Below are 142,570 nucleotides of genomic sequence, written 5' to 3'. Positions count from 1 at the left end.
AAACAAATTTACAGGAAAGTTTCCTGAAAACTTCGGTAACATGAAGAAGTTAGAATCTCTTGATTTGTCAAGAAACCAGATATCTGGTCAAATTCCTGCAAGTTTTGCGAGCTTAAATTTTCTTAGTGTCTTAGACTTATCACAACTTGTCAGGAAGAACTCCATTTGGCACTCAACTTCAAAGTTTTAATGCTTCTAAATATATGGGAAATCTTGGACTTTGTGGACCACCGCTGACACAAAGCTGTCCTGGAGATGGAACAGTTCAAGATGATGGAATTGCGAGAGGAACTGAAATTGATAACAAAGAATAGGCTAATGATGGTCTCATAAGCCTCGGATTCTTTATTAGTGCAGTGTTGGGATTCGTCTCTGGATTTTGGATGGTCTGCGGTAGTTTACTGCTTAAGACTTCTTGGAAATATGCTTATTTCAGATTCCTGGACAATGCAAAAGATTGGATTTATGTCAAAACTGCCGTGTACAAGGCAAAAGTGCGGAGGACACTTCAAAGATAAATGGTAAACTAAGCTGCATAATACTTATTTTTTCTAGTGTCTATGTTTTCTGGCTAGATATACTTATAGAAACTCTTTCTGTTGTAGTAAAATGGAATTGCAGGGAGAATTGATGTTTATTATTGATAATAGGAGCCCTTTATATAGGGAATTACAGCGTACATAAAAGGTAATAGAATCCGAACATAAGTAGGAAACCTAGAACCTTCTTCTATTACAACTCTAGGGCTAAACCGTAGTTTGAAGAGGCACACATGATGTCGACTTCCTTCAACACTCCCCCTTGTGTCGCTCAAACTTGGTGATGACGCTTTGATCGTTGCCTCACTAAAAACCTTGCCAGGTAACAAAAACCCTGTGGGACAAAAATAACCCTGGTCGAAGGACAAAAAAAGCACAACACATCCTTCACTCTTCGAGATCAAACATGTTGACATCATATATACCTCCCCCTGATGTCAATATCTCCCCCTGATTGCAAAAATCATGGAAGTTCGGATAACTTTCTCAATCCGATGCTCTTCACATGTTTCTCAAAGGTGGATTTGGGTAACGACTTAGTAAATAAGTCTGCTACATTATTCTCTGATCGGATTTGATTCACTTCAATATTTACAAGTGCTTGTTGTTGCTGATTGTAAAAGAACTTAGGCGATATATGCTTGGTGTTTTCGCCCTTGATGAAACCTAATTTCATTTGCTCAATACAAGCTGCATTATCTTTATAAATGCATGTAGGTTCATCTGTGGTAGACTTCAAACCACAAGTTCCTCAAATGTGTTTAACTACAGACCTTAGTCATATGCATTCTCGCACGGCTTCATGTAAAGCAATAATCTCTACATGATTTGAGGAAGTAGCAACAAAGGTCTGCTTTGTAGCCCTCCAAGATATCGCTGTGCTTCCCACTTCAAACCACAAGTTCCTCAAATGTGTTTAACTACAGACCTTAGTCATATGCATTCTCGCACGGCTTCATGTAAAGCAATAATCTCTACATGATTTGAGGAAGTAGCAACAAAGGTCTGCTTTGTAGCCCTCCAAGATATCGCTGTGCTTCCCATGGTAAAGACATAACCCGTTTGGGAGCGACCTTTGTGAGGGTCAGAGAGATACCCTGCATCAGCAAAACCCATCAAGACATCGTTGTCATTTTGATGGAGGGGAGGATGAGGATGTCGCTTATCTTCTCTTATTTATTTATTTCCGATATGATTTCCGGATTTATACTATTTATATTATACTTATATTCAGCGATTTGAGATTTCTATGAGATTCGATGAAGTTAATCTTTATACTTATTTATATCCTATTTATTTTGATGATGAGATTATCTTGGCGTGTGGGACACGTCGTTGGAAATTCATTTACGAGAATTGGGGAAGTTTTATGGATTTATACGGTTTTCAGATTTTCTTTTGCCATACTTTGGGTGACTTATCATTGCTAGCATTGATTTCCGCCTTTGTGGCGCGGTGATGGGATCACCGTAGCCCTTCCGCCTTTGTGGCGCAGGTTACTGTCTCTGTGACAGTAATTCTGTAGCCCGGTATCCTATCGCTACACTTAGTGGCGTAAGGGTATATTACGGGAGTTATGGGAGTATTTTAGCCTGGGAGGCTATCACCCGAGCCTGGGAGGCTCACTCGTATGGCTATCGCCTTCCCCTACTCACTTTACTACTTGAGCTAGCGGGGCTAGCTCGATTTTCGTTTAACCAGCGGGGCTGGTCTTATTTTCCTTGAGTATCAGAATTCCAGCCTTTTCTTTTAAATCATATGTGACTAGCGGGGCTAGTCGGTTTTTATGAGTGGAACTCCTCTTGTTTTATTTTTGTTAATCATTGCATGCATCGGGAATTTTAAAGAAATAAATGTGGGAAAGTATAAAATCCATTTGGTTTAAAATCGTTTATTTTTTTGTCCACTCACGCTAACGTTTTTTATGTACTTTCCCCTGGGCCCTTCGGTTTCAAATGCCCAGATTGCAGTATTGCTGCTCGGTGTAAGAGTGTGAGCCATAGTGACCGCACCTGCTTCCGCCATCACATTCTATAGGTTACCTGTTTAACCTACTGCACTCCTTGTCCATTTATATTCCTAGAATGCTCTGATTACTAAGGGATATGTGACCTAGACTTGTATGAATTATATTTGGGGTCTATGACCTAACTTTGGTGATTGTAGTAACTTATACCTTTTGGGAGATTATGTATGAGGTTATTAGCTTTGACATGGGATTGGTTGAATTTGGGAGCAGGGTGGCTCCAGGAGTTGTGGTTGGATTATTAGAAGTGAACTTTGGTTTTCCGCAGAATTTTAGGTTATCCATTTTTAAGGGAGGTTATGCCGAAATTTTTGGTAAATCTCCTTTAAAGGTGGGTCCCGCATGGCCACTTCGGATTCCAGGGTGGAATTCGGGGCGGGTCCTGTCATCACGAGTATGTTATCATGTTTCTCAACTACAGATATAACATTGATAAGCTGATGAAACCTCGTGATCCGTCCAGCATTGACCTTGGTACGATATTGCTTTGATACCACAATGGCTGAGACGGGGAAGGTGGAGAGAGTTTTCTCAATTAGCTCTTTGTTTGTGACAAGTTGCCCACAAAATCTCAACATGGATTGTAGGCGAAGAGCTTTTGAATTATATTCAGCAACAGACTTGAAGTCAGCGAAGCGCAGATTGTTTCATTGAACCTTCAAGTCAGGGAGGAGGGAATCTTGGACATTACCAAATCACTCTTCTAGCGCTACCCATAGCTCTCTTGCATCTTTGATCGACATGTACTCCAATCTGAGTGCTTTGTCCATATGGCGTCGCATCAATATGATTGCTTAAGCATGCTTTGTAGGTATTCGTGTGAACACGAGATCCGGGTTAGGTTCCTAGATTATGGGTAATATTCCCCTTGAAGTGAGGTGGTTCTCAACATCGGTTACCCAGCTATGGTAATCCAAGCCTGTTGAGTCAAGCATGGGAAAGTCGAGTCTAGGTTCATTTAACATCCTGAAAATAAGAAGAGAAGATATATTGATTAGTCTCGGAGCTAAACTTCCACGAAAACTAAAATAATAAGATTTCCGAGCTATGCTACCAAGAAATCAATTTGTAAGAATATTTGGATTAGACCAAACAATGATGTTTTAATATGGACACAATTTGATGCTTGCGGACGCTCTTAGTCCGAATATTATGAACACTCTTAGTTCATTGATTACGAACGCTCTTAGTTCGTTAATTATGAACACTCTTAGTTCATTGGTTACAAACGCTCTTAGTTCGTTAAGCGCGAATCCCCACAATTCCACTTATTAAATATTCGAAACCATGTTCATATATTTGAAAATTTTGCAGCAAATAAATGAATTTAAAGGACAAGAACAACAACTTTAATCACAAAAGCTTACTTGATAATTCGGGGCTTGAGAACACGCGCGTGTTGGAGCAGGCGTGTTAGGGCAGCAGAGCAGGGATTGGCAGCAGCAGCAGCAGGTATCGGGAGCAGCAAGGCAATCGGTGGCAGCAAGCAGTAGGGCAGCAACGTGTTTGATCCGCAGGGCAGCAGCAAGGCTTGCGGGGTATGCTGGGCAGGCAGCAGCGAAGTAGGCTGGCTGGCTGGTGCGTACAAGCTGCAGGCTGTAGGTCGCGGGAAGTGAAGCTGCAGCTCGAGAGCAAGCGCGCAGGAGGCTAGCATGGGCTAGGTGCTTGCGGTGGGCTGGCAGGGGCAACAAGGGCTGCGGGGCTTGCGGCAGTTTTCGGTGAGTAGGGTTTTTTTTCTTTTAGGCTAGGATTAAGGCTCGCGCTGATAACGTGTTGTAGTAAAATGGAATTGCATGGAGAATTGTGTGTTTATTATTGATAATAGGATCCCTTTATATAGGGAATTACAGAGTACATAAAAGGTTATAGAATCTGAACATAACTAGGAAACCTAAAACCTTCTCCTATTACAACTCTAGGGTAAACCCTAGTTTGAATAGGCACACATGATGTCGATTTCCTTCAACACTTTCAAATTTATAGTATAATAATAGTTTGGAAACACAAAATATTTGTTCAATCTTTTAGAAATATTGTTTTTTTACTGTCATTTGTTTTGACACGATGTTAGGAGATTCTGGCATTCGGGGAAATGAGCCTAATTATCCCGGAAGTGGAAAAATTCAAGGCTTAATGTTGAAGGTCTTCAGATGCTGTTGCTTTCTCTTTCAGCAAGAAATAAATATTATGCTTGAATCTCTTGAGATATGTGTTTGAATAATGGATTGTATGTAGTATGAGCTGGTATATATAACTTTTGATTCTATGCAACAAGACCTCTACTTAGCTTCCTAACCTAGCTTTCTCGATTGATTTCAAAGTAATTAGCTGCAATTATATACTGTTCCATTCCAGAAAATTTCAATTAATCTATTCCAATCTAACTTGATCATGTTCTCTCAAAAAGAAAAAAAAGAAAAAAAATAACTTGATCATGTTTGTGTTATTCAAGTTGTTTTCCAGAAGTTTCATTTATGTCAATCTAACTTGATCACTATAATAATCATCCATGTCTCTTAGTATTTCAACTTCAGTCCAGATGAGAATCCAACATTTCAATATTAGGCATGCCATTCTTTTTCTTCTTTTATTGGATTTAGAGCAGAGAGGGCATCGATCATTATCTTCATATCTGCAATTCTGGAATATCAGATTCAGTGCCTAAAACAAGTATTGGAAAGTTTATTCTAGCGCTCTACGAATCAAATCCCTAAGAAATTTCTGACCTATCATAAAAAAAGGCACCATGTTTAGAATTCAATTGAGACCTAACCACTTACTACAACCATTTCCTCCAAACATAAGGAATGTGCTTCTCCAGCCCTCTCGTAAATTACTTGACAGGCAAGGGTGCTAATAACTTTGGTCACTTGTAGATGATAGCGTTTCTTGATTCTTCAAAAAACAGCTATCCAGTCTTTTCGAGCTTGAAATTTCTTAGTGCCTTCGACTTACCATACAATAACTTGTCAGGAAGAATTCAAACTTCAGAAATTTTATTACTCTGCATCTATTGGGAATTTTGGACTTTGCAGGCCACTTAATTAAGTCCCACAAATATGGGACTACTCAAGATCCTGGTATCTCTAGTGGCAATGGAAATGAGAAAACTGATGGTATCAGAAACCAAGGATTTTATTAGGATAGTGCATTGCTTGGATTCTTCAGAGGTGTTTGGGAGTCTCTGACACTTTACTACTAAAGTCTTCATGAGATGCGCCAATTTCAAATTCATGTATGGTACAAAATATAGGATTTATCTAATAATACCAGCAGATCATCATTTATTGTTTTGTAGTTACATAAATGTTTGTACTTGTGGTCTTTTTTTTTTTTTATCAGATGATCTTCGAAGTTGCACCCTACTATTATGTGGAGGAAGGAATTAGTAGCGTACTCCAGAGTAACCAGGATATGAGAGGTTTTTCGATTTGAGATGTCTTTGCCTTCGCTTTCTTCAGTTTGTAGCTGCATTTCGCTCTTTCTTTCTTTTTCTTTTTACCCCTTGTTTCAGTTTAGAATGCATGACTTCTAATGTAAGATAACAATGGATATGTGAATGTGACAGAATATAGCAATTTTCTTTCTAAGACAAGCAACTAAAACCGGAAGTATATTGTACAGAAGTTTCTTGAAAGTTCCATACATCACTAATTAACTAGTAAACAAGAACGCTCACATTGTAGCTCCAAGAGATCATTTGACACTGAGGTGGTGAAATGATCGAGTCTTTTGTCATTCTTTTCACTCCCTCTTTTTCTGCATTCTTTGCTCTAACTTTCATAGCTTCAATCTCAGGAAAACAAATTATTTCCATCCAATTGTACTCGAACCCCCTCAAGTAGTACAAACACCCTCTCTGAGTAGTGATCAAACCACCCTCATGTTGGACCAAAACCCTGGGTTAATATGAAGGGTGTAAAAACAGAGGCGGCTAAAAATATTTGAAGTCTGCAAAATTGTAACTTTTACAAACTTCCCATTCCACTTATCCAACCATTTCAACCTGTTAAAAAATTTAAATAGAACATAGTCACAGCTGACACATAATGCTTTCGTTTGATCACGGGCTTCTCTCTTATATCACCTCAACTTGGGGTTCTTTTTACCCAATTTAGACCCAGATGCCCCAAACAAGTATTGGAAAGTTTCTTCTAGCTATCTCTGAACCAGATCGTCGGGAAAATAAAACTGCACCACGTTAACAATTCACTTGAGATATAACCACTTATTACATACAACCATTTCCTTCAAACATAAGGAATGTGCTTCTCTAAAGCTCTCACGTAAATTAATGATAGGCAAGGGTGCTAACACTTTGGTCACATGAAGATGATGGCTCTCTTGATTCTTCAAAAAACAGCTATCTGGTAATTACTACAAGCTTTTCGAGCTTGAAATTTCTAAAGTACCTTGGACTTACCATACAATAACTTGGAGGAATTCTCACTTCAGAGATTTTATTCCTCTGCATCTGTGGGGAATTTTGGAGTTTGCAGACCACATTTAACACTTAAGTCCCCCAAATATGGGACTACTCAAGATCCTGGTATCTCTAGTGGCAATGAAAGCTTTGGCCACAAGCATATCAGATTCCAGCAATGAGTTGAGTGCTTTCACATACCTAAGATTGAGTAAGAAATTGTTCAAACCGGACAACTGGCGGAACATGGTTGAATTTGTGGAAGGCATGGCTGAAGGTGGCCAGAATGAGAGACTGTCAGAGTGCGACTCCACTGGCACCGACCTTTTTGTCTGTTTTATCAAAGAGAAGAATGTCCAGGAAGAAAAGGAAACTGTTCTTGTGTAAAAAAAATTGTTTTAAGTGCATCTTTATGTACAAACTGAGTATCCGAGTATACAGTTAATTACTGTTATATAGTGAGAAAATAAGAAAAAGGGAGAGAGTGAGGGATAAAATGAGTAATTAATTATAAGCAAACCATACTTGGCATCAGATGCTGAGGCCTAAGATGGTTAAACAATTCCCTGTATATGTCTCCATTACTTGAATGGTCAGTTGATGTTCATTCAAACCAGGTTTTCATCTAGTTTAGGGGATGTTCAGATGAAACTTGAGAATAATTGTCAATCTATTCCAGTGTGTCAAGTAATATGCGTTCATGCTTCTTAGTGAAAGCATCTACAGCTTCCAATATATCAGCTCTAATTTCTATTTTCTTTGCTTATTGTTTCAATATAGCTACCCTGCTGGAAATGGAAGACTCATACTAAACCCTTTCTTTTTCTTTTTTGAATGGAAGGTAGGGGAAACAAACCCTTTCTGATATACTTAATGTTGGAAACAAACTAATATCATGTCTATATATGTAAAAAAAAAAAACAGAGGGTGCAGGCAGATGGAGTTTAGAGATGTATAAATATTTTGCAGCTCATAGAAACGCACAAAAACTCACTAGAGATCTATATCAAACTGGTTTCTTTAACTTCACTTATCTCTTTCTTGAATTGAGTTTTAACAGCCACCAGTTCATCCCAGTTAAGCTCAAACCTCCCTAATTTCAAGACTTTAGAATGCTTCTTGTTTTTGCTCATGAACAAGAAACGAGTTCTTGTAGGAAAGTTCAATGTCCCTTCAATATTACCATCTTTACAATGAAGAAGAAAAAGGGCTTAATGTAAATATTGACGTAGCTTAATTTAACTAACTAATACCGTTTTCAATGTTTTAGCAAATTAGTTGCCAACTGCTGATAAAACAACCAAAGTACATGCCAAAAGGCCATAGGATAGATACCAATCATCAACCACTTGGCCACTAGGTTTGCATATTTCTGTACAAGAGTATAGGTCAGAGCAGAAACATAACACTAGCCTTTCACAAAAATAAAGATAACTTTGCATGGAAAATCTGAGATAAAATAATTTTCAGGAAGAATTCTAACTTCATAGTTTAAATTCCTCTGCATAAATAGAAATTTGAACTTTGCGGACCACTGCTAACACTGAAATCCCCCAAACATGGGACTACTCAAGTCTCAAGATCCTGGTATCTCTCCTTTTCTCCAGGGACAAAGAAAGTGAGAAAGCTAACGGTATCAGAAACCTAGGATTTTATTATGTTAGTATGGCAACCTAAAATTATCGGATGGTAAAAAAGATAGAATTTATAGCACAAAATCAGTGTACATGGCAAAAGGAACAGATGATGGGTAAAGCTAATACTGTTCTAGTTCTTTTCTAATTCTGTTATGTTTATTCAACTATATTTTAGACTCTTTCAAGTTAATAATACTAGCAGAGTATCATTTATTGTTTTGGACTTTACCCGTGTGCAAAGTATCCCTTTACTGTTGTAAATGATAATGACTATTCATGCAATAGGTATTGCTTAATGTATGCAATTGACAGACTCGTAATGCATGCGATTAACAGACTCGTAATGTATGCGATTGACATACTTGTAATGTGCGATTGATTAGTACAGCTATTATGTATTGCCTTTTGTATACATGATGTAACCCTATATAAACCTCATAGTGAGATGAATACAATACAATTATCCAATTCTCTACAACACGTTATCAGCACGATACTCTAACCCAAGCCCTAACCAGAAAAAAAATACTAACACCCGAAATTTCTTTCACCAAAAACTGCCGCAAGCTCCCAGCCCTTGCTAGTCATACCGTGCGCTGCTCCTGCAGCCCTTGAGCACCCGTGTGCCTCCTACTGCCCCTGCAGCATCGTCGCACGCCTGCTGCCCATGCAGCACAGCAGCACGCTCTTTCCTGTGCAGATCAGCCTTTTTTCACGCCCAAAACGTCTTGATCGGGACCTCAGATCAAAATCCTTCCTTCATCAAAGTTGTTCGTCTCTGCCTTTTCTATCTGATCTCCAAATTTCATCCCTATTGGAGTCGTTTTGAGATCTGTACACCATTCGAAGTGGGAGCTGTTCAGAAGCGAATCTACTCCGAATTTCAACAATTAAGTTTTAAAGATTAAAATTCATGCTTTCTTGTCTTTTAAATTCCTTTATTTTCTACAGGATCGGATTTTTAATATACGAACATGGGTTCGATTATTTAATAAAGCGGAATTGTGGGGATTCACGCTTAACGAACTAAGAGTGTTCGTATGAACTAAGAGTGTTCATAATGCTCGGACTAAGAGCATCCGTAAGCATCAAATTGTGACCATATTAAAACATTATTGTTTGGTCTAATCCAAAAGAGATTTTTGGAAACTGTTTTCTTGGTAGCATAGCTCGGAAATCTTATTATTTTAGTTTTCGTGGAAGTTTAGCTCCGAAACTAATATATCTTCTCTTCTTATTTTCAGGATGTCTAATGAACCTAGACTCGACTTTCCTGTGCTTGACTCAACAGGCTCGGATTACCACAGTTGGGTAACCGATGTTGAGAACCACCTCACTTCAAAGGGAATATTACCCATAATCCAGGCACCTAACCCGGATTGTGTGTTCGTGCGAATACCTACAAAGCATGCTCAAGCAGTTATCTTGACGCAACGCCATATGGACAAGGCACTCAGTTTGGAGTATATGTCGATCAAGGATGCAAGAGAGCTATGGGTAGCGCTAGAAGAGCGCTTTGGCAATGTCCAAGATTCCCTCCTCCCTGACTTGAAGGTTCAATGGAACAATCTGTGCTTTTCTGATTTCAAGTCTGTTGCTGAATATAATTCAGAAGCTCTTCGCCTACAGTCCATGTTGAGGTTTTGTGGACAACCTGTCACAGAGCAAGAGCTAATTGAGAAAACTCTCTCCACCTTCCCCGTTTCAGCCATTGTAGTATCAAAGCAATACCGCACTGAAGTCAATGCTGGACGGATCACGAGGTTTCATCAGCTTATCAATCTCATATCTGTAGCTGAGAAACATGATAACATACTCGTGAGGAATTATAATTCAAGACCCATTGGAACTAAAAGCATTCATGAGGTGAATTATAATGCACCCAAAAGAGGGTGCAAGGAGCAGAACCCTAAGAATAAGGGATATGAGGGACGTATGGGTCCATATAATCACCCTAACAAGGAAGGAAACCGCATGTTTAGTGCGGATACACGTGGTGGCAATGCCACACGTGGGAGAGGTGGTCGTAGTATCCCTGGTTGTGGTAGTGGCACCATGGGTCGTGGTGGTGGCACCAACCCTCCTAGGGAACACCCACAACGTGCACCTCAGTTAAAGGGAGGCAACCACAATGACATGTGTCATCAATGTGGATCAAGTGAGCATTGGTTCAAGCAATGAAAGGCAAGCGAGCAACTAGCTTCAAGATACATGGCATACAGGGACCTGAGGGAGCAAGAAGTGTACCTTGCAAAAGAAGAAGAAAATGGTGGAGACATCCATCTCACCATAGAGGACTTCAAAGGTGACGATGAAGTGCACAAGGATGCCACAGACTTTGATTAGATTAGTCCATTTATTTTCCAAGAATTTTTGTAATGGCAATATGTCTTAGTCAATAAATGACAATTGTATTAAACTCTTTCTTATGTGGTGCACCCAATGAAATATGATGTCTAGGAAAGTCATTGAGATTAATGGTACTTAAGAGAGCCTCGCTCCACCAACATATCTCTCTACTTTCCTGGTCATATTTGATTGGAGTTACCCAATGAATAGAGTGACTACAATGTGTCTTAGTTTGATTTTATTTTGGATTAGACTTTTTGGGACCTTTGATGTAATCAATGTAATCATTGGCTATCTTTATTAATAAAGTATCGTATTGTTATTCGATGTCATGAACATGTTTTAAATCTGAACTTTATTATTTTTCAGTATGTTTCCTGGAGAGTTGGAATACCTTGTTGATAGTGGCACCACACATACTATATTGCGACATAGGCAACTATTTCTATGGATGACGCCTAGTCGATCTTCTGTGACTATGATGGCTGGACCATCATAATTGATTCATGGTCGAGGACCAGCTCAATTTATGTTACCAAATGGCACAAGTATTAATGTCCCCTAAACCCTATATGCTCCTAGGGCAGGAAGGACCCTATTGAGTTTTAAAGATATAAGAGCCAATGGTTTTCATGTGGAAACACATTGTGATAATGGACAAGAGTTCCTTTGCATCACCTCTAATGACTACGGACATAAACGAGTATTAGAGAAACTTATGTGTCAATCTAGTGGGTTGTATGCAACCACTATTCGAATTATTGAATCCAACCATGTCATGAGAGATGACTTATGGGATTCTGACACATATAGGATTTGGTATGACCGTTTGGGACACCCAGGTCGTGATATGATGATCCGTATATTAAAGACTTCACACGGACATCCATTTTTGAAAATGAAAAGAAGTCAGAACCAAAATTTGATCCAAGGTAGGGCTGGCGCTGCCTACCCCCTGCGGCTGAAAAGTGGTATTGACGCCACCAATACCTCCTTGGTTCCTTTTTCTACTTCTAAAGTCAATTGTGACTTCGTGGCTCAACCGGATACTTCCCTGGTTGCTTCTAAAGTCCATCCTTCATGGACCATTTAGATATTTTATGGTGTTGGTTGATGCATCGACACGATGGTCACATGTCATGCTATTATCCACTAGGAACGCTGCATTGGCTAAACTCCTAGCCCAGATCATTAAACTAAGGGCTCACCACCCCGATCATCCCATTAAGTCAATTCGTCTTGACAATGCTGGGGAGTTTAAATCAAAAACGTTTGATGACTATTGCATGTCCATTGAGATTGAGGTTGAATACCCTGTTCCTCATGTTCACACCCAAAATGGTCTCGCAGAAGCTGCCATTAAAAGACTTCAAATGGTCGCTAGATTATTGGTTATGCGCACCAATCTCCCTGTTTTTGCTTGGGGCTATGCAATATTGCATGCAGCTGTGCTCATTAGTCTGAGGCCTACTGCCACTCAACCCTTTTCTGCATCCCAGATGGTTACTGGATATGAGCCTGATTTCTCACACTTACGCATATTTGGGTGTACAGTTTATGTGCCAATTGCGCCGTCACAGCGCACCAAAATAGGTCTTCAAAGACGATTAGGCATTTATGTTGGATATGACTCTCCAACCATTATCCGTTACTTAGAACCCTTGACAGGCGATCTATTTACCGCTAGATTTGCGGATTGTCACTTTGATGAGACAGTATTCCCATCGTTAGGGGGAGATAGGAACAATAATGTTCAACAGGAACGACAGGAATTGTCGTGGTCTGTCCCCACTTTGTCTCATCTTAATCCCCGAACCGCACAGTCTGAAATTGAAGTGCGGAGAATTCTCGATCTTCAGAACATAGCAGACTCTATGCCTGATGCGTTTTTTGATATCACTAAAGTGACAAGATCACATATACCTGCTGCAAACGTGCCTGCAAGGATTGATGTCCCTAAAATCATGGACATGGTGTCACCCCTAGGGGTATTGGGCATGGCGCCTCCACCACTAATAGTGATGGCAATGATGCTCAGGCCGGGCTCCCAGCAAGGAAACGTGGGAGACCCAAAGGTTCGATGGATTCTCGCCCGAGAAAGAAAGCGAGTTTGGCACAGAAAGATCCATTAATCATCGACATAAATAACTTGTCTCATGAAGATATTCCGGATTATGGTTATATATGTCCAAGAGACATCATGGGGGGACGCTCCAATATAAGAACCAATTCCAGGGAATAGGGAGATCTCCATGAATTACACTAGTGTACATAAGACGTTGAATTGAGATTCTATTATCCTTGATGATGTGTTTGCATATTCTATTGCTCAACGAATTATAGAACACGATGATATCGAACCTCGCTCCATTGAGGAATGTCAACGAAGAGTATACTGGCCTAAATGAAAAGATGCGATCCAGGTTGAATTGGATTCACTAACAAAGAGATATGTATTTGGGCTTATAACGCTGACACCCCCAAGTATAAAGCCTGTTGGCCATAAATGGGTCTTTGTTAGAAAGCGTAATGAGAAAAATGAGGTTGTTAGATACAAAGACCGCCTTGTGGCACAAGGTTTCTCACAATGCCCTGGAATCGACTACGAGGAGACATATTCTCCAGTAATAAACGTTATAACGTTCCGCTACCTTGTAAGTTTGGTAGTTTCCCAAAAACTAGACATGCAGCTTATGGATGTGGTTACAGAATATCTCTATGGGGATCTAGATTCAGAGATATATATGAAGGTTCTAGATGGACTTCAATTACCCAAGTCAAGTGGCTCTAAACCACGGAGCACGTTTTCAATAAGATTGAGACGCTCACTATATGGATTGAAACAATTCGGACGGATGTGGTATAATCGTCTAAGTGACTACTTGATTGGGAAGGGATATGTCAACAATGAAATATGCCCATGCGTGTTTATAAAGAGGACAAGTTCCGGATTTGCAATTGTCGTAATTTATGTCAATGACATGAACCTAATTGGAACTCTAGATGAGTTAGTTAAAGGAAACTGCTAAGTACTTGAAATCCGAATTTGAGATGAAAGATCTTAGGAAAACACGGTTTTGCCTCGGACTATAACTCGAGCACCGTAGTGATGGGATTATGATCCATCAGTCAGTATATACTCAAAAATTATTAAGGCGTTTTAATGAAGATAATGCAAAGCCTGTGAGTACTCTCATGATCGGTCAGGCTTAAAAAAGATCAGTTTCGTCCAAGGGATGAGGACGAAGACTTATTAGAGGCTGAAGTGCCCTATCTAAGTGCAATAGGCTTATTATTGTACTTAGCTCAATGCACAAGACTGGACATCTCATTCGCGGTGAACTTGTTAGCTTAACACAGTTCTGCGCCAACACGCCGCCATTGGATTGGCATAAAGACAATCTTTCGATACTTGAGAGGTACGGTTGATATGGGCTTTTTTTATCCCTACAGAGAGAAAAGAAATAAAGGAAGTGTGGGATCGGACTCCACAAGAAAAAACGCCACCTTCCGTGCTCCTCCTCCCTTCCATCAAAATGACAACGATGTCTTGATGGGTTTTACTGATACAGGGTATCTCTCTGAACATCACAAAGGTCGCTCCCAAACGGATTATGTCTTTACCATGGGAAGCACTATGATATCTTGGAGGTCTACAAAACAGACCCTTGTTGCTACTTCCTCAAATCATGCAGAGATTATCGCTCTACATGAAGCCGTGCGAGAATGCATATGGCTAAGGTCTGTAGTTAGACACATTCGAGGAACTTGTGGTTTAAAGTCTACCACAGATGAACCTACATGCATTTATGAAGATAATGCAACTTGTATTGAGCAAATGAAGTTAGGTTTCATCAAGGGCGACAACACCAAGCATATATCGCCTAAGTTCTTTTACAATCAGCAACAACAAACACTTCTAAAATTGAAGTGAATCAAATCCGTTTAGAGGATAATGTAGCGGACTTGTTTACCAAGTCGTTACCTAAATCCACCTTCGAGAAACATATAAAGAGCATCGGATTAAGAAAGTTATCCGAACTCCCATAATTGTAGAAATCAGGGGGAGACCTTGACATCAGGGGGAGGTATGATGTCTACATGTTCGATCTCAAAAAGTGTAGGACGTGTTGTGCTCTTTTTGCCCTTCGACCAGGGTTATTTTTGTCCCACAGGGTTTTTTGTTACCTGACAAGGTTTTTAGTGAGGCAACGATCAAAACTTCATCACCGAGTTTGAGCGGCACAAGGGGGAGTGTGGAAGGATGTCGACTACTCCACATTCAAGCGCGTTGTGCTCTTTTTCTCCTTCTACTAAGGTTGTTTTTTTCCACAGGGTTTTTATTACTTGGCAAGGTTTTTGACAAGGCAACTTAGAAGCGCATAGCAGAGGCAACACTATTGACATGGAATATCCAAGGGAGAGTGTTGTAAATGATAATTCATGCAATAGGTATTGCTTAATGTATGCGATTGACAGATTCGTAATGTATGCGATTGACAGACTCGTAATGCATGCGATTGACATACTTGTAATGTGCGATTGATTAGTATAGCTATTATGTATTGCCTTTTATATACATGATGTAACCCTATATAAAGCTCATGGTGAGATGAATATAATACAATTATCCAATTCTCTACAACATTTACCAGACTTTTGTATATTAGCATCGCCATTATGGCCTCCACCAACAAATTTGACCAAATATTTGATTAAATAGCCTATCAACAACAGAAACTGGAAATAAAACAAGATTGAAAGGGACAGCGAAGCAAGTACCTCATCCACATCAATGACCATTTCAATGCTTTGACAATTACTTCCAACTTCAGCTGGTGAGCTTTGCTTGGGTCCTTCTGCTTTTGGATAATATAACTGCACAATGAAGATACCATCATCATGAATTGAATCTTCAAAGAAATTATACTGTCAGAGCAGATTTATAGTTGCTTGGGAACTTACATTTTTTTTTTTAACAATCTCTGATAGACCTGAAGTTCTAGCTTCTCTAGGACAAGATATACAGCAAACCTAAAGAACCTGATATATTTCAAACAAATTAGCATCTTATAGGAAATGCAGTACAATCTTTAGCTTTTCACAATGAAAGCAAATCATACCTGTCTTCATGCTCTAGAAAAGCATGTCGAAGAAGTCGGAGGTTCTTAGAGCTTGCACAACATTTCTATACTGCAAAAGCAAGGAAGTTCTCAACTAGAAGTCAAATGAATGAATGGAAACTATAGCATTACAAGTTTTGGGTCTTGAATCTGTTTACTTCGCATTCCACCCAGCTAGCAATGCCAGTATGAACATCATTCCAACAAAAACATTATTCAGGATGTAGAACGTACCAGCACAACAAAAGTAGTTATTTTCCTTCCCTCCCCTATAAATACACCCCTTAAAGTCTATAATGCCAATGTGCAGCAAGCGCGTGCATGTACACCAGATTATGGATACATTCAGTTCATTTGAAAGGAGTGTTATTAAACCCATGTACACTAGATTATATATAGACATACATACAGATTATTTTGTCCTTGTCAGTTTCACTTATGTACACCATGATGCAGGACAAGTAGCAAAAGAACTGTAAAACTAGGGTTTATTTGCAGCAGTCTCGATTGTTAGAAAGAAAAGGGATTTAGAATAAGAAACTTACGAAGAAAAGGGATAGAACTACTATCATCACACCAGTAGGGTTTCTAGGCATCACACCTAAGGTAAGGTTGCATCACACAAACCCGGAGAGAAGCAAAAGCTTTCAATTTTTTACTAACTCAAATCTGAAAATAAAAGACTATAAAGGCCTCTATATATATAGGGAGGCTAAGATAACTCTAGAATAACTAGGAATATCCTTGAAGAATCCTAAAGAAATAATCCTAATAATTATAAGAATCCTAATAATAAAAGCCTAGATTTATTTGAGCTACTTTCCAAATCCTGACTTAAAATATTCTGGTAATATTCTTCATCATTCTCCCCTTGTTGAAAGACTCGACTCCGGCGAGTTAAAGGTGTAGAATCCCCTTCCGAAACCACCAAGCTCTAGCTGAAACCATTTCGGCAAAAGAAGATGAAGAACTTTCCTCTTGGGTGCATCAGGTTTCCTGAGCGTCTTTCCCCTGTATTTCTCCATGTCAACTGTTCTCATAGGTTTCAAGACAATCTTTTTCTTGTGAAATAAAAAGACACAAGGCATTGATGTGTCACTGGAATTAGTGTGTTGTCAACCCAACCGACCTTGTATGGCTGCGGGTGTGGCTACACTTGAAGTTTGAGGCGCTCAACTGCCAAACTTGAGATAGCATTTACACAACTTCCACCATCAATTATCAGCTTTTGAGCTCTGTCCCCACAATGAACCAACATCTAGAAAATATATGTTCGTCGCCAATCCTCATCTTCAATTATAGGAGGTGCTATATTGCGTCTAACAACAGAACAGGCTGAAGTATCTAAGTCTTCGTCCAGATCAGATGGATCATAAATTCCGTAGTCGAAGGTACTGTCATCCCCAACTTCCCGTTGCTGTTCAGTCTCTTCTTCATGCTCTATTCTGATGTGCAGATTTTTCTTTTGACATTGAAAGCCCATATGACCTGGCTCCCCACACTTAAAACACTTCCTCGTCTCCGTCATCTTTGAAGAAGATGGTTTAGCGTCAGCTGCTCCTGTTCCCACCTTACCAACCATCTCATTATGCTTCTGTTGCGCTGTTCCACTACTTTGAAAACTAGATTTACTATTATGAGTGTCTTCCAGATATTCTTCCAAGTCTAGGGCAACTTGGAAAGTATGTTCTACGCTGTACACCGGTTGCCGTATCATCTCTCTCTTTATGTCAGGTCTCAAACCAGCTTTGAACCTTGCAAGAGTTTATCTAGGGTCTTCCACAATCTGACTCTTTATCTTTAACTCGTCAAACTTTTGCATATACTCAGATACTGACATGTTGCCTTGCTTGAGAGCAGTGAGCTTATCGCAAAGTTTGTCAAGATAATTAGCTGGCATGTATTTCTCTCGCAGCTTGGCCTTCATCTCTTGCCAAGAGCTGATTGGTGGCTGTCCCAATCTCATAATATCACCTTCAATACCAGCCCACCATACTTTTCCAAGAGCACAAGTTTCATCTTAGCAAACCTCACTCGGCGTTCATCATCCATGTCATACCAATCAAAGTACTCCTTGATTCTAGCAAGCCAATAGGAAAACACAGTAGGATCAGTTTTCCCCTTGAAATCAAGCACTTCGACCATAACTTTCTTGGTGATATCCCCAGCAGTATCCACTTTGTCAGGCTCTCTACTAGCTTCAAAGAATTCTTTGAGCCAATACCCAAAAGATTGCCTGTCCTGGGGCTGCTCTTCTTTGTCATCAGTGTTGGTTTCCTCAACTATAGTATCTTCTTCTTCCTCTGCCTTATCAGTTGCAGAAGCTTTCCCACTATCTTCTAACTTTCTGATCCGAGTTTCCATCGATTCAAGTTGCTCAACAATCTTTAGTAACAAACCATCTCGCTGGGTGTCAATCAGACGACCCCGACGACCTTTCCCTGATCGTGCAGCCATTGGATCAAACTGTTCCCACAGAGGGCGCCAAAATGGTATAGGACAAGTAGCAAAATAACTGTAAAACTAGGGTTTATTTGCAGCAGTCTTGATTGTTAGAAAGAAAAGGGATTGAACTACTAGCATCACACCAGTAGGGTTTCTAGGCATCACACCTAAGGTTAGGTTGCATCACACAAACCCGGAGAGAAGCAAAAGCTTTCAATTTTTATTAACTCAAATATGAAAATAAAAGACTACAAAGGCCTCTATCTATAGGGAGGCTAAGATAACTCTAGAATAACTAGGAATATCCTTGAAGAATCCTAAAGAAATAATCCTAATAATTATAAGAATCCTTATAATAAAAGCCTAGCTAGATTTATTTGAGCTACTTTCCAAATCCTGACTTAAAATATTCTGGTCATATTCTTTATCACACCAGCATGTACGCGTTTGAATATTTTGTAAATTTGAAAGAGTGTTAAACCTAGGGTTTGTCTAGGGTAGCTGTCGAAGCATGAGAAAATTATGAGAAAGGACTAAAACTTTGGGGTTAAAATTTTACTGAATATATTTAAGCAGGAAAAATATATGCAATAGTGCATGCAGAATAAGAAATACATCTTCCTCACCACCACACTGCTCCTCCAGTGCCCTCTCTATATCTACTTTGGTTACCCTCTCATCATCAAATTTGTTCATGAGAAACACAAATCTTAATGGCATGGTAACAGAATAATGCTCAGCGATGATTAGCAACCTAAGTTATCCACTTTGTGTCCTACATGCTTATGAAACTTTCTGAATGTAAAACCACAACTAGGATTGATGTAGTAAAATCATGACAATCAAATTTAAGCTGTCCACAAATGCAAAAATTGTCTGCACATACATTTCAGCAGATGCATGACAGAAAAATGAGAACCAGAAGCGTACCAATGATCGGAAAGCATTGGCCTGATAAAGGCTTAGTAATGTCCACCATGCACCCAGCCGCTGTGTACCAATACACTGCAAACAACCGCCAAATGGCCAAGTACAATCTGATCCTTTCTATTCCAGAATGGTACTAAGATTAAAGAATTACAAAGAAGCAATCTCAACAAGTTTGTGAATCAAATCAATTACAAAAATTTCTTCTCTAGCCTTTAGCTACTCATAGTTGTCATATCATCCTATCTATTTCATAATGGTAACAAGATCAGCACATATATCTATGTGAACATAAATTGACTTGATTGTTCCTTAACTACAAAATACTGCTTTTTTGAAGAAAGAAAAAGGTAGTGTATGCACTGCCACTTATTAACTGAAAATCAGCTAGTTTTCATTTTTGGGTGAACAATCAAGGAATTTCCAAACAACAAAATCCAGTCATTGTAATATAAGTCAAGATATTTATCCATCAATCATCTCAGATCAACTTTGACAAAAGAAGTAGAATAAGCATGAGATATTAGCCAAAAGAATTTCTTGCAGCAGTTATGCAAACAACTAATGTTTGATTCCTAAAAGATCCAGTGAATCAAGTTTTCCTACCAATAGCTTGTTCATAGTCCCACAAATCCAGTTAACGAGCACCTCTCTAATTGTGATTTTGTATAAAAAGAGGAAAGAAGCATACCTTTGATTTTGACTGCAGCTCGGAGCAAAACCCAAGAACTTGCCAATTGAGAGAATCTCTATGGGTCTGAGAATCTAAATTCAATTAAATCTTCTCAGACCCAAAATGAGTTTTACTCAACCTCACATTTTTGGGTCATTGTGAAGGTCCTCTTGGTCTTGTCGATTTAAGTCTTAGTGTTTCTAGTTGTACACCAATTAAGGTCTATAGACGACTAGATTCACTGGTTTCAGAGTTAGGTTGGGAGGGCTGGGTTCTTCTATTTTCTAGCGCCTCCGACGTAGTACCAAAGGAGGATCCCGCTATGTCTACGATGTATTCAATGTTAAATGAGTGACCTAATTCTATGTACCACTATGTGTACTAACGCATCTTCTTGTCTGTCTTATGACAGCGGATGGATATGTAAATGTCATTCTGGCTTTTGATCAATATATTGGCTTTTGCCTTCTTTCAAAAAACTATATTACATAGACTTTCTTAAAATGAGGGCTATCAATTAAATTATCTAACAGAGCTTGAGTTAATAGGATGGGGGCTGTGCCATAGAATGCACGCCCAGGTCACCATCCATGCAACACTTGGAATATCAGCAACATTATTCATTTCTCTGTAGACATAAACCAAACCATACTCCAGGAAAGAAGCTTGAAGGTGCAAACATGAGTTGATGATGGACTTCAAATGATGAAAATCATCTATATCCTGCTACATTAGATGAACAAGTATCTCAGAATCACACTCAATGGCCAATCTTTCAATTCCCAACGTCACAACCATTTTGAGACCAAGCAAAAGACCCCATGCTTTAGCTTCAATCACTTCCCTATTGCCAGTGAAAGCAGCAAAACTCACTCCACACACCAAAATAGTCTCCGATGACACCACCAGCTCCAATCTTCCCACTCTATAAGCTCTTTGCTCCACACACCATAAATACCTAAAATATTGTTCTTTTATAAAATGTAGACAAAAAATGAAACATAAATCTCAACAATTACATTATATAAAAGATACATACAAATATATGTAAATTGTAGGGTTATTATCACAAATGATACCTGAACTTATCTTCTATTTTATCGATGGTACCTGAACTTCAATTTTGATCACAACCAGTACCCGAACTTTTCAATTTCATTTTAAATGGTACCTAAGGCCACCTTCGGTCACTATTCAGGCCAAAAAGCCAAATCTAAAAAAAAAAAAAAAAAACAATTTCAAGGCATGTCTATTACCAAAAAATCATCACTATATATGATTGCAACCCTTGAAATCATCAAAAATCATCACTATGATTGCCTCCCATGCAGTTTTTAGTCGGAATAGTGACCGGAGGTGGCTCTAGGTACCATTTAAAATGAAATCGAAAAGTTCGGGTATTGGTTGTGATCAAAATTGAAGTTCAGGTACCATCGATAAGATTGAGGTATAGTTAATGTACCATTTGTGATAATAACCCTAAATTGTATGATCGCATAAAAAAAATTTGATGTTCATATATAATAGGAACAGAGATGATAAATATGAAACACATATATCTGTTATGTGTTGATATAAAATATCTATGTTATAATGAAGCAATTTGTTGAGAATGAGAGAAAAACTCATAGATCATTAATTTTGGTCATAGCAACTATGTTGCACCATAGGCTTGCAGATCATCATGGAATTGAAGGAGAAGAAGAAATAAGAGCAAAATGATAACGTGTTATAAACTAAAAAAATAAGAGAGATATATAATAGAAAAAGAGAATATATGAAGAGGTAAAAGTGTGTATTATTCATTCTCATAGGCCCCTTTATATAGAACTTAAATTTACATCTTAAAGATATAAAAGATAAAAATTTACACAGACAGCCACATATTTATAATATTCATTTGCTAAATTCAGTTTTTTGCAAACAACGACCTACTAAACGCGTTCTGCATCCATCTCATTACTTCTCCATCTAAAAAAAAAACAAAAAACAATTTCGCAAATCAAGAGCCGATCAGCCGAAACCCTTGACCCGATAGAATCTGGGCTATGGGCCGACCCGGCCCGACCCTTTTCGGAAGACTCGACAACAAACCAAAACTCTCACGGTCTCCATCTCTAAAACCCCAAAAAAATCCTCACCGCCACCACTTCAGTACCAACCACGCCGGCGACGACGCCCTTCAAAAACCGATCGCCGCTCCTCTAGCTCACAAATGAACCCAACTCATCCTTCACTCAACCTCTGATTCTTCTCCCCCACATCCTCTCTTTATCATTTGTAAGTCTCAAAATCTTCCCCTCATTTATTTTCCCGATTACTTCTTATTCTTCTTGCTTCATTTGGTTTATCTATTTAAGCACAAATTTTGTTTCTTTCTCTTGGTTTTTGGTTTCAGTCTCGTAATCTTAGAGACCAAAATGAGTTTGAGGTACTTAGTTTCCAGGCAATCAGTGTCAAAAATCACTGCTAGGCTTAGGTCTCAGTATGCCGCTGCGTATGGTTTCGCAACCATTGCAGACCCAATACCCAGTTCATTTCGTTCTGCAACTCATCATGGTGCGTCTAAACCTCTCAAAAACCCTAGGTACCCAATACCCATGAGGTCGTTTAGTAGAGGTATTCACTCTGCTCAAGTGGTTGATTCGGTGGATTCGGAGGAGGAGGAGGAAGAAGATGGAGGCATTAATGATTTCTTGTCCCGATTCGTGTGGATTATACGGCAGAAGCTCAATGTGGCTTACCCGGGTTGCGACAAGGAAACTGTTGATGGGATGCTGATGGTTATTGTGCAGAGGGTTGTGGAGGAGATGGAGCAGGGCGGGTTTGAGCAGATGCTTGGCGAAAGGCAGGGTGCTGCTCCGTCGCAGGATTTTAGTGAGGATTTGTGGAGAACAGTGTGGGAGGTGAGCAATATGGTTTTGGATGACATGAGGAAGGAAGCGAGGAAGGAGAAAATGAAGGGGTTTCTGCATGCTGAGGAAGTCAAGGAGATGTGTAGGTTTGCTGGTGAAGTTGGTATCCGAGGGGATATGCTTAGGGAGCTCAGGTTCAAGTGGGCTCGCGAGAAGATGGAGGAGACTGAGTTTTATGAGAGCTTGGAGCTTCTTAGAGAACAAGAGAAAGCCCAAGAGAAAGGGGAGGAGGAAGGAGAGGTTGTGCAAGCTGAGGAGGATGGTGTAACTGAGGTGAATCCTAAGGATGGTTCTCTTCCCAAGAGGCGAGGGAAGATAAGGTACAAAATTTATGGTCTTGATCTCTCTGATCCGAAGTGGGTTGAAGTTGTTGATAGAATCCATGAGGCAGGGGAGGTCATTTGTCCCCAGGAACCGAAACCAATATCTGGGAAATGCAAGTTGGTTACTGAGAGAATTCTTCAATCAAATGAGGCAGATGACATGTCTCCACTTTTGGCTGAATGGGTAGAGTTGCTCCAACCTAGTAGGATTGATTGGGACAATTTGCTTGATCAATTGAAAGAGCAGAACACCAGGTTATACTTTAAGGTACACTACACTGTCTTTCCTCCATTCGATACTATTTTCACCGTTATTCAGATATGTTTTAAAGATACAGGCTTTTATTATCTACTGCTAATTTATGAATTCTGTATAAAGTTCATAGGACTTCAATTATACTCAGATAAAAATCATGTGTGTGTAGCGGTTGAAAGGTTTCATGCATACCTGTGGCATAAAATGAGTCCTGTAGATTTGGATTTTACTTTTTAGATTTGATTTCTAGTTCTAATCTTTAGCTGATGAGTCTATATATTATTTTACATTGGATATCTAGATGTAGTGGATGCTTGCTGATAATTTTGTTCTTAGGTGGCAGAACTTGTATTGGATGAGAAATCTTTGCAGACGAATATCCGTGACTACTCCATGCTTATCGATGCTTATGCCAAGGAAAATAACCTAGAAGATGCTGAGAGAATTTTAAAGAAGATGAATGAAAATGGGTTTGAACCTGATATCTTCACAACCACTATTTTGGTTCACATGTACAGCAAGGCAGGCAATCTTGAAGGTGCCGACCAAGCATTTAAGACATTGAAGAGCCAGGGCTTCCGACCAGATATGAAGGTCTACAATTCCATGATCAAGGCATATGTAAATGCTAACCAACCAAAATTGGGGGAGTCATTGATGAGAGAGATGGAATCAAGAGACATCAAACCCTCAAAACAAATTTACATGGCATTGCTTCAATCATTTGCCCAACTTGGTGATGTGAAGGGAGCAGAACGAATTGTCAACACTATGATTATGGCAGGTTTTCAGCCAACTTTAGAATCTTGTTCAGTGCTTGTTGAGGCATATGGAAAAGCTGGTGACCCTGATCAGGCAAGGCACAACTTTGATTACATAATAAAAGTTGGGCACAAACCCGACGACAAGTGCACTGCGAGCATGATTGCAGCTTATGAAAAGAAGAATTTACTCGATAAGGCACTGGATTTGTTGTTGCAGCTTGAAAAGGATGGCTTTGAGCCGGGAGTTGCTACTTACACAGTTCTTGTAGATTGGCTGGGAAAACTGGAGCTAGTTAGTGAGGCTGAACAGCTATTGGACAAAATTGCTGAGCTGGGTGAGGCTCCTCCATTGCAACTTCATGTAAGCATTTGCGATATGTATGCTAGGGCTCGATTTGAGAAAAAGGCACTACAAGCTTTGGGAGTTTTGGAGGCCAAGAAGGAGCAACTGAGTTTAGATGACTTTGAGACAATTATCAAGGGGCTTATGGCTGGTGGATTTTTTCAGGATGCTCAGAGGATACGGGGAGTGATGGAGGCTCAGGGTTTTGTTGCGTCACAGCAACTTCAGTTGCACCTAGTGGCTAAAAGTTTAACCTCAAGAGGCCATCAATGAGATAATTAGATTGCCATCTACCAGTGCTTGCCAATCTATTGGCTGTGAGACCAACGTATGCTTTTGTAGTTTCAGGGATGCTTAGTGTACTGTGTTGGTGACATGTAATCGATAAATGGAGTTAGTGTAGCTCTCATCACATAAACATCCTAAGTTGACCGAGTTTATGGTATTTACCTTGTTTTCCTTGCCCGTATAAACGGATTGCAAGTCTGATTTTTGACCTGAAATGGATAATAAATTGTTTGAAGGTGTTAAATGTGGTAGTCTCATAGTCTCATACCCTCATCCATTCAAAACTGTAGAATTGTGGATTGGTCTAGTGGCTTTCTCCCATTGCTATAAGCCTATAAATCCTAAGCATACATTGAAGCTTGGGTTCAGTTACCTTGATCAAATGTCTCCTCCCTGTGACTTTGTCAAAGACAATATTAATGGGTCTGGATTTCAGTGGTAACCGGCTTTATGGTTTACATCAAATCTTGGTGGTGATGAGATTTTAAGGTGCAGTCGTCAAGGAAAAAAAAAATTGGTGAGGCTGCTCGGGATTTGATTTCAATGTACTTTGCCAAATTTTCACGAAGGGCAAATTATCTGGAAACATATCTGCGATGTTTAATCCCAAAGTTATTCATATCGCAGTTGAAACCTACGAAGATTCCATATGTTGCTCCTAGGTGATGAAACCTGATAATATAAACCTGAATCCATCATTAAATTATTACTAAACAAGAGTGAACTCATTCATTAAAAAAAAAAAAAAGGTTGGAAGTTTCTCTCTCTGCTTCTTGGCTTTGACGAAGAAGCGAAGTCTCTTCTCTATCGTCGATGTGAGAGAGGAGGAGGGGGTACCTGCAAAAGACCCTCCGATGCCTAAGTCAGTATTTATCCAATTGAGATCTCCACTAGAGTTCGATGCCATACCTGGAGGTTATGCTTTCCTTTTATAGGCGGCTTACAACTTGGGCTGCAAGTAAACTTGCATGGCAAGATCCCGACAACTTGGAGAGCAAGCCACCATTAAGGCCGCACTTACTCCTATAATAACCGTCATTTATTGGTGGCCATGATTGCCACACTAAATGCATTAACCGTCGCATTTATGGCTATATTAACTATCGCATTTACTGCTGCCATTACCTTTCTTTAATTGCCTCGATTGCATTGTCAGATTTGTTGACTACCCCCACAATGCCCCCAAAATTTTCTCTTTGGGAATCTATCCCAAGAGAAAATTTTCGGAGTTCTAATTCATGGCTTTTTGGCGAATTCTCCCCATGGACACCCCAGATTCTCCTCTGGTCACCCACATTTTGGGGAAGCTTTAAGAAAATGTTCTCAAAGCTCAATTACAACCCAAACCACTAAGGCCCATCTCAAATCCGGACCAATCCTGTCCTCGGCCCAGGATCGATTTTTTTTTTTTTTGGACTACACGGGTCGGATTCGACCTAGATTCGCCTCAGTCCTGCCCGGACCTCGGCTCGCCTAGATCCGAAAGCGGGTCTGACCCGGTTGCACGCCCAGCTCCTTCGCCATCCCTCTCCGGCCTATTCCGGAGCTTTTTCTGCCCGATTTCGGCAGGATTTTTCGGGATTTGCCTATTGGAGAGATTTTCTACGTGGCCCCTTGATTATTTTGTGATTCTTCGGTGCATCTTCCCTATAAAGAGGGCCTCGGCCTGAGCTGGTTTCGCACCACCATCACTTCGACCTTGCCGGTCACTGTACGACTCCGATCCGGCCACCTGCACCCCAACGACCTGCTCTGGCTTCCCCGCGTCTGACCCACGGTCTCCACCTGGCTGCTACTCCCAACCGGACGGCGTCGCGCCCAGTCCGTGTTCTTCTGCTCGCCGCCAGCTCATCGACTCGCCTTGGCGGCGTTCGCTAGCCGCTTGAGCCTTGGCCAGCCTTCCCTCTTCTTCTGCCGTAAAACCCGCTGCTCCGACCTTGTGTGCAGGCCTCACCTGCGTGTGGCGCAACTCCTCCAACCGTGGTACAACTCTTTTCCTCCTTCTCTTCTATTTTATTCATTTGTTCATTTGTTTTTCTTTTCGTTGTTTTTGGGGTGATCTTCTAATAGTATAATTTCAATCTCTGCTTTTTAGGTCGACGCGTTGAGCTTCGATTAACCCAAACTCCAAGGCTGCCAGATCGTACGTTTTTGTTCTCTCTCTCTCTCTCTCTCTCTCTCTCTCTCTCTCTCTCTCTCTCTCTCTCTCTCTCTCTCTCTCTCTCTCTCTCTCTCTCTCTCTCTCTCTCTTTATGTTTTTCACCGTTATTTCCAATATCTCTTTGCCGCACGCGAGTTTTTGCCTTTTATTTCTATTGCGATGTCAGTTTTCTCCGTAGTCGCTATTGCGTCCTCTTGACCATTGGATTTGTACTTCCCGCAGCTTGCTTTTTATTCCCATGACGCGCATCAAATGTACTGATTCGAGCTTACCTCATAAAGGGAGCTCGGAATCAAGTGGTGAACCCACGCCTTGGCAACCGACGCATTCGATTCTGGAGAAATGCGCTGAAGCATATTCTATCCCGAAATCGGTCAAACTTTCAGCCGTTCCTGCGGACGCGGATATCTACACGGGTAGGAATATTCCCGACGATACCTTGATCTTGTCTCCTGAGCACTTGCGCTATGTCAGGTTCCCTATTCACCCTGTTTTTCAGCTTATGTGGGCCGTGCTTGGTCTGCATCCATTTCAACTTAATCCGAACTCCTACCTCATATTATCTGCCTTTTTGATCATGGGTTTGAAGTGGGAAGTTTCCCTGGGATTGTCTGATTTCCTCTACCTCTACAATTGCCCCAAGCTAAGCAAATATTTTCGGTATTTCAATTTCACACCTTTTCCGAAGATGAAAGTATTCGCAGGGTTTTCCACTCGTGATAGTGATTGGAAATCTAGGGCTTTGATGATCTCTGGCGACTGGCGATCTCCTGAGCTGGACTTGCTACCTCCGAGGGCCTTCGCGGATGACCTTGGTACGTATCATGTATCTTGATTACACTGTATTACGATCGAATCTTCCTTCCAATTGTTTGTCAAATATTGACTTGTCATCTTGCAGCTTATAAGATTTCTCAAGCGAAGTTCAACCTTCCCCCTAATCGCGTGCATTGGCTAGAGACTCATCTTGTCGGGCAGGGATGGTATCCCTCTCAGTTCGCAACCCTCGAGAATTGTCTTGACATGGCGTCCAATCGTCCTTCTGCTTTGTTTGATCGCTACCGGACGCATGTAAATTGGTTTCTTTTAGGAAAAATGTTATCGCTCCAGGTTGCACGCATGGAGAGCCATTTCTATATATCGGAGCGTTGCGAATCTCTGTTCTCAGAATATCTTGCTATTAAAGACACATTCAAAATGGTCACCCCTGGTTCGGGGTTTGTGGTAGCTGGGGAGGACAACGTGGACGAAGGGTCAGAGGAGAGGGACGATGGGTTCAATGGCAACGAGGCAGAGGAGAGAGTGCCTTCCCACGCCGTGAGGGAGTTACCTCAAATAATCCCCCCTCCTCGGAAATTGAGGAAGCGGAAAGCTGAAAATGCTCCTGACAGCGAGGGCCCTTCACATTCCTCTCATACTCCCTCTATCGACTCATCTCGTGGTGCCTTGCCGCTTTCTCCTTCACGACTGTGCCTGCTTCCCTCAAAGCTTGACCTGAGTGAGACCGCTGATCCTACCTCTCAGAGAGCCATTTCGTCTCAAGAGGATTTACCCGTTTTCATGCCGCCGCCGCCGCCACCCAAAGCTCTGGAGCTTAAATTCAAGAAACGAGACGGAACCTATATTTTGGCTGGGGAGTCCCTTTCTTCCAATGGCTTGGCGGCTTCGGCGGTGGCCGGCGCCTTTGTCTCATCACATCCTAAATTAGGGGGTCCTCCTAAGAGCCCTATGGCGTTGTACGATGACGTTTGTGCCTCTCAGCTCGACGTGAGTACCTTTACCTTTCCTTTCTTTACAAGATCTCTGCTTCCTTTAACCAATTTTCGTTTTTCTTCCTGCGTAGGCTCTCCTGGCATCTCATCGTCTCTTGTGCGGCATTGACACTTTGCATACCAAACAACAACAGAAACTTGACGAGGCAAATCGTAATCTCGAGTTTAAAGAGAGAGAGCTTGATGATCAGATGAGGACAATGGTGGAATTGACCTCCGTTCTTGAGGACAAGAACCGCGAGATAATGAAGTTGAAGAATGATTTGACCTTAGTAACTCGAAGCAAAAATGAGGAGTTCCAAAAAGGTGCTGCTCAGATGAAGCTTGTGTCAGCCAAATATTTCCGACTCGGGTGGAACCAAGCCTTGACTGAAGAAGGCAAAAGGCGCTACGTAGGCCCTGATGAGTTCGACCGTTTTTATGGGTTTGATCCTATGGGTTATTCTCCCATTCGTGGCATGCAACCAGGAGATGTCCCATCGCCGGCCTCGAGTGCGTCTGTCGAGGAGGAAGAGGAGGTGTTGTCCGCCACTTGAGTTAGATCAATCTCTCCTACCATAACATGTGGTCTCGACGGTGCTCCTTAGTTTTGAAGCTTTCAAGGCTTTCCATGTTTTACCTTGTTTTTTATATTTCATGCTCATGTAATAAAAGTCGTACAAGAGGCGACGACTATATCCTTTTCATAAATCGTGGTTCTAGTTGTGCTTTCTTGATATTCCAATAATATATGCAAGTGAATTTTAAATATCGCTTTTGAGATGCCTCACGTACCTTTGAAAAGACAAGCTAACCTTTCCAAACCTGCTTCTTTGACCATGATCACCACCTTCAACGACTTCGGCGGTGGTCAAGTCACCACGACCGCACCAGCCGAGCTCTAAACCCACGACTTTGGTCTCTCCCGTATTGACGGCGGGCTTCGAGCCTCCTCCCTCGCTGTTGGCGCCAACCTCGAAGTGGGTGTTGATGTCACCGCCACCGGTGTTTCCCTGACTGAGATGCGTACTTCATTCCCTAGTTGCCCCCTTGTTTGCCCAATCTGTGCGTGCAAACGCGCAGAAAGGAAAACAGCACAAAGGGAGAATAGACGAGGCGTGGAGCCTTCCACAAAGGGAGAATAGACGAGGCGTGGAGCCTTCCAAAAATCCAAAAAGTGGTAAAGTGAAGGATATGAGACCACGTTTGAACTAGAGGATCCGCCCAACCCGGTCAGTGCTTATGTACGTTCTCCGGGGGTGAAATTGCCCCCATTTCCTGTGCACAACCGCCACATCCTGCAAAAGTCTTTCTCGCCATCCCACCCCCGCCTGCAGCGAGGGTGTGGTCCATCATCCCACCCCCGCCTACGGCGGGAGGCGAGGCACGCCATCCCACCCCCCTGCAGCGAGAGTGTGGTCCATCATCCCTCCCCCGCCCACGGCAGGGGCGAGGCACGCCATCCCACCCCCGCCTGCAGCGAGGGTGTGGTCCATCATCCCACTCCCGCCCACGGCGAGATGGGAGGCACGCCATCCCACCCCCGCCTACAGCGAGGGTGTGGTCCATCATCCCACCCCCGCCTGCAGCGAGGGTGAGGCACGCCATCCCACCCCCGCCTGCAGCGAGGGTGTGGTCCATCATCCCACCCCCGCCTACAGAGAGGGTGAGGCACGCCATCCCACCCCCGCCTGCAGCGAGGGTGTGGTCCACATCTCACCCCCGCCCTCGGCGAGGGGTGAGGCACGCCATCCCACCCCCTCCTGCAGCGAGGGTGTGGTCCAGGAGTTCTTACAAGTTAAGCGAACAATACTTTGGTCGTTCACGCCACTGGCTTCCATTGCATTTCAAGATCAATTGTAAACTAAAATCATAGGAGTAACTGCTAAATGCTGATCGGTGTTACCTGAGTTGGTGCCCATTTCTTATTTTGAATGGAGACTTACCGGCGTGCCCCTCGATTTCAGTTACGAGCCCCAGAGGACTGGCTCGGTTACGTTCATTGATCACTTTCCTCAGCACATGCTTCCTTAGAGCCCCCGAGGATTAGCATGTACTAGTTCTTCCAGTTCTTTCTCTAATCAGTGTGTCGCTTGCCTCCTCGGCGTGAGGTCTGTTTAAGCCTTTGTTAGTGGCACCGCCCGCTCTCGCGTTTGCTATTCCATTGGTTTAGCAAGCATCGTCCATGGCCTTACCGCTGCCTCAGCCTTTGCATCTCATCATTAAGAGGCAAGTTCAGAACTTACAGTAGTTTCGAGGCAAGTCTGTTTGGGGATTGGATTTTGTCACCACCAGTCCTCGGTGACAGAAATGAGATGTCTTGAGGTGCAGCTCCCGCCATCACTTTTTAGGGAAAAGTGTTTCCCACAGACGGCGCCACTTGTTGGAGATGAAAAATTCCGTAGAGGAGTTTGACCCAACAATTAATGCGGACTGGAGCGGAAGCTGAACCGGGGACAATTAAGAGGTTTCAATTTGTCGTTGACTTGATGTTGACGAAGCGCAGACTCCTTTTTAGTTCCCTCCTTGACCTCCCTATGCGAGCTCCCTCTGTAACCTCCCTATGCGAGCTCCCTCCGTAACCTCCCTATGCGATCTCCCTCCGTAACCTCCCTATGCGATCTCCCTCCGTCACCTCCCTATGCGAGCTCCCTACGTAACCTCCCTATGCGAGCTCCCTCCGTAACCTCCCTATGTGGGCTCCCTCCGTAATCTCCCTATGCGAGCTCCCTACGTAACCTCCCTATGCGAGCTCCCTCCCTCCGTAATCTCCCTATGCGAGCTCCCTACGTAACCTCCCTATGCGAGCTCCCTCCGTAACCTCCCTATGCGAGCTCCCTACGTAACCTCCCTATGCGAGCTCCCTCCGTAACCTCCCTATGCGAGCTCCCCCCGTAATCTCCCTATGCGAGCTCCCTACGTAACCTCCCTATGCGAGCTCCCTACGTAACGTCCCTATGTAACCTCTCTCCGTAGCTCCTCTTCGTAGTCTCTCTCTGCTTCTTGGCTTTGACGAAGAAGCGAAGTCTCTTCTCTATCGTCGATGTGAGAGAGGAGGAGGGGGTACCTGCAAAAGGCCCTCCGATGCCTAAGTCAGTATTTATCCAATTGAGGTCTCCACTAGAGTTCGATGCCATACCTGGAGGTTATGCTTTCCTTTTATAGGCGGCTTACAACTTGGGCTGCAAGTAAACTTGCATGGCAAGATCCCGACAACTTGGAGAGCAAGCCACCATTAAGGCCGCACTTACTCCTATAATAACCGTCATTTATTGGTGGCCATGATTGCCACACTAAATGCATTAACCGTCGCATTTATGGCTATATTAACTGTCGCATTTACTGCTGCCATTACCTTTCTTTAATTGCCTCGATTGCATTGTCAGATTTGTTGACTACCCCCACAGTCGCGGAACCAGGATCCGAGACTTGTCTAGGCTAATTAGAAGTACACTAATTTTTTTCTTCAGGTGGAAGCATGTTTGATTGTTGGGTCCAAATTGAGAATCTTTCAATAGGTTTTTACCCCCGATTGTTCTATTCTTGCTTCACTTGCAAACAATCAGTAAATAATTGTATTGGCCTTCAAAATCTGGGAAAATTTATGTTTCCCCTCCTAATTCATCTTGATTCTAGTTCCTACTTACCAATTCCAAAGATTGTACATATATACTCCTTTCAAGAAAAGTCACTAACCTTGCTATGAGCTTTAAACCAGGACTCTCGGTCGACTTGAGGATTATCAAGATACAGTGCATTACTGAACTCAAAGTTGTATGGTAAACTTGGAATAAGACCCCAACTGACTGTCTTGATACCAAATTTCTCAAAATGAACATGCTTGCATCATTCAAACATTTACCTTATTCTCAGATTTCCAGAGAAAAGATTGACCATTTTATTGATTATTAGAGTAGAGAAAAGAACGCATGCCATTGAATAAGAAAAAGGACGGACGAATCACAATGTAGAATTGAAGAAAACATAACCGTGCCTTAAACCAAAGAAAAGAAATCAACAACAAACCTATTTAACCCATTAAACCAATCAAGAGAGAATTGATCAGAAACATTATTTCAATCAACAAACCCATTAAACCAATCAAGAGAGAATTGATTAGGAACACTAATTCCATCAACAAACCCATTAAACCAATCAAGAGACTTAGCTAAAAAGAAGAGAAAGACCTTCCGTTTTGAGCAACTCAGAAAACAAAGCAAGCTTGGATGGGGAAAGCCGGAGAAGATGACTGCAAGTCTGCATTGAAAATCAGTATAGGAAGAAGAACTCGACTCAATATCCCGAAGAGAAGAATTGGCTGCATCTCATCGACCTGCTGGCTGCTACGCCGCTGTGCATCTAAGAGGCGACTAGGCGAGGCCGAGAGTTTGAGGAGGTGACGAAGGTTGCAGATAAATTGTTTTTTTTTCTTTGGGCTATATATATATATATATATATATATATATATATATACTTAGGGGTTTTTAGCCCAAAATATTGTCTAGGCTTGAGTCCATATAGCCTCCTACTTGGTTCCGCCGCTGTTTAAATGGTGCTTTGAGCGTGCACTCTGTGGCACAAACCCACTGGTTATATTATTCGAGCTCTTACTCTATTAGATGACTTGAGTGAAAGTTCTAGATTTAGAAATGTCTTTCTAATGTAATTGCTTATTTTGTTTGGTGGGATTTTATCTCTCGTCTAATCACCAAAATTTTAAAAAAATAAAAATAAAAATAATAATAATAAAATTCTATTAAGATATATGCATAATCTTATCAATTTATAAATATTATAATTCAGCGTCACGTTTTACTTTGAAAGTAATTCTATAATTTAAAAAAAAAAAAATTATTATTAGATTTGTCCCCACAAAATTCCATCAACTTTTCAGATAATACTTATATTTTTGAGTGCCACAACTTTATGACATAAAGTTTTATGTCGGCATAGTACCCTTTTTCTTTCAGTTTTGAATCCGCAAGTCATGGAGGATAGAGGAATTTAAGTATCCTATCTGAAGTCAACGAGTGTTGATGGCCTCGCAGCCACCCAAGTGTCAGTACTTGTTTGGTTGGATTCTGTCGGCAAAGATTAATAAAAGGTTCAAAAGGGGAGTGACTCAATATATATACTCATTGCAGATTATATCTTTTTTTGACCGATCGGGCCTCATCCGGAATGTTGATAGTGATAGAAAATTAGAAATCAAGATGATAGATGGCATTGGTGCAGTGTGTCATAAGGGGACTGAAAGGATAATTGGATTAATGTAGGAAATGGTTTTGTTTTGGAGGCTGAACTCTGAAGTGGCCTCTTATTACAAATGAAGCTTGCTAAATGACTTTGAGAATATAGGAATTGTTTTTAGGAGAGTAAGAAACGACGTTTGATTTAATAGAGAAAACTTTTTTTTTTCTTGACCGGATAAAGAAAACTATTTATAAATATGTAAAAAATTATACAAAATTATATTGAAATGTGTCATCTCGAATGTTTTATAAGCAGTTGAAAGTGGTTTTGATAAGCATTTGACAACTGTTTCTCATTTAAAAGTATTTCTACCAAATTTGAAAAATGCTTTCAAAAGTAATCCCAAAAGGCACCTAAATTTAGCTTTAAAGTCTCTGGAGGGGTGGCATCCATTTAATAAGATCCATACTTTTGATTCTTTTAGAGTATCTCCAACAGTATGAATTATTTTGTAGTTAAATATAGCTAAAATTGTGAAATATAACTATTGATTTAACAATGTTGCTCCAATCAGTAGTAGTTATTTATAAATAATATATTATATTTTATCCAATCATAAACTGACATGTGGACAAAAGAGGAGAGAGGAATATAACTTTTGCTTTAGCTATGCATGATTCTCTAGCTAAATATAGCTAGCCAATTTAGCTAAAGCTATATTTAACTTAGCAATAGCTATATTTGGATTCGCATCTGGGATCCATGAGACTTTTCATGGACTCCTTCTTCAACTACATTTTGGATTTGGATTATCTGCTACTTAGGTAGAAGATTGCTCTCTATTCGACGTATTCTTTTACGTGGAGTAGGCAAGGTCGGTCACACTATTGCCAGTTACCTTGATAGAAGGTTACCCTCTGTTCAACGTATTTCTTTACGTGGAAGTATGGTTGACCATACTATTGGTACTGTTTTACAGAGCCCGGGGTCTTCCCGGTGCTTCATCAAATGCTTCATTGCATCCCTTAATATCGTTGTTAGGTTTTATTTCCGATGCCTTGTGGCATCTGGTATTGCTTTTGTTATCCTTTATTTTGATGTAGTTTCTACATCTATAAGTTGTAATGTTCTTATTTTTATTAATAAAATGGCTGACTATTTCTCTCAAAAAAAAAAAAAATTATGGAAATAGGTTAGCCTTTTCATTAAAATTCAGCAAGCAGTACAAAAACGAAACACCCCTATGGGGTCAACAGAAAGAATTGTTCCATAGAACCTCAATCATGAAACCCTATTCTAGAAGAATAACATCCAAAAAAATACCGAGTACACCCACCTTTTAGGAAATTCACGCATCATTATTCTAACAAAAACCTAGAAACCTCGAAGCTTACATTAAAAGAGTTCCAACTAAGGCTCTGGTTTTTGCGACCCAAACAGAAATTAAACAATACTATGGGCCATAGCGACCCAATTCATAGGTGGAGCGGAAAGGAAACAATTGCCCTCAACCCCTATTCTAAAGGCAAACCATGTCCTAAAAAGTCGTAGGACCAATCCATCCACCTCCAGTCATGTGTCAGGCCCTCTAGCCCATTCCAGACCCAGCTGGCCCAATAGGGCAAAATAGATAAGGCCACCCTACATATTCCTCCATAGCCCAGCAAGCCACCGCCACCATCACTGTGAGACGCAGCCGACGAGACTACACCATCTCGAGGGTCGAAAATAACCCAAGTCAGTGCCAAATCTTGATCACCTAGAATCAATTTCAGATCAATTTCGGTACCTTCGCAAGCAATGAAAAAACCAGTTCCTAAAACGGGACGAAGCCGATCAGAGACGCCGAGCACGACTTGAAAATCACCCAAGCTTTGATCGGACCCCTGATCTGGTCGGATCAACCCAACTCCGGCGACACTTCAATGCTGCAGCGAGCCACCAGTGCCGACGTTGCAATCTCTGAGAAACCAACCATCGCTGATACACCCAGCCATCTCTGAGAAACCAACCGGACAACTCCGATCCTTGACCTAGTCGTTTCGATCCGATAAAGACCAATTCAGAACCACACTGTCAGAGCACGGTCCCATAGATACCACCAGAACGGCAGTCTTACCACCCCAGACAACCACCAGGAACCAACTCCAAGGCGGCGCTCCCAACAACCAGACGAACACAATAAGAAGAAAGAAACAATTAGCCACAAGGCTAGCAGTGGCCATGGCCATCAAAGTTTGAAAATTTTGTCGAAGGTGAGAGGCTGACGATAACCCTAGCAGAGCGCTAGGTCACAGAGAGCAAAAATTGATAAGCAGTTCTAAAAAAAAAAACTTAGCAATAGCTAGTTTGTTGGAGTTGAATTTTGGTTTAAAAATATTTATATATAGCTAAAATTTGAATTTAACTAGTTTGTTGGAGATAATGAAAACCCTTGAGAGCGAAAGCTCTCGCTGCTCTAGCGTCGCCAAAGGCAATCGGCATCTATGGGAGTCTCCCTACTAGCGGTCGCACCAGCGGCTAAGCACAGTGGCGACTTTTGCCACCGCGCCTACTGCTTTCAAGTCGAGTTTCCTCCGATTCGAGGTTTGTTTTTGGCTATGGTTGATGGTCACAATTAGGCTAGGTGGCTTCTGGCCAAGGCCTAGACGTGGCCATCTCCGACATCGATCTCTTGGCGGCAATTGGCTCATGCTTTGGTGGCTGTATTGGGTTGCGACGATACCAAATTCGCTGCTTACGGTGGCAACAAATAGGGAGATCAGTGGTTATGGCTGGGTGTTCAGATCCATTTGGGCATGCATGGCTGGTACCGCTGGGACTGATAGAGGCTTTCCAAGGAGGCAGCGGTTTCTGATTTGGTGGCTGGGATGGAGGCAGACGATGTCTGATAATGGAGGGCGGCTGAGTTTAGGTGCCCTACTGTGGGTGTCCAAATCAATCTGGGTTTCTCAGATTTTGGGCTGCTATCAGGCCTATGTCACTCTTTTGGCCCATTTTCACCATTTCGTGGGTCAGACCTCTCCATGGGTCTGGATTTAGGACCTAGGAGACCTTCTCCAGGGTTTTTTGCTCAATTGTGTTATTTTTGTTCCTGTGGGTGTGCTGCTTTTACTTTCAGGTGGAATGCTCATTTCTAAATTCTACAAGGAGTTTCAATATAATCACATTGTGAGTACCACAATTGAGTGCTGTGAAGTCTTGAACTCTATTTAAGTTAAAACTTCTAAACTATTTATAGCTATATACTTATTTGTTTTAGTAAAAGAAGGGCCAAATATAGAGGTCTAGCTTTGTGTATGGGGTCATGAATAATGAATTGCTTGATCCCTGCTGATTTTGTTTTTACAACTCAAAAACCAACTAGCTTTTGTTGACAAAATACTTGAGTAGAACACAAGTGTTTCTTACAAAGAAAAGCAAACATTAACCTATTTACATTCATTGTCAAAGAAGGAAAAAAAAGAAAGAAAAAAAAGAGATAGCACAGATTGTGCTCGGTTTCAATAAGCAGGTTACATAGATAGCTACAAGTACTATATTTATATTAATATATGTTTCCAAATGTCACAATACATCAATTTCTTATTTATGTTTTGTACTTATAGCTTCCTTGACTTGCTACCATTACATTTTGCAAAAGTACAAAAATTCCAGCAACTGTCTTTAGCTCGTTGTGTTCCCTCTTCTTGAGTTTCTTTGGTTGGAAGTCTTGTTAAAAACCTTCAACACATGCATAAAAACACATTAGAAGAAGAAAAGAAAATCTGGAATGTTATTTTATTTTATTTAACTGCTGTGTCACCTAGTAGCTTGTTGAAAACACATGTTTACACACTTCTAACCACAATTTAGAGTCTACAGACATAAAGTTAATTGTGTGCAGCAAGTGGCTGCTCTTAGAGCAGCTTAAAACTTGGGCAGCAAGCTCAAAGTAGGAGCTGGCAGTTTGGGATAATCTTCAGGTGATTTTTTTCTAGCAGGAGTTGGCACTAAGTTAAGCTCAGGTGTTTATCTAGCTGACTAAGGTGTTTATCTAGCTGACTAAGCTAGGCTAGAGCAAATAGGAGGTGGCTAGACTATCTATAGGTCCTAATGATTACATCTTCTAGTATAAAAGAGGTTCTTACCTGCAGTAAGAAAACACAAGTTAGAAAACATAGCAGAAAATAATTTAGAGACTCTGGAATCAGCAAAGTCCAGAAAACAAGCTTTGGGAGGTCTGGAAACAAAGCCTCAGCTTTACTAAACCAGGTTAAAGGTAGGGGAAGTTTTGGGGAACCTCATGTTTGATTATATAAGTCTATTGATATGATTTTGAGGATATTTGCTGCTGATCAGAATGTTTATACTATGTAAATCATATATATATGCTTAATTCATCATCCTGTTGTTTTATCTGATCCTAGCTTGAAGAAAGAGTGAAAATGGTTTTGTAGTGGAGTCTAATACTCGTAAGGGACCAGCAATGTCAGCCAATGATATATACACTTGGGGAGAGAAGCCCCTTCAATTATTATTGATAAAACGATCTATTGTTTGGCAAGAAGACACTGGTGATCGAGATTAGTACAAGATTACTAACAACTGGAGTATAAGGAGTTATTTTCTGTCTTGCACCATCAGTAATTATATGTATGAGGTTTGCTCTACTGAGCTTTAAGCTCACCCCTTTTATGATATTGTGCAGATCATGCTCTTGAGGGTTAGAGTTTAATTTCTGGAAATCTGGATGTAGGAGAATGAGAAATAAATTTTTAGTTTGCTGTTTTGGTTTATCTTTGTACAATAAAGCTTAGTTTCTAAGCTTGCTTTTGTTTTTCTTGTAAGAACTTACTTTTGTAATAAAGAGTTCAACATCCAAGTCACCTCTGATTCTTATTTTTTTTCCAATATAGTTTTTATTTGCCAAAGTGTTTCTTAGCTTTGACAATTAAAAGCTATTCACATCCTTACTCGGAATTTTTTTTTTAGCAGATTTCCGGGTTAGGGTGTGACAAGTGCCTTGGCGAGCAGTGTTCTTTATACTGGGACGAGTTTAGTTTTGATTGGTCTATCGATTCTTTGCATGCCTGGATTGCAGATTCTGATGCTTGGGTCTACAAATCTCAAGGTCGAGACAATAGTTCTATTGTTGGGTAATTATCTTGAGGAGGCTGACGATTTACCTTTAGTTTTTGCTAGTTTCTTTAGAAACGTTTTAGAGCATTGTTATAATGTATAAGGACAATTGGTTGGTGTAGTACACCTTCTAGTTTGTTCTACCTTAGCTCTAGGGCCAAGTTATTTTTGGTCTTTGTATGCTTCCCATTGGGATGCCTTCAATGAACTTTTCATTCTTCAAAAAAAAAAAAAAAACTAGTCTGTTGGAGATGCCCTTAGTATAAGTTTCATTATACTTTCTGTAATTGAGAAAAATATTAGAAGCCTAGTACATTATCTAAATGGGTTCTTTTTGAAGACGTCTGAAGATAATATTGTTTTTATTGTTCCAAATAAAACAACAAAGTACAAAGAGCTCAAAGATATCCTTAAACGAAGGATCATGATCATTAGCCAAAAATTCCAGCTTAGAAAAAAAAAAAAGGTCAATAGATTCAGAATCATTAGGACAAACATGACAAGATCTATCAATATCCAGGTTTGTATGAATATTGTCTTTGGAGTTTGGTATTGAGTCTTTTCCTTATCAGCTGCCAACTGAAAATCTTAATTTTAGGAGGTAACTGACGTTTCCACATTTTAGAAAGGAGCTTTGAGCCTTTGATATAGAATGAGCAATATTATGTTGAGTAATAATAGAGAACTTACCATTCCCGGAGGGTCCCAAAACAAACTCATTGGAACATTAGTATAAGGAATTGGAAGCTATAATTTTCTTAACTACTTCAGAAGGAAGAACGTATAGAATTTTTTGTTTTTTTGATGTTTGAAAAACAAACAAGAACTAGAAAACAAAACCTCGAGCCACACCCCCTCCCAGCTGATATAAGTGGAACACTGGGGACACAGAAAGAGACAAACAGAAAAACCAGACAGAAGGATTATGAGAAGTATGCGCTGCCGATGCTAAACGGTCCGCAACAAAATTAGCCTAATGATAGACATGTCTGAAGATTACTGATTGGAACTGTAGAGTAAGCGCCTTAATGTCCTGTAATAATGTTTTAATTCGGCAAGGAGTCTGACAGCGGCCTTGAACACAGTCCATTAATAACTTGGAGTCCCCTTCCAGAATAATATGAGGATGATGTTGAAGCAGGGCAGTATAGAGACCATCTCTAAGAGTTGTGGCTTCCGCTACAAGCACTGACGCATTTCCAATCTTTCTATTGGCTGCAAAAAGCGGGTAACCATTCTCATTATGAATAACAAAACCAATGGTAGCCAAACCATTCTTAACAGAACCGTCAAAATTCTGCTTTACTTGATATGTGTTAGGGTGTTGCCACTTAATATGAAAGTATTTTGAAATCTTTGGGTGAGAGAACCTGGGATTGGCCTTCAAATAACTGGAGCTCAAAGCATAAGCCTGAAACACACACGAAGCAATTTATTTATGCTAACGTATAGAAAGTTTATCTTTATTCCAAGCACCATTTGAAATATAATCTGAAACCATGTCATTATTATTTATATTTATATTGGCATGACTATTAGTATCATAAATGGAGACCTGCCGTAAATTGGAAAATAGTAAAATACAGCGAGGTTGACTAAATAAGTGGACAAAATTGATTGGCTAAGAGTCACACAACGGTATGTATTTACAAAGTTGCCATTACCCGCCACTCCCTCGCTTTAACTGCACCCACCTTCTTCTTCTTCTTCAATCACTCATTCAAGATTGAAACTTTACCTTAAAAGCTTGAAACTTTATCTCTCTAGAATTCGATTTCGATGGAGGGTCTGATCAAGGGTCTGATCGACGTGGCACTCGGACACGGCGATAACAAGGAGGAAGACTCCGCTGCCGGCGACCGCGATCAGCGCTCCAGATCCACTTGGTCGGAGGTCAGCATCACTCTATAAAGCTTAATTGGAATTCTTTAGATCTTCAAAGGACTTTGCTTTTCTGATAAAAGTTGCTAAAATGCGCAGGTGGTGGTGTCTGGGGAGCAGGATAACGACAGTGATCGCCCTCATGGGTACAACCAGAGCCACTGGAATAATAGACAGGTTTGGATAATTTGATTCAATTGGGTCTTTTTTCTTTTTCTTTTTGGTTTTGTTTAGTATGACAGTGGTGCTTTGTGAATTTGCAGGAAGAGAGTAACTTGGGGCGTCAAGAGTGGGGCAATGTGAGTTCGGAACCTCCAAGGCGACCCCAGACGGTACAATTTCTATGTGTATTTTAGTTATTACTACTTCTTTGTGTGGAATTTTAAGTTTGCTGTGTTGTTTTTATGGTGGATTGGTTGATTTGAGGACCATTGTTGAATCTGAAACCCCCATCTTCTACAAAGTGGTTTAGAGTGAAAGTATGTGAATTTGGAAGTTGATAAGAGTGTGATAATGTACAATATTGGCCATACCAATAATTGATTCTAAGATCTTTTAGTTTCTTTAACGATAATTTTTGTTAACTGCATTGTTTGACTATAAATTCTCTCTGAGTATTCCATTTTCTGATCCAAGTGTATCACTTGGTCATTGATGGAACAGCTAGCTACAGAACTTTCCCACACTATTGTGTTGTCCATAACTGAGGCGTAAGGAAAAATAAACTTGTTGGTAACTGTAATGTAAAGCAGTCTTTGTGGTGGAAGCACTATTAGTTCGTTTATGCGTTTAATGCTGCACTGCATTGCACAGTCACAGTCGCCATCAATGTTAATCCATAACTTCCTACAAATTTAATGATTTGGATTATCCTACTTGAGCAGTATTTGTTATGTTATGTTTTTTTTTTTTATTGTCATTTTTAGCTCTTAATAAGTTGATACCACATGTTCTCACCGGGATCAATGATACAGAGTACGCATGAGAGATATGAGAACAATGAAGATGGTGGGCCAATTGGTTATAAACAAAACTACTCCAGCAGAAAGGTTTGTCTTGTTTGATCATCTGATTAGTTATAATTTGGTGGAATCCATTTCAAACTGTTTCTGTTTCTGTATATATTGAAGGAGGAAGGCAAAGAAGGAAATAATGATGGTTGGGAGACTGTCGGAAAGAAGCCTCCAAGGCAATCACACAAGGTTATTTACCTTCCGTTTATCTAGCATAAGAAAAGGCACCTAAAGATTTGAGTTCCGTTTATGTTATTGCTGCACAGCGTCAATTGTAAACTGTCAAAGAGCTGGTCTTACTGTACGAGAGTTTCTTTAGTCAGTAGATTTTCTTCTTTACAAAAATTAGACTTGCAGCATTGAAAACTCTTTTTCTAGTATCTTTTCATTCTGCAAAACAATACTTAAAAAAAAAAAAACAAAAACAAAAACAAAAAACAACTTTAACTTATGAACTTGGGTCTGGAAAGGGCTTTGAACTACTAACTTCAGTAACTTGCACTTTTATTCAGTTGTACTTGTTACTAGAATATAAACTTGAATTAATGAATTATATAGTAATGATATAAATTTTAATTGCTTTCACAGTATTTGCTTGTTACCTTTTAAGTGTGCTATATCATACAACTCTGTTCTTTTTCCTACAGGTCTTGCTTTATTAGTTTTAAGTAAGAAGAAATAATTTTCTATTCTCACTTTGTAATGCTGTAATGCAATGCATACAAAATGACAAATCCACACAGGTTCAGAAGGACCGGTGGCAGGGATATAAACAGCCTGCCAGTGAGCAACAATACTCTGATGAGGTTGAAGGAGGTGCTAGCATAGAACCTTCAGAAGACGAGCTTGCTGATCTGTCACAAGCTTGCAATAGATTCTGGGAACTTGATTCAAACCATTTAGTGCCTGGAAAGGACTATGAAATTGACTGTGGTGAAGGGAAGAAGGTTTACCATAAGGGAGATTTAGCAGAAGGAAACTTATTTACCTGGCTGAGTGAAGATGTGTTCAGAAGGCCTACTTTTTCTCGTTTCTGTTCTCTTTTAGATAACTACAACCCAAATGAAGGCAGCAGAGAAGTCATCACATCTGAGGAGAAACAGGAGCAAGCTGCATTCATAGAAGAAATCAGCAGAACTGCTCCCATTAAATATCTGCACAGATATCTCTCACGCAAGGGCATGGTATCTGAGAACTATCAAGAGTTTAAAAGAACATTGACTGCTCTTTGGTTTGATCTTTATGGACGTGGTGGCACTTCTGGTTGTTCCTCTGCTTTTGAACATGTTTTTGTGGGAGAAATTAAGCAGCGTGGTGAAGAAGAGGTTTCTGGCTTCCACAATTGGATTCAGGTTGTGCTATAAAACTGATTCTTTGCTTATGGTACTTGTGTCTATGTATCTTATTATGTCAAGGTAACTTATTGATGACTTGTGCATCTGGTGTCGTTAGTTGATTTCTTTTATTTGCTCCCTTCTTTTATGGTTTAGTTGAGTTGAATTGGAAGTAAGCTAGGACAATGTATTAGCATATTCAGTGGATTTCCACGTGGAATTTTATAGGATTCAATAATTTTAGACTGGTAGATTTTCATCCCAAGAAGACTTAACAAAAATGAAAAGGAGTATCCATCTAGTAATAATTTTGAAGTCAGAACTGGTTGCAATTTCACCATAGGTAGTTAGTGATTTTCTGTTTATGGTATTTCTTTTCTGACTTTTTCTTTGATAGCTATGCAAACAAAATGATGCCATCATTATGGGTTTTCCCTTCATCTATTTTGTTCATGTGTAATAATTATTTTCTTCATTCTGATCTTCCGAAGTTCTTTGATGTGAATGCTTAGCATCTTTATGATTTGCTTTGCAGTTCTACCTTGAAGAAGCAAAAGGAACGGTTAACTATCAAGGTTATATATTCCCTCGTCGACGTGGGGAAATTGTAAGTTATTCTATCCTAGCTTCTGTCACTGTGATTGCCTGCAACATAGTAGAAACTTGAAACAAGATGTATTCCTATCACACTCTTTCTGTTCATATATGGGGCATCCGAATGTGTATTGATAGCCTGCACTAGTCATTTGGTTGTTCTAAAGAGAGTAGAAAGATAGTAAAATATGGATTTGGAGTCGGTGACTGTGTCTATTGTTAATAATAACACTCTAGATTTAATCTATTTTATTGATGGAGACTTTTAGCATATATTGACTACTCTGAAAGAAAATTGAAGCCTAGCTACAACACTAACTTCAGTTTCTGTTCAGTTTATGGTACCATTTTATTTGAAATAATGATGAACAATGCACCCTTCTTTTTAAGTACTCCGTAGTCTCATTGTGGGAATGATCACCAAGTATCATGTAATGGTATTATATATTTTTTCTCAACAGTCTGCATAATACTTGAATATGAGTCTTCCTTCTCTAACTTCGGCAACCTTTATCTGTACTAAATTGCAGCCAGACTCTGAAACCCAGTTGCTTACAATCCAGTTCGAATGGAATGGTGTCCTGAAAGCCGTATCAAGCACTTTAGTTGGGGTGAGCCCAGAATTTGAAGTTGCATTGTATACCTTGTGTTTCTACATGGGTGGAGAGGACAACCACATTCAGCTGGGTCCATACCCAGTTAACATCAAGTGCTATCGCTTTGGAGATAGAATTGGATCTGTGTTTCCAATGGGAGAGTGATGAGTTCAGATTTTAGCGCTAAACAACTAATCTTGTTATAAGAGTTCATTATGAGTGTGTGAGATTATACTGTAACTCTGAATATACTGAAGGGCTGGACAGTCGAAATAACGAGTTCTGGAGTGGGTCACCATTAAGAATTTTATTATATCTGTTGAAATCTGCTGAATTTCATGTCTGTCTTCATATAATTTACCATGATTCATTTGTGGATACACAGTATACAGCCTGATATGGATGCTGCATAGTTATCTTTCATATATACACCAAATAATTATTGATTTTTATTGTTTCCCCTTCCAGTTGTTTCACATTCCTACACAACAGATGTATAGCTCCATTTCTGTTGGGGCATCAAAAATATAGTGGTTTCTTATGCGGCGAAGATCTAGGCTTTTTGCTGCCCCTCTCATCCTATCTAGGCTACAAAGTTTCTGTCATGAAATTGGTGATTACCATTTCATTACTGTTACTACTTTTGCCGCAAGAAACTATCCATGTCAAGCTTAATATTTACCGTTTCATTACTGTTACTTTTCCCATAGTTTCTATCTAGTTACTGTTACAGACTCGATGTGCAGTCCAAAAGATCACACCAAATAATTTTTTTTTTTATTGAGTTTATATATAAGAACTAGTCTATTGTGAGTCGAACTTACGACTTCTCACTCACAAAAAGAAGACTTAAACCACTAAACTAAATGGTCTTGGGCCACACCAATATTTAGTCAGCAAAGCTCTCAAATATAAAATAAATTTTGTGTCGATGAAATATTGTCGGAAATAATTTTGGCCAACGAAATTCTTTTTTTTTTGAGTTGAAGGAGGTCAGACATTTTTATTCAATATGGAAGAAGCAATATTACACAGTGACCCGCCCCTGTGGGGCCGTCAGAAAGAGACACCGCTAAACGCAATATCACACAACCTATTGAGTGAAGCTCAGGGGTGAGTAAACTAATAAGAAACTGATAATAAAATTTTTCTACAGAATCCATCAGTAGACTCGCTGACAACCTCAAACCAATAATCCCGTCAGTTCCTCGCGGGTACTGATCCCAAAAAAAAATTAGGTATCTAGACAAAAACCGTCCTGGATCCCAAATTTTTATAAAAAAGCCACCGGGATCCCAAATCCAGATCCAAAATTGAAGATGCCCACATGAACCACATGCTGCAGCCCTAGGCATTCCATTAAGTCCCAAGCCCAAATCAGAAAACCAAAGCAAGGCCCAACAACACTTAGGGTTAGCCCTGGCAACCAAGACAACAGAACCGTTGACTTTGCCGCCCCTGACACCTGCACCCAAGCTGCGCCAACGTCGGAAACTGCCAAAATCCCGAAAGAAGACAAAGTGCCGCCCCACCGTGCCTCCATCCAACCGATGACGAGGGACCAAAAGATTGAGCCCAACGTCGTCAACCTGGAAAACAGACGAGCAAAACGGAATTGGAATCACAAGTTGACTTTGCTCCCATACCAGTAGACGCCGGTCAGCCGGAAAACAGCCATGAAGGGACTTGAACAAAATCTGACCTGACCCGGGCAAAACCCAACCCGTCAAACGCAGCTGCCATGCTTGAACCAGATCTGCCTGCATCTCAAATCCTTTGAGCCGCGCACGCCGTGGCCTAGACGAGCCACCAAAACTTGATGGCACCCCTGAGATTGCACAGTCCTGCACCGCACAAGGCAATCGCTCCAGAAAAGACCAGGTCCCCAGTCCTATGAGCCACGATGGCGCAGGAGAATCCTGCGAAAGAGAAGACACGGCAAAACCCTGCCTTGATTTGGGCGATCCCAAAAGGGACGTCGTAGTTGTACTCCATACATGACGGAGAGAGGTACAGAGAGGCCAAACCCGAAGGCGGCGCTCTCCCAACCCTAGCAGAGCTCTGCTAGGTCGAGACATTTTTTTTATGTCCTAAAAAAAGCCAACGAAATTCTTAGGCAAAGGTCTCAATGGTAAAAAGGTTTGCAACTTATTTGACGGTAAAGTTCTCCAAAACAATTTTGAAAGGAACTTTAACGGCGATGTATTTGTCAGCAAAGTCCTCCCACAAAAATTAATTAAGAAGAGACACGTCTTTTTTGACAAATTATTTGTTAGCAAAAACGTCTTAAACAATGGGGAATTAAGATGATTGGCGGATGAATGAATCTTTGGTCAATGGAGTGTGATTGTCTCAGTTTGTTCACTACGGTGATGTCGCATTAAGCACGCCCCTGAATCCCCCCCCCCCCCCAAAAAAAAAAAAAAAAAAAAACAAAAACATGATAGCGGTGGATAGTGAACCACAAACCTCCCAAAAAGCAATAATTAAAAGACGAACACACCTTTTGTTGATTACATCTCCACTAGAAAAATTCTACCATAAACAAAATATATATATATATATATATATAATAAAATAAAAGGGATGCCCCCCTACCTTAGAACACTTCGGCGGCAAAAGATTACAGTAAAACAATAAAATATAGATACAGTTTTGCTGATAGAACAATCATCAGTAAAAGTTCTGTGGTTAGAGCATCCACTACCTATGATTTAGGTCATGGGTTTGAGTCACATGGGGTATAAGTGAAATCATTTGATCATCTTTTTAAAATAGAAGAAAAAAATCGTCAATAAAAGCTTACCGTAAAAAATAAAATAAAAATATATGCATTTTCACCAACAAATAATCGTCATTCAAAGCATCCCAGAAAAAAAAAATGATATAGACAATAGGGTGCATCACTCCATCACTTTGCTTAATAGCACCAACCTTGTTTGTTCTCCCATAATCCGATTTTAACGATTTAGCAGCTCCAATTTGCTAGTGTTTAGTAAATGGACAGAAGGTTTAGAAATTAGAAGGCCTAGGTGCTCTATTGATTTTTTTTTTTTTTCATTTTTGTATCGAGCTCACGGCAAGACCCTAAAGCCTCGTCCACTGCCCAAAACACGTCCAAGTGCTTAACCTCATCACAGCATAGTCTTTATTGATATTTAAGTTTGAAGTTTCTTTACAGGTAATTCTATTATTATATGTATCTATGAATTTAATTTTTTATTACTGAAAATTTTTCATAATCCATATTGGTGCTCTTTTTTTTTTTTCTTAAGGGAATCTTGGTCCTTAGTTGCAAAAAGTTTCTTTGATTGGAATACATTCATCGATCTACTATGCTATTTAATTTTCATTTAATTTTTCATTTAATTTTTTTTTATATCTACTAGCTAAAAACAAATCCTATTTACTAAAAGATTTGAAGGCTGGGACTGAAGCAATTTGCATGCGGGGATGCTAGTCGCTATACATCAACAATGGAGCGAAGTGGAGTTTGAAAGTGATTGTATGCTATGGTGTTAAATGCCCTTACCAGAGAAGATGAAGACTTGTTTGAGATTGGTGTTAATAATTTTGAATGATTGTAAACATTATATGCATGCTTTCAATTTTATTATTCTTAGACATGTCTTCTGGGAAGCGAATGGTGTCACTTATAGGCTTGCAGACCTTGCTAGTACATTCATTTTGGATGAGTTTTTGGGGGAGGATTCTCCTGGTTCATAACTTATAATACAGTCAGTAATTTGGAAATGTAACAGAGACATGTGAAAGGGATAGCTAGGTACAGAAGATTGTGTAAATGTTCCCCTCCATTGCTAGGTCTCTCTATCAATAAAATAGCAGTACCTTAAAAACAGATCCTCAATTCCAAATTTCCATGAAGAAATATCTTATTCTAGAAGATATTTTCAAAAAAAAATCTGGTACTAAGTTTTTTTTGTTGAAGGATGTTGACATAATGTGTGCCTCTACAAACTAGGGTTTAGAGTTGTAATAGGAAAGTGTTTTAGGTATTCAATTGTATTCGGATTTTATTACCTATTGTGTACCTTGTAACTCCCTATATAAAGGGCTCCTATTATCAATAATAAACACAATTACAATTCTCCTACAACATGTTATCAGCACAAGTTCTAACCCTAGCAAAAAAAAAAAAAAACCCCCAAAAACCCGAAACACCAAAATCTGCCGCAGCCCTCCTTACCTGAAAACCCTAGCCTCCTGTTGCCCTTGCCGCGCACCAGCCCACAGGCCTCCCTACAGCTGCACTGCCCAGCTCACCTGCTGCCGCAAGCCCAGCAGCCCGCGGTCTGCCTGCGTCCTTGCACACCTGCTGCCGCGCCCTGCCGAAGTTGCACACCTTCTGCCAGCGAAGAAAAAAACCAAAAAACAGAAGAAGGCGCATAGAAGAAGAAGGGGAAAGAGTGGGCCCGGAAAGAAAAAAAGAAGAAAAAGGAAAGGGGGGGGGGGGGGGGGGAAAGCAGGCTTGGGCCTGAAAAAAAAAAAAAAAAAAAAAGAAGAAAAAAAAGGAAAGAAAGAAGGGAGAATGGCAGCCCACCAACTGCCAATTTCCGACCAGATTCCGGCAATCCTAATTTAGCTACACGCCTGCATCAACATGCGCGTGTCTTCAAACCAAGAACAATCACGTAAGTTTTTATAATTAAGGTTGCTGCTTTCTTGTATTTAAATTCCTTTTATTTTCTGCAAATTTTGGAATATATGAATATATGAACATGTGTAGTTTTTAGTATTTAACAAAGCGGAATTGTGGGGATTCACGCTTAACGAACTAAGAGTGTTCGTAATTAAACGAACTAAGAGCGTTCGTATGAACTAAGAGTGTTTATAATGCTTGGACTAAGAGCGTCCACAAGCATCAAATTGTGACCATATTAAAACATCATTGTTTGGTCTAATCCAAAAGAGATTCTTGGAAATTGATTTCTTGGTAGCATAGCTCGGAAATCTTATTGTTTTAGTTTTCGTGGAAGTTTAACTCCGAAACTAATATATTTTCTCTTCCTATATTCAGGATGTCGAATGAACCTAGACTCGACTTTCCCATGCTTGACTCAACAGGCTTGGATTACCACAGTTGGGTAACCGATGTTGGGAACCATTTCACTTCAAAGGGAATATTACCCATAATCCAGGCACCTAACCCGGATCTTGTGTTCGTGCGAACACCTACAAAGCATGCTCAAGCAATTATCTTGATGCGACGACATATGGACAAGGCACTCAGATTAGAGTATATGTCGATCAAGGATGCAAGAGAGCTATGGGTAGCGCTAGAAGAGCGTTTTGGCAATGTCCAAGATTCCCTCCTCCCTGACTTGAAGGTTCAATGGAACAATCTGCGCTTTGCTGATTTCAAGTCTGTAGCTGAATATAATTCAGAAGCTCTTCGCATACAGTCCATGTTGAGGTTTTGTGGACAACCTGTCACAGAGCAAGAGCAAATTGAGAAAACTCTCTCCACCTTCCTTGTTTCAGCCATTGTGGTATCAAAGCAATACCGTACAAAAGTCAATGTTGGACGAATCACGAGGTTTCATAAGCTTATCTATGTTATATCTGTAGCTGAGAAACATGACAACATGCTTGTGACGAATTATAATTCAAGGCCCATTGGAACTAAGAGCATTCATGAGGCGAATTATAATGCACCCAAATGAGGGCGCAAGGAGCGGTACCCTAAGAAAGGGGGACATGAGGGACGTATGGGCCCATATAACCGCCCTAACCAGGAAGGAAACAGCAAGTTTGGTGTGGATACAAGTGGTGGTAACCCCACACGTGGGAGAGTGGGTCGTGGTATCCCTAGCCGTAATGGTGGCGCCATGGGTCGTGGTGGTGGCACCAACCCTCCTAGAGAACGCCCGCAACATGCACCTCAATTAAGGGGAGGCAACCACAATGATGAGTGTCATCGATATGGATCAATTGAGCATTGGTTCAAGCAATGCAAGGCAAGCGAGCAACTAGCTGCAAGATACAAGGCATACAGGGACTTGAGAGAGCAAGAAGTGTACCTTGCAGAAGAAGAAGAAGATAGTGAAGATGTCAATCTCACCATAGAGGACTTCAAAGCTGAAGATGAAGTGCACAAGGATGCAGCAGACTTTGATTAGATTAGTCCTTTTATTTTTCCAAGAACTTTTGTAATGGCAATATGCATTTGTTAATAAATGACAATTGTATTAACTCTTTCTTATGTGGTGGACCCAATAAAATGTGATGTCTAGGAAAGTCATTGAGATTATTGGTACTTAAGAGAGCCTCGCTCCACCAACATCTCTCTACTTTCCTGGTCATATTTGATTGGAGTTACCAAACGGATAGAGTGACTACAATGTGTCTTAGTTTGATTTTATTTTGGATTAGATTTTGGAAACTTTGATGTAATCATTGGCTATTAATAACGTGTCAATTCTTTTACTTAATGTCTTGGACATACCTTAATTCAGACTTTATTATATAAGAGCCAATGGTTTTCATGTGGAAACACATTATGAGAATGGACAGAGTTCATTTGCATCACTTCTAATGACTATGAACATAAACGAGTATTAGAGAAACTTATGTGTCGCTCTAGTGGGTTGTATGCAATCACTATTTGAGTTATTGAATCCAACCATGTCATGAGAGATGACTTATGGGATTTTGACACATATAGACTTTGGCATAATGATCCGTGTATTAAAGATTTTACAAGGACATCCATTTTCAGAGCGAAGAAAAGTAAGAACCAAGAATTGGTTCTAGGAGCTGCACATGCGCCTCATGGCGCCATGATTGTGCATAGACTGGCCACACATGGCCGGCGCCGCCTACCCCCTAGGGCAAATATATGGCATTGACGCCATAAACCCTTATTCAACTCCTCTCCCTACTTCTCAAGTCCATTGTGACATTGTGGCTTAACCAAAACCTTCATTGGTTGATTATAAGGCCCATGTTTCGTTCTGTAAAGCTTGTTATTTAGGATTGAGACCATCCTATGCAAAGGAGATTGAGGAAATAATTCCATTCTTACAAAGAATCTAAGGGAATTCTGTGGATTTGATCAACCAACTTGCAGACCGTATAGATGTTTTATGGTGTTGGTCGATACGCAAACACCTGGTCACTTGTTGTGCCATTATCCACTCGTAATGCTGCTTATACTACACTCCTAGCACATATCATATGGCTACGGGCTCACTACCCGGATCATCCCGTTCAGTCAATTCCACTTGACAATGCTAGATAGTTTACATCGAAAATTTTCAATGACTATTGCATATCATTGGGTATTGATATCAAGTATCATATTTCCATGTACACACCCAATTGGTCTCACAGAAAAGGCACCGTTAAATGACTACGATGGTAGCCCAGACATTGGTAATGCGCACAAATATTTCGGGGTTATGCAATATCGCATGCAGCTATGCTAATTCGTCTACGACTCATAGCAGCCACTCCACTTTTATTTGCGTTACAGCTAGTGACTGAGTTCGAGTCTAATATCTCGTACTTATGCATATTTGAGTGTGCGGTTCATGTGCCAATTGTGCTGCCACAGCGCATCAACACGAGTCATTGCAACGAATACATATATATATATATTTATATATATATATTTATATATATATATATATATTTGTTGGACATGAGTCTCCAACTATAAGTCCGCTATGTAGAACCCTTGACATGCAATCTCTATTTCGTTGGATTTGCGAATTGTCACTTTGATGAGACAGTCTTCTAGTCGTTAGGGGGAGATTAGAACGTCAATGTTCAATAGGAACGACATGAATTGTCGTGGTCTGTCCCCACTATGTCTCATCTTGATCCCCTAAAAGTGACGAGATCACATATACCTGCTGTAAACATGTCTGCAAGCGTTGATGTCCTCACAAGAGGACATGGTGCCATCCAGAGAAGATGGGTACTGCGCCACTACCATGGATGGTGGAATGGTGACGCCACAAAGGTGGCATAATGGTGTCATAGGCCATGGGTTCCGCTAGAGAGAGTAGGAGACCCATAGGTTAGATGGATTCTCGCCCTAAGAAGAGAGCGAGTTTGGCACAACTTGATCCATTGATCATTGATACTCAAAATCCGTCTCATGAGATTATTTTGGATTGTGGTTATGTCCAAGAGACATCGTTGGGGGATGCCTCAATGTTAGAACCAATTCCTGAGAATATAGAGATCTCTACGAACTACACTAGTGTACATGAGGACGTGGAATTGTTGAGACCAATGACATCGAACCTTACTCCGTTGAAGAATGCCAACATAGAGAAAATTTTCCTAAATGGAAAGATGCGATCCAGGTTGAATTGGATTCACTAACGAATAGGAAGGATTTCGGGCCTGAGATGCCAACACCTCCTAACATAAAACCTATTGACATTAATAGGTCTTCGTTAGATAGCGTGATGAGAAAAAAAGATGGTAATCTCGCCTTATGGCGCAAGGTTTCTCACAACACCCTGGAATCGACTACGAGAAGACATATTCTCCCGTAATGGATGTCATTGCACTCCACTACCTTATCAGTTTGGTTGTTTCCAAATAACTGAACATATGCAGCTTACGAATGTGGTCACTACGTATCTCTATGGGGATCTAGATACGGAATATAATGAAGGTTCTTGTGGACTTCATTTACCCAAGTCAAGTGGCTCTAGACCACGGAGCGTATTTGCAATGAGGTTGAAATGCTCACTAAAATGACTACTTGATTGGGAAGGGATATGATGAACTATGCCCACGCGTTTCCATGACAAGTTTCGGATTTGCAATTGTCGCGGTTTATGTTGATAAACATAATTGAAACCTTTGAGAGTTAAGGGAAACTGCTGAACACCTGAAATCTGAGTTTGAGAGGAAGGACCTTGGGAGAACACGGTTTTGTCTAGATTCAGAACTTGTATACTGTGTCAATAGATGCTTAGGCATTTTGATAAAGTCAAAAATGCACTCCCATGGTCGTCTGTAAATGATGGAAGTATGGGATCGGACCCCACAAGGCAAAATGCCACCTTCCGTGCTCCTCCTCCCCTCCATCAAAATGACAACAAGCACTTCTAAATATTGAAGTGAACCAAATCCGATAAGAGGATAATGTAGCGGACTTATTTACTAAGTCGTTACCAAAATCCACCTTCGAGAAACATGTGAAGAGCATCAGATTGAGAAAGTTGTCCGAACTCCCATGATTGTAGCAATCAGGGGGAGGCATGATGTCTACATGTTCGATCTCGAAGAGTGAAGGACTTGTTGTGCTCTTTTTGTCCTTCGACCAGGGTTATTTTTGTCCCACAGGGTTTTTGTTATCTGGCAAGGTTTTTAACGAGATAACAATCAAAGCGTCATCACCAAGTTTGAGCGGCACAAGGGGGAGTGTTGAAAGTTGTCGACATAATGTGTGCTTCTATAAACTAGGGTTTAGAGTTGTAATAGGAAAGTGTTCTAGGTATTCAATTGTATTCGGATTCTATTACCTATTGTGTACCTTGTAACTCCCTATATAAAGGGCTACTATTATCAATAATAAACACAATTACAATTCTCCTACAACATTTTTTTTTCTAGTACTAAGATCTTTGTATAATAGAGTTATAGCTGTACTTGATATTTTCAAGTTTTAGATCTTTGTATCTTCTAAACTCAAAAAAGCGCTTATTTGTCCTCCACGTACTATTTGTGACTATGTTCTATGGTTGCTGATGCATAATAACTATAAGATTTAAATCCTGCTTGATATGTGGATGCCATCCCTCTAGGATTTAGGGACTCATGCTGCTTCATATCTAAAAGGATTAATAGAATAATTAATGCAAAGCACTACTAAGATTATAGGTTTTCCAACTAGCATTCTTACGGTTGCTAAGAGAGCCTAATTATGGGAGAACATTGAGTAGTAATTCAAAATTTAAATATCACGAGAAAGAAACAGAAGCTAAGGAACTAAGGAATTAATATGTTATTGAATTCTCTGCTTGGATTTTGTCTACATAGTAAGATTTGTTTTGAATTTGATCTTAGCAGGTGTGTTGTATATTATACAATGAACTTTAAAACTTAATTTATAGAGTAATATGGTCACATACAAATCACAATCCTGAATTCATAACCTTTGGATTTGTAATACACGACAATAAGTATTTGAAAAAAAAAAACCCTAACAAACAATAATTAAGTAAAAACTAGTCCAAGCAACAATTGGTTGCGAGGTTAATAACTTTTTTAATGAAACCTTCTTTCGTACTCATTTACATGATTAGCACACAACTACTTGAGTTACTGTAAGATCACGGTGTACAACAGTGATGTCTAAGATTTTCTCCTTCGTAATCAAGACTTTGGTCCGTTTAGTTTGTAGAATGATTTTTTTTGGGAATGCAATTCCTATATTCCTTCTAGTAGATGGAAATGAAGGATTCTCATTAACGTTTGGGGATTTGCGGGGAATGGAAGTTAGAAAAGATTGTTACTCGATCTTGCTCCAATGTTGGTCTCTCTTAGAAGCATCAACAAGTCCTACTTGAGCATCAAAGACCCTCGAATCCTTGGCATCTCAATTATCTGTTTTTCTTTTGTTGGTTAATGAGTAAAGGAAAGCTAACAATTGGTTTGCCACATCTGTTACACGTCAACAATATGCAATTGATAATGAGAAATTGGTTTGGTGCCACACAAATTAAGCAAAGCAAAGAGCCAGGTTGTGAGGGAAATGTAAACATCAGAAATGGAGAACCACAAGCTTCAAGCTTTGCAATATTATGAAGCATCAAACTCAGGAGGGGGGGGGGGGGGGGGGGGGGGGGGGGCAGTACACATTTGCACTACTAGCCACCATCGATGAAGACAATCATAGCTCCATTGTGTAGTACCAAGTGTGAAACACACCAAGCCAATGGGGTCCTTAATATTCCATCTACTTGTTTTGTCATAGTTACCTACACGACCTAATTTCATTGCATTGGGAGGATATATATGTTACGTTTGTCAATGAAATTAGGTAGTCTTGCAGATGTTTTATTTCTGTACAACACAATGTATTCAAATGCTAGAGTTTGAATCTCTTTTCCCTTTGCTTTAGTTTCGTTTGTACAAGGAAACCAAAAAAAAAAATGATCCCAGTATCCCATTATGTCTTCTAAATTGGAGGAGCATTTTTTTGGGCATGAATGTGAAGAAACTTTGGCTGACAAGCAAGAAATGAAATGATAAAAAGGTGAACCCACTTGTTAATTACCATCTGATCTCCCTGTCTTACAATTCAAATTCAAAATGTTTTAACAATTCTTACATTTGGTTTTGAATTCAATTTCTCAATCAGTTCTCTCTCAAACATAGTTGTTAACAAGTCCCTTTTCCCTTTCTTTTTGGCTTCTTTTGCCTTGTAATTTCTCTAGGGTTTCTTCTTAGTCTCGTTATGAATTGAGAGAAAGGAGGAGAGAGTGAAAACGTTGAAGGGGGTAAGGTTTCATAACCTCCACAAAAGTAGTAATGGTAGACCTAACGAGTACACGGCCCTCAAGGAAAGTATCAACATCAAGATCCCGGGAGATATTCGAATTAATCTCTTTTTTCTTAGCTAGCAAGAATCGACCAAACTTAGACGAACGGACCAACTTCAAAAACTCATGCATACTTAAACTGTCCTTAGCAATGCATTTCACTGTCCTTGTCAGCAGTACATAGTTACTACTGATTCAGTTCCAAGAGTAACAATGACACTCACTTCTAATATATAGAATGGTAAATATGCATCAAATTTAGGTTGATAAGTTGATACAGTAAATCAACAGTTTACACTTGATTCCAAAGTTCTCATCATTAGCTTGGTTTCAGAACTGTAGTGGGAATAAGGAAAGTATAGCGAGACATACATATTCAGCTTTTGATCCTATACAATACAAAACTGGTCCAATATACCAAAAATTCTTGGAGATGAAACAGTCATACGCACATAGCTCATTTTCATATCTAGTCATCACGCGGTTGCTAACTTGCTGACAATGTGATTGAGATGGGGTAGTCGTATATGCCTCCCTCGCTCACAATTACACATCACCTGCTCGCTGGTGGTCCGATTGCGAGAGGGAGGCGTGGGCAACTAAAGCTTTTCCGAAAGAATGCAATCTGGAGGGAATCAGTCAATTAGAGAAATATGCAACAAAAATATTGAAAAATGAAAGAAATGCCAAATGACCGAAGAGGGTTGAGTTTGAATGGGGAATAAGAGAGAGAGACTCCAAGAGAATGAAAAACGAAAGCAGGACTTTGTTACAACCACATGCTATTCCGCCCAAAGGAGCAGAACTTCTTATCCTAAACCAACTCAACCCAAGAAAATTTCCAAGTCTGAGATATTTTGTGATCCACAAAAATATTTGCAGTGTGTAGGAGAGAACTTATACCAAAGAGACCCTAGCTAATTTGTGGGGTTTGCTACACTGTGACAAACAAAACCACCCAATACTTATCACAAGTTCACAACAAGTGATATGTAGTATATTTTCTTGGTCTTTGTTTTAACTTCACCTAACAAAAATGCTGATTTCAGGGATAGAATTGTTATGGCTCAGTAACTTTCTCTTGTTTTCCAGCTAATAAATAAACATTTCACAAAGAAGAACCTCATTCTGCAAAGCAAGATAAACCTAGCTAGAATGCATTATACCATGCATATCTTTTGCAAAATTCTGAGAACAAAGGTTGAAGATAATTTGGCTAGCTAGAGCATGAAAACCCAGATTTTGTTCAAAATATATTTCTGGATAAAATCAATATAAGCAGGAGTTGGTTAATGACTGTATCCATCCAAACAATAACTTCCATTCAATTGCTCGACACGGTTTTACGGACGAGTGACTAGGCTTAAAAAAAAAAAAAAAAACTTAGAATATGACAGATGCAAATAACAGGTGTATTGTTGAAAATATCAGAAAGAGTATATATGATTCATCAGCTCAAGATATTTCATCAAGCATCTGAATATCCGGCTTAAGATGCATGCCTGTCTGTTACAGCTTCAACCGTTGAGCTTTCTAAAATATCTAAGTTCTCTATTCAATTCAAAAATAGGTTAAGCGATTAATATATGACTAAATTTTCTACTTAGTAACGTTATAGTTTTCTCAGAGGTCACCTGTATGTCCCTTAAAAATTTGAAATTTTTTTCCGCTAAGATTCAAATGTTATGCTGATGCAGAATATTGATAGGAATGGAAGAGGTGTAGCCACGTATGGAGTGAACATGACTTAGAAAAGTGAGGCTGACTAATTTTGATCTTTTGCACTTTTTCACTTTTAAACAAGAGCCCACCAACATTGTCTCCTTCAAACACTGCTTAAACAGGGAATCTATTTTTATAAATAGGCACACAACCCTTCACCATTCTCATCACATTTTCTCTCTCCTCTTCCAAACTCACAGAAAATTAAATGACGTTAACGCTTCGTTCTTCAACGTCTTTCATTAATCTTAAAGAGTACTCCAAAAGCCTGAAGAGCTCCGATGAGTCCTCCGGTGTAGTTTGTTTTGCGCAAATCAAGCCATCATGCCGCATCCGGGCAAAGAGTTCCCTGCAAGAAGCACAGCTCTTCCAGGAAAGAATCAGGGTGAGCACCACCACTGATGATCTCCCGAGGGAGTTGCTTCATGCACTCCCAAATATAGCTCATAGCAGCAATAACAACGACTCCAAGAAGGTGCCTGTGTATGTGATGCTTCCACTAGACACAGTGACGCATGGAGGGCATTTGAACAAGCCAAGAGCAATGAATGTGAGTTTGATGGCTTTGAAGAATGCAGGAGTAGAAGGAGTTATGGTGGATGCTTGGTGGGGATTGGTCGAGAAAGACGGACCTTCCAAGTACAACTGGGAAGGGTATGCTGAGCTTGTGAACTTGGTCCAAAAGCATGGCTTGAAGATTCAAGTTGTCATGTCTTTCCATCAGTGTGGAGGAAATGTTGGAGACTCATGCAGGTATGACATGTTTAAACTTAATCTCTATAGTGGTTCGGGATATAGATCAAGAAATAATTAGGAGTAGAAAGAAATTATGTGTAGTTTTATGAGCTGATTTACTTGCTAAACAATCATTTTTTTGAATTTTCAGTATTCCACTGCCTCCATGGGTGCTTGAAGAGATAAGCAAGAACCCTGACCTTGTGTACACAGACAAATCTGGCAGAAGGAATCCTGAGTACATATCCTTGGGCTGTGATTCATTGCCTGTTCTCAGAGGAAGAACGCCCATCCAGGTTTACACCGACTACATGAAGAGCTTCCATGACAGATTCAGAGATTACTTGGGAGACGTTATTGTGGTAAGATACTTGCAACAAACATGTTAACTCCAATTGATGTGCTAAACAATTAAACACAGATATATTTGCAAGTGTTCCAAGAAAGAAACTATTAAACAGAGCAAATTAATTAAGACAACTTGGTAGTAAATCAATCAATATTAATTTTTTACTCTTAATATAAAGTTGAGTTTATAAGGAAGGTTAGACTCAATTTCAACTATTTCTGCAGGAAATTCAAGTCGGTATGGGTCCTTGTGGTGAACTCAGATATCCTGCTTATCCAGAGAGCAATGGAACATGGAAGTTTCCCGGAATTGGAGAATTTCAATGCTATGACAAGGTAACCATTGTAAATAAAAGGAGTTTTATTTTAACTTTATATTATGCTACCAACAAAATGGCCCTAAATTGGATCATATCAAAATCGATCATAAAGGCACCTAAAAGATTGTAGAGAATATTGGTATATATGTTATTTCTAAATAAAAAAATTGGTATATATGTTATTTCTAAACAAGGTTTTTTGTCACAGTACATGAAAGCTTCCCTGGAAGCATCAGCAGAGGCACAAGGAAAGAGAGATTGGGGAAGGACTGGACCCCATGATTCCGGCCAGTACAATCAGTTCCCTGAAGACACCGGATTTTTCAAAAGAGATGGAACCTGGAATACCGAGTATGGACAGTTCTTCCTCGAATGGTACTCAGAGAAGCTATTAAGGCACGGAGATAGACTCCTGGCAGCTGCAAAAGGAGTGTTCCAAGGAACTGGAGCTAAACTATCTGGAAAGGTAGCTGGGATTCATTGGCACTACAGAACAAGATCCCATGCTGCTGAATTAACTGCTGGCTACTATAATACTAGACTTAGAGATGGTTACATACCAACAGCAAAAATGTTCAGCAAACATGGGGTTGTATTAAACTTCACCTGCATGGAAATGAAAGATGGAGAACAGCCTGACAATGCAAATTGCTCTCCTGAGGGGTTAGTCCGGCAAGTAAAGATGGCAACCAAGAGTGCTGGAATAGAACTTGCAGGAGAGAATGCACTGGAGAGGTATGATTCTGGTGCATATGGACAAGTTTTGGCCACAAGCAGATCAGATTCCGGCAATGCGTTGAGTGCTTTCACATACCTAAGATTGAATAAGAGATTGTTCGAAGGGGACAACTGGCGGAACATGGTTGAATTTGTGAAAGGCATGGCTGAAGGTGGCCGGAATGAAAGGCTGTCAGAGTGCGACTCCACTGGCACCGACCTTTTTGTCCGTTTTATCAAAGAAAAGAATGTGCAGGAAGAAAAGGAAACTGTTCTTGTGTAGAAAATTTGCTTAAGTGCATCTTTATGTACAAACAGAGTATCTGAGTAGAAAGTTAATTACTGTAATATAGCGAGAAAAAAAAAATCGCTAGGGAGAGAGTGAGGGATTAAAGGAGTACTTAATTATAAGCAAACCATACTTGGCATCAGATGCAAAGGCCTATGATGGTTAAACAATTCCCTGTATATGTCTCCATTACCTGAATGGTCAATTGATGTTCATTCAAACCAGGTTTTCATCTAGCTTAGGGGATGTTCAAATGACTCTTGAGAATAGTTGTCAATCTAGTCCCATGTGTCGAGTAATATGCATTCATGTTTCTTAGTGAAGCATCTACAACTTCCAATATATAATCACTAATCTCTATTTTCTTTGCTTATTGTTTCAATATAGGTATAGTACTGGAAATGGAAGACTCATATTAAATCTTACAGCATTGGGATTTTACTCAAGTCTTGTAATTCTACCCCAAGTCCTCTGCTTTTGGCATTAACAGTGAACGAAACCCTTTTAGTTTTGAATCAATTTTACATTCAGTTGCAACAAGAGCACACATTAAACCCAACCAAGCACACCCAATTAAAATTCTTTAGTAAAGAAATAACTATGTGAGTGAGTGAGAGAATGGAAGTACCCAATGAAGTCAGGAATGAGGTGGATCGGAATTGGGATTCTGGCGGCGAAGGTCTTCGATTAAGCTTCCAAGCTCTTTGCGAGCAGATTCTCTTCCAAACATGAAGCCGTACCTGATTCACAAAATTATTTGTTAAAATTTGAAAAGAATGGAATTCCGGGAAGTGAGAGAAAACCAGCCGGAAACGGCAGAGAAGACTGTTGCCACTACAACTGTCTGAACCAGACTGTTGCCTCTACAAAACAAAATAACAAATACGGTAAGCGAGTTTTCTCAATTTTAGAAGAGAACTTAAGGGCTTTGGGCTCCAGTTTTTTTTTTTTTTTTTTTTTTTTTTTTTTTTTTTTTTAATATCACAAAAACTAGTATTCATTCAAAACGGAGAGAAACAAAGAATGATGGTACAAAACTGAGACTAGTCATATACGCATCCCCACATGATAAGCATCCCCAGCAATAGTCATATAAGTTGTGCTGGGTCATCTTCTATCATAATGTAAGACAGAGACTAGTAACCAATGAAGAAAGAACCATTTTCCAAATTTTGTCAATAAAGTCAACCAATTTCCAGAGACTTGCTTTGGAATGGACTGAAGCAACTCCATTGCTGTTTCCATGATTATACATGTGTAGTTTCCAAAATCCTTTTGCTTCAACTATATATATTTCACTTTGCAGGTTGCATATCATCTTCATAATCATGTTTTTCACCATAATCAGGTCTAAGCATTATGTTTTGGTTGGGCTTGTGTGCCTGGCCATTGCCTCTGCTATTTGTTGTTCAAGTGTTGGAAGCTCCAACAACATTATGTGCTTGAAGAGTGAAAGGCATGCTCTTCTCCAGTTCAAACAAGGCCTTGTGGATGAGTCCAATGCTCTTGCCTCCTGGGAAAACAAGAAAGATTGCTGCAAGTGGAGAGGAATAGCGTGTAACAACCAAACAGGTCATGTCACCAGACTTGATTTCTCCTTTAGATATTTCAATTATACAGAAGTTCCTTTAAGAGGTGAAATTAGTCTTTCACTACTTGAATTGCGATATCTAAATTACTTGGACCTCAGTTATAATGATTTTGGAGGAATGATCATTCCTAAGTTCATTGGCTCTTTGAGTCAATTGAAAGAACTCAAACTTGCAGGTGCTAATTTCAGTGGACCTGTTCCTCCCCAACTTGGAAACCTCTCTAATTTGCACACTCTTGATCTGTACGGTAACGAAGTTGTTAGTTCTGAAAATCTTGAGTGGTTATCTCATCTTTCTTCCTTGAGATACCTGAACATGTCATATCTAGATTTGTCAAAGGTTGTGAATTGGCCACTATCTTTAAGCAAGCTCACTTTACTGACAGAGCTTCAGTTATCCCAGTGTAACCTTCATGATGTCAATCTAAGATCACTTTCCTTTATTAATTCTTCCACCTCTCTTCAACTGCTTGACCTCTCTCACAATCATCTTAATTCTTCAATATTTTATTGGATAGCCAATGTCAGCAGCAACTTTGTCCATATTGATCTCTTTTCCAATCAACTTGAAGGTGGGATACCAAAAGGCTTTCAAAACTTATGCAGCTTAGAGTCGTTGATCTTATATCACAACCAATTATCTGAAAACATTGAGCACTCTGTTAAAACCTTGTCTTGTGCTGAGAACACACTTGAGACCTTGGACTTGGGTTTTAACCAATTTTGGGGGTCCTGGCCAGATTTGAAACGTTTTTCAAAGTTAAGAGTGTTATATCTTGACAGCAATCAAGTAAATGGGTCTTTACCCGAGAGTGTCGGGCAACTCTCTAGCCTTGAAACATTATTTCTCTCCGGAAATTCTTTGAGTGGTGTCATAACAGAAGCCCACTTTTTGAACCTCTCTCGTTTACAGTCTCTAGCCATTTCTAATAACCATTTCTCTATCAACCTGAGCTCTGATTGGAATCCACCATTTCAACTTACTACGTTAGATATGTCCTCTTGCAAGGTGGGCCCAACTTTTCTCAAGTGGATTCTAACGCAGACAAATCTTACCGCTCTTTATCTCTCTAATGCTGGACTATCAGGATCATTGCCTATCCAGGTTTGGGATCTATTTTCTGGCTTGGATTACTTAGATCTCTCTATGAACCAAATCCATGGGAAACTACCGAATCTGTCATCGACAAGCTTGCTTTCTCTCAACTTGTCTTCTAATCTATTTTCTGGCGCATTGCCATCATTTTCTCCTATGCTACAAAGCCTATATCTCTCGAATAATAGGTTTTCAGGACCTTTGTCTTCCTTATGTGCAACGCAGGCTCCAGAGTTATGGTATCTTGACATTTCTAAGAACCTATTGTCTGGGGAGCTTCCTAATTGTTGGATGCAATTTCAAGAATTGCAAGTGTTGAATTTGGGAAAGAATAAATTATCTGGAAAAATACCAAGCTCGTTAGGCAATCTACAGGGAATTGGGGTATTGCGTTTACATGATAACAACTTTTCAGGAGAATTTCCTTCGTTAGAGAACTGTACCGGATTATTTATGGTTGACCTTGGCAACAATAACTTGTCGGGAAAGATACCAACATGGATTGGCCAAAGCCTTACATACTTGGTGATTCTACGCTTACGGTCAAATGAGTTTAATGGAATCATACCCTTCTCCCTGTGCAGTCTAGCTGCCATTCATGTTTTGGACCTCTCTCATAACAATATTACAGGAGGCTTGCCACATTGCTTCAATAACATAACCTCTTTGGCTGATGATATTGGAACTGATGATTTTATTGTGGAACTTGTGTGGAAGGGAATAGAAATTGAGTTTAGGGAAAATCTTCACCGTTTGAGAAGCATTGACATTTCAAGCAACTATTTGATTGGGGAAATTCCACCAAGTGTAGCAAGTATGACAGAGTTGATTTCTCTGAACCTGTCTAGAAACAAATTGACGGGAAAGCTTCCTGAAGACTTTGGTAACATGAAGATGTTGGAATCTCTTGATTTGTCAAGAAACCGGATATCTGGTAAAATTCCTACAAGTTTTGCGAGCTTAAACTTTCTTAGTGTCTTGGACTTATCACACAACAACTTGTCAGGAAGAATTCCATTAGGCACCCAACTTCAGGGTTTTAATGCTTCTCAATATATGGGAAATCTTGGACTTTGTGGACCACCGCTGACACAAAGTTGTCCAGGAGAAGGAACAGTTCAAGATGATGGAATCGCGAGAGGAACTGAAATTGATAACAAAGAACAGGTTAGTGATGGTCTCAACCTTGGAATCTTTATTAGTGCAGTGCTGGGATTTGTCACTGGATTTTGGATGGTCTGCGGCAGTTTACTGCTTAAGACTTCTCGAAGATATGCTTATTTCATATTCTTGGACAATGCAAAAGATTGGATTTATGTCAAAACCAAGGCAAAAGTGCGGAGGACTTGTCAAAGTTTCTAAGCTACATAATACTTATTTTTTCTAGTGTTTATATTTCTGGCTAGATATACTTAAACTCTTCAAATTTATAGTATAACAATCATTTGGAAACACAAAATATTTATGTTTAAGGATATCTCTATTTGTGTTTAATCCAAACTCTAGGTTACTTGACCTAGTAGTAATAAGGTTTAATTAGAAGAATCTAGAGATTCTCTTTCCTTGTATAATTATATCTCTATGCATTGTAATCCTCTATATAAAGAGGCCCCTATTATCAATGAGAATACACAGCGATTATCTCTCAATTTCTGATTCCCTAAAACACGTTATCAGCACGAGCCCTAACCCTGAAACCCTAAATTCGTAACCTTCGAATATCAGAAACCACCGCCACCTACCTTGAAGCTCTCAATCCTAGGAACCCAGAACCGGCAGCACCACCCCCAAAACCGGCCGGAATCAACCTGAACCGGGCACCGGAAGTGTTCAAACAGGCCTCCCAAGAAAAATCCAACTATCTCCTGTGCGGTTCGCCATCTTCCCGTCCACCCTTCACGGCCACCTTTTGTTAGTAGCTGCACCTCGTCCCCAGAATCCGGAATCTGAAAAATCACCACCGGAACCGGCCAAAATTCAACCGAACCAGCCACCGGAGTCCACTTGCAGCAGAACCGGCAGAAAGAAACAAAAAAAAAAAGGAAACCTGTGCAGCCCAAGCCCAACTGCTGCAGCCCACAGTCAAGCCCAACTGCTGAAGCCCACAGTCGAGCCCACTTGCAGCAGGCCCCAACGGAGCCCACGTGAATCAGCCGAGCCGCCGAGCCTCAGAACGTCCCTACCACGTCAGCATACACGCAGGCGTCCAGTCAGCTGCCACGTCATCATCCAGACTGCCACGTCAGCACCCCCGGTCAACGGTCAGTCAACGCCGGTCAACACTTTTCCGGCCACTTTTCCGTCCATTTTCCGGGCACTTTTTCTGGCCATTTTTCCTGCGACTTTTTCAGGCCAAATTTTCCGGCGACCTATTTCAAGGTATTTTTTATTAAACGTTCCCGTTTTTAGAGTTTTTAAATTCAATTTCTCTTCTTTTTCGGGGACTTGCAACCTCCCTTCTTCTACCCCCCTTTCTTTATCATAGGGGAGACCAAATTAAGCCTAACTGTGGGGGTTCGTGCTCACTCCAAGCTTAGAGCTTGTTGAGATCTCCAAACTTAGAGTTTGTAGAGAATTTATGATCGACCACTTACATCATTGTTTCGATCTAATCCAATATCTCTTGGAATCGAATTTCTTGGAAGCGACTACACTCGGAAATTCCTAATTTCTTGGAAGCGATTACGCTCAGAAATTTCATATGTTTTCGTGATAGCCTATTTCGCTCCGAAACTAACCCTAATTTCTTGTTCTCTTTCAAGATGAGTAACCTGAACAAATTGGACTTTGCTCCATTGGGAACAACTGGCTCTGGATATCACAGGTGGGTTCGTGATATCCGCCAGCATCTCAAGGCTGATGGAATCCTGGATATGATTCTCGAGCCTAGCCAGGACGTGCTAACTGTTGAGCAAGCTCAAGCTTTGGAAGCAAATAGAGCAGCCTTAGAGGCAAATAAGGCAAAAGCCATTATCCTAATGACTCGTCATATGGATGATTCGTTCCAGTACGAGTATATGAGGCTGTGGGTCTCACTCGAAGAAAGATTTGGCAACGTCCGTGACTCCTTGCTTCCTGACCTAGAAGTGAGATGGCATAGCCTCCGCTTCTGTGATTTCAAGTCAGTTCTTGACTATAACTCGGAAGCACTTCGCATCAAATCCTTAATGGAATTCTGTACTAAAGAGATCACAGATGCGATGTTGATTGAGAAGACTCTCTCTACCTTCCCCGTCTCTGCATTGATGGTTGCTAAGAACTATCGAATCGATGTTAATGCAAGACGGATCACAAGGTTTCATGAGCTCATTGGAGCTATGAATGTCGCTGAAAAGCATGACAATATCCTTGTGAAGAACTATAATTCGAGATCCGTAGAAACAGAGCATATTCCGGAATCCAATTATAGTCGCACCTCTAAGAGAGGGCGCCAAGAGCGAAACCCTAATCTTAGGGATACTTCTAGACATTCTGGTCCATATAATTGCTCTACTTGGGAAGGTAACATCCAAAATAGGCGAACACGGAACCGAAGAGGTAAACGTGGAAAGAGAGAGGGAGGCAACGCCTCTGGCCATGTTGGTGGTGCCACCAACACTAAGAGCCATCTAAATGACGCTTTCAAAGCGCCTCAATCAATGGAGTTCGAGCAAAGAGATGTATGTTCTCGATGTGGAGTGTCTGATCATTGGGCACACATTTGTAGAGCTCGTGAAGAACTTGTCACCGCCTACAAAGCATATTGTGAAGCAAGAGAAGCTCACTATGTGGAACAAGAAGATCAAGAAGATGATCTAGAGTGAAGGGTTGAAGACTACAAATCTGGCTGGGATCAATAGATCGCCCATTCTGTTTAAGTCTTTATTTTTCCAAGAGATATAATAGGCAATTGCCATATACTTTGTAGTAAATGGCAATGGTTTAGTCTTTCTTCAAAGTAGGCTCACCCAAAGTAAGTGTGATGTCTAGGAAGGTTCTGAGATTAGTGGTACTTAAGCGAGCCTTGCTCCACCGACATCTCACTACTCACCTGGTCACATTTATTTTGGAATTACAGAAAGAAGTTAGACGACTACCATTGTTTTGCATTAGCTAGCATTTGGATTAGATTCTCCTAATGGTTAAGAGACAATGATGTACTCTGTTGGCTTATGAATAAAATTTCAAGTTCTTTTCATTATGACTCCATTTTGATTCTGAGCATATGACTTTGTGACTACGATGGCTGGGCCATCAGTATCAATTCAAGGACATGGAATAGCCCAAGTTCCACTTGCCAAATGGCACCTTGATTACAGCTGTCACAGAAACTCTCTACGCTCTTAGGGCAAATCGTACCCTATGAATAGCCAACGAATTCCATGCGAAAATACATGTAGAGAACGGAAATGAGTTCCTTTGCATTACCTCTAATGATTGCGAACAAAGACTCATCTTAGAGTAGTTTATGTGTCTCTCTAGTGGACTCTATGTCACTATTCGAGTTATTAATCCAATAAAAGTTATGAGAAAATATCTCTTGAATTTAGACATGTATTGGCTTTGTCACGACAGGATAGATCATCCTAGTCATGATATGATGATCTGTCTACAATGACTTCACACGGACATCTTTTCTCTCGAGCGAAATGAAGCATGAATCAAAAGTTGATTCCTAGACTAAGTGTGACCGACGCTATTGCCTAGGGCACCGCCTCCGTCCACCATCAGACTAGGGCTGGCGTAGTTCCTATCCATGACGCCATGGATGGCGTCCATCATGGTGATGGCGCCCCAGGTGATGCTGCAATCACCAACTTGCTTCAAATAGCGTTTTAGACGCTCAGGCCCTACCAAAATCCTCATTGGTTGCTTCTAAAGCCTCTCGCTCGTTTTTACAAAGCCCGTTCCTTAGGGAACTGACTTGATACACATTTACGCAAGCGTACGTATCATTGTCAAGATAGGGAAGTATAATGCCCAAATTTATCGTACCACGGGGATTAGTGGCTAACCCACAATCCTTGGGTGGTCGGAACTAAAGTCACTAAGCAAACAAAAGGAAAAGGAAAAGAAAAAGAAAATAAATAAAAATGCTAATCTAAGGCACCAAGCCCTAGCAATGCTCGGCTTTGGTTTGCACCTAAAGCCTAATCAAAACTAAGAGCCTAGTGATGACTATTTACAATGAAGTAGAAATTGTCATTCGAAATTGTGATTTTAATTTTCTAAAAGACTAAGCCAAAAACTAAATTAACAACAACAATTAAAAATGAAGAAAGAACTAAAAGAGAGATAGAATTGGGTACTAGGGATCACTCTCTAGCAATTTCAATGCAACGAACACATTTCAAGCAAACAAACATATTTTCATGAGAACCAAATCCCGTACTTAATGCCGGTCAAGGCCACTAAGCCGAATTTCCTTAAGGGTATTCACATTTTCGGTTAGGACAAATATGAACTCTCTAATTCATGAGTTAGTACCTTACTAGGGCTACCAAAACATGAACTAAAGGCGTAGAGTTCTAGAAATTAGGAATTTAAGCATGCAATAGTTACAACCTAAAATGTAACGATTACTTAGTTCTCTACCTAATGCCGGTTAAGGCCACTAAGTCAATTTCTCTAATTTGGTATTCATTCTTCCGACTAAGGCAAGAATGAACTCTCTAACCCTAATCATTATGCCTTGTTAGGGCCACAATGTGTAGGATTAAAGGCGAAGGGCACAAGAAAATAGAAACTTAGGCAATCATTCATTCTCGATTAAGCAACTACTTGACACACTACACTAATTACATGAAGCTAGTGAACAAAAGAACCACCAATTGTATCACACAACACAAATCTCAAAACATAACAAAGAGAGTGGTCAATTCCCTAAAATTTATGCATCAAGAATCAATTAACATAGTAATTAGAGTGCACCCATATGAAAATACATTATTTATCACTTGAAAATATGTCCATTACATCAAAATTGAGCTAGAGTTAGAAACCCTAGCTCCCAAAAGTAACTACTCACAACCCATATTTATGAACATCAAAATTACAAAATTCAAATAGCAAAGAGTAGAGAAGTGCAGGAGAAAACAAGAATAGTCACAAATAGCTATGAAGCTAGCATGACTAGCCTTGAATTACAACCCCACAAAATACCCAAATCTTGAATCTTGTAGAGATTGAGTCATTTGATAGATCCTTGAAGCTTTGTGTGAGAAATTCTATGAATACTCAAAAGAAAACTAAAACTATTATGAAAAATGGAGAAGGAGAATGGGAAAGAGAGCAGCCCAAAGGGGCTGCCTCTGTTTTAGGTGTGCTGCGGCTACTGTTCGTGCTGATGTCTCGGGTCGAGAGGATGAGCTTCATTATATATACTCAGTCATCTGTGATCAATTGCAGGAGCAGGTTAAAAGTTCATGGGCCTGGGCCCGAATGGTGACAAAATGTATCGGTGGCTGATGGGTCGAGAGGAAAAGGAAGGAATGGATAATGTAGCACACTGGCACGTGGTCAGCTGGAAATGTAGGAAAATTGGTTTGAGTGCGTGGTGAGAGGATCAAACGTCAAACCATGGTTTAATCAAACCAAGTGGTTTAATTAATACATTTGCTTCACGTGCAGTGGCTTCCATCACTTTAATTAACCAAAGGTTGGTTAAATGCGAACTCATCATGTAGACATATATATATATATATATATATATATATATATATACAGGCCCGGACTTGAGATTTTGAGGCTTGAGGCGAAAAATAGAAATGGGCCTACATTTTTATAAAAAAGAAAAAAAATATTATAAAAAAGATTGAAAAGAAAAAAAAAATTGAAAAGACAAATAAATACATAACTGAAAGGGAATTAGAACCTATGCTAGGGGTAACATAAAAGAAATGAATGCAACTTGCCAACTAAACTAATCTTAAAAAACATACATTTTATTTACTTTAAAAAAAATTAGGCCCGACGACACACTGGGCCTGAGACGACCGACTCACGAGCCTCATGTCAGGTCCGGCTCTGAATATATATATATATATATATATATATATATTTATTCTTTCTTCTTCTTTTCTTCCACTTCCTCAAAGTGCTTTCGTAAACGTTCTCATTCCTAATCGGGTTCCATTCTCTTGCTGACATTGACCATGTTTGACCGCCGATTATTCTGTCTTTTTGTCGGAAATCTCAATTTGTTCCAATTTTGTACAATTTTCTCTCGTTTCCGCAATTCCGCTTATTTTCTACACAGTAAATAAAAATGGATTAATTACATATTAATTGACATGAGGATTTGCTTATTTATAGTGTTTTAGATATAATTACATGCATATAAATGCGTATAATCAGGAACTTAGGACTGAGACCGTCCTGTGCAAAGGTTATGAAAATACTCATTATGTTCTTACATAGAATCCTTAGGGATTCTGTGGACTAGTTCAACCAACTTGCGGACATTTAAATATCTCATGATGTTGGTTGACACGCAAACACGCTGGTCACGTGTTGTGTCATTGTCCACTTGCAATGCTGCTTATGCTACACTCCTAGCACATATCATATGACAACGGGCTCACTCCCCAGATCATCCTATTCAGTTAATTGGATTTGAGTATGCTAGAGAGTTTACATCGAAAGATTTTCGATGGATATTGCAATGGGCTTGATGTTGAACATCACATTCCCATGTACACACCAAATTGATCTCGCGGAAACGACTACGATGGTAGTCTGAACATTGGTAATGCTCACCAATCTTCTTACATCTGCTTGGGATGATGCAATATCGCATGCAGCTATGCTAATTCGTCTACGACCTACCGCCACTCAATGTACCTCTGCGTTACAGCTAGTGACTGGGTACACGTATTTTGTACTTACGCACATTTGAGTGAGCCATTTATGTGCCCATTGCGCCGCCACAGCGCACTATGATATGTCCTTACAGACGAATGGGCCACTCAGTTGGATTTGAGACTCCAACAATCGTCCGCCACTTAATGCCCTTACAAGGCGATCTCATTACCGTTAGATTTGCGGGTTGTCACTTTGATAAGACAGTCTTCCCGTCGTTATGGGGAGATAAAAACACAGATGTTCAACAGGAACGACAGGATTTGTCGTGGTCTGTCCCCACTATGTCTCATCTTGATCCCTATTAAAGTGACGAGATCACACAAATATGCTGCAAACAAACCTGCAAGGAATGACGTCCCTACGAGAGGACGTAGCGCCACCCTACATGGAGGTAGGCATGGCGCCAACGCCAAAGAGAGTGGCACTCTGGCGTTACAGGCCATGGCTCCAGCTAGGATGCGTGGGGGGCCCGTGGGTTTGAAGGATACCTTGGCACAAACCAATCCTTGGATCATCGACACTCAAAATCCGTCTCATGAGTATCTTCCGGGTTATGGTTATCGTTGGGGGACGCCTCAACGTCAGAACATATTCCTGAGAATATAGAGCTCTATGAAACTTACACTAGTGTACATGAGACGTGGGATAGAAACTCCATCATAATTGATGATGTAGTTGCGTATTTCATTGCGCATGAGTTTGTTGAGTCAGATGATATCGAACCACGCTCCGTTGATGAATGAATACCAACGTAGAGAGATTTGGCCTAAATGGAAAGATGCGATCCAGGTTAAGATGGATTCTCTAACGAAGAGGAAGGTTTTCAAGCTAGTGATGCCAACACCTCCTAACATAAAACCTATTGAATAATGGGTCTTTGTTAGAAAGCGTGATGAGAAAAAGAGATGGCAATCTCGCCTTATGGGGCAAGGCTTCTCACAAAACGCCCTGGAATCGACTACGATGAGACATATTCTCTCGTAATGGATGTCATTGCACTCCACTACCTTGTCAGTTTGGTAGTTTCCGAATAACTGAACATGCAGCTTACAAATGTGGTCACTACGTATCTCTATAGGGATCTAGATACGGAATATACATAAAGGTTCATGGTGAACTTCATTTACCAAAGTCAAGTAGCTCTAGACCACGGAGCTCGTTTACAAAGAGGTTGAAACGCTCACTAAAGTGACTACTTGATTGGGAAGGGATATGCCCACGCGTTTCCATAACAAGTTTGTAATTCTATCGCGGTTCATGTTGGACATGATTTTCATTAGAAGCCCTTAAAGAGTTAAGGGAAATCGCAGAACACTTGAAATCCGTAGTGTGAGATGAAGGATTTTGGGAGAACACGATTATATCTCGGTTTAGAACTTGAGCATCGTGTCGATAGATGCTTAGGCATTTTGACAAGGTCAAGCCTTCAAGCACCACCATGATCGTCTATAGTCTTGATCCTGAAAATGATCCTCTTCGTCGAAAGGATGATGACGAAGATGTGCTAGAGGCAGAAGTGCCTTACTTAGTACAATAGGCGCATTATTGTACTTATCCCAATGCACAAGACCGGACATCTCATATGTTGTGAACTTGTTAGCTAGATATAGCTCTGCACCAACGCGACGCCATTGGATTGGTGTAAAAGATATCTTTCGATATTTGAGATGTACGATTGATATGGGCTTGTTTTATCCCTACAAAGAGATGATGGATTCGGACCCATCACACACCAGGTACGCCTCCAACACTGGCCTGCGTCCACTATCCCCATCCCAAAACAACATGTGTTTTGGAAGGTTTTGCTGATGTTGGGTAACTCTCTAACCCACACAAAGGTCATTCCCAATCCGGTCAAGTGTTCACCATGGGAAAAGACCGTGACATCTTGGAGGTCTACAGAATAGACCCTATATAGTCGCTATATCTTCGAACAATGCAGATATCATTGCTCTTCACGAAGTGGTTCGTGAATGTATATGGATTGGATCCATAATTACGCATGTTCGAACAATTGTGGTTTGAAGTCTACCGCAGATGAGCCTACGAGCATTTAGGATAATGCTGCTTGTTTTGAACAAATGAGGCAAGGCTACATCAAAAGCGATAACACCAAGCATAATCAGCAACGACAGACTCTCCTAGAGATCAAAGTGAACTAGGTTCAATCTGAGGACAGTGAGGCAGACTTGTTTACTAAGTCATTGCCCAAATCCACGATCGAGAAACATGTGGCAAGAATTGGCTTGTGGAAATTATCTGAACTCCCATGGTCGTAGTCATCAGGGGGAGGCGCAGACATTAGGGGGAGATGTCTACATGTTCGTCTCGAATCGTGAAGGGTGTGTTGTGCTCTTTTTCCCCTTCGACCGAGGTTATTTTTGTCCCACTGGGTTTTTGTTACTTGGCAAGATTTTTAACAAGGCAACGAGAGAAGCACCGCGTTTGGACAACACAAGGGGGAGTGTTTAAGGATATCTCTATTTGTGTTTAATCCAAACTCTAGGTTACTTGACTTAGTGGTAATAGGGTTTAATTAGAAGAATCTAGAGATTCTCTTTCGTTGTATAATTATATCTCTATGCATTGTAATCCTCTATATAAAGAGGCCCCTATTATCAATGAGAATACACAGTGATTATCTCTCAATTTCTGATTCCCTAAAACAGTTCAACCTTTTAGAAATATTGTTTTTTGACTGTCAATTGTTTTGACATGATGTTAGGAGATTCGGGCATTCAGGGAAATGATGAGCCTAATTTCCCAGAAGTGGAAAAATTCAAGGCTTAATGTACGTCGAAGGTTTTCAGATGTCGTTGCTTTCTCTTTCAGCAAGAAATAAATATTATGCTTGTTTCTCTTGAGATATGTGTATGAATAATGGATTGTATGTAGTATGAGTTGGCATAACTTTTGATTCCATGCAACAAGACCTCTATTTAGCTTCCTAATCTTTCTGGCTGTAATTTAAACCTAGCTTTCTCGATTGATTTGAAAGTTATTAGCTGCAGTTATATAATGTCCCATTCCAGAGCATTTCAATGTATCTATTCCAATCTAACTTGATCATGTTTGTGTTATTCAACTTGTTTTCCAGAAGTTTCATTTATGTCAATCTAACTTGATCACTATATAATAGTAATCCATGTCTCTTAGTATTTCAACTTGAGTCCAGATGAGAATCCAACATTTCAATATTAAGCATACCATTCTCATTTCAATATTAAGCATACCATTCTTTATATATATATATATATATATATATATATATATATATATATATATATACAGATCCTATCCAGAGCGAGGTTAGGGTTTAGGGTCACTTTTCGGTCGCATATCCACATCTCGACCGTTCAGTTTCTAGGTACCAATGTATAGATCATCTCTGCAAAATTTCAGCCAAATTGATGGTCGTTAAGGCATTGATAACTGCCTTAAAGCTAGTACGGTTCAGGTTGGACAGATTCAGTTCGTCCATTTGTTTAAGCGAGTTAGATACCTTAAACACCATCAATTTCGTTGAAATTTTGCAGAGATGATCTATACATTAGTACCTAGAAACTGAACGGTCGAGATGTGGATATGCGACCGAAAAGTGACCCCAAACCCTAACCTCGCTCTGAAATTTCAAAGCGATGCCTCGCTCTGGATAGGATCTATATATATATATATATATATATATATATATATATATATATATATATTGGTTGGATTTAGAGCAGAGAGAGCATCATTATCTTCATTTCTGCAATTTCTAGAATATCCCATTCAGTGCCTAACAAGTATTGGAAAGTTTATTCTAGCACTCTACGAATCAAATCCCCGAGAAGTTTCCAATGTATCATAAAAAAAAAAAAAAAACTACACCCTATTTAATTGAGATCTAACCACTTACTACAACCATTTCCTCCAAACATAAGGAATGTGCTTCTCCAGCTCTCAAGTAAATTACTTGACAAGCAAGGGTGCTAACAACTTTGGTCACTTGAAGATGATAGCGTTTCTTGATTCTTCAGAAAACAGCTATCCGGTAGAATCCTACAAGCTTTTCGAGCTTGAAATTTCTTAGTGCCTTGGACTTACCGTACTACAACTTGTCAGGAAGAACTCAAACTTCAGAGATTTTATTACTCTGCATCTATGGGGAATTTTGGACTTTGCAGACCACAGCTAACACTTAAGTCCCCGAAATATGTGACTGCTCAAGATCCTGGTATCTCTAGTGGCAATGGAAGTGAGAAAACTGATGGTATCAGAAACCTAGGATTTTAAAACGATAGTGCATTGCTTGGATTCTTCAGAGGATTTTGGGAGTCTGTGACACTTCACTACTAAAGTCTTCATGGGATGCGCCTATTTCAAATTCATGTATGGTACAAAAGATAGGATTTATCTAATAATACCAGCTGATCATCATTTATTGTTTCGTACTTACATAAATATTTATAGTGTGGTCTTTTTTTCTTCATAAGATGATCTTAGAAGTTGCAGCCTACCGTGGAGGAAGGAATTAGTAGCCTACTCTAGAGTAACCAGGATATGGGAGGTTTTTCTGATTTGAGATGTCTTTGCCTTCTCCTTCTTCAATTTGTAGCTGCATTTCGCTCTTTCTTTCTTTTTCTTTTTTACCTTGTTTCAGTTTAGAATGCATACTTCTAATGTAAGATAACAACGGATATGTGAATGTGACAGAATATACCAATTTTGCTTTCTAAGACAAGCAACCAAAAACAGATGTATATTGTACAGTAGTTTCTTCAAGGTTTCATACATCACTAACCAGCAAACAAGAAAGCGCACATTGTAGCTCCAAGAGATCATTTGACACTGAGGTGGTGAAATCATCAAAGCCTTATAAAATCAACTACCCTTTTCTAATGAGTGATCGAGTCTTTTGTAATTCTTTTCACTCCCTCTTTTTCTGCATTCTTTGCTCAAACTTTCATAGCTTCAATCTCAGGAAAACAAAACGTAGAAATAATAATTAACCTTCCAATTGTACTTGAACCCCCTCAAGTAGTACACACCCTCTCTGAGTAGTGATCAAACCATCCTATGTTGGACCAGAGACTTCGGTTAATATGAAGGGTGTAAAAATAGAGGAGGTTAAAAATATTTGAAGTCTGCAAAATTGGAACTTTTACAAACCATTTCCACATATCCAATCATTTCAACCTGTTAAAAAATTTAAATAGAACATAGTCACAGCAGACACTATTACTAATGCTTTCGTTTGATTTGATCACAGGCTTCTCTCTTATATCACCTCAAATTGTTATTTACAGAGTTGGTACCTGAATCTTGTATATCTTGCTTCAAGATCTCTACTACCTGATTCATTGTTGGCCGGTCTTTTGCATTCTTGTTCAGGCAGCTATCTGCCAACTAGGCAATTTTCCGAGCTGCATTAAAAGAATACTAGTCTCTCAGAAGCGGATCTATTATCATGCTGAATTTTTTACTGTCTGCAGGGTACTATCTAACCCAATAAAGAAGATTCTGCTCCGCTGTTGGCCGGTGTCTTTCTAAGACACGCCTCTCAGTGAGGATCTAATACAGCACCACACCAAAACTCCGTAAGTCACTATGGATGGAAAGATGGCCTGTTTCAACATACTCTGGGGCAGCATATCCATAAGTCCCTACCACCTGATAACAAAAGCAAATACAATATGAACCAGGGAAATGTTAAATAGAAGCAAAGAACCAGAAAGGCGAATAATAACTAATACCAATTGTCCTCTCAAGATTGCAATGCAAACAAGATTCCGCCAACCTCCAAATGAAGTTGACATCGAGTTCTAAAAGAACTTGGGCTAGTAGTAAAATAAGTCATCTATTATCTACTTACTGCTGTCGATACATGAGTACGGTCACCCTTTGGCCCTTCTCTAGCAAGCCCGAAGTCTGAGAGCTTCGGCTTAAAGTCCTCATCCAAGAGCACGTTGGAGGATTTGAAATCTCGATATATCACCTATTGAAACAATGCAACAAAAAAGGTTCAACAAAGTATATAAAAATTCTTGTCTTCAAACAAATAAAGAGTTACCATGCGAGGTAAGCCATTATCTACCATCCTTAAATACACTCTTTAGCATTTGGATATTGATGGCCAGAAGCAAAAATAGAAGATGACTTTTGTTTCAACCTCACAAGCAGAGCTTAACCAAATCTATGTAGCTATGTAGTATCATAACATTAAAATTAAAGCAAAGAAAGCATTTTTAAGTAGCGAGAACTTAAATTTTACCCTTAATTGACTTTCAGCTTCAGCAATGGAAGAACAAGATCAGTGGACTAGTGTGCTGAAGTAAACAGGGGGTACCTATTAATGCGCAGAAATTACAATATGATTACACAATGATAACTTAGTTCATGCTTCTTTTATATTACTTCGAAGTTTTATGTCCAAATTCAATTAGTACTAGACAGCAAAAAAGAGTGCAATGTCATTCAAAGGTTTTGAACACAAGAACTCTTTTACCATGTGACACAACCACAGGGTCCCAACAGCTAAAGCTTTTAGAGAACAGAATACATCAAGATAATGGATAGTTACTGAAGTGACAGTGTCCACCAACGTATGTAACTGAAGGCAATTATATTGGTAGCGGATACAATTTAAGTTCCGAAACGAGAGATGCCACAATAAATGCAGCAAACAAGTAAAAGATGTATAACGTAATAAGTAGTTGCCACATTCCAATCATTAGTTATGGTTCTAATACTACACTATCTTAAGCAGGTCACACTGATTTGGTGTTCCATTGGTCAAAATAACATATATGAGTCACATGTTCACATGATATGGTAGTTCTACATTCCAAACAAACTGAAAGGAAATACATGGTCAAACATAGGTCAAAGAAATGAAAACTATATTCACCTGGACTTCCAGTCCCTCGTGTAGATAAGCCAATCCTTGAGCAGCACCAAGCATTATTTGTAACCTTGTGATCCAAGGAAGAGGGTTCAGAGCCCTGTTGAAAAGATGATCTTCTAAGCTCCTATTAGGCATATATTCATATACTATTAGGCATATATTCATATACCAATAGCCGTTGGATCCCTCTTTCTCCATCTATAGAGCAATATCCTAGAAGCTTTACCAGATTTGGGTGATTTACCACACCAAGAAATTGAACCTCTGCTAGCCACTCTTTATGACCATATGAAAACAGCAAAGAACCATAAGCTTGACAACTAAATAGATAAAAATAATATAGAGGCACACAATGTCTACAAAATGGGTGTTTAGGAAAGGATAACTTTGAACTCAGAGTTTAGTTGAATGTGCGGATCTCTCTCAACTCTTTAAAAGAGTAATGAGATGTATCTTTTACACAGGCCAATATCATCTCAAGGGCTTAATCATTACTTTTATCCATTCTCAAATATAAAGTACTATTTCCACAAAATTTGACAATCTGTTCCAATTCAAGTTCTTGAGAGCAAAAATCTCTTTCTTTAGTAACTGGTAAGAGCATTGTCAGACAAAGAACGCTGCATAATATGTTTTCCAGCTGAGAAAAACAAAACTATTTACCATTCACTTTAGGAATGGTTTTCAAACACTGCATGAAATCCATTTGCCTTGTATTAGTATTCACTTTCCTTCTGGTTCTTGCTAACACTACAAATGATGATATAATCTCCACATTCCTAGAGTTCCAGCACCAGATGGATTCCAAGGTCCACAATTGTCATATTCCACCGAACTACATGTAGGGTCGTTAACTAATGTATACCACAGAACTTCAGTGACTTGATCAATAGAAGACATTCAGATTTCTTTCAACCTCGATAGAAAATCATTATGTCGCATTTAGTCTTTTTCATGCCCTACTCACTTTACCACATTCTCTATTGATTATTAACTTCCATTACATTCCCACTCCGATTGGCCAAGAATTAGGAATGACAGATTGGTTGGTAAACCCATGCCCTTTTTTCCACCCCACTTTACTATGCCAAGTGCCTAGTGCCTACCATGTATTTTGGGATTCTATTGAAGCAGTATACAGGAGTTATAAATCCAATGAAAATCTAAGTTCAACTGACAAGCTATATTAACATGTATATAAAATCACAGACACCCAACAAATCTACTAAACAAACCACATGTACTAATCAATTAAAAACCATGTGTTTATTAACAAATGCAGAACAGGGCCACTACTAGAAGTATAGTCAAAACATGGAGATATATATAACTATTCTTTAGGAGTAATTCAACCCCAAAAACAAACTAATATAATTCACTATCCAATATAACAACACTTTCAGATCAGATTATAATACCATTCAATGCTATCATCACAATCATTCAACATCCAAGACTAAGAAAACCAACCAACCAAGTGGAAGAAAAACAGACAGAAAAAATTGAAAAATTAAGCAAACAGTTAAAGTTCCTTAATGAAGATAAGAATTGGAACCTGTAAGCTATGTGGATTCAACTTCTTTATGGCAACAAAAATTGGACTACCCTTGCCATTTTTGGGCTTGATTATTCCTTTATACACACTCCCAAAGCCTCCTTCACCAAGCTTTTGCGACCTGCTGAAGCCATTGGTTGAATCCCTGAGCTCTTGGAATGGCACCTAAAAGATTTTTCATGCTACCAAAAATCGATCAGAAAGGCACCTAAAAGATTGTAGAGAATATTGGTATATTGCTATTTCTAAACAAGGTTTCTTGTCACAGTACATGAAGGCTTCCCTGGAAGCATCAGCAGAGGCACAAGGAAAGAGAGATTGGGGAGGACTGAACCCATGATTCCGGCCAGTACAATCAGTTTCCTGAAGACACCGGATTTTTCAAAAGAGATGGAACCTGGAATACCGAGTATGGACAGTTCTTCCTCGAATGGTACTCAGAGAAGCTATTAAGGCACGGAGATAGACTCCTGGCAGCTGCAAAAGGAGTGTTCCAAGGAACTGGAGCTAAACTATCTGGAAAGGTAGCTGGGATTCATTGGCACTACAGAACAAGATCCCATGCTGCTGAATTAACTGCTGGCTACTATAATACTTGACTTAGAGATGGTTACATACCAACAGAAAAAATGTTCAGCAAACATGGGGTTGTATTAAACTTCACCTGCATGGAAATGAAAGATGGAGAACAGCCTGACAATGCAAATTGCTCGCCTGAGGGGTTAGTCCGGCAAGTAAAGATGGCAACCAAGAGTGTTGGAATTGAACTTGCAGGAGAGAATGCTCTGGAGAGGTATGATTCTGGTGCATATGGACAAGTTTTGGCCACAAGCAGATCAGATTTCGGCAATCCGTTGAGTGCTTTCACATACCTAAGATTGAATAAGAGATTGTTCGAAGGGGACAACTGGCGGAACATGGTTGAATTTGTGAAAGGCATGGCTGAAGGTGGCCGGAATGAAAGACTGTCAGAGTGTGACTCCACTGGAACCAACCTTTTTGTCCGCCTTATCAAGGAGAAGAATGTCCAGGAAGAAAAGGAAACTGTTCTTGTGTAGAAAAATTGTATAAGTGCATCTTTATGTACAAACAGAGTGTCCGAGTATATAGTTAATTTCTGTAATATAGTGAGAGAAAAAAATAGGGAGGGAGTGAGGGATAAAAGGAGTAATTAATTATAAGCAAACCATACTTGGCATCAGATGCTGAGGCCTAAAATGGTTAAAAAATTCCCTGTATATGTCTCCATTACCTGAATGGTCAGTTGATGTTCATTCAAACCAGGTTTTCATCTAGTTTAGAGGATGATGTTCAGATGACTCATGAGAATAGTTGTCAATCTAGTCCAGTGTGTCGAGTAATTTGCATTCATGCTTTTTAGTGAAGTATCTACAACTTCCAATATATCATCACTAATTTCTATTTTCTTTGCTTATTGTTTAAAATAGCTACAGTGCTGGAAATGGAAGACTCATACTAAACCTTTTCTGATATACTTAATGTTGGAAACAAAGGAATATCATTTCTATATATGTAAAAAATGGGTGCAGGCAGATAATATCTTGTAGCTCATAGGAGAGGAAGCTGCTCCAAGAACGGGAGGGGCTCCTTAACACAAAAACTCACTAAAAATCTATATCAAACTGGTTTCTTTGACTTCACTTATCTCTTTCTTGAATTGAGTTTTAACAGCCACCAGCTCATCCCTGTTGAGCTCAAACCTCCCTAATTCCAAGACTTTAGAATGCTTCTTGTTTTTGCTGATGAACAAGAAACTAGTTCTTGTAGGAAAGTTCAATGCCCCTTCAATATTACCATCTGTACCATGAAGAAAAAGGGCTTCATGCAAATAGTGATGAGCTTAATTTAACTATCCAATACCGTTTTCAGTGTTTTAGCAAATTAGTTGACAACTACTGATAAAACAACCAAAGTACATGCCAAAAGGCCATAGACAGATACAAATCATCAACCACTTCGCCACTAGGTTTGCATATTTTGGTACAAGAGAGTGGGTCAGAGCAGAAACATAATGTTAGCCTTTCAGAAAAATAAAGAGAACATTGCATGGAAAGTCTGAGATACATTAATTATTTCATCATCATGACAGGCAGGGCAAAGCCTCTATGATCCACAACAAGTAATATTGACACATTGATTCACAGAATGCTTTTCATTAATTTGAAACACCAAAGAGTATGATCAACACCAACTACATTATCTAATTCATTCATCTTGAATAACAACTATGTCACAGCATAAAGCTGTAATCTTCAATGCAAGTCAGCATACAAAGGTTTTAAAGTTAATATCTAAACTCCTCAGGAATGCACATTCTGCTGTCAAGGATAGGTAAGATGACCTGAAAATAGCCGAAGGTGGCCGAAGGAGTTTTCCAGTAAGGCCTTAAGACAATGTTTTCTCAAGCTTTAACAAATGAAGGGACTTCCACACTGCCCACCTGATGCCGTGAACCTGCACCCGAACACCTGAATAAGTCACAATCTAAACAGAGATCCCTACTTGATACATGAATCAAAATTCAAACTTAAACAAGAATTCACATTGTGAATGATATTTCATGCAGCTATTTCAATTCACATTTAATTTCAAGTACGCGGAGAAGAGTACCAATTATATAAAAGCAGTAAAAGACTAATTAACATGCACCCAAAGAGAGGAATACAAGAGCATCTACTGTCTAGGTTCAAACACCACGTCATTCCACCTAAGAAGGAAATTTAAAATATAAAATAAATAAGTTCACACAATATCTTTATCAGCTGTAAGAATACTATGATTCCAATTTCATGTTGAGCCTGTAATGACATGAAAACTTAAACAATGAGGGAAAAAGAAGAAGCATGTCCTAAGGTTGGCTTGATGAGTAAACTGAATTATATCCTAGAGTTACAGCATTGGGTTTTTACTAAAGTCTTGTAATTTTGACCCAAGTCCTCTGCTTTTGGCATTAACAGTGGAACCCTTTTAGTTTTAATCCATTTTAGTTGCAACAAGAGCACACGTTGAGCCCAACCAAGCACACCCAATTAGAATTATTTAGTAAACAAATAACTATGTGGGTAGTGAGTGAATGAGTGAGAGAATGGAAGTACACAAATGAAGTCAGGAATGAGGTGGATCGGAATTGGGATTCTGGCGGCGAAGGTCTTCGATTAAGCTTCCGAGCTCTTTGCGAGCAGATTCTCTTCCAAAATTATTTGTTAAAATTTGAAAAGAATGGAATTCCGGGAAGTGAGAAAAGTAAGTACCAGCCGGAAACGGCAGAGAAGACAGTTGCCACTGCAACTGTCTGAACCAGACTGAAAGCTTTCTCCATTTTCATGAATAAATAGAGGAAGAGGTTTTACAAATATCTCAATTTTTTAAGGGCTTAAGGGCTTTGGGCTCCAGTTGAGGGCCCAGGCCCAAGTACTACATCTTGAATTTTTTTATTTTTTTATATATCAGAGAAGTTGATGAATATTCATTCAAAAAAGTGAGAATCTATGATAGTACAAAACATTGTAAATTTGTAACCTATTCAAACCAACTTAGATGAAGTTTTAATATCTGATTGCTTTGTTGAATTTTGACAAAAGTAAGCAAAAAAAGAATGACGCGTTATTTGATCCACTTTTAGGAGTATTAGCAGTATATAGTAGTCTTATAACTTGCATCTTCTTCGCTCTGCAATCTGTACATCATCTTCATAATCATGTTTTTCAGTATAATGAGTGGTGGGTCTATGCATTCTGTTTTGGTTGGGCTTGTGTGCCTGGCCATTGCCTCTGCTATTTCTTGTTCTAGTGTTGGAAGCTCCAACAACATCATGTGCTTGGAGAGTGAAAGGCATGCTCTTCTCCAGTTCAAGCAAGGCCTTGTGGATAAGTCCAACGCTCTTGCCTCTTGGAAAAGTGAGAAAGATTGCTGCAAGTGGAGAGGAATAGCCTGCAACAACCAAACAGGTCATGTCACCAGTCTTGATTTCTCCTTTAGTTATGATCCATATCTCAATTCTATTGAAGTTCCTTTTAGAGGTGAAATTAGTCATTCACTACTTGAATTGCCATATCTAAATTACTTGGATCTCAGTTATAATGATTTTGAAGGAACTATGATTCCCAAGTTCATTGGCTCTTTGAGTCAATTGAAAGAACTCAAACTTGCAGGTGCTAATTTCAGGGGACCTGTTCCTCCCCAACTTGGAAACCTCTCTAATTTGCACACTCTTGATCTTTACGGTAACCAAGTTGTTAGTTCTGAAAATCTTGAGTGGTTATCTCATCTTTCTTCCTTGAGATACCTGAACATGTCACAGCTGAATTTGTCTGAGGCTGTGAATTGGCCAGAATCTTTGAGCAAGCTCACTTTACTGACAGAGCTCGAGTTATTCATGTGTGACCTTCCTGATGTCAATCTAAGATCACTTTCCTTTATTAATTCTTCCACCTCTCTTCAACTCCTTGACCTCTGTTATAACTCTCTTAATTCTTCAATATTTTATTGGATAGCCAATGTCAGCAGCAAATTTATCCATATTGGATTGCAAGGAGATCAGTTACAAGGTCCCATCCCAGATGTCTTCAAAAGCATGCTTTCTCTAGCATCACTAGATCTCTCTTTCAATCAACTTGAAGGTGGGATACCAAAAAGCTTTCAAAACTTATGCAGCTTAGAGTCGTTGACCTTACGGTCAAACCAATTGTCTGAAAACATTGAGGACTCTATTAAAAACTTGTCTTGTGCTAAGAACACACTTGAGACATTGGACTTGATAGGGAACCTGTTTTGGGGGTCGTTGCCAGATTTGGCACGTTTTTCAATGTTAAGAGAGTTAAATCTTGCCGCCAATCAACTAAATGGGTCTCTACCCGAGAGTGTTGGGCAACTTTCTAGCCTTGAAGTTTTATCTCTCGTCCAGAATTCTCTGAGTGGTGTCATAACAGAAGCCCACTTTTTGAAGCTCTCTCGTTTACAGTCTCTAGCCATTTCTAATAACCATTTCTCTATCAATTAACCTGAGCTCAGATTGGAATCCACCATTTCAACTTTATTGGTTAGACATGTCCTCTTGCAAGGTGGGTGGGCCCAGCTTTTCCCAAATGGATTCTAACGCAGACAAATCTTGCTTTTCTTTATCTGTCTAATGCTGGAATATTTGGACCATTACCTGATAAGTGTTGGGATCTATTTTCTGGCATATCTGAATTAGATCTCTCTATGAACCAAATACATGGGAAACTGCCGAATCTGTCAACAAGAAGCTTGGTTGTTGTCAACTTGTCTTCTAATCTACTTTCTGGCACATTGCCATCATTTTCTCCGAGGCTCAACGGGTTGTACCTCTCGAATAACATGATTTCAGGACCACTGTCTTCCTTATGTGCAACGCAGATTCCACATTTGGAGTATGTTGACATTTCTGAGAACCTACTGTCAGGAGAGCTTCCTAACTGTTGGATGCAATTTAAATTATTAAGAGTATTGAATTTGGGCAGGAATAAATTGACTGGAAAAATACCAAGCATGTTGGGAAATTTAAAGGTAATTAGGATATTAAATTTACATGGTAACAAGTTTTCAGGAGAATTGCCTTCTTTTGAAAATTGTACGGAATTAGCAGTTGTTGACCTTGGGGACAATAACTTTTCCGGCAAGATACCAACATGGATAGGCCCAAGCCTAATAAACTTGGTGATTCTACGCTTACGTGCCAATGAGTTCAATGGAATCATACCCTTAACTCTGTGCAGACTAGCCATCATTCATTTTTTGGACCTCTCTCACAACAATATTTCAGGAGGCTTGCCACATTGCTTGAATAATATATCAGTTTTGGCTGATGATTCTGTCGGAGTTAATGGTTTATCTGTGGAACTTGTGTGGAAAGGAATAGAAATTGAGTTCGGGGAAAATCTTGTGGGTATGAGAGGCATTGACATTTCAAGCAATTATTTGGTTGGAGAAATTCCGGAAAGTATAACGCGTCTGACAAACTTGATTTCTTTGAACCTGTCAAGAAACAATTTGACCGGAAAGCTTCCTGAAAACTTTGGTAACATGCAGAAGTTAGAATCTCTTGATTTGTCAAGAAACCAGATATCTGGTCATATTCCTACCAGTTTTTCGAGTTTGCATTTTCTTGGAGTCTTGGACTTATCAAACAACCAGTTGTCCGGAAGAATTCCACTAAGCACCCAACTTCAGACTTTCAATGCTTCTAAATATATGGGAAATCCTGGACTCTGCGGACCACCACTCTCACCAAATTGCCCTGGAGATGAAGCAACTGAAGATGATCATGACAAGGAACACGATAATGATGGTCTCATAAGCTTGAAGTTCTTCATCAGTACAGTGTTGGGATTCATCACTGGGTTTTGGATAGTCTGCGGCAGTTTATTGCTTAAGAGTTCTTGGAGATATGCTTTTTTGAAATTCCTGGACAATGCAAAAGATTGGATTTATGTCAGAGCTGTTGTCTACAAAGCAAAACTGCAGAGGAGGCTTCAAAGATAAATGATAAATTAAGCTATATCATACTTATTTGTTTCTTTTACTTACGTCGTCCGACTAAATTACATCTGGAAACTCTTTCAATTTATAGGGTGAGCAGATCCCTTATCATGTCACAATTATCTGGAAACTTGCAATAGTTGTTCATCCTTTGAAAAATACTCTGTTTTGACTATAATTTGTTATCGTAGGGGCTGCTGGCGCGCATTCTGGGGAATGAGCTTAATTACCCCAGAGCTGGAATTTCAAGGCTTAATGTGGAAGGTTTTTAGATGTCTTTGCTTTCTCTTTCAGCAAGAAATAAATATTATGCTTGTTTCTCTTGAGAAATGTAAATATTATGCTTTTTTTATATATAAGCCCTGCATGATGTTATGCTTTTCTTTTTCTTCATTGAGACATTTGTATAATTGAGGGATGATAGCTAATTTGAATAGCTGCAATTTGAAAAAACAAAAACTTGATGTCATTATTGAGCAGGTCATTATAATTAATCATTCATTCCTTTAGTTAGTTTCACCTTGGGTAGAATTTGCAGTGTCAATACAGGTAATTTTAAATTTTAAATCTTGGATTTTAGTTTAGAGGAGGTTCTTCTCCTTCTATACAACACGACATTTGTCCAAACGGAGTCAGTGTGTGGCAGTTTACCATTTATCTTTGAGACTAGCTTTTTGTCAAAACGATGGCTTTCGGTTATCACTTCACCATTTATCTTTGAAGTCTCCTCTGTAATATCTCCTTGCCATATACATGATATAGTATATCACAAAAGTTCGGAAAAAGGAGAATGATTGTTCATCCTCTGAAGATATTGCGTTTTGACCATTGTGAACTGTGAATTATGCCCACAATGTGTTTGATGAAATGCAAAACAAAGAAGATAAGTTCATAAACTGGTTCCATATAGGGTCAAGTGCAATTGGCTCTAGCTGGCAGTATATTTCACTTTGATAAGTACTGTACTGCTACATTCTACAATATCGTGATCGTATATGTTTAAAGGCTATGAAACCTTCAAAGTCTGTGATAGCACCTGCCAGATTCTCGACTCTTTTATGAGTGAGTCATATATGGACTTCTATATGATATGCTTCTATACTTGCTTGTTTAATTAAATATGTTTGAAGATTTAGGGTTTAGGTTTGAAGATTTAATCGTTTCCAATTATTGGTTGAATACGTACTGTATATGGAAGATTTTAAGTAGAAGACACTAAGATGGGACAAATTTGGTCGAAGATGTATATCCTTTCGGGTTTCTTAAACAATCCCAAAGCTTGATTAGGGAAACGCAGTAAAAACGCACAAATTGTTTCATTCAAAAGTATCTGTTTGAGTTTTGTGTTCATTTTCTGTGGCAGAACTTTTATTCTAATGGCAAAGACAGATTTGAAGTTCAATAGTAAAAATGCACACCAACTGTTTGAGGTTTTGCTTGTGCAAGAGAAGCCTCGTTTAGTATCTGCTGAGTTCTCTACAGTTACTCGTCCGAGCTTGCAGGGTCAATGATGAATCTATTTTATTGATTTCGTATATTTGCTTTAGTATTTGTAACTTTTCAGTATTCAAGTCCACAAAGCAGACAATGTAGCTATTTATAGCCAGATTATAGAGATCTTTCTTTCGCTTTATTCATTACTAAATGCACAGACTATATTTACATTATGAGTAGTAAGTGTTGGTTGGGCTTCTATGCTTGCTCGTTACCTCTGCAATTGGTTGTTCAAGAGTTGGGAGCTCCAGCATACGATCGGATTCATATCAAAACGGCCGAGTACAAGGCAAGAGCACTATAGGGGAGACGTCAGAGATAAATGGCAAAGTACAATCTTGTTCACCTACTCAGTTATTTTTATGATCAGTTGTATTCAACTACCGTTAGATCTAAATCCAACGGTGGAGGATACTGAAGGGAAGTAAATAAATTTCAATCACCTTATTGTTATCCAGTGCAGTGATTTAGATGTTTTTTTTTTCCCCTACTAGTCCCATTTTGCAATATCGAGACATGTTTTCTTTTGATTTGCACACACTTCCAAACAACCGTCCAACTTATTTTGGTTAGAGTCAAGGTCAAACAAGTGGAATTGGTCCACATCAAAGTCTTGATCAAACTTTCGTGTTATTTTCATTCAGCTTTGAGGTCCATTGAAAAACTGAATCCATCTAATTAGAAAATAAAAATAAAAATAAAAATAAAAACATTAGAAACACTAAGAATACTCAATCAAAAGTGGTCTCATTACCATATGTATAAGGGTATAATCCGAGAGAGATGATACTCCTAATGAAAGAAAAAGAATACCACACACTCTTAAAAACACAAAAAAGTGAAAAACAATTACAATATACTGCACTGCAAATTAATTATTCCAATAATACAGTCCATATGTATACAAGTCCATTTGGAATTTTGGGTCATCTCGTAACTTATATATAGGTTTGATTGTGACACCACTATCTTTGTCTATGAAGAATTTGCGAATATGGACAAGATCAGCCATAACTACTTGCATATCCATAACTACTTGCATATCTCAGTCAAGTCGAACAATTTCCGAAGACTTTCACAAAAGCAAGTCAATTGCAAATTTAACACACACGTTTAGTCTCCAAAATCTGGTGTCACAAAACGAGCTGAATCAATTTTCTTGCAATAGTTTAACACCTATTTTGGATTGAATTTTTATGTCCATATTATTTTGGGTGGCCAGAAAAATAGAAGGACCCATTATTTGATTAAGTTGTTCTATGGAATAAAACATTTATTTTATCAAGGTAAATTTCATTTCAATAAAACTGTAATTACATACTGACCGCAATCATAACATGTAACCACCATGACAAACATTAAAACACAAATTGAAGGGGGAAAAACAACAACGTATCATTACTTTGTATAAATATTTGAGGCAACATAGTGTGAAAGCTGTGCAATTGGTAATTACGCTACTTTATAATTGAGTTACATATCGAGTTATCTTTCCGTTATGTCACCGCTATGTTAAAGCAAATGGAGTAGGCAGTAGAACACTCTTTGCTAGTTAGTGCTTGTTAGAATACATGTACTTTGTAGAGATTCCTAATATCATTTCGGGATTTCCTCTAGATGTTTATTGTAATCAGAGGTTTAGGCTTCATGTCCTCAAAACATGAAGATATATATATATATATATATATATATATATATATATAACTATTCTTTAGGAATAATTCAACCCCAAAAACAAGCTAATATAATTCACTATCTAATATAACAACTCTTTCAGATCAGATTATAATACCATTCAATGCTACCATCACAATCATTCAACATCCAAGACTAAGAAAACCAATCAGCCAAGCAGTAATGGAGAAAAACCAAGTGGAATAAAACAGACAGAAAAAACGGAAAAATTAACCAAACAGTTAAAGTTCCTCAATGGAATGAAACTATGAAAGAGTGTCAGAGTGCGACTCCACTGGCACCGGCCTTTTTGTCCGTTTTATCAAAGAGAAGAATGTCCAGGAAGCAAAGGAAACTGTTCTTGTATAGAAAATTTGTTTTAAGTGCATCTTTTTGTACAAACCGAGTATCCGAGTATATAGTTAATTACTATTATATAGTGGGAAAAAAAGCAAAGGGAGAGAGTGAAGGATAAAAGGAGTAATTAATTATAAGCAAGCCATACTTGGCATCAGATGCTGAGGCTTAAGATGGTTAAACTATTCCCTGTATATTTCTTCATTACCTGAATGGTCGGTTGATGTTCATTCAAACCAAGTTGTCATCTAGTTTAGGGGATATTCAGATGACTCTGAGAATAGTTGTCAATCTAGTCCAGTGTGTCAAGTAATATGCGTTCATGCTTCTTAGTGAAAGCATCCACAACTTCCAATATATCATATATCAGCTCTAATTTCTATTTTCTTTGCTTATTGTTTCAAAATAGCTACCCTGCTGGAAATGGAAGACTCATACTAAACCCTTTCTGATATACTTAATGTTGGAAACAAACTATATCATGTCTACATATGTTAAAAAAAAAGAGAGGGTGCAGGCTGGTGGAGTTTAGAGATGTATAAATATTTTGCAGCTCATAGAAACGCACAAAAACTAAAGATCTATATCAAACTGGTTTCTTTGACTTCACTTATCTCTTTCTTGAATTGAGTTTTAACAGCCACCAGTTCATCCCTGTTGAGCTCAAACCTCCCTAATTTTAAGACTTTAGAATGCTTCTTGTTTTTGCTGATGAACAGGAAACTAGTTCCTGTAGGAAAGTTCAATGTTCCTTCAAAATTACCATCTTTACCATGAAGAAGAAAAAGGTGTTCATGCAAATATTGACGTAGCTTAATTTAACTAACCAACACCGTTTTGAGTGTTTTAGCAAATTAGTTGACAACTACTGATAAAGCAACCGAAGTAGATGTCAAAAGGCCAAATCATCAACCACTTATTAGCCACTAGGTTTGCATATTTCTGTACAATATGATCCTTTCTATTCCAGAATGGTAATAAGATTACAGAATTACAAAGAAACAATCGCAACAAGTTTGTGAATCAAATCAATTACAGAAATTTCTTCCCCAGCCTTTATTTATCAGTAAAACTCATAGTTGTCATATCATCCTATCTATTTCAGAATGGTAAGAAGTTCAGCACATATATCTATGTGAACATAAATTGACTTGATTGTTCCTTAACTACAAAATACTGCTCTTTTTTAAGAAAGAAAAGGGTAATGTATGCACTGGCACTTACTAACTGAAAATCAGCTAGTTTTCAATTTGGGTGAACAACCAAGGGAATGTGCAGGCAGATGGAGTTTAGAGATGTATAAATACCTTGCAGCTCATAGAAACGCACAAAAACTCACTAAAGATCTATATCAAACTAGTGTCTTTAACTTCACTTATCTCTTTCTTGAATTGAGCTTTAAGTTTTAACAGCCACCAGTTCATCCCTGTGCCCAAACCTCCCTAATTTGGAGACTTTAGAATGCTTCTTGTTTTTGCTGATGAACAAGAAACTAGTTCTTGAAGGAAAGTTCAATCTCCCTTCAAATTTACCATCTTTACCATGAAGAAGAAAAAGGGCTCCATGCAAATATTGAAGTAGCTTAATTTAACTAACTAATACAGTTTTCAGTGTTTTAGCAAATTAGTTGACAACTACTGATAAAACAACCAAAGTACATGCCAAAAGGCCATAGGATAGATACAAATCATCAACCACTTGGCCACTAGGTTTGCATATTTGTGTACAATAGAGTAGGTCAGAGCAGAAACATAACACTAGCCTTTCAGAAAAATAAAGATAATATTGCATGGAAAATGTGAGATAAATTTATTATTTCATCATCAAGACAAGCAGAAGCGTTGGACTTATCATAAAATAATTGTCAGGAAGAATTCTAACTTCATAGTTTTAATTCCTCTGCATAAATAGAAATTTGAACTTTGCGGACCACTGCTAACACTGAAATCCCCCAAAGATGGGACTACTCAAGTCTCAAGATCCTGGTATCTCCGATTCTCCAGTGACAAAGAAAGTGAGAAAACTAATGGTATCAGAAACCTAGGATTTTATTACGTTAGTATGGCAACCTAAATTATCGGATGGTACCAAAGATAGAATTTATATCACAATGACGGTGTACATGGCAAAAAGGAACAGCAAACACCATGGATGATTGGTAAAGCTAATACTGTTCTAGTTCTTTTCTAATTCTGTTATGTTTATTCAACTATATTTTACACACTTTCAAGTTAATAATACTAGCAGAGTATCATTTATTGTTTTGGACTTGCATAAGAGTTGGTAAGAAGATCAGCACATATATCTATGTGAACATAAATTGACTTGATTGTTCCTTAACTACAAAATACTGCTCTTTTTGAAGAAAGAAAAGGGTAATGTATGCACTGGCACTTACTAACTGAAAATCAGCTAGTTTTCATTTTGGGGTGAACAACCAAGGAATTTCCAAACAGCAAAATCCAGTCATTGTAATATAAGTCGATATTTATCCATCAATCATCTCAGATCAACTTTGACACTCAAAAACAGATTAAGCATGCAACTACATTATCTAATTCATTCACAGCAACTATGAATAACAACTATGTCACAGCAGAAAGCTGTATCTTCAATGCAAGTCAGCATATTACAAAGGTTTTAAAATTAATATCTGAACTCCTCAGGAATGCACATTCTGCAGTCAAGGATAAGTAAGAAGACCTGAAAACAGCCAAATATGGCCGAAGGAGTTTTCCAGTAATGCCTTAAGACAATGTTTTCTCTAGCTTTAACAAATGAAGGGATTTCCACACTGCCCACCTGATGCCATCAACCTGCACCCAAAACCTGAATAAGTCACAATCTAAACAGAGATCCCTACTTGATACATGAAACAAAATTCAAACTTAAACAAGAATTCACATTGTGAATGACATTTCACGCAGCTATTTCAATTCACATTTAATTTCAAGAGTGCCAAATATATAAAAGCAGTAAAAGAGTAATTAACATGTGCACCCAAATGGAGGGAGTAGAGCATCTACTGTCCAGGTTCAAACACCACATCATTCCCCTAAAAAACTGATTCAAACTAATCTGTCAGCTATAAGAATACTATAATTCCAATTAATGTTAAGCCTATAATTGCAACAATTAGAATTAAACCGAACCAAGCACACCCAATTAGAATTCCTTAGTAAACAAATAACTATGTGGGAGAGAGAATAGAAGTACCCAACGAAGTCAGGAATTGGGATTCTGGCGGCGAAGGTCTTCCCAGCTCTTTGCGAGCAGATTCTCTTCCAAACATGAAGCCATACCTGATTCACAAAATTGAATCCAATTATGTTGAAATTTGAAAAGATCGGAATTGAGAGAAAGTAAGCCGGAAACGGCAGAGAAGACTGAATTTAATCCTTGTACAAATTAAACGAGAGAAGAGAGTTTTGGGGTTTAAGGGCTTTGGGCTCCAGTTGAGGGCCCAGCCCAAGTACAAAACCACGTGATAATCAAAAACGGAGAGAAGCATAGAATGAATGTACAAAACTACAACATATTCGGACCACATGATATGAGTGGTGCTGGGTCATCCTCAGTCATATTCTGAGACTGAGACTAAAGAAAATCAATGAAGAAAAAACCAATTTCCAAATTATGCCGATCAAGTCAGTCAATGAAGCAACTCCCTTGGGGTCTTTGGACCTGTTCCTCCCCAACTTGGAAACCTCTCTAATTTGCACACTCTTGATCTTTACCAGAACTATGGTGTTAGTTATGAAAATCTTGAGTGGTTATCTCATCTTTCTTCCTTGAGACACCTGAACATGTCAAATGTAGATTTGTCTAAGGTTGTGAATTGGCCACAATCTTTAAGCAAGCTCACTTTACTGACAGAGCTTAAGTTATCCGAGTGTAACCTTCCTGATGTCAATCTAAGATCACTTTCCTTTATTAATTCTTCCACCTCTCTTCAACTCCTTGACCTCTCTGTTAATCATCTTAATTCTTCAATATTTTATTGGATAGCCAATGTCAGCAGCAACTTTGTCCATATTCATCTCTCTTACAACAATCTTAAAGGTCCTATCCCAGATGTCTTCACAAGCATGCTTTCTCTAGTAACACTGTATCTCTCTTCCAATCAACTTGAAGGTGGGATACCAAAAGGCTTTCAAAATTTATGCAGCTTAGAGTTGTTGACCTTATATCGCAACCAATTGTCTGAAAACATTGAGGACTCTGTTAAAACCTTGTCTTGTGCTGAGAACACACTTGAGACCTTGGACTGGGGTTTTAACCAATTTTGGGGATCGTTGCCAGATTTCACACGTTTCTCAAAGTTAAGCGTGTTATATCTTGACAGCAATCAAGTAAATGGGTCTGTACCCGAGAATGTCGGGCAACTCTCTAGCCTTGAAACATTATTTCTCTCCGAGAATTCTTTGAGTGGTGTCATAACAGAAGCCCACTTTTTGAACCTATCTCGTTTACAGTATTTGAGTCTTTCTGGTAATCGTTTCTCTATCAACCTGAGCTCTGATTGGAAACCACCGTTTCAACTTACTGATGGGTTAGATATGTCCTCTCTCAAGGTGGGCCCAGCTTTTCCCAAGTGGATTCTAAGGCAAACGAATCTTACCCATCTTTCTCTCTCTAATGCTGGTCTATCAGGAAAACTGCCGAATCTGTCATCGACAAGCTTGAGTTATGTTAACTTGTCTTCTAATCTATTTTCTGGCGCATTGCCATCATTTTCTCCTATGCTCACGGACTTGTATCTCTCGAATAACATGTTTTCTGAGCCTTGTCTTCCTTCTGTGCAACGCAGTCTCCATATTTAAGGTCTGTTGACATTTCTAAGAACCTGTTGTCTGGGGAGCTTCCTAATTGTTGGATGCAATTTCAAGAATTGCGAGAGTTGAATTTGGGAAAGAATAAATTATCTGGAAAAATACCAAGCTCTTTAGGCAATCTACAGGGAATTCAAGTATTGCGTTTACATGATAACAACTTTTCAGGAGAATTGCCTTCTTTAGAGAACCGTACCAGTTTATTGATGGTTGACCTTGGCAACAATAACCTGTCGGGAAAGATACCAACATGGATTTGCCAAACCCTACCAAACTTGGCGATTCTACGCTTACGGTCCAATGAGTTCAATGGAATCATACCCTTCTCCTTGTGCACTCTAGCTGCCATTCTTGTATTGGACCTCTCTCACAACAATATTTCCGGAGGCTTGCCTCATTACTTTAGTAACATAACCGCTTTGGCTGATGATTTTGGATATGATGATGTTATTGTGGAACTTGTGTGGAAAGGAATAGAAATTGAGTTTGGGGAAAATCTTGCTGGTATGAGAAGCATTGACATATCAAGCAACTATTTGATTGGGGAAATTCCACCAAGTATAGCCAGTATGACAGAGTTGATTTCTCTGAACTTGTCTAGAAACAAATTGACGGGAAAGCTTCCTGAAGACTTTGGTAACATGAAGATGTTAGAATCTCTTGATTTGTCAAGAAACCGGATATCTGGTAAAATTCCTACAAGTTTTGCGAGCTTAAACTTTCTTAGTGTCTTGGACTTATCACACAACAACTTGTCAGGAAGAATTCCATCAGGCACCCAACTTCAGGGTTTTAATGCTTCTCAATATATGGGAAATCTTGGACTTTGTGGACCACCGCTGACACAAAGTTGTCCAGGAGAAGGAACAGTTCAAGATGATGGAATTGCGAGAGGAACTAAAATTGATAACAAAGAACAGGTTAGTGATGGTCTCATAAACCTTGGATTCTTTATTAGTGCAGTGCTGGGATTTGTCACAGGATTTTGGATGGTCTGCGGCTGTTTACTGCTTAAGACTTCTTGGAGATACGCTTATTTCAGATTCCTGGACAATGCAAAAGATTGGATTTATGTCAAAACCAAGGCAAAAGTGCGGAGGACACTTCAAAGATAAATGGTAAACTAAGCTACATAATATTTATTTTTTCTAGTGTTTATGTTTCTGGCTAGATATACTTAAACTCTTCAAAATTTATAGTATAACAATCGTTTGAAAATACAAAATATTTGTTCAATCTTTTAGAAATATTGTTTTTTGACTGTCATTTGTTTTGACATGATGTTAGGAGATTCTGGCATTCGGGGAAATGAGCCTAATTATCCCAGAAGTGGAAAGATTCAAGGCTTAATGTTGAAGGTTTTCAGATGTAGTTGCTTTCTCTTTCAGCAAGAAATAAATATTATGCTTGTTTCTCTTGAGAAATGTGTGTGAATAACGGATTGTATGTAGTATGAGCTGGTATAACTTTTTATTCCATGCAACAAGACCTCTATTTAGCTTCCTAATCTTTCTGGCTGTAATTTAAACCTAGCTTTCTCGATTGATTTCAAAGTAATTAGTTGCAATTATATACTATTCCATTCCAGAGCATTTCAATTAATCTATCCCAATATAACTTGATCATGTTCTCTCAAAAAAATAAGAAAAAAAAATAACTTGATCATGTTTGTGTTATTCAACTTGTTTTCCAAAAGTTTCATTTATGTCAATCTAACTTGATCACTATAATAATCATCCATGTCTCTTAGTATTTCAACTTCAGTCCAGATGAGAATCCAACATTTCAATATTAGGCACGCCATTCTCTTTCTTCTTTTATTGGATTTAGAGCAGACAGAGCATCGATCATTATCATCATATCTGCAATTCTGCAATATCAGATTCAGTGCCTAACAAGTATTGGAAAGTTTATTCTAGCTTGAATCCCTGAGAAATTTCTAACCTTTCATAAAAAATGCACCATGTTTAGAATTCAATTGAGATATAACCACTTACTACAACCATTTCCTCCAAACACAAGGAATGTGCTTCTCCAGCCCTCTCGTAAATTACTTGACAGGCAAGGGCGCTAATAACTTTGGTCACTTGTAGATGATAGCGTTTCTTGATTCTTCAAAAAACAGCTATCCAGTCTTTTCGAGCTTGAAATTTCTTAGTGCCTTGGACTTACCATACAATAACTTGTCAGGAAGAATTCAAACTTCAGAAATTTTATTACTCTGCATCTATCGGGAATTTCGGACTTTGCAGACCACTTAAAGTCCCCCAAATATGAGACTACTCAAGATCCTGGTATATCTAGTGGCAACGGAAATGAGAAAACTGATGGTATCAGAAACCTAGGATTTTATTACGGTAGTGCGTTGCTTGGATTCTTCAGAGGAGTTTGGGAGTCTCTGACACTTTACTACTACAGTCTTCATAAGGTGCGCCATTTCAAATTCATGTATGGCACAAAAGATAGGTTTTATCTAATAATACCAGCAGATTATCATTATTGTTTTGTACTTACATAAATGTTTGTAGTGTGGTCTTCTTCTTTTTTTTATTCTATCAGATGATCTTCAAAGTTGCAGCCTACTGTTATGTGGAAGAAGGAATTAGTAGCGTACTCCAGAGTAACCAGGATATGAGAGGTTTTTTCGATTTGAGATGTCTTTGCCTTCGCTTTCTTCAGTTTGCAGCTGCATTTCGCTCTTTCTTTCTTTCTTTCTTTCTTTTTCTTTCTACCTTGTTTCAGTTTAGAATGCACGATTCTAATGTAAGATAACCATGGATATGTGAATGTGACAGAATATAGCAATTTTGCTTTCTAAGACAAGCAACTAAAAACGGATGTATATTGTACAGTAGTTTCTTCAAGGCTTCATACATCACTAACCAGTAAACAAGAACGCTCACATACAAAGAGATCATTTGACACTGAGGTGGTGAAATGATCGAGTCTTTTTGTCATTCTTTTCACTCCCTCTTTTTCTGCATTCTTTGCTCTAACTTTCATAGCTTAAATCTCAGGAAAACAAAAAGTAGAAATAACAACCATCCAATTGTACTCGAGCCCCCTCAAGCAGTACAAACACCCTCCCTGAGTAGTGATCAAACACCCCCCCCCCCCCCCCCCCCCCCCATGTTGGACCAAAACCCTTGGTTAATATGAAGGGTGTAAAAACAGAGGAGGCTAAAAATATTTGAAGTCTGCAAAATTGTAACTTTTACAAACTTCCCATTTCCACTTATCCAACCATTTCAACCTGTTAAAAAATTTAAATAGAGCATAGTCACAGCAGACACTATTAATAATGCTTTCATTTGATGACGGGCTTCTCTCTTACCCAATTTAGAACCAGATGCCCCAAAATTGTTATTTACAGACTTGGTACCCTTTTGTGAATCTTGTATAGCTTGCTTCCAGATCTCTACTAAGTTGTCCACAAATGCAAAAGTTGTTGGCACATTTCAGCGGATGCATGACAGAAAATGAGAACCAGATGCGTACTAATGATCGGAAAACATCGGCCTGATAAAGGCCTAGTAATGTCCACCATGCACCCCGCCGCTGTGTACCAATACACTGCAAACAACCACCAAATGCCCAAGTACAATATGATCCCTTCTATTCCAGAATGGTAATAAGATTACAGAATTACAAAGAAGCAATCTCAACATGTTTGTGAATCAAATCAAATCAAGTTTGTAAAACTCATAGTTGTCATATCATCTTATCTATTTCAGAATGGTAATAAGATTACAGAATTACAAAGAAGCAATCTCAACATGTTTGTGAATCAAATCAAATCAAGTTTGTAAAACTCATAGTTGTCATATCATCTTATCTATTTCAGAATGGTAAGAAGAAGCACATATATCTATGTGAACATAAATTGACTTGATTGTTCCTTAACTACAAAATACTGCTCTTTTTGAAGAAAGAAAAGGGTAATGTATGCACTGGCACTTAATAACTACAAATCAGCTAGTTTTCATTCTTGGGTGAACAACCAAGAATTTCCAAACAGCAAAATCCAGTCATTGTAATATAAGTCAAGATATTTATCCATCAATCATCTCAGATCAACTTTTGACACTCAAAAACAGATTAAGCATGCAAATAAAGCTCCATCTATTCAAAGAAGTAGAATGCATGAGACATTGGCCAAAAGAATTTCTTGGAGCATTTTATGCAAATAGCTAATGTTTGGTTCCTAAAAGATCCAATGAATAGCTTGTTCATAGTCCCACAAATCCAGTAATCGAGCACCTCTCTGACTGTGATTTTGTATAAAAAGAGGAAAGAAGCATACCTTTGATCTTGATTGCAGCTCGGAGCAAAACCCAAGAACTTGCCAATTGAGAGAATCTCAAACCCTTATTTGGGTCTGAGAATCTAAATTCAATTAAATCTTCTCAGACCCAAAATGAGTTTTACTCAACCTCACTTTTTGGGGTCATTGTGAAGGACGCCCACAAGGCGTTTGATGAAATGCCGAAGAGAGTTTTTGGTGTCATGCTTTTAGGGCTGGGCAAATAGACCGGAAAACCGAAACCCGACCCGGAAAGGTTCGGGCTTTTTAAAAAAAATTTTGAAAGTTATTGAAAGCCCGGCCTGATTCCATTATTAAACGGTCCGGGCCCGAGCCTGAGAATGTGAGGAAAAAAAAAAACCCTAAGGCCTGATATCATTGGTACTTCGACATATGTCCGCATATTACTCGTCCAAAATCAAGCTTACCATAGAGTTGCAGTAGGGGATTATGAAGCCAAGTTTAGGCTAAACGCACTGTCTATCCCAATTCGATATCTCGATCAAACCCTAGCCTGTCTCACAACTCAGTCACAGCCTCTCTCTCTCTCTCTCACTCCCCAGTCCCGATCTGATCAAACCCAAGTAAAAAGATTCCCGATTCCAGAAATGCTATGAACAACTCTCTCATCGCAGCATCTCAATCCCTCATTCTTTCTAAATCTCATCGCAGCCTCGTTTTCACTTTTCAGTTCTCAACCTCCTTTTCTTCTTCTTCTTCTTCTCACTTAGAGGGTCTGTACTCTGTAGCTTCAATCAATCTCATCTTTATTTGGTTATTTTTGCTTTCATTTATAGAAGAAAGATTCTCACCTTGTTTGCTTACTTGCAGAAGAAACGGTTTCATGATCAAATCCGTTCAGTCCTCTTTAGAGATCTACAGATCTACTTCTACAAAAGCTGAAGAGCATAACCAGAATTCCATAAATCACTTACAGTTCAAGCTATTCTAAAGGGCATCAAACAGGTATTCCATATTGCATGCTTCTTGTACTGCTGCTTCTTGTTCTCTGATAGATTTGAAGCTTCCGTTTGGAGTTTTCACCGAAATATCAAGCTTTTGTTTGTGGTTTATATGCATATTGCTAGTGTTAATCCAAATTGTGATTATTAACTACCGATTTCTCCAAATCTCTATCAGCAGCTGACTATGGCCACTAATGATTTGAGGTTGGGGAAAGAAATTGTGCCAACATCTGAAGAGAAACAAGAACAGCAGCCTCTAACCGAAGTGAACAAGAGAAAGAGGGCAGAGAAGAAAGTCAAGAAGCCAGTGCAGCCATTGAAACCAACCTCAGGAGTTGGGTCTGGAAGCACTTCGAGAAGTATGAGAAGCCCCTGTACGAGAAAGTAGATGGAAAGCAGAAGCAGGTTGGCCATGAATTACGAGCTAAGTGTAATTATTGCTTGAGTGATTTTGCTGTTGATTCTAGTTTTAATGGCACTAGTACACTTAGTAGGCACATTGAGAAAGTATGTAAAAAGTATCCTTGTAGGTTAGACTTAGAACAAACTGTTTTAGGTAGTGATCAAACAAAAGATGCATCTTTAGCTATGAGGAAATGGTCCCCTGATGCTTGTGACACTGCTTGTTGTAAGATGATTATCATGGATGAGCTTCCGTTTTCTCATGTCGAGAAAGATGGATTTAAAAACTTCTGTGAAGTGGCTGTGCCTATGTGGAAGGTTCCTTCTAGGCGGGTAATTGTTAAGAGGTTTTTTGCATTGTATGATAAAAAAAAAGAGAAACTAAGGTTAGAATTAGCCAAGCACAGAGTCTCACTCACAATCGATACATGGACATCGGTTCAAAATGTAAATTATATGGTTTTGACGACACACTTTATTGATCATGGCTGGAGAATGCACAAAAGAATCCTAAACTTTTGTGTCATTCCCAACCACCAAGGCACAAGCATAGGAAAACTTTTAGAGTCATGTTTGGTTCAGTGGAAGATTGATAAGGTTTTAACAGTGAGTGTAGACAATGCATTGGCTAATAAGGTAGCGATAGATTACTTGAGGAGGAAGATGGGCGGTTGGGCTATTCCCCCTGTTTTGGGAGGCAGTCATTTGCATGTTAGGTGCCTTGCTCATGTTCTAAACTTGATTGTGAGATCAGGTTTGACCATTTTAGATAGGTCAGTGGCTGCAATAAGAAATGTTGTGAAGTATGTGAGGAGTTCTCCGGCGAGGTTGGATGCTTTTAGGGTATGTGTAGAAAACGAAAAGCTTGAAAGCAATAAAATATATGTGCTTGATGTTCCAACCAGATGGAACAACACGTATTTGATGTTAAATACAGCCCTGGCATTAAGAAGGGCTTTTGAGAGGATGGCAGAAGAAGAGGAGCAAAAGTTCAGTAGTTATTTCGATGAGGATGATGAGTTTGATGAGGACAATGAATTAGTACAAGGTGAGGTAAAGAGCAAGAAGCGTAGGAAGAGGATTGGGCCACCTGATGGAAGTGATTGGGAGAGGGCAGTAGTCTTTGTGCAATTTCTGAGGGTATTCTATTATGTAACCCTCAGAATTAGTGCACCGACAAAGCCAACTGCCCATAGGGCATTTCATGACATCGTGGCTATAGAGGGAGAGATAGATGCTCTATTTGTGAACCCTGACACGGCCGAGGGCAACGAGGCAGAGAAGATTTTGGTTAGTATGGCTGTGAAAATGAAATCCAAGTTCAAGAAGTACTTCGGTGCCATTGAAGATCTAAATCAGCTCCTTCTAGTGGCATTAGTTCTGGATCCCCGGTACAAGCTTAGAAACTTTGAGTATACGTTGGTGAAGCAGCTGAATTTTGATGTGAGTGTTATGAAGGAGAAGAGCAGGCATCTCAAAGAGCTTTTGATAAGCTTGACGGATTTGTATGTAGCCTCATCTACTGCTTTCCAAAAAAAAAACAACAAAGAAGCTGCTCCAAGTGATTGCTGCAGCTCCTCGGCATCGAAATCAGTGAGTGGAAAGATGGCTGAAATGCTTGCGGATTGGGAGAGGGAGCTCCAAGATAGTTGTGAAGTGGTTGTCGAGAGTGAGGTGGATAGGTACCTGTCAGATCCTATTGAGATGCCTCCAAAGAATGCTGAGTTCAATATCTTGGTGTGGTGGAAGCTCAATGGTGCCAAATATCCAAACCTTCAAGCTGTTGCAAGGGATGTTCTTGCCATTCAAGTATCTACAGTGGCATCAGAAAGCTGTTTTAGCACGGGGAAGAGGGTTATTGATCCCTATCGGAGTTCCTTGACTCCAAAATCTGTTGAAGCATTGATATGCTTGCAGAATTGGATCAAATTAGAAGATGCCTCTTCCACTTAATACTATCCGACAATAGAAGAGATGGAATTCTATGAGTCAGCTGTAGGTACTATCATTTCAAGTTTGCGTCTTTTTTTCTTTTGTTTAAGCTGCTGTGTAAATTGTAATGTCATTTAAATATGCATGTATTAACTGTTTTGCCATTATCCACAGAATATGCAAAGGAAAAAAATGCAGCGAAGCCCCCAAAGGGTACCAAAAAACAGAAGAAAGCTGCTGTTTCAGAGCAAGGTTGATCTGTCTATCTTTTATATTCTATTGGTTATCATATTTGAAAGTTGAGTTGTTGAATGTTGCTGAATGTTGATGTTTGGTATTGAATTTTTTTTCTATCAGGGAAGCAGCCCATCAAAGCTAATTGAAGGTAGCTGTCTAGGCGTCTAGCTGATATCTGGAATTCGTGGCTATCAAGTTGCAGCTTCAGTGCTTCTTGAAGTGAGAACTCAGAAGCTTGGATAATTTGGAAGTTTGGAACATTGATGTTTATGTTAACTTGGTTAAATTCTGTCATTCTGTGTTTGAACTTTGAACTGTGAAGTTGTGAACTGCTTTGTTATAATTTGGGACCTGGAACTTATTCATTGTTGATTGTTGAATGTTGAATATGATACAAGTTTTCTGCATGCATAGAATGATAGAATAAGATTTGGATATGGAAGAATTGAAGAAGTTTAAAATTTTTCCCAGAAAGAATGAAAGAAAGGCACTAGCAGGTTTCTCATGCTGTCTTTCGGGCCTGAAAAAAAACCGAGGGACCGGCCCGTTTTAATTCGGTCTGGGCCCAACTCGGTCCTAAAGTTTGTTACATGCCTTTTTGGGCCCAACCCGATTACTTCGGGTCTAGGTTGGTTTTTGCAAATTTTTTTTGGGCCCGGCCCGTGCCCAGCACTACATGCTTTTGTTTAGAACCCTTTCTGTTGGCTATAGAATATAGCTGAAAATAGTCAGTAAATTCAAGTTGGTTCTTCTACAAATGGGATGCCGATGCACTTTTCTTCATATCCCAATTCAACGGTATGATTGTTCAAATGGGAAGTCGATCAAGATAAAAACATATTTAGCTCTTAAATACATGCCTTGCTCTTTACTCAAAAGCAAATCATCATGTCTAATATCATAAATGGAATGTCCATGCATTCTGTCAAGGTTGAAATAACTTTTTTAAGTACATACCAAACAGGTCGTATCATCATGGTGTGACCGGCCCTTGACTACTTGAATTGCAACATCTACATTATTTGAGAATTAAAATATTTTGATGGATTGAATCCCCAGTTCACCGGTTCTTAATTTGAGTCGATTGAATACGCAAATTTTAGTGGACTAAAATCTTTCTAATTAATACTCGATCTTGATCTTGAAGGCATCTATGTTCCTTTCTACAAGTTTGGCTTTGCAATATCTCTATATGTTTGACTTGTACAAAATTTCCACACGAACGTCCAACTCATTTTGGTTATAGTCAAGGTCAACCAAGTGGAATTGATGTGCGTCAAGGCCTTCATCAAAGTTTTGGTGTATTTTCTTTCAGCTTTGACGTCCATGGAAAAGAGTGAACTCTTCCCTTGATCCTGAAGGCATGTATGTTCCTTTCTACAAGTTTGGCTTTGCAATATCTAGATATGTTTGCTTTAAACACACGAACGTCCAACTCATTTTGGTTATAGTCAAGGTCAACCAAGTGGAATTGATGTGCATCAAAGTCATCATCAAACTTTCGGTGTATTTTCTTTCAGATTTGACGTCCATGGAAAAGACTGAATTCATCTAATTAGTTAGAACCAAATTAAAATCATTGGAAAACAATAAGCCTTTTGTGGATTTGGCTTCTTTTTGGCGTTCTTTGAACTTGGTTCTAATCTGTACAAATGGCAGAGGGGTGTCTAGGCCTAATCTTTGGTCTTTGTAAGCCATCTCTCAATCCTTCCACTCAAATTCTTTCAATCAAATTCTTCAATCACAGATCAACTGGTTTCATTTCAAATTGTTTTCGATTCAATTAGTAGTGTTGTTACTGCTGTTTATGCCAAGTCTACGATGGTGGAGCAACGTAGATTGGTAGGTGGACATAATAGTTTTAACTATTTGTTCATAAAATAGGAGAAACATACAAGAGTCAGAGTGGCCTTACTAAAACTGTATAGGGGTAAAACTCAAAGCGAGGCAAAACACCGAACGAAAGAAAAATGAGAGTGAAATCTACACTCCCTATTTTATAATCGATACTCCATGTTTTCTTTTTTTGTAACTTAAATTTTGTCTTTTTATGAGAATTCAGAATTCTGACCAAAGAAGGAAAAATAGAGTGAATAACAAATTAGGGAGTGTGGATTTCACCCCTCAAGAAAAAGTATCACACTGTCAAAAAACGTACAAAACATTAGCAACCTATCAAACTACTTGATAAGTATCCCAACAATATAGCCCACAAATCCATTCGGGTCATCTTGTAACACTGACTACCTTCATCATTAGATATCCGGACGAGATCAGCCATAACTACCTTTACAAAATCAGTCAAGTCGGCCAATTTCTAAAGACGACTTGACTTGGAACTGAAACCAAGTCAATTGTGATTTTCACATTTATACATCTAGTCTCCAAAATCCTTTTGCTTCAACTATATGGTGTGGATTACCTTCAAAAACTATTTATTTGTGGCAGAAAACGAGCTAAAATAACTTCTTCAAATAATTAACGTACACCCATTTTGGACAGAATACTGGTCTCTCAGGAATCCTGGTCTCAAGTACTGTCTAACCCAATAAAGAAGCTTCTGCTCCACAGTTGGTCAGTGTCTTTCTATGACACGTCTTCCAGTGAGGATCTCATAAGTCACTATGGATCAAAAGATGGTGTGTTTCAACATACTTGGGGAAGCATATCCATGAGTCCCTAGTCCCTACCACCTGATAACAAAAGCAAATACAATATGAACCATTATTCCAGGGAATTTGTGAAATAGAAGGAAAGAACGAGAAAGGCTAATAAATAACTAATCCAATTTGTCCGCTCAATATTACAATTCAAACAACATTATGCCAACCTCCAAATGAAGATGACTTTTGTTTCAAGCTCACAAGCATATCATTGACTATGAAAATGGGTGCAGGCAGATGGACTTTGGAGATGTATAAATATCTTGCAGCTCATAGAAACACACAAAAACTCACTAAAGATCTATATCAAACTGGTTTCTTTGACTTCACTCATCTCTTTCTTGAATTGAGTTTTAACAGCCACCAGTTCATCCCGTTCTTTACGCTGAGCTCAAACCTCCCTAATTTCTAGACATTAGTGGCACGTTTACTAACTTGGAATGGAAAACAATCATGAATCGGAGACAAATGGAATGGGAGAAGAAAGGAATCGGTATTGATTCCGGAGGATTGATTCCTAAACTCATCTCCCCCATTCGTAATCAAATTCCTGAATATTCAGGAATCGATTCCTGATAAATAGGTGGGACCTACACCAATTCCGATTCCTTCATGTGTTAGTAATCACATGAATTCTTTTTCCTGGAATCATTCCGATTCCTTTATGTGTTAGTAAACACAGGAGTGTTTTTACTCCGTAATCATTCTATTACATTCCATTCCATTCCAAGTAAGTAAACGTGCCCTAGAATACTTCTTGTTTTTGCTGATGAACAACAAACTAACTTGTAGTAATGTTCAATATACCTCCATTATTACTATTTTTACCCTAAAGAAAAAGGGCTTCATGCATATACAGATGTAGCTTAATTAAACTAAATTATACCTTTCTCAGTGTTTTAGCATATTAGTTCCTGACTACTGATAAAACAACCAAAGTAAATGACAACCGGCCATAGGCAGATACAAATCATCATGCACTTAGCCACTAGGTTTACATATTTCTGTACAAGAGAGTTGGTTAGAGGCCAGAGCATAAACATAACACTAGCCTTTCAGAAAAATAAAGAGAACATTGCATGGAAAATCCGAGATATACTTTTTATTTCATCATCATGACTGGCAGGGCAAAGCCTCTATGATCCACAACAAGTAATATTGACACATTAATTCACAAAATGCTCTCCACTAATTTGAAACACCAAAGAGTATAATCAACACCAAATACAGTATCTAATTCATTCATCTTGAATAACAACTACGTCACAACAGAAAGCTGTATCTTCAATGCAAGTCAGCATATAAAGGTTTTTAAGTTAATATCTAAACTCCTAAGGAACACACATTCTGCTGTCAAGGATAGGTAAGATGACCTGAAAACAGCCGAAGATGGCCGAAGGAGTTTTCCAGGAAGGCCTTAAGACAATGTTTTCTCAAGCTTTAACAAATGAAGGGACTTCCACACTGCCCACCTGATGCCATGAACCTGCACCCAAACACCTGAATAAGTCACAATCTAGAAAGGGAACCCTACTTAATACATGAATCAAAATTCAAACTTGAACAAGAATTCACATTCTGAATTGACATTTCATGCAGCTGTTTCAATTCACATTTAATTTCAAGTACGTGGAGAAGAGTGCCAAATACATAAAAGCTGTAAAAGACTAATTAACATGCCCCCAAATGGAGGGATAGTAGAGCATCTACTGTCCAAGTTCAAACACCACATCATTCCACCGAAGACTGATTCAGAGAATAAAAGTTAAAATAAAAAATAATTAAAAAAAAGAGTTAAAACTAATCTTTATCAACTGTAAGAATACTATGATTCCAATTTCTTGTTGAGCCTGTAATGTGAGCTCAAAACTTCAATAATGAGGGAAAAGGAAGAAGCATGTCCTTAGGTTTACAGCAGAACACCATCTTGATGAGTAAAATTCAACTGAATTAGAATTACATCTTAGAGTTACAGCATTGGGATTTTACTCAAGTCTTGTAATTTCACCCAAGTCCTCAGCTTTTGGCATTAACAGTGAAACCATGTTAGTTTTGGATCAATTTTACATTCACCCGTAACAATACTAAACCCAACCGACCAAACCCAATTAGAATTCTTTAGAAAACAAATAACTATGTGGGTAGCGAGTGAGTGAGAGAGAGAATGGAAGTACCCAATGAAGTCAGGAATGAGGATCGGAATTGGGATTCTGGCGGCAAAGGTCTTCGATTAAGCTTTCGAGCTCTTTGAAGCCGTACCTGATTCACAAAAACTAGTATTCATTCAGAAAGGAGAGAAGCATAGAATGATTGTACAAAACTACAACATATTCGAACCACATGATATGAGTGGTGCTGGGTCATCCTCAATCATATTGTGAGACTGAGACTAAAGAAAATCAATGAAGAAAAAACCAATTTCCAAATTATGCCGATCAAGTTAGTCAATGAAGCAACTCCATTGCTGTTTCCACGATTATACATATGTAGTTTCCAAAATCCTTTTGCTTCAACTATATATACTTCACTTTGCAGGTGGCATATCATCTTCATAATCATGTTTTTCAGTATAATGAGTGGTGGGTCTATGCATTCTTGTTTGGTTGGGCTTGTGTGCCTGGCCATTGCCTCTGCTATTTGTTGTTCAACTGTTGGAAGCTCAAACAACATCATGTGCTTGGAGAGTGAAAGGCATGCTCTTCTCCACTTCAAACAAGGCCTGGTGGATAAGTCCAATGCTCTTGCCTCTTGGAAAAGTGAGAAAGATTGCTGCAAGTGGAGAGGAATAGCATGCAACAACCAAACAGGTCATGTTACCAGCCTTGATTTCTCCTTTAATTATGATCCATATCTCTATTCTGCTGAAGTTCCTTTAAGTGGTGAAATTAGTCCTTCACTACTTGAATTGCGATATCTAAATTACTTGGACCTCAGTTATTTTGATTTTGGAGAAAATATGATTCCCAAGTTCATTGGCTCTTTGAGTCAATTGAAAGAACTCAAACTTGCAGATGCTAATTTCAGCGGACCTGTTCCTCCCCAACTTAGAAACCTCTCTAATTTGCACACTCTTGATCTTTCCTCCAATGATTTTGAAGGAATGATGATTCCCAAATTCATTGGCTCTATGAGTCAATTGAAAGAGCTCAAACTTGCAGATGCTAATTTCAGTGGACCTGTTCCTCCCCAACTTGGAAACCTCTCTAATTTGCACACTCTTGATCTTTACCGTAACCAAGTTGTTAGTCCTGAAAATCTTGAGTGGTTATCTCATCTTTCTTCCTTGAGATACTTGAACATGTCATATCTAGATTTGTCAAAGGTTGTGAATTGGCCACAATCTTTAAGCAAGCTCACTTCGCTGACCGAGCTTCAGTTATCTTGGTGTGAGCTTCCCGATGTCAATCTAAGATCACTTTCCTTTATTAATTCTTCCACCTCTCTTCAACTCCTTGACCTCTCTGGGAACTTTCTTAATTCTTCAATATTTTATTGGATAGCCAATACCAGCAGCAACTTTGTCCATATTGGTCTCTCTTCCAACAATCTTAAAGGTCCTATCCCAGATGTCTTCACAAGCATGCTTTCTTTAGTAACACTAGATCTGTATGAGAATCAACTTGAAGGTGGGTTACCAAAAGGCTTTCAAAACTTATGCAGCTTAGAGTCGTTGACCTTAATGTCAAACCAATTGTCTGAAAACATTGAGGACTCTGTTAAAACCTTGTCTTGTGCTAAGAACACACTTGATACCTTGGGCTTGAGTGATAACCAGTTTTGGGGGTCGTTGCCGGATTTGGCAAGTTTTTCAAAGTTAAGAGAGTTATATCTTTCCTTTAATCAACTAAATGGCTCTGTACCCGAGAGTGTCGGGCAACTCTCTAGCCTTGAAACATTATATCTCTCCGGGAATTCTTTGAGTGGTGTCATAACAGAAGCCCACTTTTTGAACCTCTCTCGTTTAAAGTATTTGAGTCTTTCTGGTAATTGTTTCTCTATCAACTTGAGCTCTGATTGGAATCCACCATTTCGACTTACTGATTGGTTAGACATGTCCTCTTGCAAGGTGGGCCCAGCTTTTCCCAAGTGGATTCTAACGCAGACAAATCTTACGACTCTTTATCTCTCTAATGCTGGACTATCAGGATCATTACCCATCAAGGTTTGGGATCTATTTTCTGGCTTATCTCAATTAGATCTCTCTATGAACCAAATCCATGGGAGACTACCGAATCTGTCATCGACAAGCTTGAGTTATGTTAACTTGTCTTCTAATCTATTTTCTGGCGCATTGCCCTCATTTTCTCCTATGCTCACGGAGTTGTATCTCTCGAATAACATGTTTTCTGAGCCGTTGTCTTCCTTCTGTGCAACCCAGGCTCCATATTTAACGCATCTTGACATTTCTAAGAACCTATTGTCTGGGGAGCTTCCTAATTGTTGGATGCAATTTCAAGAATTGCGAGTGTTGGATTTGGGAAAAAATAAATTATCTGGAAAAATACCAAGGTCGTTAGGCAATCTACAGGGAATTGCGGTATTGCGTTTACATGATAACAACTTTTCAGGAGAATTGCCTTCTTTAGAGAACTGTACCCGATTATTGATGGTTGACCTTGGCAACAATAACTTGTCGGGAAAGATACCAACATGGATTGGCCAAAGCCTAACAAACTTGGTGATTCTACGCTTACGGTCAAATGAGTTTAATAGAATCATACCCTTCTCCCTGTGCAATCTAGCTGCCATTCATGTTTTGGACCTCTCTTACAACAATATTTCAGGAGGCTTGCCACATTGCTTCAATAACATAACCGCTTTGGCAGATGATTCGGGAGTTTATAATGTTATTGTGGAACTTGTGTGGAAAGGAATAGAAATTGAGTTTCCCAATCTTATAGGTTTAAGAAGCATTGACATTTCAAGCAACTATTTGATTGGGAAAATTCCGCCAAGTATAGCAACTATGACAGAGTTGATTTCTCTGAACCTGTCTAGAAACAAATTGATGGGAAATCTTCCTGAAGACTTTGGTAACATGAAGATGTTGGAATCTCTTGATTTGTCAAGAAATCAGATATCTGGTAAAATTCCTACAAGTTTTGCGAGCTTAAACTTTCTTAGTGTCTTGGACTTATCACACAACAACTTGTCAGGAAGAATTCCATCGGGCACCCAACTTCAGGGTTTTAATGCTTCTCAATATATGGGAAATCTTGGACTTTGTGGACCACCGTTGACACCAAGTTGTCCAGGAGACGGAACAGTTCAAGATGATGGAATCGCGAGAGGAACTAAAATTGATAACAAAGAACAGGTTAGTGATGGTCTCAACCTTGGATTCTTTATTAGTGTAGTGCTGGGATTTGTCACTGGATTTTGGATGGTCTGCGGCAGTTTACTACTTAAGACTTCTTGGAGATATGCTTATTTCAGATTCCTGGACAATGCAAAAGATTGGATTTATGTTTATTCTCAAAAAAAAAAAAAAGATTGGATTTATGTCAAAACCAAGGCAAAAGTGCGGAGGACACTTCAAAGATAAATGGTAAACTACGCTACATAATACTTATTTTTTCTAGTGTTTATATTTCTGGCTAGATATACTTAAACTCTTCAAATTTATAGTATAACAATCGTTTGGAAACACAAAATATTTGTTCAATCTTTTAGAAATATTGTTTTTTGACTGTCAATTGTTTTGACATAATGTTAGGAGATTCTGGCATTCAGGGAAATGATGAGCCTAATTTCCTAGAAGTGGAAAAATTCAAGGCTTAATGTTGAAGGTTTTCAGATGTCGTTGCTTTCCCTTTCGGCAAGAAATAAATATTATGCTTGTTTCTCTTGAGATATGTGTATGAATAATGGATTGTATGTAGTATGAGCTAGTATAAGTGTATAACTTTTGATTCCATGCAACAAGACCTCTATTTAGCTTCCTAATCTTTCTTTTTGTAATTTAAACCTAGCTTTCTCGATTGATTTCAAAGTAATTAGCTGCAATTAAATATGAGTGTTTCTATTGGGACCTCCAAATCTACTCACTTGACCTCACTCTATGATGAATTATTAAATGACATATATAACCTACTATAAAATTACTATTAAGGACAATAATTATACAAAAAAAAAAATTTATATTTATTTTATGTAGACTTTCCAATTCAATAATATTAGATTGTATTCTTTATTATTTTCCTTATCTATTTTTCATTTTTCAATTTCACTACATACTCATTAAAATATTCATATATATTTAATAAGAATTAAAAATATGATTAAGATAATGTGACATAAAAATGTATGTGTTCAAGTAAACCCTAATTTGTGTTTAGCCCAAACTCTAGGTTACTTGACCTAGTGGTAATAGGGTTAAATTAGAAGGATCTAGATTCCTATTCAATGTATGATTAATTTCCTTGTATGATTGAGGTTCTATACATTGTAATCCTCTATATAAAGAGGCCCCTGTTATCAATGAGAATAGACAGCAATTTCCTCTCAATTTCAGTTTCTCTACAACACGTTATCAGCACGAGCCCTAACCCTAGCCCTAAAAACAAAAAAACCCGAAAACTCTTCTCACCAAAACTGCCGCAAGCTCCTAGCCCTTGCTAGCCATGCCGTACGCTTCCCCTGCAGCCCTTGCGCACCCGTGTGCAGCCTGCTGCCCCCTGCAGCATTGCGGCACGCCTGCTGCCCCCTGCAGCACAGCAGCACGCTCGTTCCTGTGCAGATCAGCCTGCTTGCACGGCCCGAAACGTCTTGTTCGGAACCTCTGATCAAAATACTTTCTTCATCAAAATTGTTCATATATGTCTCTTCTATCTGACCTCCAAATTTTAGCCCTATTGGAGTCGTTTTGAGACATGTAAACCATTAGAGGTGGGAGCTGTTCAGCATGCTCGTTCCTGTGCATATCAGTCAGTTTGCAAGCCCCGAAACTTCTAGTTCAGAACTTCAGATAAAAATTCTTACTTCATCAAAGTTGTTCACCTCTATCTATTCTATCTAACCTCCAAATTTAAGCCCTATTGGAGTCGTTTTGAGACCTGTACACCAATTGGAGTGGGAGCTATTTAGAAGCGAATTTGCTCCGAATTTCAACAAGTTTGATTCGCCTAGGACTGAAGCTTGTTTGCAATCCTACAACGAGGATCGAATACGCTCTGCAATTCTAAGAGGCATGGTTTACTAAAAGTTCCAGTTTTTGAAGTTTTTTATTCTTTTTCTCTTCTTTTTCTCGGGGACTTGCAAACTCCCTTCTTCTACCTCCCTTTCTTCATCATAGGGAGACCTAATTAAGCAGAACTGTGGGGGTTCGTGCTCACTCCAAGCTTGGAGCTTGTTGAGATCTCCAAACTTAGAATTTGTAGAGAATTTATGATCGACCACTTACGTCATTGTTTCAATCTAATCCAATACCTCTTAGAATTGAATTTCTTGGAAGCGATTAGGCTCAGAAATTCCTAATTTCTTGGAAGCGACTACGCTCAGAAATTTTATATGTTTTCGTGGTAGCTTTTTCCTCTCCGAAACTAACCCTTTTTCTTGTTCTCTTTCAAGATGAGTAACCTGAACAAATTGGACTTTGCTCCATTGGGAACAACTGGCTCTGAATATCACAGGTGGGTTCGTGATGTCCGCCAACATCTCAAGGCCGATGGAATCCTAGATACGATTCTCGAGCCTAGCCAGGACATGCTAACTGTTGAGCAAGCTCAAGCTTTGGAAACAAATAGAGCAGCCTTAGAGGCAAATAAGGCAAAAGCCATCATCCTAATGACTCGTCATATGGATGATTCACTCCAGTACGAGTGTATGAATGAAGAAGACCCTAGAAGGCTGTGGGTCTCACTCGAAGAAAGATTTGGCAACGTCCATGACTCCCTGCTTCCTGACCTAGAAGTGAGATGGCATAGCCTCCGCTTGTATGATTTAAAGTCAGTTCTTGACTACAACTCGGAAGCACTTCGCATTAAATCTTTAATGGAATTCTGTGATAAAGAGATCACAAATGCGATGTTGATTGAGAAGACTCTCTCTACCTTCCCAGTCTCTACATTGATGGTTGCTAAGAACTATCGAATTGATGTTATTGCAGGAAGGATCACAAGGTTTCATGAGCTCATTGGAGCTATGAATGTCGCTGAAAAGCATGACAACATCCTTGTGAAGAACTATAATTCGAGATCCGTGGAAATAGAGCATATTCAGAAATCCAATTATAGCCGCGCCCCTAAGAGAAGGCTCCAAGAGCGAAACCCTATCCTTAGGGATACTTCTGGACTTTCTGGTCCATATAATCGCTCTACTTGGGAAGGTAATAGCCAAAATAGGCGAACACGGAACCGAAAAGGCCAACGTGGAAAGAGAGAGGGAGGCAACGCCTCTGGCCATGTTGGTGGCGCCACCAATACTAAGAGCAATCTGAATGACGCTTTCAAAGCGCCTCAATCAATGGAGTTTGAGCAAAGAGATGTATGTTCTCGATGTGGAGTGTCTGATCATTGGGCACACATTTGTAGAGCTCGTGAAGAAATTGTCACCACCTAGAAAGCATATTGTGAAGCAAGAGAAGCTTACTATCTGGAACAAGAAGATCAAAAAGATGATCTAGAGTGAATGGTTGAAGACTACAAATCTGGCTGGGATCAATAGATCGCCAATTTTGTTTAAGTCTTTATTTTTCCAAGAGATGTAATAAGCAATTGCCATATATTTTTGTAGTAAATGCCAATGGTTTGGTCTTTCTTCAAAGTAGGCTCACCCAAAGTAAGTGTGATGTCTAGGAAGGTTCTGAGATTAGTGGTACTTAAGCGAGCCTTGCTCCACCGAAATCTCTCTACTCACCTCGTCACATTTATTTTGGAATTACCGAAAGAAGTTAGACGACTACCATTGTTTTGCATTAGCTAGCATTTTGGATTAGATTTTCTTTGGTCAAAGAGACAATGATGTAACTCTGTTGGCTTATGAATAAAATTTCGAGTTCTTTTCATTATGACTCCATTTTGATTATGAGCATATGACTTTGTGACTACGATGGCTGGGCCATCAATATTAATTCAAGGACATGGAATATCCCAAGTTCCCTTTGCCAAAAGGGCACCTTGATTACTGTCGCAAAAACTCTCTACGCTCCTAGGGAAAATCGCACATATGAGTAGCCAACGGATTTCATGCGAAAACGCATGTAGAGAACGGAAATGAGTTCCTTTGCAATACCTCTAATGATTGCGAATAAAGGCGCATCTTATAGAAGTTTATGTGTCTCTCTAGTGGACTTTATGTCACTATTCGAGCTATTAAATCCAATAAAGTTACGATAGATGATCTCTTGGATTTAGACACATATTGGCTTTGTCACGATAGGATAGGTCATCTTGGTCATGATATGATGATCCGTCTACTAAAGACTTCACATGGACATCATTTCTTTCGAGCGAAACAAAGCATGAATCAAAAGTTGATTTCTGGACTAAGTGTGACCGACGCAGCTGCCTAGGGCACCGCCTCCGTCCACCACCAGCCTAGGGCTGGTGCAGTCCCTATCCATAACGCCATGGATAGCGTCCATCATGGTGATGGCGCCCCAGGTGATGCTGCAATCACCAACTTGCTTCAAATAGCGTTTCAGACGCTCAGACCTAACCAAAATAGTCATTGGTTTCTTCTAAAGCCTCTCGCTCATTTTACAAAGCCCGTTCCTTAGGGAAATTATGACTAAGACCGTCCTATGCAAAGGAAATGAACATACTCATTCTGTTCTTACATTGAATCCATGGGGATTGTGTGGATTGATTCAACCAACTTGCGGATGCTTAAATATTTCATGATATTGGTTGACACACAAACACGCTGGTCACGTGTTGTGCCATTGTCCACCTATAAATGCTGCTTATGCTCCACTCCTAGCACATATCATATGACAACAGGCTCACTCCCCAGATCATCCTATTCAGTAAATTGGATTTGACTATGCTAGAGAGTTTACATCGAAAGACTTTCGATGGATATTGCAATGGGACTGATGTTGGACATCATATTCCTATGTACACACCCAAATGGTCTTGCGGAAACGACTACGATGATAGTCCGGACATTGGTAATGCGCACCAATCTCCTTCTATCCGCTTGGGGTGATGCAATATCGCATGCAGCTATGCTAATTCGTCTACGACCCACCGCCACTCAATGTACCTCTGCGTTACAGCTAGTGACTGGGTACAAGTATCGTACTTACGCATATTTGAGTGAGCCATTTATGTTCCAATTACGCCGCCACAACGCTCTATGATGGGTCCTTACAGACGAATGGGCAACTACGTTGGATTTGAGACTCCAACAATCGTCCGCCACTTAATGCCTTTGCAAGGCGATCTCATTACCGCTAGATTTGCGGGTTGTCACTTTGATGAGACAGTCTTCCCGTCGTTAGGGGGAGATAAGAACACGGATGTTCAGCAGGAACGACAGGAATTGTCGTGGCCTGTCCCCACTATGTCTCATCTCGATCCCTGTTAAAGTGACGAGATCACACAAATATGCTGCAAACAAGCCTGCAAGGAAGGACGTCCCTACGAGAGGACGTAGCGGCACCCTACACGGAGGTAGGCATGGCGCCAACGCCAAAGTGCCACTCTCTTTACAGGCCATGGCCCCAGCTAGGATGCGTGGGAGGCCCGTAGGTTCGAAGGACACTTTGGCACATTCCAATCCTTTGATCATCAAGACTCAAAATCCGTCTCATGAGAATCTTCTGGGTTAGGGTTATCATTGGGGGACGCCTCAACGTCAGAACCTATTCCGGAGAATATGGAGCTCTATGAAACTTACACTAGTACATGAGACGTGTGATAGAAACTCCATCATAATTGATGATGTAGTTGCGCATTTCGTTGCGTATGAGTTTGTTGAGTCAAATGATATCAAACCACACTCCGTTGATGAATGAATGCCAACGTAGAGAGTTTTGGCCTAAATGGAAAGATGCGATCCAGGTTAAGATGGATTCTCTGACAAAGAGGAAGGTTTTTAAGCTAGTGATTCTAACACCTCCTAACATAAAACCTGTTGACAAATGGGTCTTCATTAGAAAGCGTAGTGAGAAAAAGAGATGGTAATCTCGCCTTATGGCGCAAGGCTTCTCATAAAATGCCCTGGAATCGACTACGATGAGACATATTCTCTCGTAATGGATGTCATTGCACTCCACTACCCTGTCAGTTTGGTAGTTTCCGAATAACTGAACATGCAGCTTACAAATGTGGTCAGTATATATCTCTATAGGGATCTAGATACGTAATATACATGAAGGTTCATGGTGAACTTCATTTACCCAAGTCAAGTGGCTCTAGACTACGGAGAGCGTTTACAAAGAGGTTGAAACGCTCGCTAAAATGACTACTTGATTGGGAAGAGATATGCCCATGTGTTTCCATAACAAGTTTCGGATTCCATCGCGGTTCATGTTGGACATGATCTTCATTAGAAGCCCTGAAAGAGTTAAGGGAAACCGCTGAACACTTGAAATCTGATTTTGAGATGAAGGATTATGGAAGAACACGATTATGTCTCAGTTTGGAACTTGAGCATCGTGTCGATAGATGCTTAGGCATTTTGACAAGATCAAACCTTCAAGCACCCCCATGATCGTCCGTAGTCTTGATCCTGAAAATGATCCTCTTCGTCTGAAGGATGATGACGAAGATGTGCTAGAGGCAGAAGTGCCTTACTTGAGTACAATAGGCGCATTATTGTACTTAACTCAATGCACAAGACCGGACATCTCGTTTGTAGTAAACTTGTTAGCTAAGGTATAGCTCTGCGCCAACGCGACTCCATTTTGATTGGTGTAAAAGATATCTTTAAGTACTTGAGATGTACGATTGATATGGGCTTGTTCTATCCCTACAGAGAGAAGATGGATTAGGACCCATCACACACCAGAAACGCCGCCAACGCTGGCCTGCGTTCTCTATCCCCATCCCAAAACGATATAAGTGTTTTGGAAGGTTTTGCTGATGTTGGGTACCTCTCTGACCCACACAAAGGTCGCTCCCAAACTGGTTAAGTGTTCACTATGGGAAAAGACTGTGATATCTTGGAGGTCTACAGAACATACCGCAATCGCTATATTTTCGAACCATACAGAGATTATTGCTCTTCACGAAGTGGTTTGTGAATGTTTATGGATTGGATCCATAATCACGCATGTTCGAATAATTGTGGTTTGAAGTCTACCACAAGATGAGCCTACGAGCATTTAGGATAATGCTGTTTGTTTTGAACAAATGAAGCAAGGCTACATCAAAAGCGACAACACCAAGCATAATCAGCAACAACACTCTCCTCAAATACCAAAGTGAACTAGGTTCGATCTGAGGATAATGTGGTAGACTTGTTTACTAAGTCATTGCCCAAATCCACGTTCGAGAAACATGTGGCAAGAATTGGCTTGCGGAAATTATCTGAACTCCCATGATCATAGTCATCAGGGGGAGACACAGACATCAGGGGGAGATGTCTACATGTTCACCCCGAAACGTGAAGGGTGTGTTGTGCTCTTTTTCCCCTTCGACCAAGGTTATTTTTGTCCCACTGGGTTTTTGTTACTCGGCAAGGTTTTTAACGAGGCAACGAGAGAAGCACCGCGTTTGGGCAACACAAGGGGGAGTGTTCAAGTAAACCCTAATTTGTGTTTAGCTCAAACTCTAGGTTACTTGACCTAGTGGTAATATGGTTAAATTAGAAGGATCTAGATTCCTATTCAATGTACGATTACTTTCCTTGTATGATTGAGGTTCTATACATTGTAATTCTCTATATAAAGAGACCCCTATTATCAATGAGAATATACAGCAATTTCCTCTCAAATTCAGTTTCTCTACAACAGTATGTTGATATATATGTTGAACGCATATTGGTTAGGGAAAACAAAATAAATCCTATTATAATTTATGACCTGAATCTAAATCTATCCATTATATTTGTAAAAAAAAAAAAAAAAAAAGTAGCAGTTAAAAAAAATATTTTTAATAATTAATCATGAGATACAAAAAGTAGATAAAATAAATAAACATTAAGAAAAAAATGATTTCTTCATTTTCTTTAACAGCTAAAATACAAAAAAAAAAAAAAAAAAAAAAACCACAAAATAGTTCATGTTATTTTCTTATTGATTAGAAATTAATTTTTGAAACTCAATACCTTGTGTTTGATTTTTTTTATATTTTATTGGAAAAGCAATTTATGCATGTTGTTTGATTAAGGTATGTATATGTAGTTAAGATTTATAGAGTAATTAAATCATTGAAATGACTAAAGTTTTTATTTTAAAAATAATAATTTGTTTATGAGTGAGGTTATTTGAGGAACTTTAGTGAGGTTTAGTGAGTAATTTTAGTATTTAAAAATTTGATAGGAGGTGTAAAAAGCAAAGAGGTCAAGTGAATAAATTTGGAGGTTCTAATAGAAGAACTCTACTCATTAAATATTGTTCCATTCCAAAGCATTTCAATGTATCTATTCCAATCTAACTTGATCATGTTTGTGTTATTCAACTTGTTTTCCAGAAGTTTCATTTATGTCAATCTAACTTGATCACTATAGTAATCATCCACGTCTCTTAGTGTTTCAGGCTGAGTCCAGATGAGAATCCGACATTTCAATATTAAGCATACCATTCTTTTCTTTTCTTTTCTTTTCTTTTTCTTTTTTATATTGGATTTAGAGCAGAGGGAGCATCATTATCTTCATTTCTGCAATTTTTGGAATATCTAATTCAGTGCCTAACAAGTATTGGAAAGTTTATTCTAGCGCTCTGCGAATCAAATCCCCGAGAAATTTCCAATATATCATAAAAAAAAACTGCACCCTGATTACAATTCAATTGAAATCTAATAACTTACTACAACCATTTCCTTCAAACATAAGGAATGTGCTTCTCCAGCTCTCTCGAAATTACTTGACAGGCAAGGGTGCTAACAACTTTGGTCACTTGAAGATGATGGCGTTTCTTGATTCTTCAAAAAACAGCTATCCGGTAGAATCCTACAAAAATTTTGAGCTTGAAATTTCTTAGTGCCTTGGACTTACCGTACTACAACTTGTCAGGAAGAATTCAAACTTCAGAGATTTTATTACTCTGCATCTATTGGGAAATTTTGACTTTGCAGACCACAGCTAACACTTGAAGTCCCCCAAATATGGATCTACTCAAGATCCAGTTATCTCTAGTGGCAATGGAAGTGAGAAAACTGATGGTATCAGAAACCTAGGATTTTAAAACGATAGTGCATTTCTTGGATTCTTTAGAGGATTTTGGGAGTCTGTGACACTTCACTACTAAAGTCTTCATGGGATGCGCCTATCTCAAATTCAAGGATTTTGGGAGAGAGTCAAGTTCTGGGCATCCTTATGGGTTTCTATTTCTAAGGAATTCAAGGATTATAATCTTTCTTCCATTATTCTTAACTGGCAAGCAGCTGTAGTATAAGCCCCTAAGCCTTGATTAGTATTATTAGACGAGATGCTAGGACTATAGCCCTAGCTGCCCTCTTTAGATCTTTAAAGCGGACTCCTTGTCCATATCCCTGTAACTCGATTTTGCTTTTTCAATAAAAAGCTGTTTCTTCTCAAAAAAAAAGTTATTAACATGTATATTAAATCACAGAGACCCAATAAATCTACTAAACAAACCACATGTACTAATCAATTAAAAACCATATGTTTATTAACAAATGCAGAACAGGGTCACTACTAGAAGTATAGTCATAACATGAAGATATATAACTATTCTTTAGGAATAAACCAACCCCAAAAACAAACTAATATAATTCACTATCCAATATAACAACACTTTCAAATCAGATTATAATACCATTCAATACTACCATCACAATCATTCAACATCCAAGACTAAGAAAACCAACCAACCAACCAGGTAGTAATGGAGAAAATCCAAGTGGAAGAAATACAGACAGAAAAAATGGAAAAATTAACCAAACAGCTAAAGTTCCGTAATGAAGATAAGAATTGGAACCTGTAAGCTATGTGGATTCAACTTTTTTATGGCAACCAAAATTGGACTACCCTGGCCATTTTTGGGCATGATTATTCCTTTATACACTCTCCGAAAGCCTCCTTCACCAACTTTTACAACCTGCTGAAGCCATTGGTTGAATCCCTGAGCTCTTGGAATGAGAAAACCTTCAAATTTTGCTCCTTCTCTTTGTACAATTCTGGTATGCTTCTTGGTAAAGGTAAAGATTTGGAGGCACGGTCTAATACCGGAGTTAAGGAGTCGCTTTTGTTTCTCAAATCCGGAGCTTATTTTGACTCCTTTTGTTTGTTCTTGGATTTGAATCTGCAGGGAAAGATGCACGCCTGCCTGTTATAGCTTCAACCGTTGAGCTTTCTGAAAAACAACAAAGACAGATTTGCTGGAGAGATAATTGCTCTATTGATCTGTAGCACATATATACAATAACACAGCTTGATTCTAGGATACAAAACAAGAAAGCTATTCTAGCCCTATTAATGTCTAATAATATAGAATCAATGTGATGATATAGAGTGAATGTGTTAAATGTTAACAGCTATACAAGATGCTAATTTTGCTCTACTTTCCAACACTCCCCCTCAAGTTGGAGAGTGGATATCCTGCACACCCAACTTGCGAATCATAAGTTCGAAGTCCTCCTTGCCAAGAGCTTTAGTTAGAACATCAGCCAGTTGATTTCCAGAACTCACAAATTGTGTCTCCACTGAACCATCTTGAATCTTATCCCTGATATAGTGACAATCCATTTCTATATGCCTTGTACGTTCATGAAACACTGGATTTGCTGCTATATGTAAAGCAGCCTTGTTGTCACAATAGAGCAATGTCGTTTCCTGGTGTAAAATCCCCAAGTCTTGAAGCAAATAACGTAGCCAAGTTAATTCACAGCAAGCTCCTGTCATAGCACGATACTCTGCTTCAGCTGAAGAAAGAGAGACTGTTTTCTGACGTTTTGACTTCCATGAAATTAAAGAAGGCCCCAGGAACACACAATACCCTGTAGTAGACCTTCTTGTAAGTGGACATCCTGCCCAATCTGAGTCACAAAAAGCTCGTAGCCGAAGATCACTATTTGAGGAAAAGAACAAGCCTTGACCAGGAGCTGACTTGAGGTAGCGTACCACTCGCAAAGCTGTTTCCCAATGAGCTTTTCGAGGCTGATGCATAAACCTGCTTAATATATGAACAGGATATGTAATGTCCGGCCTTGACACTGTGAGATAAATCAATCTTCCAACCAAACGCCTATACTTCTCTGGATCTTTGAGTAACTCAATCTTATCTGACAACTTTAATCCACGTTCCATGGGTGTGTCAACAGGAGCAGCACCCAATAATCCTGCATCTTTTATAATTTCTAACGCATACTTGCGCTGACAAATAAATATCCCTCTCTTAGATGCTGACACTTCAATGCCAAGAAAATACTTTAAATTGCCAAGATCTTTCAAACGGAATGTTTTATGCAAAAATTTCTTGACATCAGCTATACTCACAGGATCATTGCCAGTAATTAATATATCATCAACATATATCAATAAGACTGTAAAAGACTTGCCTTGCCTCCTGGTAAAAAGAGAGTAGTCTGCTCTAGATTGCACAAAGCCAGCAGACCGAATAACTTCTGAAAATCTAGAAAACCACTGCCTTGAAGCCTGTTTCAGACCGTACAAGGATTTATGCAACCGACAAACCAAATGCTCCTCCCCCTGTCTCCGGAGCCCAGGCGGTGGAGACATATAAATTTCTTCATCCAGGTTGCCATGGAGAAAGGCATTGTTGACATCGAGTTGATAAAGGGACCAACCACGAGACGCAGCGAAAGCAAGGAGACAACGGACTGTAACAATTTTAGCAGTAGGAGAGAAGGTGTCCTGATAGTCAATACCTGCTAACTGTGTGAAGCCTTTGGCCACCAACCTGGCCTTGTATCATTCAATCGAACCATCAGACTTGTGCTTGACCTTGTAAACCCACCTACAACCAATAGGGATCTTCCCAGGGGGCAACATGGTAAGGGTCCAGGTACCGTTGGCCTGCAAGGCCTCCAATTCAGAACGCATGGCATCCCTCCATTCCGGAACAGTAACCGCCTCAGAATAAGAGGTCGGTTCACAGACGGCACTGAGCTGAGCCACAAAAGAGGAGTAGGCAGGAGTGTAACGATGATAAGAGACATAATTTGCCAATGGATACCGCGTACCTTTGGAAGGACCTGGCGGGAAGGAGGGCGATTGGTAAGTGCAAGCATTGGATTGAGGCTTGGAGAAGTCGATATCGGCGAACCGAGCAGGCGGCGCAGTGGAGCGGGTGGAGCGACGGATCGGTGGTGGGCCGGGAGGAGGCGGGTCGGAAATAGCTGCGGGTGGAGGTGAGGGAGGAGGAGACGGAGAAGATGGTGGGGATGGGGACCATCCTGGCACCGGGGACGACAGGGGGGTAGGAACAGGGGTGGAGAAGGACGAAGGAGGTGGGACAAGGGGTGGTGGGGCAGGCGGCTTAGGTCGCCGGGAATACTGACGGATGGGAGGAGGAGGAGGCGGAGGTGGAGGCGGTAAAGAGGAAGAGCCAAGATCGGCGTCTATGGCAGGACAGGAAGGACGAGAAGAAGAAGGACGCGTGGGAGGGACCTGGGAGTCAAAATCGGTGTCGAGGGAAGTAGGGAGAAGTGGAATTGGGCCTGGGTCATGGGCCAACGGGGCAGAAGGAAGAGTGGGCTGAGTGGAGGCATAAGGAAACACATCTTCATGAAATCTAACATCTCGACTGGTAAAAACTTTTTTAGTCGTTAAGTTAAACAGTTTGAAGGCTTTTCAGCCCACCGAGTAACCAATGAAAATGGAAGAAATTGCTCGGGTATCAAATTTATGAGTAGGGTGCACATTTGTGGCATAAGCTAAGCATCCAAAAACCCGAAGATGAGAAAAAGAAGGTGGTTTTGAGTAAAGAAGCTCGAAAGGAGTTTTGCAAGAAAGGATGGGAGAGGGCAATCGATTGATTATGTGGACGGCTGTGAGAACACACTCCCCCCAAAATTGTGGAGGAAGATGAGCCTGAAATTTTAAAGCACGAGCCACCTGGATAATATGGCGATGCTTGCGCTCCACAACCCCATTTTGTTGAGGCGTGTAAACACAAGAATGTTGGAAAATAACGCCATTATCTTGAAAAAAAGAGCTAAGTGAAATAAATTCACTACCATTGTCACTTCGGAAAGTTTTAATGCGAGAGTCAAATTGAGTGAGAATGTGAGCAAAAAAAACGCTTCAAAAGTGGTTGTGTTTCATCTTTGTGCCGCATTAAGAAAACCCAAGTAAATCGGGTGAAATCATCCACAATGGTAAGGACATAAAACGCCACCAGAAAGGGAAGGGTGTCGATAACGACCCCAAATATCACAATGAATTATTTCAAATGGTCTTCTAGAAGAAATAGAACTAGAACTGAATGGTAATCGACTCTGCTTAGCCAAAGGACACACAGGGCAATTATTATTTGGCTGAATGGAAAAATGCAAGAAATTTTTTGCTATGTGACTTAAACATGCAGAGGAGACATGACCCAAGCGATTATGCCAAAGATTGGTGGGGGAAAGGACAAGGTTGCAAGATGATCTGGAAGGAGTGGTAATGGAAGGCCTGGTTCGTTCTGTCGCTAGTGCCACCAAATAGTATAGCCCATCACGTTCTTTACCCAATCCAATCGTCCTCTTCGTAGCCAGATCCTGCAAAACACACCAATAAGGATAGAATGTTACTGAACAATTCAGACCTCTTGTCAAGCGGCTAACCGACATTAAATCAACTTTGAACTTCGGCACAAACAGCACATTATGTAGATAATATACAGTACTCAGAGGCAAAGAACCTGTGGCTTCAATATGCACTTTTTGTCCACTAGGTAGCAAAACAGGTGGTAATGCACAATTTTTATTTTTATTCAATAATTTAGAGCACGAAGTAATATGATCTGTCGCCCCGCTATCAATTATCCAATTGTGGGAAGCGACTCTAGACAAACCCGGCTGCGTTACTGCATTTGCCTTAGAACTCGAGTCAGTATTTGGATTGGGCTTTTGGGCTTGTTGGAGAGCAGCTAAAAACTGTTTGAATTGGGCCTCAGATAAAGTAATTGCTGATCCATTCTCCTCTTCTACGATGTCTGTCGCATGAACCTGGTTAGCAGAAGGAGAGGGCGCGATAGAAGGCGCGACTGGTGTGGCAGTGTGCTTCTTGGGGAAATTTCCCGATCCGTGCTTTGCTTTGGGATGACCTGGAGGAAAACCGATTAGGTGAAAACATGTTTGGACCCAATGTCCTGGATCACCACAATAGGTACAGTGCGGCCTTCCCCTTCCTCGACCTGAACCAAAACGAGCGTTGAAGCCGCGTTCGGCATCTCGACCGGTCTGAAGATTCGGTCGGTCACCACGACCTCCTCTGCTGCCGATCTGGTTCGGCTGGCCGCCACTCCGGACAGCCATGGCGGCGGTGCTTGAACTGGACTCCGCCACTGCAACGAAACGTTGTTTTTCTTCTTGTGCAACTGCAGCATATGCTTGTCTGACACTTGGAAGGGGATTCATCAAGAGGATTTGACCGCGGGTTGCACTGTAAGTCTCATTTAATCCCATCAAGAATTGCATGAGCTTTTGTTGATCTGCATGTGCTCCTTGTGATGCTTCTGAATAGGATGCCAATTCATCCCATAAACTTTTCAGTTTCGTGTAGTATGCAGAAACTGATTGTTGTTCTTGCCTGAGTGAAGCGATGTCTCGCTGAATTTCAAATATGCGAGGTGCATTGCCTTGTGAAAAACGCTCACTTAGACCTTCCCATACCTCATGAGCTGTAGCATAGTAGATGATACTGTCAGCAATTTCAGAACTGACTGTGTTAACGATCCATGAATGGACCATGTCATTGCATCTTGACCAGGTTGCATATCCTTATGGGTCAGCTTAGGGTGATGGAACTTTGATTGAACCATTCACAAAACCGAGCTTGTTTTTAGAATTGAGAGCCATTGTCATAGCCCTCTTCCAACCTGTGTAATTGTCTCCATTCAATGGTTTAGAGACTAAGACCAATCCAGGATGATCTGAATGGTGAGTGAAGAATGGATTTGAGATATCAGATGTTGGATTATTTGACTTGCTGGAATTGGGTGGTGGTAATGGGACGTTATCACCAGCCATGGTGATTATGGCTTTTGTGAATTTGTTGCTTAGGCCTTAGGAAGGCTAGAGAAGAGTCAGGATTGTGAGTCCTGCTTTGATACCATGAAAAACAACAAAGACAGATTTGCTGGAGAGATAATTGCTCTATTGATCTGTAGCACATATATACAATAACACAGCTTGATTCTAGGATACAAAACAAGAAAGCTATTCTAGCCCTATTAATGTCTAATAATATAGAATCAATGTGATGATATAGAGTGAATGTGTTAAATGTTAACAGCTATACAAGATGCTAATTTTGCTCTACTTTCCAACACTTTCTAAAATATGTAAGTTCTCTATTCTATTCAAAAATAGGTTAAGAGATTAATGCTATGACAAGGTAACCATCCTAATAAAAGGAGTTTTATTTTAATTTTATTTTATGCTACCAACAAAATGGCCCTAAATTGGATCATATCAAAATGGATCATAAAGGCACCTAAAAGATTGTAGAGAATATTGGTATATATGTTATTTCTAAACAAGGTTTTTTGTCACAGTACATGAAAGCTTCCCTGGAAGCATCAGAAGAGGCACAAGGAAAGAGAGAATGGGGAAGGACTGGACCCCATGATTCCGGCCAGTACAATCAGTTTCCTGAAGACACCGGATTTTTCAAAAGAGATGGAACCTGGAATACCGAGTATGGACAGTTCTTCCTCGAATGGTACTCAGAGAAGCTATTAAGGCACGGAGATAGACACTTGGCAGCTGCAAAAGGAGTGTTCCAAGGAACTGGAGCTAAACTATCTGGAAAGGTAGCTGGGATTCATTGGCACTACAGAACAAGATCCCATGCTGCTGAATTAACTGCTGGCAACTATAATACTAGACTTAGAGATGGTTACATACCAACAGCAAAAATGTTCAGCAAACATGGGGTTGTATTAAACTTCACCTGCATGGAAATGAAAGATGGAGAACAGCCTGACAATGCAAATTGCTCACCCGAGGGGTTAGTCTGGCAAGTAAAGATGGCAACCAAGAGTGCTGGAATTGAACTTGCAGGAGAGAATGCACTGGAGAGGTATGATTCTGGTGCATATGGACAAGTTTTGGCCACAAGCAGATCAGATTCCGGCAATGCGTTGAGTGCTTTCACATACCTAAGATTGAATAAGAGATTGTTCGAAGGGGACAACTGGCGGAACATGGTTGAATTTGTGAAAGGAATGGCTGAAGGAGGCCGGAATGAAAGACTGTCAGAGTGTGACTCCACTGGAACCGACATTTTTGTCCGGTTTATCAAGGAGAAGAATGTCCAGGAAAAAAAGGAAACTGTTCTTGTGTAGAAAAATTTATAAGTGCATCTTTATGTACAAACAGAGTATCCGAGTATATAGTTAATATCTGTAATATATTGAGAAAAAAAAATAGGGAGGGAGTGAGGGATAAAAGGAGTAATTAATTATAAGCAAACTATACTTGGCATCAGATGCTGAGGCCTAAGATGGTTAAACAATTCCCTGTATATGTCTCCATTACCTGAATGGTCAGTTGATGATCATTCAAACCAGGTTTTCATCTAGTTTAGGGGATGTTCAGATGACTCTTGAGAATAGTTGTCAATCCAGTCCAGTGTGTCGAGTAATATGCATTCATGCTTCTTAGTGAAGCATCTACAACTTCAAATATATCATCACTAATTTCTATTTTCTTTGTTTATTATTTCAATATAGCTACAGTGCTGGAAATGGAAGACTCATACTAAACCTTTACTGATATACTTAATGTTGGAAACAAAGGCATATCATGTCTATTTATGGGGAAAAAAAAAGGGTGCAGGCAGATAATATCTTGCAGCTCATAGGAGGGGAAGCTGCTCCAAGAACGGGAGGGGCTCCTTAACACAAAAATCACTAAAGATCTAAATCAAACTGGTTTCTTTGACTTCACTTACCTCTTTCTTGAATTAAGTTTTAACAGCCACCAGTTCATCCAGTTCTTTACGCTGAGCTCAAACCTCCCTAATTTCTAGACATTAGAATACTTCTTGTTTTTGCTGATGAACAAGAAACTAGCTTGTAGTGAAGTTCAACATACCCTGCATATACAGATGTAGCTTAATTTAACTAACTTATACCTTTCTCAGTGTTTTAGCATATTAGTTCACGACTACTGATAAAACAACACAAGTAAATGACAACCGGCCATAGGAAGATATAAATCATCAAGCACTTAGCCACTAGGTTTACATGTTTCTGTACAAGAGAGTAGATCAGAGGCCAGATCAGAAACCTGACACTAACCTTTCAGAAAAATAAAGAGAACATTGCATGGAAAATCCCAGAAATATTTTTTACTAGCAGCGGTGCCCGTGCTTTGCTGCGGGATGTGCATTGCAACCACGAAACATACTTTAAGTTTAGGCAGGTCTGTCTCTGAATTGAAGGCTTCCATTTACTACATAGTGCCTTTTCCTAGTCCCTCTTGTTGATCCCCTTTAATTGTTAGTATAGAATTAATCTTAGAAGGACAGAGAATATAAACTAAGATAGCCTATTTGTTGGCAGCTGCTATTGATATTGGAAACTTTGATAAGATCTCAAAGATAGGACATGATCTAATTCATCTTTTGTTTTAGATGAACAGCTTAGGAGAACTTGAAGATTCATTCAAAGAGTACATAATCATTACAATGTTTCCCTGCTATTACCCACAGAATTTTCTTGAAAAAAAAAATGTAACTGAGAAGCAAAAGACACAAAATATTTATACTCTGTGATGAAAAAGCCAGAAAGAATCATGAAAATCAAACCAGGAATGTTGAGGAAACATTCGTTTTTGGGAGCCATTAACAATACAGAAAATAGCAAATGGTCTTGGCAACCAATCCATACCTAGAAATTGACAACCCTTGCTTTTCAGATCCTCAGACTTTTGCTGCAAAAGCAATATAACGAAAAACATGAATCAGAAACCAAGTAAGGGTAGGAGGAAAGTTTTACAAATTAAAGGAAGGATTTCCACTTTATAAAACGAAACACTTATTGAAGAATTTTATTACTAATTGTACGAAAATAACATTATAGACAAACAAAACACTAATGATGCTTTGTAACAGTACACTAAGACTTCCTACAAAGCAAAAAACACACACCCGATCCCTCTATGGATCGTTCTTTGATATCTCTCTGGATCACTCTCTATGAGCAGAAAAGTGATGAGAATTAGCTTAGAACAAAAGGCAGTTAATTGGTTGAACCTCAGCAACACCAGCATAAGAAGTATCAACTTTGGAGGAGCTATATATTTTATGATGTATTGTGGTTTCTATACATGCATCAGTTATAGCAGCAACTATGCTAGTAGCAAATATAAGCAAGCAGAAGTACAAAAGAAAATTGAAAGTAATGTCCACGGTCTTTAATCAATCTTTTCTTAGTACAGTATAATTTAGTACAGCTATATCTTTATCATTCTTTCAATATACACCCTTTAACCCCATTTCATGAACCTATCTTTAACTAATTAACTACCGTGTTGTCCCAACCATTTCAGATAATTGAGTATTGCTTTGAAAAAGTCCAAATTGGAAAACAAAATAAGGGAAGCCAACTGAATCAAAGTCCAAGTCATATCTATGTCGAACCAAATTTGAATATCATTTATGTCCTTATGACTGAAATTTATATCCAAAAAAAAAAAAAAAAAGAGAAAGAACACTAGTTAACTGTGAAAAATGTTGAAATTGTGTATAATCTTGGTTGTAGTAACTTCAAAAACCCAAGATTCTAAACCCTATATAATTTTATTCTATATTTGTGGCTGATGTAGTAAAGCATAACGCCAAAACCCCCATTAAAAACAGAATAGTGAAAGACTGAAAGCCAAATAGGAGACAGAGCATTTCCATGATGCTACAAAGATGGCCATAAGATGTGCACGTCTGATTTCGAATAGGGTAACAATCAAGTCGACAAACTAACTCAGAAAGTTATTAATTTCTTTTATCATTTAGTTTTTCCTTTTGAGTCTGCTAGGACAATTATTATTATTATCCAAACAAATAATCTCTTTGGTTTCTATTCTATAGGAAAAACAGAAGAAATAATAGCTGGTTATCCATGAAGAGTAAAACTGATTAAACTCTTTGAAACTAAAGTCTATAATCATCGATGGAATGCTGAATAGAACAATTTAGAAATACAATGTTAAAAAATCATTCTTGAAAACAGAACACCTCACAATCTTAAATTGTTCCATGAGGAGTTTAAAATAAAATCTGACAATCAAATTTCAATTTTCTATCAATTGATCGCTACAAATTATATTCACATATGATGACTGAATGGATAACTTTGCACGTTAGCTCTAGTAATTTTCAGTAGTACTGTTTAAACTGATTGACATCCCCTTTTTGAGATAAGAAATTACTGTTGATGCTTTAGTTGTTTCGCTGGATTTACCAAAAGGTGTGTTTGTGACAGAAAACTAAATTAACCTCCCTACCAAAAGGAGTTACACGATTTTTTTGTTTTTGTTTTTTTTTATCCTCTGCTACCCATTTTTACCTAGAATATATAGGGTCAAGGGCACACCCTTTTGTTACTAATCCCCACTTACTCAGAATCCTCCGCTAAATATGGTTCTGAAACGATAACCATAGAAGCAAAAAAAAACTATTAGCTCTGCCATGTGATTTGCTAATGATCAGTTCCCACAATCTTTTTAAGAAAAGCGATGATCATATCAATTGAAACCAGAAGAAAAGAAGGATCCCAAATAATTGAACCTTATTTTATAATCCATTTGAACCCAAAATCAAACATCAAAGCAAACATCAAATACAGATTGATTTCATACAAACAGATAGTTCAATTCTAAAACAAATAAGATTTTGGAGTAACAGGTGCTCTCGGTCGAATCGAAAACCTATCAGAAACAAACCAATCAATACCAACCAATCTGATTGAACAGAACATGACAAAATATATATCGATGAAATCAAGCAGGCCACCATCTAATGAAAATTGTCAAATTACCAAACATCAGAAACAAACCTTGAAACCTTTGCAATCAATCACCGAAATCCCAAATCCAAAGATAAACAAAAGCCCTAAAACGTAAAAACCCATAACAATTCAAGACCAACAACCCAGCTAACAAAAAGGAAAAGCAGAAGAAAATGGCCAAACCACAAAGGTTAATCTAACCAGAAACCAAAGGAAAATCTCCACATACCTTAATCAAACCAAAGAAAGAACTCAGCAAGAAAAAGTTCCAAACCAACACCAATCGCTCTTCTTCTCCCTTTTTTCTAAACGTCTTCTATTGCCTAAAGAGTAAAGACACAGCGCCAAAACCGACATGGCTTCAGACACCAATGGCAGAGGCGTAAAAAAAGATAAAGTGAGGATGAAACCGTCCTTTCTGTCCCGTTTTGAACAGTCAGGAACAGTGCACTCACGTTTAATATATAGTAAATTAAACAATCAACACACACATTTGAACACTTCTGGCCAAGCTGGCCTTTCCATTATGAAGAACCATATTAAATGTGGTTGCTTGCAAAACAAATGATTAAATAAAGCTCCAATAATGTTGCAGCCATTACTGAAAAGGACATTCAAAGATTTTGACATCATTTTACCATAACATGACCGAGTTGATTTAATTGTATTCCCAAGTTTGGAACTGGAATTGGGAAGGCAGCTTTCAACCAGTGAAAGAACCACTCTTAAACAGGATTGTAGTTCAATAGTCCATACATGCAGACTGGCCTTAGAGAAGTCCAATTTAAATCCCTTGATTCGAGCAAGCAGACATCGAATGATGAAAGATTAACATAAAATGTCTGAAGTTAATTTCATGCAGAAAACAAAGCAGATACATGCAGCAATTAAAAAGTGATCATAAAGACTGAACTGAAAAAAACAAACAAAAAGATCAAACTCAAAAAACAAATTGTATCGAAAGAACTCAAATAAATACAGTTCATTTTCTTTTTCGTTGCTTTCCTGATTCTCACATTGCTATTTTACCAAAAGAGCTGACCATAACGTACCTACTCAATTAGCCCATTAACCCAGTTCACCCAATGGGATACCCTTTTACTGTAAAACAATATACATGGCCACAATTGCAGCAAAAGGAAAACGCAGGAAAAGGAAGAAGAGGTAAAGAAACTCACCCAAAATGCAGAAACCAAGAAACAGAAAATTTCAGATGCATACGTTGCACCCGGCATAACCTGCTACAATCTCTATAGTCTTCCCTACCTAGATCTCTCATTTCCCTTAATTGATCGAGCTCTATATACATTAATATGTAATTAATTAGCCGCCTAAGTAGACCACCTAAACTCATCCCTTTACATAAACTACAAATTGCTGCAGAATTTGATCAAAAATTAATACCAACCAATACAACCAAACTCACAAAACAAATCCATGAAATCAAGTGAACCACCATGTAACAATAAAACTACAACCTGAAACCCTCTCAATCAATTACCCAGATTCCAAATCCAAAGACGAAGAAAACCCCCAAGACATAAAAACTCATATTAATCCAAAACCAACAACACCGAAAACACCCAATCAACGGAAACGACAACTAACAAAAACCATAGCAAAAGAAAAGTTCCATACCTGCAATCCTCACTCTCCCGAAACCCACCAACACAACAGATTGAAGACAATTGAAACCAAACACTCTTACTTCTCTTTCAATCAAAACACCACAATCTTGGATTAATATGGATCCAAATTCGATCCAAATCTTGCTATGGATCTCTACTTCTCTCTCAGTGTTTCTGTCTCTCCCTCTCGATCAACTGAAATCAGACCTCTTCCAAAACAAACCCAAATCTCTATTATTTTTTCGCTCTCAGAGCAAGGGCAAAATAACACTATACAATATAAGAGAGAGAGAGAGAGAGAGTGATCACTATGGTAAAACTGTAGTTGAGGCAAGTAGCAAGGGCAAAATCGTCACTCCATTTCGGGCCTGAGTGAACAGTAACTCATCTTTGGTTTATAGTAAATTTCATCATTATGACAGGCAAGGCAAAGCCTCTATGATCCACAACAAGTAAAATTGACACATTAATTCACAGAATGCTTCTTCATTAGTTTGAAACACCAAAGAGTATGATCAACACCAACTACATTATGTAATTCATTCATCTTGAAAACAACTATGTCACAGCAGAAAGCTGTATCTTCAATGCAAGTCAGCATACAAATGTTTTAAAGTTAATATCTAAACTACTCAGGAACGCACATTCTGCTGTCAAGGATAGGTAAGATGACCTGAAAACAGCCGAAGATGGCCGGAGGAGTTTTCCAGTAAGGCCTTAACACAATGTTTTCTCAAGCTTTAACAAATGAAGGGATTTCCACACTGCCCACCTGATGGAGGGAGTAGAGCATCTACTGTCCAGGTTCAAACACCACATCATTCCCCTAAAAAACTGATTCAAACTAATCTGTCAGCTATAAGAATACTTTAATTCCAATTCATGTTGAGCCTATAATGCGACCTCAAAACTTAAACAACGAGGGAAAACACCATATTGATGAGCAAAGTTTAACTGAATTACATCTTAGAGTTACAGCATTGGGATTTAACTGAAGTCTTGTGATTTTAATCAAGTCCTCTGCTTTTGGCTCAATAGTGAAACCCTTTTAGTTTTGAGCCAATTTTACATTCACTTGCAACAATTAGAATTAAACCCAACCAAGCACACCCAATTAGAATTCTTTAGTAAACAAATAACTATGTGGGAGAGAGAATGGAAGTACCCAATGAAGTCAGGAATTGGGATTCTGGCGGCGAATTCTCTTTGCGAGCAGATTCTCTTCCAAACATGAAGCCGTACCTGAAAAGAATGGAATTCCAGGAAGAGGAAAGGAAGTACGGTAAGCGAGCTTGAGATATTTTAGAAGAGAACTCGAAGGGCTTTGGGCTCCAGTTGAGCGCCCAGCTCTGTACGCATGATGTCATGTATTTTGTTTTTTTACTTTTTGTTTTTTTGTTTTTTAATATCACAAACTAGTATTCATTCAAAACGGCAAGAAACAAAGAACTACTGAGACTAGTCATGTACGCGTCCCCACATCCCCAGCAATTGTCATATAAGTTGTGCTGGGTCATCAATGATAATTAAGCATCCCCAGCAATATCATAATGTAAGACAGAGACTAGTAATCAATGAAGAAAGAACCATCTTCCAAATTTTGTCAACCAATTTCCAGAGACTTGCTATGGAATGGACTGAAGCAACTCCAATATTGCTGTTTCCACGATTATATATACGTAGTTTCCAAAATTCTTTTGCTCCAACTATATATGCTTCCACTCTGCAGTTTGCATATATATCATCTTCGTAATCATGTTTTACAGTATAATGAGTGGTAGATCTGTGCATTCTGTTTTGGTTGGGCTTGTGTGTCTGGCCCTTGCCTCTGCTATTTGTTGTTCAAGTGTTGGAAGCTCCAACAACATTATGTGCTTGGAGAGTGAAAGGCATGCTCTTCTCCAGTTCAAACAAGGCCTTGTGGATGAGTCCAATGCTCTTGCTTCTTGGAAAAGTGAGAAAGATTGCTGCAAGTGGAGAGGAATAGCATGCAACAACCAAACAGGTCATGTCATCACTCTAGATCTCTCTTATAGTTATGATGCTAATCTCGATTCCACTGAATTGAGAGGTGAAATTAGTCATTCACTACTTGAATTGCCATATCTAAATTACTTGGACCTCAGTTATAATGATTTTGGAGGAATGATCATTCCCAAGTTCATTGGCTCTGTGAGTCAATTGAAAGAACTCAAACTTGCAGATGCTAATTTCAGTGGACCTGTTCCTCCCCAACTTGGAAACCTCTCTAATTTGCACACTCTTGATCTTTCCAGGAACACATTTGTTAGTTTTGAGAATATTGAGTGGTTATCTCATCTTTCTTCCTTGAGATACCTGAACATGTCACATCTAGATTTGTTTGAGGCTGTGAATTGGCCACAATCTTTAAGCAAGCTCACTTCACTTACAGAGCTCAGGTTATCTTGGTGTAATCTTCCTGATGTCAATCTAAGATCACTTTCCTTTATTAATTCTTCCACCTCTCTTCAACTCCTTGACCTCTCTAGGAACTCTCTTAATTCTTCAATATTTTATTGGATAGCCAATGTCAGCAGCAACTTTGTCCATATTGATCTCTCTTCCAATCAACTTGAAGGTGGGATACCAAAAGGCTTTCAAAACTTATACAGCTTAGAGTTGTTGTACTTGGGTGCAAACAAATTGTCTGAAAACATTGAGGACTCTGTTAAAACCTTGTCTTGTGCTGAGAACACACTTGACACCTTGGACTTGGGTTTTAACCAATTTTGGGGATCGTTGCCAGATTTCACACGTTTCTCAAATTTAAGAGAGTTGATTCTTCTGAGGAATCAACTAAATGGGTCTGTGCCAGAGAGTGTCGGGCAGCTCTCTAGCCTTGAACATCTATATCTCTCCTGGAATTCTTTCACTGGTGTCATAACAGAATCCCACTTTCTAAACCTCTCTCGTTTACAGGCTTTGCTTCTTTCTAGTAATTGTTTCTCTATCAACCTGAGCTCAGATTGGAATCCACCATTTCAACTTACTTATTTACACATGTCCTTCCATAAGCTGGGCCCAGCTATTCCCAAATGGATTCTAAGGCAAACAAATCTTCGAGTTCTTTTTCTCTCTAATGCTAGTCTATCGGGATCATTACCTAATAAGTTTTGGGATCTATTTTCTGGCTTGGATTACTTAGATCTCTCTATGAACCAAATCCATGGGAAACTACCGAATCTGTCATCGACAAGCTTAGGTCATGTTAACTTGTCTTCTAATCTATTTTCTGGCGCATTGCCAACATTTTCTCCCATGCTCATTCGGTTGTATCTCTCAAATAATAGCTTTTCAGGACCCTTGTCTTCCTTATGTGCAATGCAGGCTCCAAATTTGGAGTATCTTGACCTTTCTAAGAACCTATTGTCTGGGGAGCTTCCTAATTGTTGGATGCAATTTCAAGAATTGGAAATGTTGAATTTGGGAAAGAATAAATTATCTGGAAAAATACCAAGCTCGTTAGGCAATCTACAGGGAATTGCGATATTGCGTTTACATGACAACAACTTTTCAGGAGAATTGCCTTCTTTAGAGAACTGTACCAGATTATTGATGGTTGACCTTGGCAACAATAACCTATCGGGAAAGATACCACCATGGATTGGCCAAAACCTAACAAACTTGGTGATTCTAGGCTTACGGTCAAATGAGTTTAATGGAATCATACCCTTCTCCCTGTGCAGTCTAGCTGCCATTCATGTTTTGGACCTTTCTCACAACAATATTTCAGGAGGCTTGCCACATTGCTTCAATAACATAACCTCGTTGGCTAATGATACTACAGCTTCTGATTTTATTGTGGAACTTGTGTGGAAAGGAATAGAAATTGAGTTTGGGGAAAATCTTGACAGTATGAGAAGCATTGACATTTCAAGCAACTATTTGATTGGGGAAATTCCGCCAAGTATAGCAAGTATGACAGAGTTGATTTCTCTGAACCTGTCTACAAACAAATTGACGGGAAAGCTTCCTGAAGACTTTGGTAACATGAAGATGTTGGAATCTCTTGATTTGTCAAGAAACCGGATATCTGGTAAAATTCCTACAAGTTTTGCGAGCTTAAACTTTCTTAGTGTCTTGGACTTATCACACAACAACTTGTCAGGAAGAATTCCATCAGGCACCCAACTTCAGGGTTTTAATGCTTCTCAATATATGGGAAATCTTGGACTTTGTGGACCACCGCTGACACAAAGTTGTCCAGGAGATGGAACAGTTCAAGATGATGGAATCGCCAGAGGAACTGAAATTCATAACAAAGAGCAGGTTGATGATGGTCTCATAAGCCTAGGATTCTTTATCAGTGCATTGCTGGGATTCGTCACTGGATTTTGGATAGTCTGCTTCAGTTTACTGCTTAAGACTTCTTGGAGATATGCTTATTTCAGATTCCTGGACAATGCAAAAGATTGGATTTATGTCAAAAGCAAGGCAAAAGTGCGGAGGACACTTCAAAGATAAATGGTAAACTAAGCTACATAATACTTATTTTTTCTAGTGTTTATGTTTCTGGCTAGATATACTTAAACTCTTCAAATTTATAGTATAACAATCGTTTGGAAACACAAAATATTTGTTCAATGTTTTAGAAATATTGTTTTTTGACTGTCATTTGTTTTGACATGATGTTAGGAGATTCTGGCATTCAGGGAAATGATGAGCCTAATTTCCCAGAAGTGGAAAAATTCGAGGCTTAATGTTGAAGGTTTTCAGATGTCCTTGCTTTCTCTTTCGGCAAGAAATAAATATTATGCTTGTTTCTCATGAGAAATGTGCGTGAATAACGGATTGTATGTAGTATGAGCTGGTATAACTTTTTATTCCATGCAACAAGACCTCTATTTAGCTTCCTAATCTTTCTGGCTGTAATTTAAACCTAGATTTCTCGATTGATTTCAAAGTAATTATCTGCAATTATATACTGTTCCATTCCAGAGCATTTCAATTAATCTATCCCAATCTAACTTGATCATGTTCTCTCAAAAAGAAAATAAGAAAAAAAATAACTTGATCATGTTTGTGTTATTCAACTTGTTTTCCAGAAGTTTCATTTATGTCAATCCAACTTGATCACTATAATATTCATCCATGTCTCTTAGTATTTCAACTTCAGTCCAGATGAGAATCCAACATTTCAATATTAGGCATGCTATTCTTTTTCTTCTTTTATTGGATTTAGAGCGGACAGAGCATCGATCATTATCTTCATATCTGCAATTCTGGAATATCAGATTCAGTGCCTAACAAGTATTGGAAAGTTTATTCTAGCTTGAATCCCTGAGAAATTTCTAACCTTTCATAAAAAAATGCACCATGTTTAGAATTCAATTGAGATCTAACCACTTACTACAACCATTTCCTCCAAACACAAGGAATGTGCTTCTCCAGCCCTCTCGTAAATTACTTGACAGGCAAGGGTGCTAATAACTTTGGTCACTTGTAGATGATAGCGTTTCTTGATTCTTCAAAAAACAGCTATCCAGTCTTTTCGAGCTCGAAATTTCTTAGTGCCTTGGACTTACCATACAATAACTTGTCAGGAAGAATTCAAACTTCAGAAATTTTATTACTCTGCATCTATCGGGAATTTCAGACCCTGCAGACCACTTTAAAGTCCCCCAAATATGGGACTACTCAAGATCCTGGTATCTCTAGTGGCAATGGAAATGAGAAAACTGATGGTATCAGAAAACTAGGATTTTATTACGATAGTGCATTGCTTGGATTCTTCAGAGGAGTTTGGGAGTCTCTGACACTTTACTACTACAGTCTTCATGAGATGCGCCATTTCAAATTCATGTATATATGGTACAAAAGATAGGATTTATCTAATAATACCAGCAGATTATCATTATTTTTTTGTACTTACATAAATGTTTGTAGTGTGGTCTTTTTTTTTTCTATCAGTTGATCTTCGAAGTTGCAGCCTACTGTTATGTGGAAGAAGGAATTAGTAGCGTACTCCAGAGTAACCAGGATATGAGAGGTTTTTTTAATTGAGATGTCTTTGCCTTCGCTTTCTTCATTTTGTAGCTGCATTTCGCTCTTTCTTTCTTTTTCTTTCTACCTTGTTTCAGTTTAGAATGCATGACTTCTAATGTAAGATAACAATGGATATGTGAATGTGACAGAATATAGCAATTTTGCTTTCTAAGACAAGCAACTAAAAACGGATGTATATTGTACGTACAGTAGCTTCTTCAAGGTTTCATACATCACTAACCAGTAAACAAGAACACTCACATTGTAGCTCCAAGAGATCATTTGACACTGAGGTGGTGAAATGATCAAAGCCTTATAAAATCCAGTACCCTTTTCTAATGAGTGATCGAGTCGTTTGTAATTCTTTTCACTCCCTCTTTTTCTGCATTCTTTGCTCAAACTTTCATAGCTTCAATCTCAGGAAAACAAAACGTAGAAAAAATAACCTTCCAATTGTACATGAACCCCCTCAAGTAGTACACACCCTCTCTGAGTAGTGATCAAACCATCCTATGTTGGACCACAGACTTCGGTTAATATGAAGGGTGTAAAAATTGAGGTTAAAAATATTTGAAGTCTGCAAAATTGGAACTTTTACAAAACTTCCCATTTCCACATATCCAATCATTTCAACCTGTTAAAAAATTTAAATAGAACAGTCACAGCAGACACTATTAATAATGCTTTCGTTTGATTTGATCACAGGCTTCTCTCTTATATCACCTCAACTTGGGGTTCTTTCTACCCATTTTAGACCCAGATGCCCCAAAATTGTTATTTACAGAGTTGGTACCCTTTTCTGAATCTTGTATAGCTTGCTTCAAGATCTCTACTACCTGATTCATTGTTGGCCGGTCTTTTGCATTCTTGTTCAGGCAGCTATCTGCCAACTTGGCAATTTTCTGAGCTGCATTAATAGAATACTGGTCTCTCAGAAGCGGATCTATTATCATGCTGAATTTTTTACTGTCTGCAGGGTATTGTCTAACCCAATAAAGAAGCTTCTGCTCCACTGTTGGCCGGTGTCTTTGATTCACACGCGATTTACTTGTGTTTCTAGCCCTAATTTCCTTTAGCTTTCTTTTCGACCTCTTAATGCTAAATGGAAATCCGACAAAACATTTGAATTAATCATCATCATTGCATATGATTTTAGATTTGTGTGGAGAACCTTGAATTTCATGGTGACCCTTGATGCGATGCATCCCATCCTTCTATCTATCTTATTTTTATGTCGTAGTTAATTAGTTAGTTTATTTATCATTTATGAAAATCCAAAAAACATTATGACTTTCCCACTACCATTCATTTGTAAATCCATGTAGGCGTGAGCATGACAAGCACTTTTGTGTGTTTCACTGCCCTATCTAGGCCTTGCTTGGTACAAGGCCGTCTATGTGACTTTGTGTGATGCAAAGTTATGCTTGAATGAGGCTCGGTGCCTTGTTTAGCATTTTTTCTATTTTTATTTGTTTGTGCAAGTGATTTTCGGTGACCTAGAACCATAGGATTCTTAGCTAGCTCGTAATCCCCGAGGTACGATAAACTGGGACGTAAATACTTTCCATCTTTGATGACCGTGTTGATTGTTACGCGATAGGCGAATGAAAAACGCTAAAATCAAATAGCGCCGTTGCCGGGGATTGGAGTTTAATAGCTCTAATCCTTTGGTTTATGGTCATTTAGTCACTTGCATGCTTTGTGGTAGTTTGTTCTTTGCTTGTTTGTTTAATGTGTGAAATCATGAAAAATGTTTGCCAACTTGTTGTGCCATAGAAAAAGAAAAAGAAAATCTTGGTTATTTGTTTGTTTGTCTTAGTTTGTGTTTTGTTGGAATTGAAGTGTGCAACACCTCTTTGTGTTCCAAGGAATAATTCAACCCCAGCAACAAACTAATATAATTCACTATCCAATATAACAACACTTTCAGATCAGATTATAATACCATTCAATGCTACCATCACAATCATTCAACATCCAAGACTAGGAAAACCAACCAACCAAGTAGTAATGGAGAAAAACCAAGTGGAAGAAAAACAGACAGAAAAAAATGGAAAAATTAACCAGACAGTTAAAGTTCCTTAATGAAGATAAGAATTGGAACCTGTAAGCTATGTGGATTCAACTTCTTTATGGCAACCAAAATTGGACTACCCTTACCATTTTTGGGCTTGATTATTCCTTTATACACACTCCCAAAGCCTCCTTCACCAAGCTTTTGCGACCTGCTGAAGCCATTGGTTGAATCCCTAAGCTCTTGGAATGAGAAAACCTTCAAATTCTGCTCCTTCTCATTCTGGTATGCTTGTTGGTGAAGGCAGATATTTCGAGGCACGGTCTAGTACCGGAGTTAAGGAGAGTCGCTATTGTTTCTCAATTTTACAAGAGAAGAGAGTTTTGGGGTTTAAGGGTTTTGGGCTCTGGTTGAAGGCCCAGCCCTAAATACTACATTATTTTTATTTTTATTTTAATATCAGAAAAGCTAGTGAATATTCATTCAAAAAGGAGAGAAATATAGAATGATTGTACGTACTTTTTACAACAAAAATTCAAACCACATGATAATTAGCTAGTCTATGAGTCGTGTGTGCTGGGTCATCTTCTAGATAATCAATGAAGAGAACCAATTTCCAAATTGTCGATCAACTCAACCAATTTCCAAAGACTTGCTTTCAAATCGACAATTTTAGACAATGGTTCTCTAAAATCTTTCTACTTCAGCTATATATACTTCACTTTGCTGTTTGCACTTCGTCTTCATAATCATGTTCACAATAATTAGTGGTAGGTCTATGCACTCTGTTTTGGTTGGGCTTGTGTGCCTGGCCATTGCCTCTGCTATTTGTTGTTCAAGTGTTGGAAGTTCCAACAACATTATGCGCTTGGAGAGTGAAAGGCATGCTCTTCTCCAGTTCAAACAAGGCCTTGTGGATGAGTCCAATGCTCTTGCCTCTTGGGAAAACAAGAAAAGGATTGCTGCAAGTGGAGAGGAATAGTGTGCAACAACCAAATAGGTATTTGGATAGTGCTTAACAAGTATTTGGAAAGTTTCTTCCAGCTATCTCTGAATTAGATCCTTGGAAAATTTCCAATCTACAATCAAAAAACTGCACCACGCAATTTTTTAACTAAATAGAACCACCAGAGTGGATGACTCAGGAGTGGATGACTCATGAATAATAGAATACTGGTCTCTTGGGAGTGGATCTATTATCATGTTGAACTTTTTACTGTCTGCGGCGTACTGTGTAACCCAATGTTTGACTTATATATTGGCTGGATTTTTTTACAACTATCATAAAACATTACAATATCTCTAGGGAGCTGTTGGTTTCTCCAAATTCATTTTCCACTTCATGGTTGCTTTAGAATGAACATCAACAATTTAAATACAATATATAAGTCATACAACTTTAGGGGACAAATTGATATAGGTCAACGTCTTTACAATTAAAATTGAAATTTTTATCTTATGTCCACGCATATCCATCGATGGAATATTTACAGATGTGATGTAATAAAATATGTTTTGCGGTTGTCACACCATCGGTCAACCAAGAAGACATGCAAGTGACGACAGTTGACCAATTCGATCGGATTCGAAAATATGGTGAAATTGGCTAAATTTTTTACCACACTCATAATTTATTGTAATAATCACATCCAACGTTTAGTTTTCTCTTTTTTTTTTTTTTTTTGAATTGATAGAGATTGTTCTTTGGAGTGTATGATATATAAATATAAGTTTATAAAAAAATTAGTATCTTTAAAGTTTTATTTGTAAATAATGCCCGCAAGGCCCGATCAGAAAAAGCCCGCAAGGCTCGGTCCAAAAAAAGCCCGCAAGGCCTACTTTATATGGACGGATTTAGATCATTTGATTTACAATAAAGCCCGCCCTAGTCTGGCCCATTATTATTTAAAAATGCATAAGGCCCGACCCGGTCCAGCCAGTTGATAAGGCCTAGTATGTTATGATTAGATCTGTAGCTATCCACTTCAAAAGACGCCATAGAGATATACTCATCGAAGTAGAAAAGAATACTTCAATTCAGGGTTAATTCGATGATTCAATTCATCCCACAATGAGGGTATATATACAAGTACAAAGGAGTAGTCTAACTCTAATAGGAAACAATATTTCCATAATTACAGGATATCCTAATTAAATAAAATCCTAATTACATACAGATTTACAGCGATTCTACACTCCCCCTCAAGTTGGTGCATAGATATCTATCATGCCCAACTTGTCAACTGAGCTGTCAAATACCTTCCTGGACACTCCTTTAGTAAGAACATCAGCTAATTGCTCCTCTGAGTTTACAAATGGAAAGCGAATAACCTTTCTGTCAAGATTTTCTTTAATAAAATGACGGTCAACCTCCACATGCTTTGTTCTATCATGCTGAACTGGATTATGTGCAATCTCAATGGCAGCTATATTATCACAATGCAAATCCATAGGCTTTTTAAGCTTGTATCCCAGGTCTTTCAAGACATTACGAATCCACAACATTTCACAGACTCCGTGTGCCATACCTCGGAACTCAGCTTCGATCTGCACTTGATCTGGCAACAACTTTCTGCTTTTTGCTACGCCAAGTGACAAGGTTCCCTCCAACAAAAGTGAAGTACCCAGATGTAGAACGTCTGTCAGTTTTATCACCAGCCCAATCTGCATCTGTGTACCCAACAACTTCCAATTCATCTTTTTTCTGAAACAGTAACCCTTTACCTAGCGCCATCTTTAAGTACTTCAAAATACGAAAGACTGCATCCATATGCTCTTCACTAGGACAATGCATAAATTGACTAACAACACTTACAGCATAAGCAATATCAGGTCTAGTATGTGAAAGATAAATCAACCTTCCTACAAGACGTTGATACCTCCCTTTATCAGTTGGAACTTGATCAGGATAGATAGCAAGTCCGTGATTCATCTCAATGGGTGTCTCGATAGGTCTGCAGTCTAGCATCCCCGTTTCAGCAAGTAAAT

General features: G+C 39.1%; 12 protein-coding genes and 4 long non-coding RNA genes across 23 annotated transcripts; 10 read left to right on the top strand and 6 right to left on the bottom strand.

Annotated features, from left to right (window-relative positions):
• Window positions 1-7,929: 7,929 nt before the first annotated feature.
• LOC121050845 lies at window positions 7,930-20,282 on the bottom strand. 2 transcript variants are annotated; one of them, XR_005804184.1, is made up of 6 exons: window positions 20,161-20,282; window positions 19,473-19,547; window positions 16,098-16,167; window positions 15,940-16,017; window positions 15,757-15,852; window positions 7,930-8,632 (listed from the first exon to the last, which is right to left on the bottom strand). It is a non-coding gene; the product is annotated as an uncharacterized LOC121050845 (long non-coding RNA). The 2 variants fall into 2 exon arrangements; XR_005804183.1 differs by lacking the exon at window positions 7,930-8,632 and adding an exon at window positions 9,322-9,457.
• Window positions 20,283-22,245: 1,963 nt separating this feature from the next.
• LOC112177220 (pentatricopeptide repeat-containing protein At5g04810, chloroplastic) lies at window positions 22,246-25,212 on the top strand. Of its 2 annotated transcripts, XM_024315486.2 has the most exons (3): window positions 22,247-22,422; window positions 22,541-23,648; window positions 23,973-25,212. In XM_024315486.2, exons 2-3 carry the CDS (start codon window positions 22,563-22,565, stop codon window positions 25,014-25,016), a joined length of 2,130 nt encoding a protein of 709 aa, XP_024171254.1. In that variant the 5' UTR covers window positions 22,247-22,422; window positions 22,541-22,562; the 3' UTR covers window positions 25,017-25,212. The 2 variants fall into 2 exon arrangements, with proteins under 2 accessions (XP_040366798.1, XP_024171254.1); XM_040510864.1 differs by having other exon boundaries at window positions 22,246-23,648.
• A 15,730-nt stretch (window positions 25,213-40,942) lies between these two features.
• Window positions 40,943-45,121, top strand: LOC112178847 (poly(U)-specific endoribonuclease-B). Of its 2 annotated transcripts, none has more exons than XM_024317093.2 (8): window positions 40,943-41,150; window positions 41,241-41,315; window positions 41,402-41,470; window positions 42,113-42,187; window positions 42,269-42,340; window positions 42,895-43,503; window positions 44,021-44,092; window positions 44,610-45,121. In XM_024317093.2, the coding sequence occupies exons 1-8, from the start codon at window positions 41,037-41,039 to the stop codon at window positions 44,838-44,840; spliced, it is 1,317 nt and encodes a 438-aa protein (XP_024172861.1). In that variant the 5' UTR covers window positions 40,943-41,036; the 3' UTR covers window positions 44,841-45,121. The 2 variants fall into 2 exon arrangements, with proteins under 2 accessions (XP_024172861.1, XP_024172860.1); XM_024317092.2 differs by having other exon boundaries at window positions 41,238-41,315.
• An 11,383-nt stretch (window positions 45,122-56,504) lies between these two features.
• LOC112178625 lies at window positions 56,505-61,328 on the bottom strand. The gene is made up of 2 exons (XR_002927483.2): window positions 60,966-61,328; window positions 56,505-56,831 (listed from the first exon to the last, which is right to left on the bottom strand). It is a non-coding gene; the product is annotated as an uncharacterized LOC112178625 (long non-coding RNA).
• Window positions 58,102-60,561, top strand: LOC112178612 (beta-amylase 3, chloroplastic). The gene is made up of 4 exons (XM_024316784.2): window positions 58,102-58,681; window positions 58,815-59,025; window positions 59,237-59,347; window positions 59,540-60,561. The coding sequence occupies exons 1-4, from the start codon at window positions 58,137-58,139 to the stop codon at window positions 60,329-60,331; spliced, it is 1,659 nt and encodes a 552-aa protein (XP_024172552.1). The 5' UTR covers window positions 58,102-58,136; the 3' UTR covers window positions 60,332-60,561.
• Window positions 61,329-61,376: 48 nt separating the features above from the next.
• LOC112178611 (receptor-like protein EIX2) lies at window positions 61,377-64,611 on the top strand. The gene is made up of 2 exons (XM_040512130.1): window positions 61,377-61,594; window positions 61,686-64,611. The coding sequence occupies exons 1-2, from the start codon at window positions 61,581-61,583 to the stop codon at window positions 64,384-64,386; spliced, it is 2,715 nt and encodes a 904-aa protein (XP_040368064.1). The 5' UTR covers window positions 61,377-61,580; the 3' UTR covers window positions 64,387-64,611.
• Window positions 64,612-76,084: 11,473 nt separating this feature from the next.
• LOC112178620 (probable serine/threonine-protein kinase PBL19) lies at window positions 76,085-77,950 on the bottom strand. Its single transcript, XM_024316791.2, has 3 exons — window positions 77,756-77,950; window positions 76,721-76,843; window positions 76,085-76,518 (listed from the first exon to the last, which is right to left on the bottom strand). The coding sequence occupies exons 1-3, from the start codon at window positions 77,948-77,950 to the stop codon at window positions 76,420-76,422; spliced, it is 417 nt and encodes a 138-aa protein (XP_024172559.2). The 3' UTR covers window positions 76,085-76,419.
• A 5,090-nt stretch (window positions 77,951-83,040) lies between these two features.
• On the top strand, window positions 83,041-85,829 carry LOC112177673 (receptor-like protein EIX2). The gene is made up of 2 exons (XM_024315938.2): window positions 83,041-84,287; window positions 84,389-85,829. The coding sequence occupies exons 1-2, from the start codon at window positions 83,041-83,043 to the stop codon at window positions 85,827-85,829; spliced, it is 2,688 nt and encodes an 895-aa protein (XP_024171706.2).
• Window positions 85,830-91,801: 5,972 nt separating this feature from the next.
• LOC112178622 lies at window positions 91,802-92,789 on the bottom strand. The gene is made up of 2 exons (XR_002927481.2): window positions 92,568-92,789; window positions 91,802-92,167 (listed from the first exon to the last, which is right to left on the bottom strand). It is a non-coding gene; the product is annotated as an uncharacterized LOC112178622 (long non-coding RNA).
• A 368-nt stretch (window positions 92,790-93,157) lies between these two features.
• On the top strand, window positions 93,158-97,001 carry LOC121048844 (receptor-like protein EIX2). The gene is made up of 7 exons (XM_040511396.1): window positions 93,158-93,925; window positions 94,162-95,103; window positions 95,226-95,301; window positions 95,471-95,551; window positions 96,436-96,611; window positions 96,743-96,821; window positions 96,979-97,001. The coding sequence occupies exons 1-7, from the start codon at window positions 93,158-93,160 to the stop codon at window positions 96,999-97,001; spliced, it is 2,145 nt and encodes a 714-aa protein (XP_040367330.1).
• Window positions 97,002-107,257: 10,256 nt separating this feature from the next.
• Window positions 107,258-109,299, top strand: LOC112178609 (receptor-like protein EIX2). The gene is made up of 2 exons (XM_040511395.1): window positions 107,258-109,152; window positions 109,254-109,299. Exons 1-2 carry the CDS (start codon window positions 107,258-107,260, stop codon window positions 109,297-109,299), a joined length of 1,941 nt encoding a protein of 646 aa, XP_040367329.1.
• A 233-nt stretch (window positions 109,300-109,532) lies between these two features.
• Window positions 109,533-110,595, top strand: LOC121048964 (putative receptor like protein 25). Of its 2 annotated transcripts, XM_040512133.1 has the most exons (3): window positions 109,533-109,769; window positions 109,842-110,002; window positions 110,402-110,595. In XM_040512133.1, the coding sequence occupies exons 1-3, from the start codon at window positions 109,652-109,654 to the stop codon at window positions 110,441-110,443; spliced, it is 321 nt and encodes a 106-aa protein (XP_040368067.1). In that variant the 5' UTR covers window positions 109,533-109,651; the 3' UTR covers window positions 110,444-110,595. The 2 variants fall into 2 exon arrangements, with proteins under 2 accessions (XP_040368067.1, XP_040368066.1); XM_040512132.1 differs by having other exon boundaries at window positions 109,533-110,002.
• A 9,545-nt stretch (window positions 110,596-120,140) lies between these two features.
• On the bottom strand, window positions 120,141-121,535 carry LOC112178615 (uncharacterized mitochondrial protein AtMg00810). 2 transcript variants are annotated; one of them, XM_040512131.1, is made up of 2 exons: window positions 121,038-121,535; window positions 120,141-120,887 (listed from the first exon to the last, which is right to left on the bottom strand). In XM_040512131.1, the coding sequence occupies exons 1-2, from the start codon at window positions 121,492-121,494 to the stop codon at window positions 120,334-120,336; spliced, it is 1,011 nt and encodes a 336-aa protein (XP_040368065.1). In that variant the 5' UTR covers window positions 121,495-121,535; the 3' UTR covers window positions 120,141-120,333. The 2 variants fall into 2 exon arrangements, with proteins under 2 accessions (XP_040368065.1, XP_024172554.1); XM_024316786.2 differs by having other exon boundaries at window positions 120,141-121,535.
• A 3,947-nt stretch (window positions 121,536-125,482) lies between these two features.
• Window positions 125,483-126,330, top strand: LOC112178617 (beta-amylase 3, chloroplastic-like). The gene has a single exon (XM_024316789.2). The coding sequence runs from the start codon at window positions 125,483-125,485 to the stop codon at window positions 126,269-126,271; it is 789 nt and encodes a 262-aa protein (XP_024172557.1). The 3' UTR covers window positions 126,272-126,330.
• Window positions 126,331-127,029: 699 nt separating this feature from the next.
• Window positions 127,030-133,032, bottom strand: LOC121050829. 2 transcript variants are annotated; one of them, XR_005804117.1, is made up of 4 exons: window positions 132,728-133,032; window positions 132,236-132,396; window positions 127,820-127,862; window positions 127,030-127,420 (listed from the first exon to the last, which is right to left on the bottom strand). It is a non-coding gene; the product is annotated as an uncharacterized LOC121050829 (long non-coding RNA). The 2 variants fall into 2 exon arrangements; XR_005804119.1 differs by lacking the exons at window positions 127,030-127,420; window positions 132,236-132,396; window positions 132,728-133,032 and adding exons at window positions 130,164-130,257; window positions 131,573-132,229 and having other exon boundaries at window positions 127,539-127,862.
• A 79-nt stretch (window positions 133,033-133,111) lies between these two features.
• Window positions 133,112-136,515, top strand: LOC112178610 (receptor-like protein EIX2). Of its 2 annotated transcripts, XM_024316781.2 has the most exons (3): window positions 133,112-135,619; window positions 135,692-136,050; window positions 136,219-136,515. In XM_024316781.2, exons 1-2 carry the CDS (start codon window positions 133,318-133,320, stop codon window positions 136,045-136,047), a joined length of 2,658 nt encoding a protein of 885 aa, XP_024172549.1. In that variant the 5' UTR covers window positions 133,112-133,317; the 3' UTR covers window positions 136,048-136,050; window positions 136,219-136,515. The 2 variants fall into 2 exon arrangements, with proteins under 2 accessions (XP_024172549.1, XP_024172548.1); XM_024316780.2 differs by having other exon boundaries at window positions 133,114-136,050.
• The last annotated feature ends 6,055 nt before the right edge of the window (window positions 136,516-142,570 follow it).

This window comes from Rosa chinensis, chromosome 7 (assembly GCF_002994745.2).
Source record: "Rosa chinensis cultivar Old Blush chromosome 7, RchiOBHm-V2, whole genome shotgun sequence".
In the NCBI taxonomy this organism is placed as follows: Eukaryota; Viridiplantae; Streptophyta; class Magnoliopsida; order Rosales; family Rosaceae; genus Rosa; species Rosa chinensis.
The sequence above is the reverse complement of the archived record's forward strand: the minus strand, read 5'-3'. Positions and strand labels throughout refer to the sequence as shown.

Excerpts from the sequence above, each read along its gene's own strand:
- LOC112178847 (XM_024317092.2), top strand. The coding sequence starts at position 41,037 with ATGGAGGGTCTGATCAAGGGTCTGATCGACGTGGCACTCGGACACGGC. Across the intron at positions 41,151-41,237 it reads CCAGATCCACTTGGTCGGAG|GTGGTGGTGTCTGGGGAGCA; the intron begins GTCAGCATCACT and ends TAAAATGCGCAG. Across the intron at positions 41,316-41,401 it reads GCCACTGGAATAATAGACAG|GAAGAGAGTAACTTGGGGCG; the intron begins GTTTGGATAATT and ends GTGAATTTGCAG.
- LOC112178615 (XM_024316786.2), bottom strand. The coding sequence starts at position 121,494 with ATGTCTCCACCGCCTGGGCTCCGGAGACAGGGGGAGGAGCATTTGGTT.
- LOC121048964 (XM_040512132.1), top strand. The coding sequence starts at position 109,652 with ATGACAGAGTTGATTTCTCTGAACCTGTCTAGAAACAAATTGATGGGA. Across the intron at positions 110,003-110,401 it reads AAATTGATAACAAAGAACAG|GAGATTCTGGCATTCAGGGA; the intron begins GTTAGTGATGGT and ends ACATAATGTTAG.
- LOC121048844 (XM_040511396.1), top strand. The coding sequence starts at position 93,158 with ATGTCAAATGTAGATTTGTCTAAGGTTGTGAATTGGCCACAATCTTTA. Across the intron at positions 95,104-95,225 it reads AAATTGATAACAAAGAACAG|ATTCCTGGACAATGCAAAAG; the intron begins GTTAGTGATGGT and ends CGCTTATTTCAG. Across the intron at positions 96,822-96,978 it reads GAGTAACCAGGATATGAGAG|AATATAGCAATTTTGCTTTC; the intron begins GTTTTTTCGATT and ends TGAATGTGACAG.
- LOC112177220 (XM_040510864.1), top strand. The coding sequence starts at position 22,563 with ATGAGTTTGAGGTACTTAGTTTCCAGGCAATCAGTGTCAAAAATCACT. Across the intron at positions 23,649-23,972 it reads ACACCAGGTTATACTTTAAG|GTGGCAGAACTTGTATTGGA; the intron begins GTACACTACACT and ends TTTTGTTCTTAG.
- LOC112178612 (XM_024316784.2), top strand. The coding sequence starts at position 58,137 with ATGACGTTAACGCTTCGTTCTTCAACGTCTTTCATTAATCTTAAAGAG. Across the intron at positions 59,026-59,236 it reads ACTTGGGAGACGTTATTGTG|GAAATTCAAGTCGGTATGGG; the intron begins GTAAGATACTTG and ends CTATTTCTGCAG. Across the intron at positions 59,348-59,539 it reads AATTTCAATGCTATGACAAG|TACATGAAAGCTTCCCTGGA; the intron begins GTAACCATTGTA and ends TTTTTGTCACAG.
- LOC112178620 (XM_024316791.2), bottom strand. The coding sequence starts at position 77,950 with ATGGAGAAAGAGGGATCCAACGGCTATTGGTATATGAATATATGCCTA. Across the intron at positions 76,844-77,755 it reads ACGAGGGACTGGAAGTCCAG|GTGATATATCGAGATTTCAA; the intron begins GTGAATATAGTT and ends TTGTTTCAATAG. Across the intron at positions 76,519-76,720 it reads GTACTCATGTATCGACAGCA|GTGGTAGGGACTTATGGATA; the intron begins GTAAGTAGATAA and ends TTTTGTTATCAG.
- LOC112177673 (XM_024315938.2), top strand. The coding sequence starts at position 83,041 with ATGAGTGGTGGGTCTATGCATTCTGTTTTGGTTGGGCTTGTGTGCCTG. Across the intron at positions 84,288-84,388 it reads TTGAAGCTCTCTCGTTTACA|GTGGGTGGGCCCAGCTTTTC; the intron begins GTCTCTAGCCAT and ends TCCTCTTGCAAG.
- LOC112178617 (XM_024316789.2), top strand. The coding sequence starts at position 125,483 with ATGAAAGCTTCCCTGGAAGCATCAGAAGAGGCACAAGGAAAGAGAGAA.
- LOC112178610 (XM_024316780.2), top strand. The coding sequence starts at position 133,318 with ATGTTTTACAGTATAATGAGTGGTAGATCTGTGCATTCTGTTTTGGTT.
- LOC112178609 (XM_040511395.1), top strand. The coding sequence starts at position 107,258 with ATGAGTGGTGGGTCTATGCATTCTTGTTTGGTTGGGCTTGTGTGCCTG. Across the intron at positions 109,153-109,253 it reads CAATTTCAAGAATTGCGAGT|GAGAATTGCCTTCTTTAGAG; the intron begins GTTGGATTTGGG and ends ACAACTTTTCAG.